Source organism: Chlorocebus sabaeus, chromosome 18 (genome assembly GCF_047675955.1).
Source record: "Chlorocebus sabaeus isolate Y175 chromosome 18, mChlSab1.0.hap1, whole genome shotgun sequence".
Classification (NCBI taxonomy): domain Eukaryota; kingdom Metazoa; phylum Chordata; class Mammalia; order Primates; family Cercopithecidae; genus Chlorocebus; species Chlorocebus sabaeus.
Window position 1 is genome coordinate 55,348,199 of NC_132921.1, and position 144,179 is coordinate 55,492,377.

Below are 144,179 nucleotides of genomic sequence, written 5' to 3' on the forward strand. Positions count from 1 at the left end.
GTGAACAAACAAAACTAGGTGTCTTTCAGAGGATGGACTTGAGTTTGTATTTTCATTTAGTTTTTATACTAGCAAATTGTTTTATAGTGGTTTGTATAATGTCTAACATTTTGGAGTTTGCCAATATACAAACAATCATGTTTAGGTTTTGTTAACAGGTTGTCTGTCAAAATCTGTATGTGAATATGACCATTGAGGCAAGATACTGTTTCTTCTTTCTTTCTCCTTTCTTTTTTAAATACATGCTTTTGTTTTGGAGGGCTAATAAATGTGGATTGCTGTGCATACATCTGCAAGGTACCACCTTTAGCTCTGCAGGCTTTTATCCCAGACATCTGATAATAATTACTGCATAAATAAATTCATAACACAAAGCAGTTAGAAGCAGTCTAATTGCAACAATTAATTTGTAGACTTACCTAATTAAATTTCCCTAGCCAGAATGTGTTGTCTGCATACATCAAAGTTTACAAAAGAGAAGTAACAAAGCAGAATAAAGAATGACACTGTCCCTAATAGAGTCCCTCGAGGAACTTCTAAGGTTAAAATAAAAATCTATCAATGCTGAACAAGAAAATATGCAGTTCAGCTGCAATGATGGATGGTTCTGCTAACCTTCATGCAAAGCAATGCTGACACATATTATTACTGAAACAGAAATGAGCATATCTTTGTCTACCTTATTGCTTTTATAATGTGGCTGAAATGGTCTGGGAGTCTGAAAACTCTTTTTTTATTTCATACTTGGGAACATTAAGATGATCCTGATCTCTTTCTTCCTCTTGAGACTTCTATAGCTACTTGTTTATCTGCTTTCTTGCCTTCATGTAAGAGTTGAGTAATTTCACAAATGCATGCTGAGGATGGAAAACTGCACAGCACGCACCTTTGCTAGCACAAAAGGGCTTGCCCTGCCGCCATGGGACACAGGCGAATTCCAATTTTCCAGCCTTGTATGCGACATATACAAGAACAAATGACAATTACAATGTTATAATATTTTAACAGGGAGGGAAAGAAAAAATTTAAATGATTAAAAGGAAATAGCAGAGGTACGTTAAACTGGGAAATAGCGCTATCAAAAAATTTCAAGAGCGTGTCATTAAGCCTTTAATTTTTCAAAAGCCTTTGTTTTTATCTTTCTTCCTATCCCCACACTGGTAGCTAATTCTTTTAATCTCCTTGGTATTGATTAATAGATAAGGCACTCTCATTTTCAACCTTGCATTACAACTCTCTCCTGGGCACCTCACTGCCATTACTACACTACAAGTGTCTGTCCACCCTGCTTCCTGCCATGGCCTGCCTTCACCTTCCACCACCTCCTCTGCCCACTCCCCATCCATGCCTGGCAATGACTGCTGGCTGCTGTGTAAATGCCCTGCCCTGTTGGAGCTCCTGAGCCATCCTAACAAGACCAGGCTGAGAATTAGGTGTCCTGGTTCTCATCTGTCCCCTGCTAGTGATAACAAGTATGAATTTAGTTAGAAAGTTTGGATGGTGAATTCTTGACTGCTAATGGATGATCCAATCAGCAGATCTTAAGATGACCTTCAGCTTTTTCTTAGCACACAGTTGCTGCCCAGGGGCAACTACCTCTCATTTATGAGAGATAGGGATGAATATTCTTACTAAAATGAAGTATAAATTAACTTATAAGGCCATCCAAACAGGGATGATGTTAATATAAAATTATTAGGAATTTACTACAGGAGATCAAACCTTATTTTTTATTTTATTTATTTATTTATTTTGAGATGGAGTTTCACTGTTGTTGCCCACGCTGGAGTGCAGTGGTGCGATCTTGGCTCACTGGGACCTCCGCCTCCCAGGTTCAAGTGATTCTTCTGCCTCAGTCTCCTGAGCAGCTGGGATTACAAGCATGTACCACCATGCCCGGCGAGTTTTTTATTTTTAGTAGAGACACGGTTTCTCCATGATGGTCAGGCTGGTCTTGAACTCCCGACCTCAGGTGATCCACCCACCTCAGCCTCCCGAAGTGCTGGGATTACAGGCGTGAGCCACCATGCCTGGCTAATGAAGCTTTATTTTTAGGCACTTTACTATGTCTCTTATTCTATCCCAATCTATCTCTGGAAAAGTAGGTAAGAGTAAGAGGCAGACAAGATAGGGGACACATACAAGAATTTCCTCATGTATGTTGCATAGAAACTGTCATTAAAGTTTTAATATCAAATTAAAAAATAACACCCAGAGGATATTTAAAACACACATTAGGGTGCAAAATGTGTGAGGCTTGACTAATTGTGAGGCTTCCTTTACCATTTCATGTAGAAAACATAAATTGTTAACTTCAGTGGGGAGGCATATACAATAAATATGTTGGCTCCCTTCAAGTCTTTTATTGATATCATTATTATCTCTTTATTTTCTCTTGCATATTTTTAAACCGATAGTAGCCCTTTTTATTTTATTTTAATTTATTTATTTTTCTGAGATGTAATCTTGCTCTGTCACCAAGGCTGGAGTGCAATGGCACAATCTCTGCTCACTGCAACCTCTGCTTCCCGGGTTGAAGCAATTCTAGTGCCTCAAACTCCCAAGTAGCTGGGATTACAGGCACCCGCCACCACACCCGACAAATTTTTGTATTTTTAGTAGAGGTGGGGTTTCTCCATGTTGGCCAGATTGGTCTTGCCTGGCCTGACCTCAAGTGATCCACTGACCTCAGCCTCCAAAATGCTGGGATTAGAGGCATGAGACACTACTCCTGTCCAATAGTAGTTTTTCAAATGACAAATGAAACAGTTCCCACTAAATTTTAAGAGTCTTCTTTCTGTTCTATTGGGGAAATATAGTTCCAACAATTGTTTTGCCTAGAAAGATTACCTTTGTTTAGACTGAGTTCTATTTGTGATTCATACCCACGCAGCATGACAATATGATAGATAAAGGTGGGTGGAGAGACAGTAAGAAAATCAGAAAATTCCTTGGTTAATTTCTAATCAGACTATTAGTATGACATCGCTATTCTATTTTATGTGTAGATTCCCAGGGCATTAGTTGTGGTTAAATTCAAATGCAAGTCTAATATCATATCATGTAAAATACAAATGATCTTTGAGCCTATAAAATAATAGACTATTACCACCATTTGTTAAAGTAGAAAATGAGGAGCTTTCAATCCCTGTACCCAGGACACTTTATTGAATTTATATATCTGAGTCAAGTAAATTTGACTTTGAAATATGTCTGCCACAGAAGGGTCTACATATAAAATTCAGGTCAAAATAAAATAAAAGCAAATCCTATCTTCTGATGTGAATTAAATTAGAAACTCTCAGAGCAATAGGATGAAAGAAAGATAATAAAGTTTTGGTAATGGAATTAACCATGAAAGAAACCCTCCCTTTCTGACCTCTTTTGAAACACTGTGTTTTTTTGGGGGGGGGGGGGCTTCTGTGACAACACTCCCTCTTAGATGCGTATTCTCAGTAAACTATACTGGCTCATTCTTTTATTGGAATCTGCTCTAGGCTTTATCTCAGCCCCCTTTTCGTTTGGTTCTATCTCAGTGTCTGTACTAGTGGGATCTCTTAGTCAGTGGCATCAACATGTCTGACACTGTCAAAGATGCACATTTCAGGCCCTACCCCAGAATCTCAAAACTTATTTGCTAGATCAGAAACCCTGGAGAGAAGCTCAGCAAATCCTCTAGATGATTCTGAACGTACATTCAAGTTTGAGAACATTTTCTCTCTCTTCTTATGAGGCTTTCTGATCCTTGACTACTGGCTTCAGGTGCAATGTACATACTGTGGAAGACTGTATTTGCCAAAGATGGTCACATACATATCTACATATCTCCTGTCTCAAAAACCCTTTCAGAACCTTGCTACACCTCCATCAAGAGGTGGAATCGTGGCTGGTCATGGTGGCTCACGCTGTAATCCCAACACTTTGGGAGGATGAAGCAGGTGAATCACCTGAGGTCAGGAGTTCGAGACCAGCCTGGCCAACATGGTGAAACCCCATCTCTGCTAAAAATACAAAAATTAGCCAGGCATGGTGGTGGGCGCCTGTAATCCCAGCTATTTGGGAGGCTGAGGCAGGAGAGTCGCTTGAACCCAGGAAGTGGAGGCTGCAGTGAGCTGAGTCCATGCCATTGCACTCCAGCCTGGGCGACAAGAACAAAACTCCATCTTAAAAAAAATAAATAAAATAGGTGGAATCTCATTATTTTCCTCTTGAATTTGAGCAGATTTGTGACTTGCTCATAATGCACAGTATAATTGAGCATAATGCACAGTATAATTGAGTTCGAGTAATTTCTGAAAATAAGTCATAAATGGAGAGTCTTTTGTTTGGCTTGTTGGAACATCTCGACTTGGGTTCTTGCGCCACCAAGTAAGAAGTCTGACTTCCCTGAGTTTGCCATGCTGTAAGGAAGCCAGCTGCACAGAGACACAACATGAAAGCTCTCTGCTCTAGTCGGCAGCCCTAGACTTTAGGCCCTTTCTGGTTAGGAACCAGACATGTGAGTGCAGGAGCCCTCAGCTGACTCCAGCCCCATTTGTGGAGCTGCTCTCCTGCCTTTGAGTTTTTCCCGCTGTGGCCTGAACATCACAGAACAGAGTCAAGCCATCTTTGCTGTGTTTTTTCTGTGTTCTTGACTCATAGACCCCATGAGCACAATAAAATGATTCTTCCCTTCCCATAAAGTTTGAGGTGGTTTGTTACATATTGATAGTAACAGGAATATGCAGTAATGTCCAAATTTATATCTCTATTTCAAACTTCTATTTAAGGTCCAGAAGTATACATCCAATTGCCTACCTGACAGTTCCACCTGGAAGTTTACAGGCATCATAAACTCAAGAAGCAAATAAGAAAAAAAAAAAAAAGAAGAAGAAGAAGAAGACAAGAATTGATGAGTTAGAAAATCTTAAAACACACGCACACACATGCATTCACACACACACACACAAACCAATATAATTAATTAGTAAATCAAAAGGCTCATCCTTTGGCGGAAAAAAAAAAATCTACAAAATAAATTTCTAGCAAATCAAACTTTCATAAAAGAAGAGAGCAAAAACTCATAAAGTGGAAAAGTTTAAATAACCACCAAAAAGGGGAAGAATTTAAAAGTAAGAGACTTCTTTGTATCACTCTACGTAAATAAATTTGAAAATCTATATAAAATGTTTAACTTTCTGGAAAAATGCAATTAATAAAATTGACTCCAATAGAGACAGAAGTTCTCTTCTGACAAATTTTCGTGTAAGAGTTAAAGAAAGTTGTAAAAGAGCTCTTCCACAAAAAAATACACTTGAAGACCACATGGCTTCTTGCATAATGCTCCCAAACTTCACAAGGTTAGATATTCTCAATCCTATTTCACCATTCCAGACCACTGCAAAAGTAAGAAACCTCCAAATTTGTTTTATGAAATACATTTACATTGATATTAAATCTGACAAAGAATATACCAAATGTACTATAGTGCAATCTCACTTATGAATATCAATACAAAAATGTCAATAAATTAGAAACAGAATCCCACATCCTTATAAAAACAACATATGTCATGACTAAGTGGAGTTCATCATATTAATAACAGAAGAAAAGCAAGCAATTATCTTCATAGAGCATTAAAAAATTGTTCGTTAAAGTTTGGCTGGGCGCTGTGGCTCACGCCTGTAATCCCAGGACTTTGGGAGGCTGAGGTGGGCAGATCACCTGAGGTCAGCAGTTTGAGACCAGGCTTGCCAACATGGTGAAATCCTGTCTCCACTAAAAATACAAAAAGTTAGCCAGGTGTGGTGGCAGGTGCCTGTAATCCCAGCTACTCAGGAGGCTGAGGCATGAGAATTGCTTGAACCTGGGAGACAGAGGCTGCAGTGAGCCAAGCCGAGATCGCACCACTGCACTCCAGCCTGGGGCATAGAGCAAGACTCTGTCTCCATAAAAAATAAAAATAAAAAAATTGTCAAAATTCAACTCTCATTCAGGCTTCAAAAAATACACTTGAAATAGAAATTGGCAGATGTCTCATTCATATTTAGCATATATATGTATTGGTGTCATATAAATCATATCTACCCTGATGAAAACTCTGTGGGGTTTCTCCTTGTTTTCAAATTGAAACCAGTATCTTTCACATGGTATTATGGACTGAATGGTTGTGTCACCCCAAAATTCTGATATTGAAACCCTAACCTCAAGGAGATGGTATAGGAGGCAAGGGCTTTGGGAGATAATTAGATCATGAGGGTGGAGCTCTCATGAATGGAATTAGTGCCCTTACGGGTGAAGACAGGGCAGCCTGCTTCCTCTCTCTGCTATCTGCTATGTAAGGATACAATGAGAAAATGGCCATCTGCAAACCAGGAAGTGAACCTCACCAGAAGCAAATCTGCTGACACCTGGATCTTAGACTTCGTTGCCTCCAGAAATATGAGAAATGGCCTGTGTGTCCGTGAGTCATCTAGTGTTGACCACCTTTTCTAGCTTCATCTCTTATCTTCCTTCTGCTCATTTTCTGAACTCTAGCCACAACAGATGTATTTTTAGTTTCTTGAACCCACCGCATTCTCTCGAGTGTCAAGGCCTTTGCTATTACCTTTCCTTGAATGTTCTCACCTCCATTCTTTTGATTAATTTGTATATGTTCTTCAGATCTTAGAACCAGGAATTTCTCCCCCGACTCTCATGACTGTGTCAGACTCACACTTCCACATTCCCAGTCATTACATGCTCTCCATGAAACACATAATTTCTTTCATAGGAGATTGCATGTGGGTACATAAATTATTTTGTTAGTTGTGTTCCATGACAGCAAGCAGTGTATTTGGTTACTTCTCGCCGTTGTCTCAACAATGGTGCAGTGCCTAACACATAGTAAGGATTCTGGTATATTTGTAGACTGAATGAATTGATAAACTTCTAGGGAAACTAAGACAGTCATGATGTAGTCCAAAGCATACTGGAAATGAAGAAATAACATTTGGGTTCCTTCTCCACTCTATTTTAGCTATGGATCTTAATTCTGATAATTTCATTTTACAGTAGAAGAATAATGTATTAGCAAACATTAGAGCAATATACAAAAGAAATATGCTGTTATCTTTAACAACTTCAAAGTGTTCATGATAGCTTAGCTTTATGGAACCAGGTGAAATGTATAGATATTAATGACATTATGCAACGCAAAAGTTTACAGTATCCAGGCATTCTAGGATGAAGTAGTAAAAACACCATGGGCCCCTTTCTGAACCCAGGCTCTGCTGCTCAGTGACTTTGTGATCTTAGGACTTGAGGTCACACCTCTGAGCTTCGTGTGCTTCATTTAGAAAGATGACAATACTACTCATGGAAAGAGTGGAGGCTCAACAGAGGTAGAAAGCAGTGAAAGTTATTTTCCTCTACACTTTAATACAGTTGTGTGTGTGTGTGTGTGTGTGTGTGTATGTGTGTGATTGTTCAAGCCAGGAATTGTTCATTTTTCTAGGGCCCTAATTACGGATTTTCATTTCAGAGATAGGGTCTTGCTCTGTTGCACAAGCTGGAGTGCAATGGCATAATCATAGCTTCCTGCAGCCTCAAACTCCTGGGCTCAAGCAATCCTCCTGCCTTGGCCTCTCAGGCAGCTGGGACTACAGGCATGAGTCACCATTTGTGGATTTTAAATATGAAGAAAGGAACAAATTGAAGATATAACAGCTGTAGAGACCACTTCCAATGGTGTTTCTACTGTCCCTTTATCCTATTTTCTGCCCCAAACAACAATTAATTACATTGGCTACACTGGCTTTAGCCCTCTGCTTATATAATTCTTCTTTTTTCTTTGTTTTTCTTCTGTTTTGTTTTTCTAACTAAATATCTTGCTAGAACTTACCTTTCTATCACCCCCATATTTTTTTCTCACCACTAGTGTCTGTTTATAATGGGGAAACTGTTTTGGTGCTTTTAAAAAGTCATTTCGGAGCAGAAATGATTGGCAGCATTGACAGTCTATCACAAATCTGCTACCACATTTGAGGTGGCTTTAACTGATGGGTTCTGCCTCTGTTTTTCAATAGCAACATCAGATGGTAGGTCTCTTTAGAGATAATCTCCTCACAGGAGTGTTCCAAACATTGCAGTTTTACTGGCAGCAATTTGTGAATTTATCCTTGGGGAAGAGTATACCCAGATCTCAATGTGACATATCTAACGACAACACATGCTAATTTAATTGTAAGGAGACTGATGGCAGTCTTATCAGATCCATAAGAGTCTTCGAGAACATGAACATAATTCCTTAACATAAACACTTATTGAAATACTCTCAAATTTGCTCACTGGCATAGTCTGAAATTCAGTGATACTCTGAACTATGCTTGACTGATTTTTGGGTCTAGTATATTCTTTTTTTATTTTCTTTTTTATTCTCATTTCACTTTAATGATTATCCAAGACCTCTATAACAATTAACCCAGCAGATTTCATTCACATTAATGACCAGAGTATAACCCTTTAAATCTTTGAGACACATGTTTCAGATTTTAAGTTTTGAAAGGTTTTCTTCTACTTGTTTTATTCTGTCATTGAAGCTTTTGAGTTTACTTTGTATTTCATCTGGTGATTTTTTTCAGTTTCAGAAGTACTGTCAGGTTCCTTTAAAAAATATCATTGCAGTGGGTAAATTGTTTCTGCAGACCCTTGTTTCCATCTTTTCCCTTTGTTCTTTTCCAAATGACTCTTGCACCTTGCCCATCGACTACATAATCAGTATATTCAATTCTCTATCAGTTTCTTTTGGATTGGGATCGGTTGCTGGAGAATTACTGGGTTCCTTTGGATGCGTCACATTTCCTTGCTTTTTCATGTTTCCTGTGTTCTTCCGCTGAGATCTGCACATCCTGTGTTAATCGCTTCTTCCAAGTTTGTGAATTTGCTTTGCAATGGGGGACTTCTTCCCGTTTGCCCCGTACCCGTACTGGGAGCTGCAGGCGGTCCCTGCCCACCCGATTTCTCCGCGCAGGCTGCCTGGCTACCTCTGCTCGGCTCCTCGGGCTCCCCGTGACGTCTCCGCTGAATCCCCGCGTTCTCTGTCCTAAGTGTGAAAAATCTACTGGTTCCTTTGATTCCCGTCCGAGGTCCAAGGAGAGGGGCCTGCCGGGTGTATTTTCCCAGCCACCTTGAGCCTGTGGTTCTAGATGGGAACAGGTCCCACGTGCGCGAGTTACTCAAGGGCATTCCCTGGAGGCTCCTGGTCCTCTTTTTCTAAAAAATCTTAGGAGTATTTCCCTGCACACATCCCCCATCATCACCCCCACTCCCAGCCCCACCCTCTGCAGTGAAGCTGGAACAAATGATTCTTGAGGAGCATTGGGCAATCCCTAAATTCTTGCCATCAACACAGTTGGGGCTGTCCAGACTTAGTGTTCTGGCTACTATTTCCTTGCCCAGAACAAAGAACAGGTCAGTCAGGCCAGGCCTTACAGGTTTATGTCTGTTTCAAATTGGTTAAAAATGACCACTTGGATTTGGCTGGATTGACTTTTTTCTTTGTTTTGCTATTGAATGAGCAAATTCATAGTGCACATAGTGTGTCTGAAGTTATAGATCCAGAGGGACCTGCTTCTCAGGGCCTCACTGGTCTCTCAGGGAGGGATGCTGGTACTTCCATGTTCTCAGGCAGCTGCGTGGAAGGAGGAGTCCACCTCATCCAAAGAGCCCAGACCCATTTAAAACAATTTTACGGTGAAGAAAGAAGTGATTCTCTGCATCTAAATCATGGCACCTCATCTAGACTGAACGCCTGGGTTCCAGATTCGTGATTTCCTGCCTTGCCATCATGAACTTCTGCAATGGATTTTTCTCCGCATCATCTGCCCTATCTGAAGTTTCGGTGCAGCAGGACTGGCCATATCCATAAACCCAGAAAAATAGAATTTTTGAGGAAAATGACTGAGGGAAATGTACAAAGCAGAATAGGTTCCTGGGGTATTAATCTATGATCTATGATAAAAGGACCATTGAGAAAGTCCCTCTTTACCTTTAGGGAGTGATGGAAGTAAATACAATGTAGATGAAAGCATGCAATTTCAGAGTATGTGTACTCCGACTGGAAGAAAGCGAGAAGGTAATGCGGTCAATAGAGAGTCAGCTGCTCTGCCCCTGCGCAGGCCACCTTCAGGAAGGCACCAGCTAATTGTCCCATTTAAATAGCCGCTTGGTTACGACTTCATCCGAATGTTAATGATTTCCTTATTCATAAAGTCTTAGGGGTTCACCAAGCAGTGGCGTCTTGCCTTTCCTTTTCATAAGCTCTCTTTTGACTACAAGTATGCACAACATTTATTAATTCATCTACTCTATTCAGATGCATTTGAAGCCAGGGTCTTCTTTCCGCTTTCCTTTTGAATGAAAAGAAACTAAAATTGAAAAGAAATCTTTCATCTCACCACCTTTCCCTTGAATGTGACAGCTTTTCTGCCACTCATAACCTCTTGTGGAGTTGTTGAGTAGGTTTCCTTACAAAGTAAGGCAGTGTATTTTGCTTTCAGAGAATAAAGAGTGATTTTTTTAAATACCATACATCATCAAGTAGATTTCCATTAGCACTGTGGTCAGTTTTATTAAATGGTATGAATACCTCTATTATGTGCTAGAAGCACTCATTCTCCTTTCAGAAATACATTGAAAATAATTTGATGTCAATTTCCATGGTGATAGAAGAGAAGAACATCACTAAGAACCATAATAAGTACACACACACACACACACACATGAGTTACTATGGAACACTGAGTTGGTCCCTTTGTGTCAAGAGTTCTCTGGTTTTTGTTATTATCATTTCATTACCTGAGAAGAAAAAATGCTTCTTAGAAAAATGTAGGGCTATTATTGAATCGCATCCTTTTTTTTTTAGACAGAGTTTTGTTCTTGTTGCCCAGGCTGAAGTGCAATGGCACAATCTCGGCTCACCACAACCTCCGCCTCCTGGGTTCCAGCAATTCTCCTGCCTCAGCCTCCCGAGTAGCTAGGATTACAGGCATGCATTACCATGCCCGGCTAATTTGCTATTTTTAGCAGAGACGGGATTTCTCCATGTTGGTCAGGCTGGTCTCAAACTCCTGACCTCAGGTGATCAGTCCACCTCAGTCACGCCGTTCTCCTGCCTCAGCCTCCCAAGTAGCTGGGACAACAGGTGCCTGCCACCACGCCCGGCTAATTTTCTGTATTTTTAGTAGAGACAGGGTTTCACCCTGTTAGCCAGGATGCAGGCCAACCAATTTTTTTCATGAAATAATGCTTCAAAAGAAGAAGAAGATTTTCATAATAGAACTCCTTCTGGATGGAAAGGGTTTATATAAGGTGTCAGTTCCTAAGATTCTCTTCACTTTGCCAAATATCACTTAACCATGTTTTTTATTGTTTACAAAGCAGAGAAACTACTGGTTAAATACTATATTGATATACCTTCCTGTCATTCTTTTCTTCCACTGTTTGTGTCTACTTGGCATCACATGTTAAACCTATGTGAAAATGGATATATTCATTATTTTTATTGGTGCAGTAGGTTGCAAGGGATGTAATTAACCTGTTTTGCTCTCTCTGAGTCCAGAATCACACCAAAAATTGTCAGATAGGGACCTCCCAGTCCAGGCAGGATCTATATCATGTTTTAAAGAACTTTACGGAGTCAAGACTTCCAAAAGGAGACATACAATTAGTTGAACATGAATGAGCTCACACTGTTGGTTTACTCTCGATTTTACCTTATTAAATACAATACCTGCTCTGGTCAAGACACTTCTCAGTTATTCCACATAAAGAAATTAATGAAGAACCTGAAGCCTGTAGCCAGATGTATCTAATGTACTTTTCTCCATCCAAGTCCTGCTTGCATTCTCTGCTTTCATTATCCTGTGGCTGTGTCCTTCTTCTTGCCTTCATCCCGTACCAGTCTCTGTTAAAATGGTTTCTTGCTTCTATCATAACTTCTACTGCTTTTTGCAGAAATTCATTAATCTTCCTTCCTGTAGTGATCTCTTATGTGTCTAAGGAAGTTCAGTTTTGCACTCTTCTCTCTCTGAACATTGCTGGACTCAGTTACTGAGAAAGCTCTAGAGATGGCTTTCTCTCTGCTTGCCAGTAACTCTTTTGTACCTTTTCTATAGTTAGCAGAAGGGATTTCCTTGTCTTCAATTTTCTCCAAGTTGGACATGATTCAGAAATGACTGTAAAATCAGAGAGGGATTATGTTCTTATGGCCACCTCTGGCTTTGGGATTTACTTCCACTTAATTAACCCAGGTAATGGATTATTTGACTGTCTTTAGCAGCTGCTCCTCTTCCACATGGTGATATAGGGTGCAGTGACGGAGTTGGACCTTCCCTGATTTACACACACACTGAGACTCACAGAGAGACGAGTACACCTCACTGAAGACTTACAGGAAGTTACATTGTAGAAATTTAAAAACTTGAAATTGTATATTAGATGTCCTTCTTCTGAAAAAGTCTTTTAACTACCTACCACTTGAGATTTTTCCCTAATCTGTCATAATTTATTTTCTATTATTTATCTCTCCTTTTCTCTTACCTCTCTTCCTCAATTTTTCAAGACTTCTCCCTTCCAAATTCTTCTATTTGGCAGAACAATTGGTTTGCTCCTTTGCTTCCACTCTGAGGCTCAGTCTCAAGCTTCCCCAAACCCACCATAGTGCTCAGGTGAACATAAGGACCATCTGCTCCACTAACAGTAACACGGAAGCCAGGCAAAGAACTGGAAATTTCACTTAATAGGAATGTAGCTATGATTTCATATCTATTTTTCTACTATCCTGGTTATAGTTTCATTATAGTTTACATGGATTTGAATAAAATCTGCATCATCATATTCAATTTGTGACATTTCATTTTGAAAAGGATTTGACTAAAGTAGAATTAGAGGAAGAGAAAGTTGAAAAAAATTAACTATAAGCAACTCATGATAATTGAGATACATTAATCTGAAAAAAGACCCACCTGAGCAAATGAGAAAAATTAGCATATTCATCACTTATTAGAAATATTCCTATAGAAAGTACTTAATGTGCTACCCTTTCTTAAAGGGTTAAAAAATATGAACCACATTTATTAACTTCATAGTATATATATGTTTGTTGGCGGTAATTTTGTTGTAATTAAATCAAATAAGGCTTTCATTCTAAAAATGTAACTGCAAATGGAAGTAAAATCTAATTTGAGAGAACAGTTTACCCACTGTCCCTGAAAAGTGACATAAAATTCTTCATAGTATAACACAAACTCTGGTGTGACCTTGGAAAGAGTGGACACAAAATGCTGCCTATACATTTTTGTGTTCAGCTCTTTGAAACAAAGTTTATCCAAAAAGTATGCCATGATGAGTACGTGACTGAGCCTTCCAGAGTGGAGCCAGTTACATAATTTGGATTCCCTTGAGAAGGATATTTGATGAGATGATCATGGGTCCAATTTCCTGATTATCCCAAGAGAAATGCTGGTCAGCATTTAATTTATTTTGGGAAAGGGAGGGTAATCCAGTGTGTGTCTCAGGCACTTGCCAATTCTCCTGTCTGAGGCCAAATTACTTCAGCCAGCTGTCTTGGCCTTCTAAAGCATTTCAAACCCTGCGCTGGCCATACTTCACCACTGGCAGAAACTGCAAAACAGACATGACCTCAGGGCAGGCTTACTCCTAATGACATTGGAGGATGTAGAAGCACAAATCTGCTTTACTCTGGGGTCACTATTAGAACATGCAGAACTCCGTAGTCACTCTGGTTGTAACAACAAATATGGGAGTTCCATTTTATTTACCCATGTTATCGTCTTTTTGTTGGGTAAGATTGTGCCACAACATCAAAAGCAGACTTAGATGGTTTTGTAAAAATTGATTTTTTCGGAATGGTACCTTTTCTCCATTTACTCAAGGCATCTATAACTCAGTAACCACCCAGGCTCATTAGTAAACATAATTTGAATATGGTTGGAGAAATTGAGTGAAGAATTTGATATTTGTTCAAAATAATTTCAAATCTCTCTACATTCAAAGACAATAAGGTTTTGAAATAAGACTAGTTATACTCTTACTATAATTCCTGTCCAAGGCACTTTTTCAAAGTGTCTTGGAAACATTCATTCATTCAAAACATATTCATCGAGTAATCTACCATGTATTAGACAATTTTCTAGATATGAGAAATACGATCACAAATTAAACAGGTGCTAATCTTTACAGAGCTCATTGTTTCTGGGGGAGGTAGCCACAAAACAAGTTAAAAGATAGACAAAAAATGTTCAAGTCTAATAAGTGCCAGGAAGAGAACAAACAAGGAGCTTAGAGGGAGAAGAGCAGAGGCCATTTTAGGGGTATTTCCAAAGAGGCCATGTGGACCCTGAGATCCAAAGGCAGAAGGAGTAAAGGAGGCAAAAGCAATCCATGCGGAGAAAAAGAGTAAGTAAAAGCCTAGAGATGGGATAAACCAAAATGAACAAGAGGGACATTGGAATAAAATGAGGTTGTAGAGAGAGATAGGGTTTGAGGCATGCATGCATGGATTTATAGACCATAGCCAGGTGTTTGGATTATATTCTAAGTAAAATGGACAGTCCAATAAAGAGGGCTTTTATTTTTATAATATGATTCCATTTTTGTTTTAAAAAAGGCTTTTTTTTTTTTTTTTTTTTTTTCCACTTGAGAGTGGAAAAGTTTGGAGTAAATAGAAGGAAACAAGAAAAGAAGTAGAGAAACCAATTAGATGACAGTTGTAGAAATCCAGGAAGGAAGTGACTTAAGATAGTGGCTGTACGAATGGAGAACAACAAAATATTTGAGATACGTTTTGGAGGTTGAATGTTGAGAAATGGTTAATAGATTGGATATGGGTGAAGCAATAAGTATAAAGATGACTGTAGTTTTCTGCTAAAATAATGTGGAAGAAAATGGAAACAAGACAGGAAGACCTGTGTCTTATCTGGGGAATGGCAGTTTTATCCAGAACCAGTCTGTAGGCTACAATCGTACATATTTATTTCACAGACATGTGGGTCTACATAGGAAAAAGAATCTGATGAAGAGTGCCTTTCTTGTGAAGACTGGAAAACAAAGTTCTGGGGACCATTCGTCTTATTTTAGGTGACAACAAAAGCTCTCCTTGACCTAACTCTAGTTGGGTTTCCGTAGGCCCTCAAGGCCCTGACCTTCGGCTCTCTACTTGGCTGGTTTACTCCTGTTTCAGCAAGAGTAGTGCTGAATTCGTTTAGTAAAAATTTCCCATTCTTGATATGTGTTTAAATTCCTCATTCCCTGGCCCCAGTATCTTACTCTCTGGCCTGCCTGCAGCAAGAATCCTAAGTGGTTGGTCTAGCAAGAATTCTCCTAGCCTTGATGTTTCCTCTTAGTAACTTTTTAGCCTCTGATTACTCAATCCTACTCCTTGGCTATAAATCTCCATTTTGCCTTGCTGTTTTCCCAGTTGAGCCCAAGCACTCTCCCTTACCTCAGAACTCCGTGGTAACAGCCCCCTCGCCCCTACCGAACAAAGTCTGCTTTACCCATCTTTAGCAATTGTCATGAATATTTTTTCTTTAAAAGTGGAGAAAAAAAAGAAAGAAAGCAGTCAGGAAAGAATGAGAAAGTACAGCAAGAGGTAAGAGTTTGGAAAAATAGAAGTGAATGGATATTTTTAAATAGTAGGAGGAGAGCCATCAGCAGAGAGAAGTGATGGCTGAGTGCCTTGTAAGTGAGAGTATTGGATGACAGAGATTGGGGAGAAAGATTCTGCATCTCCACCAACACACCCGCCCACTCCTCCTCCTCTTAGAAGAAAAGGCAAAGTCTCCCACACTAGGGGCTTTCCTTCCCCTATCCTCCCAGCCACACAAGTTGTTTTCCTGTTAAAATAACATTTCTCTTTTAAATTCCACAAATCCCCAGCATGACGATTCTGTAGAAAAGGAAATATTGTGGAAACATTTGCTTACCTCAGGAAGCACTGACTTTGTATCATTCAAGACCCTGGAACCGAAGCATGTGTACTTAGGAGGAAATGAGTATAGATATCCCATAGAGCTAGCATGCTGAGATCATTGTCATTCCAATGACACTTGCGTTTCCATTACACTTAAAGCTCTTAATTATTTTGAATGCATCTTTCAGTGACATGTAAAGCTGATCAACCTGAAACTTTTCAAACACACACACACACACACACACACACACACACCCCTACAAAGGGGCACATGTAAGATAAACTCAGACTACTCTGGGTATTGATTGAGTGTGATGTTTTTCATTCTGGATTTAATTCCTCAAGGATTCTAATATAAATCTGAATGCAGATTTGACTCAATTTACAGTGTACCTCTCTAAGAAAATGGTTAAAGCATTGACAACTCAAAATCCATGTAGATCATTTTAACATTACTTACCCCCTGAATTAGATGTTTTTGAGTATACTGGCTAATATCAATTTCTTAAATAGTTGTACTGTACATGCATTTCTTATATTCCTAACAATCCAAAAGACATTCTCTAAAAATGTGGTTCAGAAGTTGCCCCTTCTTTGATGTGTTCTCTTTCTCTTTCTCCAGAATATTGGTGGCAATCTGCCTTTAGCAGTGAAAAGGAGTAGAGTACAGGATATAATTTCAGTATCTTTGGTCTGTAGCTTTAGATTATTCATCCAAAAGTGATAACAAAGGTTAAGAATCTCTCATCGACCAAATGGTCTTTGGTATTGGAATTGCAGGTGTCTCTTTAACAGTTTGATCAAGTCATAGTCATTTCATCAGGCAAACTCCTGATGGGTATGAGGAGTCTCCTTCACATAATGCAGTCCCACAGCTATCAATCAGTTCTCTAGGGTTTTGCCCACTTGAATGGAAATAATACCTAACCGTAGCATTTATCATCAAGTCCAAAGTACTTTTCAAGTGTGAGTATTCTTCTGTCACTGAACCAGGAGAAGCCTGTAAAATAAATTGTTAGGGGAAAAAAAGGATCCTTTGTCCTTTGGGTCTTGAACTAAAAGGAAAAGCTTTCTTGCAATAACCTACAGCCGAATCAGGGCCATCAGGTAAATCAGAAAATAGGACTTTTGCAAAGGCTAGGCAGATGTCTGAAATAAATTTGCAAAAATGCAAGCTTTTCTAGGATTTGTTTTTCGGTTTCAGACTTGAAATTCAGCTAGAGTTTTGAGCAAAGTCCAGAAATGATATTTAGAACTTTTTCAAACTCTGAAACCCTGAGGTCTTCCTATTCTATCCATATTTTTCTTTTAACAGTCAACGGCCCTAAAACATAAAACACAAAACAAAATGTACACACTCTCCAAACAACCAAAAACCTCTCTCACAAGGAATATGAAACAGAAGTTTGTCAGCTATAAACATAATTACAAACAGATGCACATAGAACCTGAGAAAATACAAATATCCTTTTCATCTCTTGATAACAATCACTCTTGTCAGGTATTTCTGGTATCAAATGTTGGTTCTATCTTGCCGAAGTCTTGCTTTCTCTTGCTTCACAATTTTTCTTCTACATTTGATTTCTCCTCTCTATTTGTAACACTTCTATACTTCCAATTTTCTTCTGTATTTGGGCTTGATGGCTTTTAATATCACATTGTCTTATAAACTGAATAGCAGTTTGGGCTTGATGGCTTTTAATGTCATGTCTTCCAATAAACTCAATAGCATTTTGTGCAGGTTTGTGTAGGTTTCACTTACTCACACATTCAGGTGTGTGTGAGTAGGTAAAAGCATCAATCTCTTTTAAGCAGCAATATTAATATGACCACATATTGAAGGAATTTGTTGTTATATGAAATTAAACAGTGGTGGCAATTTCTAGTTCTCACAAAACACCTACATAGGATTTCTTTTCAAATCGTAAAAGCAAACATAGAATAGCATCTTGTGCATGCTGTGTTTGAAAACTCTTCCACACTGGCTGAGTCGCAATTTATTTTTTCTGCAAGCTGAGTTGCCACCACTATTGTATGTGTTGGAGAGACTGCTTGAGCAGAAAGTCTAACATTTTTTCTCATTCTTATTGTTTACTTATAAGGATCTACCAAAGAGAGATGCACTTCGCATTCATGACTGACAAAAAAATTTTAAAAATTAATTAATTTGATGATTGGGGAAATTATTATGTAGATGCACTTCAAGAATTCCATACACGGTCTATAAAATAAGACAAAGTAGCCGCTGCTGGCTTTGGATCTATAAGCTCTACTTAGTCACAAGACTCATTTCTAAGGAAAAATCATAAATAAATAATATTAAATCTGTGACCATCTGACACAGTTATGTGATGTTTGAAAGTGTTTGAAACTACTTACCATAATCAGGGCTTTTCCAACTTTTCTAACTTAGCAGCAGAGAAAAGTAAATATGAACCCTTGGGCAATTCAGGGGATAGTCTGTTGCTCTAAGTATGAAATTTCTTTGAAGTCTCATAAATATTCACGAGTATTTTACATTCTATACATGTAATATACCTGTTTATTTCAATACAAAATTAATATGTCCCCTACCTCCTTGAATAAAAAGATGCTGGAAGAGATAACCAACTTTATTCGGTGACTTCCAGTGGCTGCAATGATTCTGCCAACATTGCCAGGGTGTATCCCTCGCAAAGAGGCTTGCAGTGATTTGTCCATCTTGTCATAACAACCCCTTAGAGTATTCTAAGGAGGTAGCTCTTGTTATCCTTAGTTTACAAAAATAGGAACTGGGGCTTAGAATTTTTAAGTAACTTGATAGAGGTAAGCTGTAGTTTCTCAGTTCCAAGCCCCACTGCTCTTGTCATGGAATTGAGCTGCCTGCATAAATAAATCAACTTGTATCCTCAGCGCTCTCAATGGAGCCAAAAATAAAACCTCTTCTGTCAGCACCTCACTGCTGCTCCCACCCCCTCATCCCAGCCCAAGAATTTTAGAGATGTTACATAAGACTGACATTTTTCAACTGGCCTGTTTTTGCTTCAAATAAGCTCTCAAAAATGTCACCAACATTTGGTAGTTTTCAGAGTGGGGAGCAGGGATAGAAGGAAAAACACGCACACATGGGCCTTTTCTCTTCAAGTTAATTCACTTTATAAATCACTCACTTGCTCACTCACTCTCCATCTCATAGACAAGCATGCAGTCACCAAAATGGTAGGCGCCATGTTCTATGCACTGTGCTATGAGATTTAGTTGCTCTCTGCAGACAAATCACAATGTAATTTTTCTCTCTTCTTGATTCACTCATATCTCTCTCATAGACTAGTGAGTGGAATAGATAGACAACTAAATATAGAAGATGACACAGTGCAAACAGCTCTTTCATAGAGATATGCCCAGGATTTTATGAGAACATGGGAGGTATACCAAAACGAGAATGATCAGTCAGGGCAGCCTTCTGGGAGAGTGGTAGTAAGCTGAAATTTGAGGGGTGAGTAGGAGTTGGCTAGACTAATCAAGGCAGAGAGGAAGGAGACGCGAATGGTTCAGGGAGGTCACACTGATTTCCTCATGTTGCTAGTTCTAATCCCACATGGAATTAACCAGAGAAATATGTTGAGATGGATTTGTAGACCTGCTATAGTCTCTACTGGGAAAAGCTCCCAAATCAAACTGTGATGTGTACCATTGGGGGACTAAGGGGAGTGTCAGGCATTTGCCAGTTCAGTCTTATTCTCAAGGGCTTGTTGGAAGGGAACCAAAATGGAAGATTCAGATTTAATTATTATGACATGGAAAGAAGTTAGAGTGATACAAAGCAACAATGGCAATATATTGCAGAATGAGAGGACATTATATGTTTGTTCTAGTCTTTTGTATATTCTTACATTTTCTTATTTAATGGAAGAAAGATGTTACTGTATTTTTCCTGTGAGATTCTGAAAATGCCATTGTTCTTATTTGCACATTTTTATATCTATTTGCTACCATGGTCACAATATCATCTTTCTTATTTATATGAAGTATTTTGAGAAACCTTTGATATGGGAAGACTATGATCTATTTGTTAATGTATTATACATAAGCATGGTTTGAATCTATTTTATCTAAACCTGTGCTATCTTTTCAACTGCGAGTTTGCATAAAAACGTATTTCTAGTGCCCTTAGAATACATGACATTTTATCAAAAGTGACCTGTGTGCTCCTGTATGTTTCTCCTGCAATGATGCCTCCTGGGTTTCCCGTAACAAAGAATCTGAAGCTTCTGAGAGAAGTTAATGTTCTTTCTTTTGAAGACTGTGAGTTTGTGAGATCACACACTAGGTAACTGAAACCTGAAACATCATAAAGGTATTTTCAAAACTCAGGCATTCTGTGAATGAGACATGAAATGAATTTCATGCGCATCAGTTCCCCGGAGCCTTGTCACAATAGATAAGGCCAAATAGAAGGATACAGCATTACTTCTTGTGGGCTACTGAGCAGCAGAGTTAATAACTGAATCATAATTTCACTCCAGGACATAGAAGCTGCTACATCCTGTCCTCTTTTGATCCCTTTATCCATCATAACAAAAGTAGGAATACTTTTAAATCAGACGAAATGATGAATACATCCATCTGCGCTCTCTTATAATTTGGCTTAAACACTTATTCAAAATCACTTTGTCTGGATGGGCTTCTCAAATTAATCTCACCATCTGATAACTTAAATATTTCATTTATGCAATACATTGATTATATTAATTGTCCCAGTTCTCCATCACCACCACCACCAATCATATTGGCGCCTTCTGCAATGTGACTTAGCAGAGCACAGCATTCAGAAAATATATTTCCCTGATCCTTGATTTAGAGTTCGGCCATGCGACTAAATTTGGCCAGCATATGTTCACAGTTGTGATGCAAGTAGAGGCTTGTTAAAGTACCTGCCATTTCCATCTCTTCTTTTGCTTTGCTCTGACTTTGCCATAAGAACATGTCCAGGCTAGCCTGGTAGAGAATGAAAGACATGTGACCCAGGTGTTCCTAGTGCCCCAAATGATAGCTAGCCAACCACCAGACATCATTACTATGGAAATAATCCACAGATATTTGACTAACCCTGCTGAGCTCAGCCTACATTGGCTGAATCCTACAGGCTCATGAGTTAAATCTGTATGTATTGTCTTATGACATCAAGATTGTTTGCTTGTTACACAGCTGTAGCATAGCTCAGGATAATTTACATTGTTTCTTTATATTTATATTATATTAGAATTTATAGTATAGGTATATATTTATATTACAGTTTTGTCATATGCACTAAACCTATTCCATTATCCTCCTCTGTCCTTATTAGCCTTAAAGAACTTTCTATAGAGGGACTTCAAAAATCTCATGGAACAATAAAATTAAAGGATAAAAATAAAAATATCAAACTTGTTTCACAACATAAACTCTGGCAAGTTAAACACTTTTGTAAGCAATGATACCAGCCATTTAGTTCATCCTAAAGAATTGAGGGTCCTGGGAAATTAACTATGTAAATGCAATATTTTTCAATGATTAACAGAAGAAAAATGGGTGCTCTTTAAAGATTTATTTATTTATTTATTTATTTATTTATTTATTTATTTATTTTGAGACAGAGTCTCTGTCACCCAGGCTGGAGTGCAGTGGCATGATCTCGGCTCACTGCAACCTCCACCTCTGGGGTACAAGCAACTCTCCTGCCTCAGCCTCCTGAGTAGTTGGGGTTACAGGTACCTACTACTATGCCCAGCTAATTTTTGTATTTTTGTTAGAGATGGGGTTTTGTCATGTTGCCCAAGCTGGTCTTAAACTCCTGACTTCAAGTGATCCACCTGCCTTGGCCTTTCAAAGTGTAGGGATGACAGGCGTGAGCCACTATGCCAAGCAAAAGAATTTTTTAAGATTAGGAATCAAAAAAAAGTTAGAGATGTCAAATGAAGACTGTAAGGTGGGTGTCTAATGATTTCCTATTGAAACTCCTGCACAATTATCCTTGTTTGATGAGATAAATAAGCAGGAGCATTGTAGTGGTGGAGAGGGACTCTCTGGTGAAGATTTCCTGGGCGTTTTTCAGCTCAAGCTTTGGCTTTCTCAAAGCACTCTCATAAATAAGCAGATGTTATCATTCTTTGGCCAACCAAAATGTCAACAGCAAGATGCTTCAGCATCCCGAAACACTGCTGCCATGACCTTTGCTCTTGATGTGTCTGCTTTTGTTTTGACTGGGCCACTCCCATCTCTTGGTAGCCATTGCTTAGATTGTGGTTTGTCTTCAGTATTGTACTGGTAAAGTCATGTTTCATCTCCTGTTACAATTCTTTGAAGAAATGTTTCAGGATCTTGATCCCCCTCATGTAAAATGTCCATTGAAAGCTCCACTTTTGTCTACAGCTAATCTAGGCACAACAGTTTTGGCACCCACCAAGTGGAAAGTTCACTCAACTTTAATTTTTCTGTCAGAATTGTGTAAGCTGAGTCAGTTGAGATGTCTATGGTGTTGGTTATTGTTACTGCTATTAATAATTGGTCCTCTTCAATTAAGGCATGAACAAGATTAATTTTTTCCTTGAAAATTGATGTGAATGGCGTGCACTTCAAGCTTCATCTTCAACATTGTCTTGTCCCTTCTTAAAACTAGTTATCATTTGCATAATGCTGATTTCTTTGGGGCACTATCTCCATAAACTTTTGTAAAGCGTCAGTGATTTCACCATCCTTTCACCCAAACTTCACCTTAAATTTGCTATTTGTTCTTGTTTCAGTTTTAGCAAACATCATGTTACTCTGATAGGGGTTCTTTTCAAACTGATATCTTACCCTTCTTAGTGCCTCAAACGAGATTCTGTTCAGATACATTATAACAAGTTAGTACGAGTTTATTCTGGTGCAAAAAAATTTGAGATCCATGCACAATTTTTTCATAATACACATCTTTCATGAACATTTTAAAGACCCTTCATATTTGAGACCCTACAATAGCACATGGTTCTTTGCCTCCTCCTCCCAAAATAATCATGTGGACTAAGGTTGCATATCTGTTCTAAGAACAGACAGGCCATTGCCTGACTGGCAGCTAATCAGATTCCATGTCTATTATGAAGAAAAAAATTGAATTAAGTCAGCTAAAATGCTTGCTGAAGCTAATGCAGTGACTGAGAGATAGAAATGCTAGCCATGGTGAACCATGTGCATGGTTACTTAGTAGATAAAGAAGGTCGTGAAAGAGAAGCTAATATATCAGATAAAGCATAGATGAGAAATCCTGTGGCTACTGAAAAACATCAAGGATAGCTTGTGCCTTAATGCTCTCTAGTCTCCAGGTCTGGCTTTTCATAGGCATGACCATGAGTCCAATCTTTGACTCTAAGATATTCTCTTTCACCTTCAGTAACCAGCCAGATTTCACTTTCTCCACTTTTTAAAAATAAAACTTAAATTTTTAGAACAGTTTTATATTTACAGAAAAAATGCAAAGATAAGACAACAGTTTCCCAGAAATCCACATCTAATTCTCCCTATTATTGCTTTTATTAACATCTTCCATCAACGTGGTACATTTGTTACAACTAATAAGCCAATACTGTTACAGCATTATTAACTGAAGTTCATAATTTATTCAGATTTCCTTAGATTTTATCTAATATCCTTTTTTTCGTTCCAGGATCACATCTAGGACACCACATTACATTTAGTTGTCATGTCTCTTTAGGTTTCTCTTGGCTTTGATAGTTTCTCAGACTGCTTGTTTTAGAGGACCTTGATAATTTTAAGGACTGCTGGTCAGGCGTTTTGTAGAATGTCTCCAAGTGGGATTTGCCTGTTGTTGTTGTTGTTGTTGTTGTTGTGTGTGTGTGTGTGTGTGTGTGTGATTAGACTGGGGTAATGTGTTTTGGAGAGGAAGTTCACAGAGATAAAGTGCCATTCTCATCACATTGCAAGAGTACATCCTATTGACTAGGCATGGCGGCTCACACCTATAATCCCAACATTTTGAGAGGCTGAGGTGGGAGGATTGTTTGAGTGCAAGAAGTCAAGACCAACCTGGACAATACAGCAAGACCCCACCACTATAAAAACTAAAACAATTAGTCAGGCATTTTGGTGCGTGCCTGTAGTCCCAGCTACTCAGGAGGTGGAGGCAAGAGGATCACTTGAGCCCAGGAGTTCTAGGCTGCAGTGAACTATGATTGCATGACTGCTACAGTATGCTATGAGTGCACCACTGCATGTCAGCCTGGGAAACTGAGCAAGACAACACCTTGTTTTGTAAATAAATAAATACAAAATTTTTTAAAAATAAAAAATAAATAAGAGTACCTGTGGCTGGGTGCAGTGGCTCACGCCTGTAACCACAACACTTTGGGAGGCCAAGCCCAGCAGATCTCCTGAGCTCAGGAGTTCAAGATCGGCCTGGGCAAATGAGTGAGACCCCTTGTCTCTACAAAAAATACAAAAATTAGCCAGGCATAGTGGCATGTGCCTGTAGTCCCTGCTACTCAGGAGGCTGAGGTGGGAGAAGGACTTGAGCTTGGGAAGAAGAGGTTGCAGTGAGTCAGGATCATGTCACTGCATTCTAGCCTGGGGAACAGAGCCAGACACTGTCTCAAAAAAAAAAAAAAAAAAAAAAAAAAGAGTACATGCTACTAACATAACTTATTGTTGATGATGTCAACTTGATCACCTGGGGGAGGTAGTGTTTGGTAGGTTCCTCCACTATAAAGTCAGCCTCTCTTCCCTTGCTTTCTATACTGTACTCTTTAGAAGAAAGTCACTATGTGTAACCTACAGCTAAGAAATGGGGAATTATGTTCCCTCTCCTTTAGGTCAGAGTATCTACATAAATTACTTAGAATTCTTCTGCAAGGGACATTTTTAAATTCTCTCCTATGTATTTACTTATTCAATTACTTATTTATATTCATATAATGAATACATACACTGTTATGAATATTTATTTTATACTTGCAATTATAATCCAGTATTATGCTATTTGTTTTATTGTTTAATTTTTTTTTCCTCTTTGCCTACTGGAAACTCTTCAATCGGCTCCTGTGTCCTTTTGGCATTTGTGGGTTTTTTTTTCTCTTTTTTTAGTACTTTCTTACCTTCTGGCACTGTAAGATGTTCCCCCTGCCACTGTTTACTGGAGCTAATTTGAGCAGTTCTCTTGCTTGCAATCACCAAGCTTAACTAGAACATAGATCTCCTTGGATTCTTAGTTGCATGTTCTTACTATTTTATTTTCTTAGCTCTATGTGCTAGTGTGTGCATTTGTTCGTTGTGTGTGTGTTTTCATGTGTTCATTAGGTGGAAAGGCATGCCAGAAAGAGAGACTTATGATGAGATAGAGGACCGAAAAAAAAAAAAAAACAGGTTAGGAAATACTGACTTCTGGAATACCCAAGGGTGAAGTCAGTGAAGAACAAAGCTATTCTTGCTTTGCTCTACTTCCTTGCCAATGAAGAACACAGATACATCTTAGCAGAGATGTTTAAGAACAATTATAACTTACACTAATTATAATGTGGTAACTGCCCATATTTCTGATATTTTAGCTGTGTATTAATAGCATGGACTAATAAAATCATGCCAAAATATGTCAAAATATCAGTAGGATGTTATCTTTTAGAGAGAATGGTGGAGCAGAAGTTATTTCAGAAGGATTTGTTCCACAGTGAGTCCAGAAGGAGAGAATTCACATATCAGATTAATGATGGCTGGGTGCAGTGGTTCATGCTTATAATCCTAGTCCTTTGACCGGCTGAGGTAGGAGGATTACCTGAGCCCAGGAGTTTGAGGCCACATTAGGTAACATAGGGAGACCCCAGTCTTCACAAAAATATAAACAAATAAATAATCCAGTGTGGTGGTGTGTGTCTGTACTCCCAGCTACTAAGGAGGCGGAAGAGAAAGGATCACTTGAGCCCTGGAGTTTGAGGCTGCATTAAGCCACGATCGCACCACTGCAATTCCAGCCTGGGCAACAGAGCTAGACCTTATCTCTAAGAAAACAAACAAACTAAAAAAGAATAATGCCAGCACTTTGGGAGGCCAAGGCGGGCAGGCCATGAGGTCAGGAGTTCGAGATCAGCCTGGCCAACATGGTGAAACCCCACCTCTACTAAAAATACAAAAATTAGCCAGGCATGGTGGCATGCACTTGTAGTCCCAGATACTTGGGAGGCTGAGGCAGGAGAATCGCTTGAACCTGGGAGGTGGTGGGTTTGGTGAGCTGCTATCGCACCACTGCACTCCAGCCTGGGCAACAGAGCCAGACTTTGTCTCAAAAAAAAAAAAAAAGATGATGAAACTCTGTGCTCTGTGCTGGTCACTCTACTAAGTACTTTACTGAAATGTTCATTTTAAGTGCTTTACTGCAATGTGAATTTCTTGGGGAAAAACTCTGCATCTTCAATCACTGCATTCCTTATAAAAAGGACAGGGCTTGACAAAGAGTAAAATATGTGTTGAATGAATGAATTCTCATATCTGACTTTTCTCCCCTCTCTCGTCTTTCAGCAAATTTTGTATTTTATAATACATTTTACTCAGTTCTTCTTTCACTTTCTTCTTTGATGCCAACAAGGCAATAATTACAGGAAGCTGAACTTGAGTCTATATTTATACTTTATCCCATAACAGAAAACACTATTTCAAAGAGTAAATGAGTTTGTGAAATGCTTTTAAGGTAACTATTATAGACACTGCATGGTAACAATCAAAATGGCAGCACTCTCTCTAAACTGTACTGCTTTCCGCCCCTCTCAGAATTTCCAGCTCTTAAAGTTCTCCTCTGGTTTTTCAGAGACCCATTAGTCTCTCACCCAAGGTCTGCCTCCTTGTAAGAATTTTGCCCTTTTTTTGATGATGTGTTCTTTACATGAACACATCAAAACCATCAAATAATGTGGTATCAGAGGTCAACTGCTTCTAAGATTTCAAGTGCTTGACTGTGGCTAAGGGGCAGTAGACATCTGAGAAATCCTCAGCTTGTGATTGTTTATTAGTAACATAAAACACAAGCTCTCAAGAAAATAGAAAAAGTACAAAGATAAAACTTTAATTTGAGCTTCTTTGTATGAGCCTGGGCATAGCCAGGGAAAATAACTGTTACTCAAATTAATCTTGTTTTTCTTTTTCCATTAGACTCTCTGCTCATCTCGTCCAATGATGGCACAATATACAGTAATGAAGGATGCAAACTCTACTCTAGAACCACTCCACCCTTTCTCTCATTGTGTCTCTTCTGTTCTGACTCTGTCCCTCAGAGCCAAAGTTCCATTCTAGAAGGAACTAAACAATAACTGGAATCTCAGAGAACATTAGTACCTCCAGCTTGTTAGCTGATTTAACAGCTAAAGCTATGCAAAAACAACATTTATGTTAATCACATATGGAATCACATTGTCTATTTTAAGTGTAGTATTCTAATTTGTGTTTTGATATTTTTAAATCTTGGAAAAAGTAAACACTAACCACTCCTCAGTCTACTTCGCTTGTTCCTTTTCCTATCCCTCACTCCGAGAGTTGGAGTAGTCCAGAGATCGTCTTGACCCTTTTAAAATTTTCTTATCTCTCTTGTCCCATTTCTTTCAGTCCTGTCCAATGCAATTTTCTATGATGACGAGAATCTCTATCTGTGTTGCCCAATAGGTAGCCATTAGCTATATGTATCTATTGAGCTTGACATGTGACAAGTGTGCCTTGGAAACTGAACATTTAATTTTATTAGCTTTTAATTAATTTTAATGGTAGCTGCACGGAGCTAGTGGCTACCATATTGATGAAAGTGCTGGAGTAGGATGGTCTCATTGAATGCTATGACTTTGAACTACCTTCACGATGTTACATCTAAATTTTATTTCAAGTATTTCCACTTCTTATCATCACTTTGGTTACCCTAGTCCAAGCAATCATAGTTGCTTTCAGCAACTGTGGCATCCTATCTTGTCTTACTGGCACTATCTTGGGTTTCTTGTGTTAAACCACTCGTGTTTTGAGTGATTACTCTGACAGCTATGTGGAGAATATACTTCAGGGTGTTGACAATATATTCTCCACATAGCTGTCAGAGTAATTGCTTAAAACACAGGTTGCACACATTATATCACTCCCCTGCTCAAATCCCTCATATTAGTTTTATTGATGCTATAAAAATTACCACAAACTTAGTAGTTTAAAACAGCACAACTTTACTCTCCTACCTTTATGTAGGTCAGAAATTTGATGCACGTCTTACTGGACTACAATCAAGGTGGCCACGGGGGCTGTGTTTCTCTCTGGAGCCTCTAGAGAAAATCAGTTTCCTTGTCTTTTTCAGCCTCTAGAGGCCACCTGCATTCCTGGGCTTGTGGCCTCTTCCTCCATCTTAAAGCCAGCAAGAGAGCATCATTCTGGGCCAGCTTCTCTCCTCACCACTTTCACTGACCACAGTCAATAAAGGCTCTTTGATTTTAAGGTCTCCTGTGATTAGTATGGGCCCACATAGATAATCCAGGATGATCTCCCTATTTCAAAATTCTTAACTTAATCATAGATACAAAGTCCCTTTTTTTCATGTAAGGTAACATATTCACAGGTGCTGGGGATTAGAGCATGGGCATCTGGGGGCCATTATTCTGATTATGAGAGACTTTGGATCACTTGCTTGATCTGGTCCTATTTTACCTCTTTGAACTCTTTCTGCTACTCTGCTCCATTCTTGTGACTTCACAATAGTCAATATTTTCTTCTCAAACTTTCCATCTAGCTTTAAACTTCTTCAACATCTTCCTTACACTTCCCATTTTTTTTTTTTTTTTTAATCAGGGCTCTATTCAACTCAACTGTCACTTCCTTTGGGATACCTTCTCTAACCATCTTGACTAAAAAACAAAAGACAAAAACCCAACAACAAACACGTCAAAAACAGCCCTCCCTGCCTAGACTAAACTCTACTAAACTTAAGTCTTACTTTTTTAAATTGAACTTATCATTATCTGAAATTATATTAAAATAAGATTTGTGTGTTTGGATCTTAGCTATCCACCAAAGATGCAAGCTGTTGAAAAACAGGAACCTTATCTTCTAGTTCATTGTCAAATCTCTAACACTTAGGAGCATTTGTTGAATGAATGAATAATTGAATAGTGTGATATATAATGTTTTCATAATAATGGAATTTGATTAGGTAATTCTGACCACATTTAATAAATGTTAACAAAGACTTAATGTTATTGAGTAAAAGGACATATTCACTCAGGAATAATCTATATCCATTTTTTCCCATTATCAAACTGAAGTCTCAAGCTAAATTAACTCTATTGATATAATTTAGAGAGAAAATATCATAATCTTATGATTTCCCTTGAAGGCAGAAACTATATTTGCTTACTGTACCATGTAAATGTAGGTGCACAATAAATTACATTTTATGAGAACAAAATAATTCTGATAAAAGCAAATGGGGCAAACACTTGCATGACCGATAAAAACTAAATTTATCGTTATTTTCAAGAATAACTTTTACATCCATTTCACTGATTAAAATTGTATACTCCATAGTGCAGAAGTCCCCAATTTCTCATTAATACCTATACATGGAGTGACACACTAATTGTTACCATGGTAATTTACAAAGCCTGTAATTCTCAGGCAAAGTCTGGCTTCTCTCTATTAAATATTTATAAACAGTAATTAGATGTTTTCATACCTTCACAACTTCATGTGTCTGCCAAATATTTCATATTCTGGATTTCACACTATAAAGTTAAAACAATTAAAACAAATGAAGCACAGAATTGTGATCAGTGCCTGGATATTGAAGCACATGCAAGAGCCTTTAATATATTGTACACCGTACTCTTGAATGGATCTATTTTAACAATTGTCTCCCTTGACCAAGTCAATAACTGCTGGTCAGAGTTGCATGTTTTTTAGGGGTTAGAGAGTTATGGTATCAGGTTCATGCAATTTATTCCATGTCATGGGGTGTGTATGTAAGGAGGGAAAAGCCAGAGGAAACTGGAAGTACAAAATCCTGGTGTTCATTTCTGAAACTGAAATAAGAATAATGATTATTTCATAAAGCCTAAAATGGCAGAAATCAATTAAAAAAAAACATAAGGTATTGCTTCATATTGCCCACTTGTGAGCCTCTCCCTGCTTCCTCGTCATTTTTATATTAAAGTTCATGTTGGTACATGAATTTTCTTACACAGTGATCCCTAGCTTGAGTAGCCACACACAGCGTCCGGTTTGCCTGTGACAGACTGGTTTATGTTGGTTGTCTGAGGGTCATTACTTAATAGCTTTTCCTTTAGCTCTAAAAGGTATCTTGGTTTGGATGATACATTATATTTTTACCCTAACACTCACCCATATGCATTGCAAAAGAATAGCAGCTGGTAAATGTTACAATGCAAAAAGAAAGATTTTTATATAATTGTCGGTGTAAAAATACAATAATACAGTTCATGCTTTTCCATGGAATTATTTCCGTTAATTGGCATGAGATATTGTCTTTTGGAAATATAGCAGCTGAGTTCTGGTTTACTTACTTAGAGAAAATTTGTGGTATATTTCATTGTGCCATATTGGTGTGTGTTGCATACATAAACACACACAAAGGTCACACACTTGTAAATATCATTACAGAAGTAAGACTCAAGTTGTTCGTTTACACTGTAGGCTCAGACATGTTCATGCTTGTCTAGAGAGCTAGTAGGATAAGTCTGCCTCTGCACTGGGACAGGTAGAAGAGTGGGTTCCATTCACATAATGAGCAGAGAAACCTGACAAAAATGTGAAGACTCATAAACTTTGTCAAACCGGAATGGATCCACTCAATGTGATTATGAATTAGTGTGAGTGTGGATGTGTGTCTTCCTACACAATTTGACTAGTGTATTAAGGTAATCAAGTAATGATAATTTAACAAATTCTAAGGGTGATTATACTTAAAATTTCCTATCGTTACACATTTACTCACTCCCATCCCTCATTGCAGTGTCTCCTCCCTCCCTTCCTCTCTCCTTTTCTTCTTACTTCTCTCCCTCTCTTCCTTCTTTACTTTCTTCCTCTCTGTCTATCCATATTAAATCAAGGATAATTATAAATAGTATAAACTTGACAATTGATCCAACTTGCCAGATAGTTCCCACCCAGGAACCACATACTCATCCAAATACACAGATTTTATCACATACACCTAAAACTTATAAATTCATCTGATATCCACTTTTTTTGACTTTTAAAATCTTTCTCTATTAGATCTGTTATTCAGACTATGATGATAGCATTTTGAAATAACAAGGCTCTCTCTCTCTCTTTCTTTTATTCTGTTTCATTTTAGTTTAGTGTGGTAAAAACACAACCTCATGAGATCTACCTTTCTAACAAATTTAAGTGTACAGTACATAATCAACAACCATGGACTATAGGTACAAAATTGTACAGCAGATCTCAACAACTTATTCATGTTAACAGAAGGGATTCCTGTTGATTAGTAACTCCTAATTTCCTCCATCTCCTGGTAACCACCATTCCAACCTTTGATCCCATGAATTTGACTATTTTAAATACTTCATACAAGTAGAATCATGCTGTAGTTTTCTTTTTGTGACTAGTTTATTTCACTTAGCACAATATCCTCAAAGTTCATCCATATTGTTGCATATTACAGACTTTTCTTATTCTTTAAGGCTGAATAGTGTTTTATTGTATGTCCATGCCACATTTTCTTGATTCATTCATCTGTAGATCAACATTTAGGTTGTTTCCACATCTTGGCTATTGTGACTGGTACTGCAGTGAACATAGGAGTGCTATCGTCTTCTCAAGATCCTGCTTCCAATTCTTCTGAACAAATACCCAGAAGTGGGATTGCAGGATCTTTTAATATTTTTATTTTTAATTTTTTGAGTACTTCCATGCAGTGTTTTCCATAGCAGCTGCACTGTTTTGCATTCTCACTGAAAGTGTGCTAGCCATATGAACTTGTGATAACCTTGTATTTTAACCTGTCAATAACTTGTGTGCATGTAAAATTTTCACATATTTATGTCATGTTTCAAAAATAGAGTGTAAGGTCCTTTTGAGCAAGGATCGTGCCTTATATATGCTAGCATAAGAGATGATCAATAAGTATTTGTTATATTTCATTAGCATTGTTATACCACAAAGAACTAGGAATAGATGTTAGAAGATTTGGGCTTAAGTTCCAATTATGCTTCTAACATTTGCATAATCCTGGGCAAATGAATCCTTTTGAGACTACTTCTTTGTTTATATGATTGTGCATAATTTATCAATAAAAAAGCAGGCAGGCAAACTTGGAAAGAAATTTGTAAGATGAATTATAGGCTTTGTTCTCTTTCTACCTTGGGCTTCACCCCTTGAAGGTATGTTGTGCCCTAAAGCAGAACCATGCAGTCCCATTCTGCTTATTGCTAATTTGGCTTCTCTAGATGCTCCAATGTAATAATACAAAGCAATGTGTGAACAAGGGCTGTGGTGCTGTAGCAGCCTTGCTGCGAGAAATAATGGACCTCCTCTTCTTTAATATAGGAAAGAAAGGATTCCATTCATCTTCAAGTTGCCAATACACTGTATTTGTCTGGAAGCTCACGTCTTATAGATTAGAGTCACAGCTTTAAAATACAGTTTGCAAACAAGTAAGGTGTTTAGTAAAAATTCAAAGTAAGGCTGCATAAGGAAGGACACCCTGCCCATGAAAGAGAAACCAGGCAGCTAGCTGGGCTTCAAACATAGAGGTAAAGACACAAAGTCAAAGCATTTTGGATCCATAAATCAATTTATGGATTTGATGCTTCTATTAATGTTGAGACAGCATGACATTATAGTCACATAAAAGGACACAAACCATAAGGTCAAATGCTTCCCTGCTGGCCACACACTGCCTGCCTTTGATTACTATTTCTTGTTTCTGCTTTAATTGGCTATGGGATAATTCTGTCCTATGTGAACCATATATTTGGTATGAATTCTTATGTTTATAAAGATATTATGTATCATAGCTTTTATTATACATATGGATCTTTTACATAGCTTTTAGGAATGTCTATATCATGGAATTGTTGTTTGAGACATTTGGGAAATCCTTTTGTAAAGCAGGTAATAAGCTCAGCATACCTATATCAGCTGTCAAGATAAGGGAGGAATAATAGTTCATTTGATTTTGAGAATGGAGGCTCTTGTTAATATCAATGTGTATTTACCTGCAGGCTACAAATGGAAGAGGGTGACCAGCTTGAAAGTAGCTAGAAAGTCTAATAAAACCATGAATCAGAGCCAGACAGATCATCTAGGATCTGACAAAAGGTGGTTTCAAGGCATCATCAATAACAATAATGTTGGGATCCTATAGAGCTTCTTATAGTTTAATTAGCATAATTAGTATTTTCATACACATTTTCTTGTGTTATCCAGGCACAGTTCTATAAAACATATGTTGTTATCTTTATTTTTCTGAGGAGGAAGCAAGTGTAGAGAGTGTTAATGAGTTAATAATTGTCCTAACTCTACTTCTCACCAGTTTATGCAAGTAACCTAATGTGTCAGTATCTTGGGTTCTTTAAAAGTAAAATGGGGATGATAATACTACTTACCTCATATTGATGTTGTGAGAAAGAAATAAGTTAAAGCATTTGGAAAGCGAAAGATAGAGTCTGACATGCAGTAAGCATCCATAAATATTAGCTGAAGATTGTGCTGATTGTACGAGGAAGGTCTAGGATTTAAATATGGGTCTTCTGATGTTAAGTCCAGTAAGTGACCTATTGTAGCATAGCTGTTCTTTGAGTAGAGGTGTCTGGAACGGAATCAGAGGCCTTAGATTCTGGAAGTGTATGTACTTGCGTGTGTTTGCAGGGAAGGAAAGCAAGCAAGAGAAGCTCAAGCTAAAAATGTGAACAACAAGGAGCAGGTTAATTACTATGAAGCATAAATTGAGAGAGAGGGCCTGATATTAACTCAACTCGCTCTTCTCTGGGAATTGGGGTCTGATGACTTTTAGGGTGGGGACTATTTCCCAGGAACTGCTAGCCCAAGGACTGTGGGCAGAGGTGAGGGGTGGACAACTGGGCTGTCCATGACATCATGACAGCTAATTTACATGTCATATCAACTTAGAGAATGAAAAGTCCAGTGATATTTCTTGATCTTTGATGACAAAGAAGTCATAAAATACTGTTTTTAGATTGCGCCCTGGAATCTTTTGCGGCATACAAAAGAGGAAGGTTAAAAGTCATGAGTCAAGTCCCTCGTGTGATTGAAAGACTTTTGAAAATAAATCTATAAAATCTCCAGTTGTTAATCTTATGAATCCTGGCATGTTTATGCCTCATAGACTACTATATCTAATATGGGGGTTAAATTTGGATAAAAAGAAAGAACTATGTAATAACTGCAAGTTTCTACATTATGTTGTGCAGAAAGTTACTAACAAGTGCCACTTCTGGGATTTTTAGACAGTTTTAAATCTCTGAGTATCAATTCTATCATTGGAAAGGGATTCCTACTTTATGAAATTATAAAAATCAAACGAGAAAATACTTTGAAAACTGTATAATGCATGATTAATAATTACAAATTTAACATAAGCTTGTCCTTCTGTTCAATTGTTGGTTGTCTAATCTCAAACTCTCCAAGGTCACTGGCTGAAGATGATGGTGAACCATGCAATTTGAATTGCCAATCATACCAATGATACCAACAGAGTTGTTGGAAATGCACAAAATTTCCCAGTGATAGATTACACAAACCTGTTAAGATATAGGAAAACTAAAGTCAGAATGACAAAGTAGGAGGCTCTTGTAAAGGGATACTTTAGAGAAAATGGACCTTCTATGATTGAGATGATGAGGGTGTCTCAAGTTAGGAGGAGGAGCTGCATTTGTAAAGAGGTGATGAGTTTAATCCTAGATGTGTTACAACCTTGAAGCAGAACCTCAGAATCATCTTGATTTATTCATCTCTACTGCCATTTCAAGTCATTTACCAATCCCTGAATAGTCCCTCTTCTCGAGACCTGGCAATAATGATCTTTCTTTCATCTCTACTTGCCAAGATCCTCATCATTCTGGGCTGACAACAGCCATAGGCTCCTCAGGGTTGGCCTGCCTTTCACTTCTCTCTTCCGATTTCCTCACTCACCCTATTGGCATCTAAGATGCTAAGTACAAAAAGTGTATATTTTTAATCACTCATTTCCCAAGTAACATACATTTAGGAGCCCGTTGATCTCTTCCTTTGTTTAGCCCTAGTGAGCCAAAAATTTTACTTTAAGAAGGCTGCTATGTGCTGGGCTAACTCATTCTTTCAGTTTAAATTTTATATAAAAACTCTAAGGTTCTTTGTGATTCCTTTCAGAGGACACATTGATAAAGTAAATGGTTATTCTGAAATTGTTGCAAAGCTTCCAGGGAAATGATGTTTGAATACAGTAAAATGCTTAAGCAAGATATACCAAGTGATTAGCTCATGCCTTAAAGTTAACTAAATATTCATAAACAATTTCCATAAACCTCATGTTACAAAGCTTACATTTGGTTGCAGTAGTGTTAAAAGTTTTCCTGAGAAATGAAAAAGTATATGAAACATTCTGGAAAATTTTAGAACAAGAAAAAAGTATTCCCTAATGTCCCAATGATATCTAAATGTGTGTTGTGAATAGTTGCAGAGAGAGGATAGTAATTGCAGTTTGATTATAAAATGAAAATGAAATCAGGTGAAGATTCCTGAATGGATATGACACTTGCAGTCAAGACAATAGTTCAAATTCGACCAGTTGGTAATTTCTTAGAATCCTAGACAGAGACTTAATAGTAGTTGGGCCTAATATATTTGATTTTTTTAATGTATGGGCCTTCATAAACTAAATTATCTTTGTTTCTTCTTATGATTTATGATATCCAGCAGCCTTCAATGGTAAAATTATGAACAAATAAGTCTACTAAAGGTCATTTCAATCACTATCTTGCAGGACATGCTTGTGTGCTCTTGACCTTTGAACATTAAACCAATGGTTTGGTATCACAATATTGAAGGTCATTAACTGTGATGGATCTATGAAATTAAAGAAAGCTAAAAGCTGAGAGTAGCATATATATGAACTATATTATATGTAGTATGTGTGTATGTGTGTGTGTATTGAAAGAGAAAGGAGAAAGAGGGGAGAGGACGAGAGAAGAAAGAGGGAAGAGAAAATCAACTTTATTAGTATATTGAAGGAAGGGAAAAGTCAGAAAATGTATGTGCTTTTTTAGAGGAAATATATGGTATGCTGATAGGAGAGCAGAAGTTCAGGGAAGATTAAGTTGGAATCAGTATAACGGTCACTTTATTACCTCTGAGATTTTTCAGTCTCCCTTCTCAGCTCCTGGATATCATATATTCCGTGTGTGGAAATGCTAACCACAGCTTGGTCCACCAAGAAGTTTTTGGCCTTGGATAAATTACTTCAATTCTGTGTCATTTATTTCATCAAATGTGAAGTTTCATATGATAACACTTTCTTATCAGCAGAGAGGAGCTGTTTCTTTTTCAGACGTGGGGATTTATGATATTCTGTCTATGGAAAATATATTATCCCGATTGCTTACATAGAGCAATTAACACATGGCATTAGTTGTTGTTTCCCTGTATCCCCTAACCACACTGTGAGCTATTTGACAACAAGAACTACCTTATTTACCTTATTTATCTCTATAATTTCAACAGTAGGCCCAGGGCCTAACTCACAGAAAATGCTCATAAGTGATTATTGAATTCAAGGACGTTTCAATTGTATCAAAAGGGCTTATGATAACACATGAGTCTATTTTACTCAACAAATTACTTAGTATAGTAAGTTCAAAGGCAAATTTTTATGCAGAACTGTTAACAAACCAACAGCAAATATTTTTAAAGTAAAATTTTATGGTACAAGATTTCTTCTATAAATAGCTCCATAACAGTTACTCACAAAAGTAACTTAGAGATAAACTATATTGTGGAGAAGTCTTGAAATGACGCTTAAAGTGTGGTTGCTTATTGAAATGGAAAAGTATTGTTCAATCAAGATGATCCTAGAAAATGTTTTAAAAGTCCTGTCACAACAATAAGGAAACTGTCTGAGGCAGCTATATTTGTTTCAGAATCTTTTCTGGAAATTTACAGGACTTTAAGCATGGAAGGGTCAGGGAACTGGGAGATGGAGAAGTAAAAAAAGTGTTGAGAGTTTGATAAGAAAACATTCTTTGGTACTCAAATACCACGACTTCATGTCATTTGAATTCGCAATAGGGTACTCCAATTACCATTTAAGTCATGGGACACATAATATATTGGATTTACCTCTGATTTTTTTCCCCCCCTTTCCTCAAACTTTCTCACTTAGGCACTTACAAGGCCAAGAGAAAAGCCAAAGTGTTAATACACAGAAACAGAAGTGTTTTAAAATACTGCTATGGAACAGCACAGCTTGCCTTCCCGACAACCAGGCAGAAAAGGCTGAACTTTAAGTCAAGCTCAGGGTGGTGGTGCACTGGCTCTCCGTGTGGAATGCCCTACGGGGTGAAAGATCAATTCAGCTTTGCTGAGCCGTGTCAGCAGTGGCTGTCTTTAAGATGCTGACACGGCTCTGGTTGACAGTTTGAAGAAATTTAACTGCTTTGATAAGGTTAAAGGGGGCAACCAACCACGAATAGAAAACAAAACATAAGGCTGCTTAGAAGCTTGATTGCATGGTAGAAACGAGTTGTCAACTGGCAACATTATCAACACCCGTTACCTCCTTTTCATTTAAAAAAATAAAGAAAGAAAAAGACAAAGAAGAATACATAGAAGCAAATAAAAGAAAGAAAGCAAAGTCTCTCACAAAAAAATAGCCCACTGTATTAGACGTTTGTCAGTTACTCTGGATGATACTGTTCAAAAAGTTTGGCCACGGCAAGTTAAGGGCACACAATGTCTATTGTTTTTGCTAACCCCTTTGAGAAGTTTAATGGGAGAAATAAAAAATTTACTTGGGATCATGGAAGGAATTATGACTTTTCTGTATCTATTGGGAAAAATAACAAACTTTGTATTTTGTTCAGAAAATAAATTTAACATAAAGAATTGCTGCTGATGTCCATACAATATAAAAATAAAAATTTTGTGAAATATACCTAAATATGTCTTATAATCTCATTTTTAGAAATCAAGCAATAAGTGGTAGTGTTTATGCCTTGACCATTAATCATGGACACTTAGCTTTAGTTGGAAGCAACTCAATTTAGTAATGTGGCAAAATGTTATCAAAATATTTCCTTGAAATCCACAACAGCTGTTACATGAAATAAAATATCTGGTTGGATATATTTCTTCTTCTTTTTTTTTTTTTTAAAAAAAAGGAAATTGCATTTGTGCGATTCTTAGGATGTAAATACCCATATTGTAAAGATGTTATCTGGTGGAGTTAGTCACAAAGCATAACCCTTCCGATATCTGCTTATACTATTGATGAGAAAACAAATCTTTAATTACTTGAAATTATATAAACAGTGCCATTATTTATCTATTACTGTTCTAGGGATTCATCAGTGAAAAGAGCAAAGGTATCTTCTGTCATAAGGCTTAAATTGAGAGGAAGGGGCCATAGATTGATGAAGAAAGAAAAAAATAAACATGACTATTGAATTGCCTGGCTGGTATGTTAGAACATGATAAAGCCAATAGAAGAAAAGGAAAGGTAGAGCAGGGAGAAGGGTGTGATGCTCATGTTGCACCATCAAGTAGGGTGGCGTTTGTGTGTTTCATGGGAAGGGAGAGATTAGAATTAAAGGAAGAAAAGGAGATACTGTGTGTATGAATACAGGGGGCATGGCAGCAAGTGGAAGAAGAGTTCTAAATAGAGAGAATGACTTGTGAAAGACCCTAAAGCTGGAGTGTGAGCTTGAAGTGTTCAAGGACAACAGGGAGACAGGATAGGATGGAAATGGAGGAAAGTAGAAAATCAGGTTAGAAAGTGAATGTGGGGTGCAGATTATGTATGTGAATTTGGAGGCTTTCGAAAAGACTGATTTTCTCCGATAACAGTAAAGAGTTGTTAGAGAATTCTAAACAGAGAAGTGACATGATCTTACTTATGTTTTCAGAAGATAACTGGGTCAGAGTGGGGAGAGGGAATAGAAGCAGGAAAGGGTATTTCAGAAAGTCAGGGGAGAGGGCTCAGACCAGTGTGATGGAAAGCAAGGTGTTGAGAAGTATTCAGATTCTGAATATATTTTGCCTAGTTTGCTTAACTTTTTGTTTGGAGCTAATTATATAGACTTCTGCTGGTAGGGAGACTGAAGGAAAAAAAAGGAAAAAAGAAAAAAATAATTATATAAGCTTAGGGAAGTTAGCAAAGGTAGATTGAGAATTCCTGTATCCTACTCACCTAGCTTCCCCTGATGGTAAAATTTTACATAACCATAAGTATAAAAATCGAAACCAAGAAACTAGTATCAATATACACTATTAAGTCAACTCCAGACCCTATTCAAATTTTACCAGTTCTTACAATGCCTTTTTTCTGTTCCAAGAGTCCACCTTTGTTGCTTTAACTCCTAAGTCTTCTCCAAACTGTGATAGTCTGTAGTCTCCTTGGTTTTCAAAATCTTGTCTCTTTTGAAGAGTACTCATCAGTTATTTTGATGAATGTCCTTCAATTGCATTTCCATGATTTTTTGTGATTGGAATAAGCTATGCATTTTTGTCGAGAATACCACAGAAATGATTTATACTTCTCAGTGCATCACATCGAAGGTTTCATAATGACTACATGTCTTATTATTGGTGCTGTGTAATCACTTGTTATAATGGTGTATTCCAGATTTCTCTATTTATAACATTAATACTTTGATACTATGCAAATCTGTTTCTCAAAATTCTACCCACTCGTTTTTGTATCCATCAGTAGATCTCGTCTCCAACAATGTTTTACTGTGGTGCTTGTCTAATAGTGATTTTCCATGTCTTTTCTACTTTTATTAATTAGAATTTTATTGTAAGGAGAGTGATGTCTTTTCCCTTAAGTATTTACTGATTCTATTATTCATTTATGGACTCAGGGAAGTATCTCTTATTCTATGGGTTAAAATCCAATACCATCATTATTTATTTTGTGCTCAAAATGTTCAACTTTGACTCTTGGGAGTTTTTTCAGCTTGGCAGCTCTGTTCTTTCTGCAGGCCCCATCTGTTTCGTTTGTTTGTTTGGTCTGTTTTGTTTTTTGGTCACTTCCTGTTTCTGGTACCACAAGATATTGCCAGCTCATCTTAACCCTAGCTCTGGAATCAACCGATCCTCCACTGAGTCCTGGTTCCTTTTATTGGAAAATGGTGTTTAAAAAACCATGATTAAGACACTAAGTAATCTGGTGTGTTCACTGCTGTTGGATTCCATCTTTAGGTCCTCTTAGGGAAGAGAACTAGGAAATTCATGTGTACATTGAACCATGTGGAGCAGGCTCACTGTGCCCTGGTTATCTATCATCTTATCTGAGTTTGGTGAGACGGACACCCACTCACAGCAAGTCACATGAAGCAGGGTTACTACTTACAGATAGGCAGCAAGGGAAAGCCTAGGATTCTTCGCAAGCAGGTAGCACAAGGCTCAGGAAAGCCGGGGTAGCTGGAGTCTTATCTGCACATGCCTTACTTGCAGGGCAGTTGAGGGACCTGGGGAAACAGCCTGCCCGGGGTTTTAGACCACTGAGCCATGTGACTTACCATGCTGAAGACTTGAAGGACATCCTGTTTCTAGGGGGGACTGAAACAAAGCCAGAACTGTTGTTTCAATAATGTTTTAACTTGATGCTTTCTATTCGTATTTGGATATTTTTCATGTTTTGGAGCCTTTTTAATATCTTTTAAAAAATATATGGTGTGTTCTTGATATATTAGGGACATTAACTCTTTATTTGTGATGTAGTTTGCACTATTTTCTTCCAGGTTTTCAGTTGTCTTTTGACTTTGCTTATGATTGTTTTCATGCAAAATGGTTTTTATTTTTATGTAATCACATTTATCAATCTTTTTTTACCTCTGAATTTTGAGTCCTAGTTAGAAAGCCTCTTCTTATATCAAATTTAAAAATGAATTCACGTGTGTTTTCTTCTTATACTTGTTTGGTTTTATTTTTATTTTTAAAATTTATATCCCTAATCTCTTTTGAGTTAATTCTTGTGTATCAGATGAGCAGTAGATCTCATTTATCTTTTTCCAAGTGACTACCCAGTTTACCCAGCACTGGTTATTTAAAAAGTTGATCTTTACTTCAGGGATTTTAGATGCCACTTTTATCATATACTAAGTTTCCATTTTATTAAGGTCTAATTTTGGACTTTTTATTCTGTTCCACTGGTCTATTGTCTGTTTATGTGCCTGTTTTAATCACAGAGGCTTTACTGCAAGCAAATTTTAATATCTGGTAAGGTTAAAAACCGTAGCATTTCTCCTTTTTCATTGTTTTAGTGACTAATCTTCCATATTTGTTTTCCCATATGAGCTTTATTTTTAATTTTTTCTAACTCCATAAAATAGCTTATTCGTATTTGTCTTTGGATTACATTGAATTTATAAGTTAATTTAGGGAAACTGACATTTTTTATAATGTTAAGTTGTCTTATCCGAGAACAGGGGATGACTTTCCATTTGTTCAAGTCTACTTTTGTGTCTTTTGGGAATATTTTAAACTTTTCTCATATTAGTTTCATACATTTCTTGTTAAGTTTATTTAAAAATGCTTATATTCTTTGTTGCTGTTAAAAATGAGGTATTCTCTGCCATTAGAGTCTGTCACTTTATTTTTGTATATATGAAGGCTATTGATTTTTTATTTGTTAATTTTATATTCTGCTGCTCCTTAAATTATTTGATTGAGTTATTATTATCATTGATTCTCAGTGGGTTCTCAGTTTGCTATCATATCAACTAAAAACAGATTGTTTTATTCCTTTTTTGTCATACTTACACTTCTAATTGATTTCATTTGTTAAATTTCTTTGGCTCATAGCTCTATAACAACGTTGAATAGTAGAGAAGATCGTAGCAGCCTTACCTTTTTTCTGATGTTAGTAAAAATGCCCCTTTTTCCCCATTGAATAAGATATGGTACTGACTTTAGGACTAAGATATGTGTGTGTGTTTATGTGTGTGTGTGTCTAATGAATTTTTTTTTTTTTTTTTGAGACGGAGTCTGGCTCTGTCGCCCAGGCTGGAGTGCAGTGGCCGGATCTCAGCTCACTGCAAGCTCCGCCTCCCGGGTTTACGCCATTCTCCTGCCTCAGCCTCCCGAGTAGCTGGGACTACAGGTGCCCGCCACCTCGCCCGGCTAGTTTTTTGTATTTTTTTAGTAGAGACGGGGTTTCACCGTGTTAGCCAGGATGGTATTGATCTCCTGACCTCGTGATCCGCCCGTCTCAGCCTCCCAAAGTGCTGGGATTACAGGCTTGAGCCACCGCGCCCGGCCGAATATTTTGTTTTGTTTTATTTCTTTTTTTAGTACTTTCTCAAAAATATGGGTATTTAGAAAATTTTATATTTTGATCTTTCTTTTCTAGTTATACCTTTGTAATCCCCTTAGTCTCCTATTGTATTTTTACTTTTTACTGTGTTTATCAGTATTTTCTAGTATTTTGAGTGTGTATCTATTGCTTTACAACAATACACTTTTTGTATCTTACTCTTTATTTTCTTATTTTCTTCCATTTTTCAGTAGCATTACTTCTAATTTGTCACAACATATATTAGCCTTTCGCATTGACCTCTATCATCTTAATCTTATTATAAATGTATAAAGTTCTCACAATCAGTAATTTTCCTGAAGTTTTCCCAGTAACCATTGTTTTGATAAAGCTTATCCTCTAATAGAGTCCTCAAGAAGGGCTGATGGATGCAGAATTCCCTAAGATCACTAAGATCTAACATGTGAAATGTGTATTCCTATAGTCTTGATATTTGAATGACAGCCAGACTGGACATACAGTTCTTTTGTATACTTTCATTGAGATGTGTAAAAATTATGCTTCCTATTGCCTTGCTTTGCATATTGATTTTGAAACTTCTCCTGGTAGTCTGATTATTTTGGATTTAATGCCCCTTCTTTAATGCCTTTAAATTTTTTTTTTTATTTGTCTTTCTTTTTCCTTGAGTACCTTCTAATTTATTCTTTATTTGTGTGATAATTTTCTCATTTTCTTCCATTTCTCCCTGAGTTCACTGAAATATTTTGAAACTTCTCTCTGTTTTTAGTCTGTTTGGCCTTTCAGTTTTTTGAATTTCTGATTTAAGGGTAAATCCTCATATCCTTAAGGACTTCTTTGAGTATATTTAATTGAATTTGGAGTGTAAACGTAATCATTTTCTTTGTTGCATGGTTGTTTTTCAAGGGAGTTTTATGTATTTGTGTGAAATTTTATTTTCAGCTTTTGGCTTTTTGGGGGGTTTTGTTTGTTTTGTTTTTGTTTTTTGCAATAGTTCTCTATGACTCTTACTTTCCTTCTGTTCATTTTCATGATATTGGAGTGTTTTACATGATTCTTAGTTTAATGACTTTTCTGGTAGCCTAGCAAAATCTAGGTCTTTGAGGAGGCTTTTGTTGTTCATTTTGGTTTCATTGGTGGGGAAATATGTTGTAAACCATTTTATGGTTCTTTTTGGTCACTCAAGAACCTAAAATCAAAAATTGTCTAATTTCTCCCCGATTTATCACCACATTCCCAAATGGCATGTCCTCTTTTGTCTCCCACTTCTTTTCAGAGCTTTGTTATTGAAAGACTGTCTTCTTAAACTGTGCCTGTGCTTTTAAACTGTATTCAACCCTTAAATCTTTAAATTGCACACATGGACCTTGATGCACCCTCTGTCCTTTAAATCATGCGTATGTTGAGCTTTGCAACCCCTTTCCCATAGAGAGTGCTCTGATCTGCCTGGTTACTTTTTTTCATAATTTCAGATTTTGTTTGGATTTAGTCTTTCTTATGGTCACCCAAACTCTTACACTTTGCTAGAGACTCCTTTTTGGTTTTTGGAAGTTTTTATTGTTTGCTTTTGCTTAAGGTACAGCTTTGTGACAGGGCAAAGGTGGGCAGAAATGTTAAGGGATAAGGGCTGTGGCTCTTGTTACTTTTTCTCTTTTTACCCACAGTTATTTTGAAGTTTCAGTATTCTTCTGTTTTCAAGTCACGTGGAGTGTCTGCTTTTGGGTAGGATTTTTATACTTCTTCTTCTTCTTCTTCTTTTTTTTTCTTGAGACAGAGTCTCGTTCTGTCGCCCAGGCTGGAGTGCAGTGGTGCTATCTCAGCTCACTGCAACCTCCACCTCCCAGGTTCAAGTGATTCTCCTGCCTCAGCCTCCCAAATAGCTTGGATTACAGACACCCACAACCTCACCCAGCTAGTTTTTGTATTTTTAATAGAGATGGGGTTTCACCATGTTAGCCAGGGTGGTCTTGAACTCCTGTCTTCAAGTGATCTACCCACGTCAACCTCCCAAAGTGCTGGGATGACAGGCAGGCATGAGCCACCGTGTCTGGCTTGGATTTTTATACTTGTAAAGCTATTTTGTAATGTTTGGGGAGGAAACTTAGGGAAGTTGATTAATACCTGATCTTTGTCTTCTTTAGATGCCTAGAAGAACTCTGGATATGTTTTTAAGGTATAACTAATGAAATTCCCTAATAGGTTATATGTATGGTGTGAGAAAAGAAGACAGTCAACGATAATTCCAAGATTTTTATTCTAAACAACTGGAAAGATAGTGTTACCATCACATTATGTAGAGAAGACTTCAGGTGGAGAAAGTTTTGGAGGGGAGATCAGTGTCTATATCAGTGTCATTTTAAGCTAGAAAAGCATTTTTTCTCAGAACAGAGGCAAAACCAAGATTTTGTGGTTATTTCTCTCAGCCTTGTGACTTAGTACATAAACTTCATGACCCCTTTTTAAATTTTGTTTTTCTTTTCTCTTTCTACATATCTTGGTGTTTTAGTCCATTTTCATGCTGCTGATAAAGAAATACCTGAGACTGGGCAATTTACAAAAGAAAGAGGTTTAAAGGACTTACAGTTCCACCTGGCTGGGGAGGCCTCACAATCATGGTGGAAGGCAAGGAGGGGCAAGTCATGCCTTACATGGATAGCAGCAGGCAAACAGAGAGAACTTGCGCAGGGAAACTCCTGTTTCTAAAACTGTCATCTCTTATGAGACTTATTCACTATCACGAGAACAGCATGAAAAAGACCCATCCCCGTGATTCATTTATCTCCCACCAGGTCCCTCCCACAACATATGGGAATTATGGGAGGTACAAGATAAGATTGGGTGGGGACACAGAGCTAAATCATATCACTTGGGTTCACTCTAATTTTTATTTTAACTATCATTGGCATTTTAAAATTCAGGTTTATCTCTATCTTTTGTCTTCAAGGTGCCTTGGGTTTTCCAACACTACTTTCACTCCTTTTCAGACAGAACCTATCTCAGACATCTAGAAGGTACTCAAACATATTGGCTTTTCTGTCTATATCTGGCAGCTTACATTAAATATGCTGTGATTATAAGCAACTCTAAAATCTTAGTGGCTCACATCAACAAAACCCATTTCTGACTCAAGTTCCATGTCTGTTTTGGGTTGACTGAGCTTTGTTCCATATAGTCTTTGCTCCAGAATCCCGCCTAGGGGCACAGTCTCTTTCCAGGCCATTGCTGATCTCATGAAGGAAGAAAAACTATGTGATGAGATGTGCTTCTGCTCAGACGTGACACATATAGCTTCTGCTCACAGTGTCTGAAGCAGGGCACATGGATGACACTGACATCAATGAAGAATAGAAGTTTAATTCTCCAGCAAGGAGCATCCTCCAGTGGCATGGGGGTGGTGGGCATAAGATGTAGGCGGGCAGAAATCCAAGTCTAATTCACCACGTTGTTCTCCTTGCCTGTGTCCTGTCTGAAAGAACTCTGCTCCCACATTGCAGGCTTTGCTGGCACTCTTAGTTTTGTCATGGGATGCATTCTAGCTACAACTCCAGGTTCCAGTGTTCCAGCCACATGATGTGACTACATTCTTAAGTTGATTTGCTTCATTCATACCTCTTCAGCTTGAGGTAGAAAGTCATCTATTTTTAATGCCATTTTTTCTAGGCTTTGTTGAATTTGGAAATTTCCTGACTCAATCTTCTTTGACCAGTATCTATGCAATTATTGACATGGCCATCCTTTAGAGCCAAAGATTAGATCAACAAAAGGATATGTTCTTACAACTAGGAATATTTAGCTATAAATATTGAGGCTCCTCTCCAATTTTATTCTTAAATTTGACCTTGTACAACTAATAGGAGAGCAATACCTTGAGCAAGGAAGACTTAAACTCAGACAATACCATTAATGAGTTAAGTTTAATAAAGTCTTATTTATTCCTATGAAATCAAGATGGTTTTGATAACACATCATAGAAAAAAATGTGATATTTCAAAACATGTCACATCTGCCCTCAGAACACATTATAGGCCTTGTATTGGTGACATAGTATAGCTTCCTTGTTATTATCTCTTTTCCCTGATCTTAATATTAACATTAGTCTGTATTCCATTTGTTCATACAAAGATATTTATCAATACCCAATTATGTGCCAACACTCTGTGCTTTGACTAAAGGTATAAAGGAATTTTGTTTTTTTCTGAATGAGCTTGCAGTTGAGTAGGGAGATACAATTAAATATTAAACAAATAACTTCACAAGTAATGAACTACAGTTATGATAAATGTTATTGACAAGATGCTCAGCTCACTCACTGAGTGCATAAGGGAAATCTGATGGTACACAGACTGCTTGTGGGTGGGCATAAACCAGAAGCTTACAAAGGAAAAGGAAAAAGGGAAAAGAGATGAAAAGTTTGCTATGAGAACTTCATGATACATGGAATTTGGAGACAGTTGTTAATTTACATAAACAGATATATCATAAAACTGACACATCACAGGGACTTCTGATGGTGTGTTACGCAAAAGTGGGTAGGTGGGTCCTCAATTAGTACCCAAAGCAAATGCCTATGTTAATACAACATTTAAAGCCAAAAAAAGAAGTTTTTCCAGTGTCTAAGATGTATGAATTACAAATTTGGAGATTTCTTATGAGTTTGCTTTGTCTCAAGGCCTTTTATTCAAGCTATTTAAAAGCCTATAGAGTTAGAAATGTTTTCTCGTGAGCTCAGTATTGGAGAAATCATTTCTATTTCTAGGAGAGTTGTTAATTAGCTCGGTTACCTTAAGCGAATAACAACCTCTCTGGTTGTTAGTTTTCAACTCTAAAACGAAAGATTGAATTGGATGATCTGAGTTTTCTTCTAGCTATGCTTGCTAAATGAGTCAAATGACTGCAGCAGATTGAAAGGCAGTACATAGTATAACACACACATACCCGTAAGACTCTGTCCTTACACAAACCAGGCACCTGTGACATTTAATGACTTTTCCTCTGTTTTTACTCTCACTGTAATTTATCTGATATATTAGACACCTATACAAGGAAAACCATTAACTAAATTATACTGATATTTATGTATAAAGTTTATTTAGAGAAAAAATGTCCAAAGAATCAATATGACACAGAATTTTACTGGCATGTGAATTGTAAGGGCATTAATTTGCACACACAAACACACACGTACACACACATTTTCTACACACAAAGTATCTCTTGTCACCTTACACTTTTCTACTATTAGAGAGTTCTGAGTGTTCCTGTTATTGGTAAAAATGTATGTTTGTTTTTTATCTAAGAATGTCAGGTCGCAACTTTTCCAAAAAAGTCATTTGTTCACACTTTTTAATTTGTGCATGGTCACTTGCACACATTGCTAAGCCCCAGGATGTTTGCATCCATCTGTTCGATGCTTAGTCATTTCTATCAATCACACAGCAGATGCTGTTCAATCAGAATCCTTGGCTTTTTTTCCCTGACTTTTTGGATGGAATGGAGGGGCAGTAAGGGGTTCTGTCCGCAGTTCTTCAATTTCTAGTGGAGTCACTTGGACAGTGATTGTCCTCCCAGGACTGATCAGTACTCATGTAAGGTAATGACTTGTTCTCACAGGTGTCTATTCCATCAGGTTTTCCGCATCACCTAGGTGCGGAATTGCTGTGGCTTGGATAGACCTTCAGAGAGCAATCCCAGACCACCTTTTACTACTTTTGACCCATAGGGATGCTTTATTGTTCCAGGAACTTCCACAACAGTTCTACTCTGACCGATAGCTAAAATGCTAAAATTTGAACTTTGACCTGAGCCCAGAATACTAACGACTCCTCAGGGGAAGCTGAGTTCTTCCACAGGGATTTGAAATAGCTCCTGGGTCTCTCAATTTTGTCAGTAAGCCAGACATATTTTCATAGTTCTGGGCATGTTCAGCTTCTTAAGACAAGTTTTGGCTGATATTTATTACGTAGATATATGTGTCAAGCTTAGAGCTAAGTGTTTCTGTATGTATTTTGAATGTAATCCTCACACAACTGCCTTGAAGAAAGTGAATGCTTCTAGTACGTACATTTTGCAGAAAAACTGAGTTTTAGAGAAGCTAAGTAACTTGTCTAAGCTTGCAAGCACTATAGTCAAGAGCTTAAACCCTGAACTTTCTGATCAACACTCTAATATAAACCCTAAGTTATACTGCACATTTTGGAATTTCAGTTCCTCTCTACCTTTGTTCTCTCAGCAGAGATGAAACCTGGAGGTAACTTTCGGGTTAGAGAAAAAACTTTGGTCTTTTGGACAAACTTTTGATTAAACAAAGTTAGGCAAAGTGCTGGTGCTGTCAATTACTAGATATTCTATACTGTACTTCTCTGAATCTCAATTTCTTTATTTATTAAAAGGAGATGGTAGTACACGTCTTATATGTTTATTAGCAAGATTACATATGTAAGTGTGCGTGAAACTCTTAGTAAATAACTCATCTTGGCATCAAATCTTATCAGTAAATACTCATTTTTTTCATTTTCTTCTCAGATGACTTAAAGCGATCTGAATATTCTTCAGGGTACACTGGAGTCTTATGAGTTCAGGGATCTCTTGAAAGACCAAGAGCTCTCATAGTGGTAAAATCTTTCTCATTACTAAAGATCAAAAATTATTTTCTTGTGAAGTCTTCTCTGATACTGTAACCGAAAACTTGACTTTCTCTCTGTTCCAGGGACTGTGACGGTGATTCTCGCACTAGTCTCTCTCAGCAGACTAGATTGTTTGAGGACGGGATGTTGATTGCGTGCTTTGCTCCCACTAACTAGCATAAATTGTGTGCTACATTGTGCCCAATAAGATTTTTTGCAATAGTTGTGACAATCTATTACTGAACAACACATTTTAGAACTCAAATTTTAGTTGTCTTTAATTCTATGAGCTATAAGAAGGTAAATATAGATGTTTAAATCTCCAATAAAAGATCTAGATGTTTCTGATTGGAAAAGACCCACAAAACGTGTTTTGCTGCGGAATCAACTTCATGTAAATGACAGAAAAGGGAATTTCCCATTGTGCCGCTCCGTAAAGCCTGTGCAAGCAGGATGGCATACCATCTGAAACCGAATTCACCCATTGTTATCTAGTAGGATTCTCTCTGGGGCCCAGGATAAGATAGAAATGGTGGAAATTCTCTTTGACACAAGATATTAGAGGCATCAGAGACTAGTAACCACAAAATGCTTTTTTTGGAGGGACATTGCCCTGGATGTTTTATCTTAAAACCTTATCCCCTCTTGGTATTTATCTTGAGAATGAGTCCAATGTAATATCTACAGCAGGGCCAAAATATGCCATTCAAGCTTGAGGCAAATAAATTACTTGCTACTTCCTTGTCTTATATTAATGTTCTATCTAGAGGCAGAGCATGAGTACTTTGATCCTCTAAGTAATCCATATTATAAAGCTAAAGTAATCAATTAATTTGGTAAAATTGGTACTTCCAACTTTATTAGAAAACAAAATAAAGGCATTTTATGATGACAGATGATTAATATTAAGAAAATGAATGATAGTGTGACTTAATTTTCAATATTTTAAAAATAAGAAGTTTATTAATTATTGTGGCTAAGTGATCAGTGCAAAATGCCAGATAATTTAATTCTGAAAACTCTTTTGGGAAACTGCATTACCTGCTTTAGCTCTCTCCATTGACAGCTAATCTATTTTGTATGCCTTAGCCTTGAAGCAATGATGAAAAATATATTTACTCTTAACACTTTTATTCATATGAAGTATTAGAGGGATTTCAAAGAAGCTGGGTTTCTCCCTGATGATTAAGATTCTGTTATTCTATTTTTTTAATGTTGATGCCAATTAACATATCATTGATAATGACTTAATTAAAAAGATATATTGGTTTCTAGATTAGAATAAATAGACAATGAAGGAGATAGCTTTTCACTCTTGATGTAAAGAAATCGTGCTCATGGACTAGAAGAATTAATATTATTCAAATAACCACACTTCCCAAAGCAATCTATAGGTTAAATACAATTACTATAGAAATGCCAACATCATTTTTCACAGAACTAGAGAAAACAATTCTAAAGTTCATATGGAACAAAAAAGAGCCCAAATTCAAAGCAATCCTAAACAGAAAGAAGAAAAGTGGAGGCATCAGATTGCCTGATTTTGAACAATACTCCAAGTATATAGTATCTAAAACATGATAGTGGCATAAAGAAAAAGGGACACATAGATCAATGGAACAGAATAGAGAACCCAGAAATAAAGCTCAGTTTTACAGCCAACTGATCTTTGAAAAAGTCAACAAGAATACACAGTGAGGAAAGAACATCCTTTTCAATAAATGATGCTAGGAATATTGGATTGCCATATGCAGAAGAATAAAACTAGACCCCTATCTTGATTTGATAATCAAGTTGGATTGAAAATTTGAATGTAAGACCTGAAACTTTAAAAATACTAGAATAAAACCTAGGAAAACTCTTCTAGATATTGGTCTAGGCGAAGAAGTCATGACCAAGACCTTAAAAGCACAGGCAACTAAAACAAAAATAGACAAATGGGACTTAATTAAGCAAAAATGCTTTCACACTGATATGGTCTGGCTGTGTCCCCACCCAAATCTCATCTTGAATTCCCACGTGTTATGGGAGAGACCCAGTGGGAGGTAACTGCATCATGGGGTCAGGTCTTTCCCGTGCTGTTCTTGTGACAGTAAGTCTCACAAGAGTTGATGGTTATTATAAGGGGGAATTTTCCTGCACAAGCTCCTTTAACCTTCTGCCATCCATGTAAGATGTGACTTGTTCCTTGCCTTCTGCCATGATTGTGAGGCTCCCACAGCCATATGGAACTATAAGTCCAATTAAACCTTTCTTTTGTAAATTGCCAGTCTCAGGTATATCTTTATCAGCAGTGTGAAAACAGACGAATACACATACATCAAAAGAAATAATTAACACAGTGAACAGACAACTTGCAGAATGGGAGAAAACATTTGCAAATTATATCATCTGACTGAAGGGTAATATCCAAAATTTACAAGGAACTCAAACAACTCAACGAAAAACCACCAAATAATTACATTAAAAAGTGGGTTGAGGACATGAATAGGCATTTTTCAAAAGACAACAAAGTAATGGCCAACAATTGGCTGGATGCGGTGGCTCACACCTGTAATCCCAGCACTTTGGGAGGCTGGATCACTTGAGGTTGGGAGTTCAAGACCAACCTGGCCAACGTGGAGAAACTCAGTTTCTACTAAAAACACAAAATTAGCCGGGCGTGGTGGTGCACACCTGTAATCCCAGCTACTCGGGAGGCTGAGGCAGAAGAATCACCTGAACCTGGGAGGCAGAGGTTGCAGTGAGCCAAGATCGCACTATTGCACTCCAGTCTGGGCAACAAGAGTGAAACTCCATCTCAAAAAAAAGAGGAAAATCATTCAATATCACTAACCATCAGGGAAATGTAAATAAAAACTACAGTGAGATATCATCTCACACCAGAGTGGCTACTATTAAAAAGAAAAAAATTAACAAGTGTTGGAGAGGATGTGGAGAAAAGGGAACTCTTGTACACTATTAGTGGGAATGTAAATTAGAACAATCTCTATGGAAACAGCCTGGAGATTTCATGAAGAACTAAAAATAGAACTACCATATGATCCAGCATTCCCACTACTGGGTATCTACCCAAAGGAAAAGAAATCATGGTATCAAAAAGACACCTGCACTTGCTATGTTTATTGAAGCACTATTTGCAATAGCAAAAATACAGAATAAACAAAAGTGTCCACCATTGTAGGACTGGATAAAGAAAATGTGGTGTATATACTTAATGGAATACTATTCAGTGATCAAAAGGAATAAAATCATGTCTTTTGCAGCAACATGGATGGAACTAGATGTCATTATCTTAAGCAAAAGAACTCAGACACAGAAAGATAAATATTGTATGTTGTCACTTGCAAGTAGGAGTTAAATAATACGTACACATGGAAGTAGAGTGTGGCGTGATGGACAATGGAGACTTGAAGTTTGTAAAGGGGTAGAAAGAGATGGATGATACGAGGTTGCTTGGTGGGTACAATATGCATTGCTCCAGTGATGGATACACTGAAGGCCCTGACTTCACCACAGTGCAATATTATCAGTGGAGTAAAGTTGCACTTGTACCCCATGAGTATATGCAAAAAAATAAGCTTTAAGCTCAAAACACTTAAACATAAAAATAAGCATTTTATATTGATGTTGGGACTCAACCCTATCATTAAAAATGAGATATTGATGAAAATTCTAGTATAATGTGTTAAAAGTACAAAGGCATATTCTCCCATGTAGAAGTCCAGAGAGAAATGGAAGAGTCCAGGCAGCTCCATTACCATAAGATAGCAAGTTTGTTCCCATTTTGCATCATTATCCAAGCTCTTGACGTGCATCCTCACCCCTTGGTCCAAGAGAGTTGCTGAACATTCAGTCATATATATATTTTTTAATTTTATTCTGAAATAAGGAGGTTAGGTAGAAGGGATAAAATTTGCAATCTTCCTTTCCCATGAGGACTGTTTTTGGACTACTTTTATGCCATTTTCAGAAGATCAAATGGGCCATAAAGCTTTTAGCTGAGCATGTTGCAGAAAGGAAATAGAATTAGGAGTCTTTGTTACAGCTATAATAATTAAAATAGTAAACCTGACATAGTAAATAAATTAGTAAAAACTGCAGGTATTCTAAGAGCTTGTTATGTGCCAGGCATTAATCTAAGTGCTATCTGTACTGTTTCTTTCATTTAATATTTAAAACAATCATATTTAAATTAGGAAAATGAGGCCCAGAGAGTAAGTAATGTGTTCATGGTCATATAACAGTGGCAATACCACGTCTGAACTCAGATTGTTCTACATTGTATTGCTTTTCTAAAGTAATAATAGATCAGCAGAGCAGAATAGAGATTCCATGAATGGGTCTGTGCATACACAATCGTTCAGTATAAGATAAAGCTGTAATATGGCCATTATGGAAGACAGTTTGGAGTTTTGTCAGAAAATTTAAAATAGAACTACCATATGATGCAGCAATACCATTTGTGGATATAAGTCCAATGGAAATAAAATTAGTATTTCTAAGAGATATCTGTACTTCTACATTCATTGCAGCATTATTCACATATGGAATAAGATACGGAATCAACCTAAATGTCCAAATATCCACTGATGTATGAACAGATAAAGAAAATGTAATGTGGGGGGTGTGTGTGTGTCTGTGTGTGTGTGTGTGTGTGTGATAAAATAGTTATTATTCAGTCTTAAAAAAGGAAACTGTCATTTGTGATACCATGAATGAACCTGGAGGACATATCATAAGTAAAATGGATTAGACAGAGAAAAACAAAAACTACAAGATTCCATATATATGTGAAATCTAAAAAAGTTGAATTCATAGAAGCAGAGAGCAGAATGGTGGCTGCTGGGGGCTGAAGTGTGGGGTGGAGGGAAATGGGGAAATTGTTGGTCAAAGGGTCAAAAGTTTCAGTTAGATAGGAGGAATAAGTTCTGGAGATGTATTCTACAGCATGGTACCTGTAGTTAATAATAATGTATTGCATACCTGAAAATTGCTAAGAGAGTAGATTTTAAACATTGTCACTACAAAAAAAGATAAGTATGTGACATGATGGGTATGTTAATTAGCTTGATTGAATCATTGCCCAATGTTCACAGATATCAAAATATCATTTTATATACTATAAATATATACAATTTTCATTTGTCAATTATACCTTAATAAGGCTGGAGAGGAAATAAAATTGTCATAAATTCATTAGAGAAAAAATGATAGAATCATGATACCAGAATATTGATTTGTTATTTAGGAAAAAACCAAATTCATTTCTCAATTCATACAATTAGATAAATTTTACATTAATTTTTTAAAATTATGAAATACTTGAATAAAATATATAGATATATGTGATCTAGTACTGACTCAGCAAAGAACTTCTGATCATCTGTATGAGGAATAAGATGCAAAAGAAAAATTTATTTGACTTTAAAACCATTGTCCAAAAAATAAGAAGAAAACGTAAAGAACAAGCAAAGAAAATGTAAAACCGAATATTGAGAACAAATTTTTAATTTGAGACATAAAATTTTTATTCAAATCTGAACACATTAAATATTGGAAAAAATCACACATAATGGACAGGAAACATAAATGCAAATGAATAACCAACATAAGAAACATTGAATATGAAAAAATATCCTGTTATGTTTCACCTATCAAAAATTAACAAAATAAAAAAGCTGATCTTTGTTAGACAGCAGTATTCCTATGTATTGATAGAACTAATTTCAGAAAAGCAATTAAGCAGCATGCATCAAGTCTCCTTGAAGAATCTATACTTTTTGACCCAAAACCTTGACCTCTTAACCCCAGTTTATGAATCTAAAAATATAGTATATATACTATATATATGAACTATATGAACTATATATATGTTCATATAGAACTATATGAACTATATATATAGTATATATACTATATATAGTATATATCACTATATTTTCATATATATATAAAGAATTATACAGAATTATAAAGAATTAATTTCAATTGTATTTAGCATAGCACTATTTATTAGGCAGTGCTATAGTAAGAATATGTATACTGTATAGTGACAATATAAACAGTAAAATGTAGAAAAGACTGCCGTCTACAGAGCCAGAAGTCAGATTCCACCACTTACTAGCTATGAGACCCCGAGAGAGGTCTCTAACCCCTCTGTTTTTAGCTCTAAAATTAGCATAATCATCATCATAATAATGATCCCTGCCTCACAGACTTATCATTAGGGTAAAATATTGATGTATGCAATGGTACTTAACAGTAATTGGTACAAAAAGTTGTTATTTGAATTATTATAATTATAATTTTTATAATGATTATTATTATGGTAGATACATGGGATGGGCTTTTATTCAGCCATAAGAATTGTGTTCTTAAAGTTCGATAACATGAAGCATCTCAAATAAAATGTTGAGAAAGAAGCATGTAAATACTATTATTACTATATAATACTATTTTTGTATTTTAGTCAATGTTATATTTAGAGATTAAAAATTGGAAGGAAACTTATGAAAACATAGATGGTTTTTATTTCTGGGATTGGTGGAATTATGAGTTATGTAATTCACCATATCAACAGACAGAAGAAGAAAAATGATAGAATCATCTCAGATGAAAAGCATACATTTGGCAAAATTCAACCTTCTTTCATCATACCTCTCAGCAGACGAGGAATAGAAGAGAAATTCTTCAAACTCATATATGGCATTTTTGAAAACCAACAACTAACATCATACTTTAGGAGTGCAAAACTGAAGATTTTACCCCAAAGATTGGAAAAAAGGCAAGAGTATCTGCTTTCACCGCTGCTATTCAACATTATACTGCAAGTCCTAGCCAGAACAGTAACGTGAAAAAGAGAATTTGTAAAAGACACACAGATCGGAAATGTATAAATAAAACTGTCTTGATTTTCAGATAATATGTCTATGTAGAAATTCCAAATAATCTGTATTAAAAACAGTAGATCTACTGAGTTCAGCTAAGTTGTAGGATATAAAGTCAGCAGACACAAGAAATTCTATTCTATTTCTATTGGCTACCTATAAATAATTGCAAACTGCACTTTTATTTAAAAGTAATATTTAAAGTACTATCTTTCAAAAGGAACTACTTAAGGGTAAATCTCATAATGTATGTGGATATTCTGTACGTTAAAAAGTATACAATATAAATAAACATCAAATAAAACTTCAATAAATGGTGAGATATGCCAGACTCATTAATTATAAAACTTAATATTCGGCCAGGTGCGGTGGCTCACACCTGTAATCTCAGCACTTTGGGACGCCGAGGCAGGCAGATCACAAGGTCAAGAGATTGAGACCTTCTTGGCCCACATGGTGAAACCACGTCTCTACTAAAAATACAAAACAGCTGGGTGTGGTGGTGGACACCTGTAGTCCCAGCTACTCAGGAGGCTGAGGTAGGAGAATTGCTTGAACCCAGGAGGCGGAGGTTGCAGTGAGCCAAGATCACGCCACTGCACTCTAACGTGGCAACAGAGCAAAACTCCATCGCAACAGCAAACAAACAAACAAAAAACCTTAATATTCTTAGATATGTCAATTCTATCCCAATGTTATCAACACAATACCAATGAAAATGATAGCAGGATTTTTTTGTAAGTATCAACAAGTGGATTCTAAACTTTATACTGAAAAACAAAAAGGATAGAAGAACCAACTAAAAAACAACCAAATTGGAAAACTAACGTTGCCTAATTTCAATTCTCACTAAAAATCTAGAGTAGTAAAGAAGGCAAGGCATTAGCAAAGGGTAAATAGATGAATGGGAAAAAATAGCCCAGAAATAGACCAATACATATATGATCAACTGATTTTTGACAAATATACCAAGTTACTATCAATGAACCTTTCATAAACTATTCAATGAACTGTTAACCTTAATAATAAGATTCAGAAAATAAAATTAAGTATGGAGTTCATTAAAACTCAAAGCTTGAGGATAGCCATCTGGGAGCATACACTCCAATTGCCCTAAATAATATATAATTAACAGCTGTGGGGTTCTAAGGACAAAGGAAGATGCAGTTATTAAAGTGCTTACAAAGAATTTACATTAAAATAACACAAGTGGCAGGGCATGGTGGCTCATGCCTGTAATCCCAGCACTTTGGGAGGCCAAGGCGGGCAGATCACCTGAGGTTGGAAGTTCGAGACGTGCCTAACCAACATGGAGAAACCCTGTCTTTACTAAAAATACAAATTAGCCAGGTGCTGCATGCCTATAATCCCAGCTACTTGGGAGGCTGAGGCAGGAGAATCACTTGAACCCGGGAGGCGGAGGTTGTGGTGAGCCGAGATGATATCATTGCACTCCAGCCTGGGCAACAAGAGTGAAACTCTGTCTCAATAATAATAATAATAATAATAATAATAATAATAATAATAATAAAAACACAAGTGATTGATGGGTTATACATTGTTCTTTGTATCACAAATTTCATGTACATAAAGATAATGGCTAAGGCAGCCAGTCAGGAACAAAATGCCTTTAAACAATTTTCCCTGGTCAAGGGTTCAGCATGTAAGAGGTTATTGAAGTTCCATACTCCTGTCTCTCTGCGCCTGATAAATACTGCAAACTTCACGTAGCTTAGACTGCTCTGAGCTATTTTTCTTTTCTCAGAACAAATGGTAGTGTTTTCAAAAAATGTTGCTGGAAAAATTGTGCATCCATATTAAAAAAATAGGAATCTCAACCTATACCTCATACCATTTATAAAAATTAACTCAAAGTAGACCCTATATCTAATTGTAAAACCTAAAACTCTAATAAAACTTTTATCAAAAATCCTAGAAGACATTTTTTGATTGTAGGGTAAGCAAAGGTTTTTTAAAGATAGGACACAAAAAGCATAAACTATAAAAGAAAACATAAATAAATTAGACTTTGTTGAAATTAAAATGTTCTACTCTTTTAAAGTCCCTGTTAAGATAAGACAAGTCAATACTTGGAGAAAATATTTGCAAAAAAAAAATCTGATAAAGGACTAATATTCAGAATATATAAACAACTGCCATATTTCAACAATAATGAAACAACCTAAAACAAAATGGGTAATTTGAATGAACTTTTCATTACAAAAGAGGTATGTGTCAAATAAGCACAAGAAAATGTGATTAACATCAACAGACGTTAGACAAATTCTAATGGAAAACAAAGATACCATTACTCACATGTTAGAATGGCTTTTTTGTTTGTTTTTGAAGACAGTGTCTTACTCTGTCACCCAGGCTGGAGTGCAGTGGTGCGATCTCAGCTCACTGCAACCTCTGCCTCCTGGGTTCAAGCAATTCTCCTGCCTCAGCCTCCCGAGTAGCTGGGATTACAGGTGCGCATCACCATGCCTGGCTAATTTTGTATTTTTAGTAGATACGGGTTTCACCGTGTTGGCCAGGCTGGTCTCGAACTCCTGACCTTGTGATCTGCCTGCCTCGGCCTCCCAAAGTGCTGGGATTACAGGTGTGAGCCACGGTGATCAGCCAGAAGGGCTATTTTAAAACAAAATGGCAATATAAAGTGTTGACAAGAATGTAAAGCAACAGAAACTCTCATACATTGCTGGTGGGAATGCAATATGCTGCAGACACTTTGAAAAACTATTTGGAAGTTTCTTCAAATTTTAAACCTATATTTACCTTCTTACCAAATCAAACTGGCCCAGTGCAGTAAGGCCAAACATCTACACTGAGGTTTGCAGTGGGAAAAAAGAGTTTGTTTATTTGTAGGGTGCCAAGAAAGGAAAATAGGGAAGTTCACGCTTAAGACTCAACCTCCCCAATGGCTTGCAGGTCGGATGTTTTAAAGCAGGGATAAATCTCAGGAAAGCAAAAGTTACAGACAAAATTATAAATCAGCACCTCGAGGTTACACATTGGTTTGGCCTAAAAGGGCAGGATATCTTGAAGCAGGGGCTTACAGGTCATAGGTAAATTCAAAAATTTGCTGATTTGAATTCGCTAAGGAAGAGAAGCTTTGTTAAAAAATTTGGGGTCATCATAAAAGACTGTTAGCTTTGGCTCATGGATGTGACTTTTTCCAGTCCCCTCAGAAAGAAATTTACAACAAACAGTGGTCACAGTTCAGTCCTCTGTTCCCTTTTATCTGAGGCCTACATGCCAGTGGATCTGCTTGGAGGGAATCCGAGTTTTTGGGAAACAACTCAGGGGCATTTGTTAAGGTGTTTTCTTTTGTTTTCATAGGGACTAACATTACATGATTCTAACTTCCTTGGCTATTTTAAGCTACAATTACCTTCTTGCTTATCAAGCTGCTCATTTACTTCTTAGAGCTCACTGGGTGCCTGGAATTCCCTTTGGGGGAACTCAAGATTTTCCTTTATTTCCATGTTTAGTGTGGGAGTCCCACAGCCCGCTAGGAGCGTCCCTGCTCCGTCTGAACCTTATAACTCAGCAATGTTCTTCTTAGGTATTTACTCAAGAGAAATGAAAACGCCTATCTCCATAAAGACTGTTAGGCAAACATTTACAGCAGCTACAGTTAAATATCCAAAAATTGAAAACAATTCAAATACCATTACCTGGTGAATGCATACACAAATTGTAGTATACTCAGAACATACAGTATAAAAGCTATAAAAAGAAATGTCCTACCAATATACCTAGCACCATGGACAATCCAAAAGCAAAATGCAAAATGAAAGAAGCCAGACTGAAAAGGTAAAATACTGCATAATTCGACTCTATGTGACTTTCTGTAAAAGGCAAACACTAGGTATAGGACAGACCAGGGGTTGCCAGATGCTGGCAGTGCAGAGAGATGATGAGCTACGAAGGTTCATGAGCAAATTCTTTAAGACGAAAATATTTCATACATTGATTGAGGTGGTGGTTACATGACTCCATACACTATCAAATCTCAAGAACGGTACATCCAGGAGTTATTAATAATTTTACCATTCACTAATTGTACCTCAATAAAACTGACTTAAAAACAACAACAAACAGAATCAATGACTTTAGAAGAATTCAGATTGGCACAGTCTTACAGAACCTCGGTAGCATTTGAATTCCTTGTGGTAATTGCTTCATGCTTTTTCAACACCTCTCACCTCCCTCTGATAAAAGGATTTGGGATAGTGAACTATTACGTAGAAAGAAGTTTATTCAGCTTTAGATGCCTAGCATCTAAAATAGAACTTTCAATCTCCTTCACTATGAGGTCAAGGACATTGAGTCTGGTTTATTTTTATTTAGTGACACAAAATGCTAAGAAAATGTTGCTTAAGTTGAATGAAATCGAGAAAAATCCTGTGGACGGGTAAGTTTTGCACAGCTGTTTATCTTTGTTTACTAAACAATTCTGGATCTGTGTTGCTCTGGAACTCTGCAACTCAAATGAGATGTGGTTTATTTTCAAAAAGCCAATTTTACTATCGATAAGTATACCAAAACATCATGTTGTATACCTTAAACATATACAACAGAATCTATTTTAAAAAATAAAGCCTGGTGATTCTCAACCTTCAGTATCACCATTGATCATCTGAGGTAACTTCTAATATGCTGATGCCTGGGCTCCAGGACCTAAAATTGCCCTGGAAATTTACAGTTTTCCCCAGTTTCCCAGGTAAATCTCATGAAGGATTTCCCAGGTCACACTTGGAGAGAATACAGCCTGAAGCTATCAGTAAAATTCATGAAAGGCAGGAAAAATAAGCCAGTTTACCTTTCTTAAAATATATATCTGGGTTTGGGAAAAAAAATTATTTTAATTTTTGTGGGCACATGGTAGGTGCATATATAAATTGGAGACATGAGATGTTTGGATACAGTATGCAATGCATACGTCACAATCTTGTCATGTAAAATGGGGTATCCATCCCCTCAAGCATTTATCCTTTGTGTTACAAATAATCCGAATATACTGTTTTGGTTATTTTAAAATGTATATTTAAATTTTTACTGACTATAGTCACCCTGTTGTGCTATGAAATACTACGTCTTATTCATTCTTTCTATTTCTTTTTTTTTTTTGGTATGTATTAACCATCCGCACCTCCCCTCCACCCTCCCACTACCATTCTCAACCTCTGGGTAACCACCCTTGTACTCTCTATGTCCATGAGTTCACTTGTTTGAATTTTTAGACACCACAAATAAATGAGAACATGTGATATTAGTCTTTCTGTGCCTGGCTTATTTTACTTAATATAATGACCTCCAGTTCCACCTATGTTGTTGCAAATATCTGGAACTCATACCTTTTTATAGCTGAATAGTACTCCACTGTACCTATGTACAACATTTTGTTTATCCACTCTTCTGTTGATTGATACTTAGTTTTCTTCCAAATTTTGGCTATTGTGAACAGTGCTGCAACAAACATGGATATGCAATTATGTGTTTGATATACTCATTTCCTTTCTTTTCTTTCCTTCCCTTTCTGTTCTCCATAGTGCTTGTACTAATTTACATTCCCACCAACAGCGTATGAGGGTTCCCTTTCCTTCACATCCCTGCCAGCATTTGTTATTGCCTATCTTTTGAATACAAGGCATTTTAACCAGGGTGAGATAATATCTCATTTTAATTTTGATTTGGATGTCTCTGATGATCAATGATGTTGAGCAACTTTTCATATGCCTGTTGGCCATTTGTATGTCTTCTTTTGAGAAATGTGTATTCAAATCTTTTGACCATTTTAAAATCAGATTATTAGACTTTTTCCTGTACAGTTGTTTGAGCTCCTTATATATTCTGGTTATTAATCCCTTGTCACATGAGTACTTTGCAAATATTTGCTTCCATTCTGTGGGCTGTCTTTTCAAATTGTTGATTGTTTCATTTGCTGTAAAGGAGCTTTTTAACTTGATGTGATTCTGTTTGTCCATGTTTGCTTTGGTTGACTGTGCTTGTGGGGTATTACTTAAAACTTTTTTGCCAGACCAGTGTTCTGGAGAGTTTCCTCAATGTTTTATTATAGTAGTTTAATAGTTTGAGGTCTTCGATTTAAGCCTTTAATCCATTTTGATTTGATTTTTCTATATGGCAAGAGATCAGAGTCTAGTTTCATTTGTTTGCATATGGATATACAGTTTTCCCAGCACCGTTTCTTGAAGATACTGTCTTTTCCCCAGTGTATGTTCTTGGTACCTTCGTCAAAAATGAACTTACTGTACGTGTGTAGATTTGTATCTGGGTTTTCTACTCTGTTCCATCGGTCTGTGTCTGTTTTTATGCCAGTACCCTGCTGTTTTGGTTACTACAGTTCTGCAATATAATTAGAAGTCAGGTAACGTTGTTTCTTCAGTTTTGTTCTTTTGCTTAGCATAGCTTTGGCTATTCTGGGTCTTTCCTGGTTCCATGTAAATTGTAGGATTGTCATTTCTATTTCTGGGAAGAATGTCATTGGTATTCTGGGAGGGATTGCATTTAATCTGTAGATTGCTTTGGATAGTATGGACATTTTAACAATATGATTCTTCCAATCCATGAACATAAAATATCTTTCATTTTTTTGGAAATCTTTCATCAGTGTTTCATAGTTTACATTATAGAGGTCTTTTACTTCTTTGTTAAATTCCTAGGTATTTAATTTTATTTGTGGCTCTTGTAAATGGGTTACATTTTGATTTCTTTTTCAGATTGTTCACTGTTGGCATATAGAAATGCTACTGCTTTTTGTGTTTTGATCTTCTGTCTTGCAAATTTACTGAATTTGTTTATCAGCTCTAATAGTTTTGTGGTGGAGTCTTTAGGTTTTTTTTTTCAAATATAAGATTATATCATCTGCAGACATGGATAATTGGACTTCTTTTTCAATTTGGATGACCTTTATTTCTTTCTCATCTGATTGCTCTAGCTTAGACTTCCAATATTATGTTGAATAACAGTGGAAAAACTGGCCATCCTTGTTGTGTTCCAGATCTTAGAGGAAGCGCTTTCAGTTTTTCCTCATTCAGTATGATACTAGCTTGGGTCTGTCATATCTGGGGTTTATTATGTTGAAGTATGTTCCTTCTATACTCATTTTTTGGGGGTTTTTATCACGAAGGATGTTGGATTTTATCAAATACTTTTTCAGAATCGATTGAAATGATCATATGGTTTTTTTCCTTCATTCTTTTGATATGATGTATCACATTGATTGATTTCCATATGTTGAACCATCCTTGCTAACCAGGAATAAGTCCCAGTTGTTTATAATAAATAACCTTTTTAATGCAGAGTTGAATTCTCTTTGCTATTATTCTGTTGAGGATTTTTGCATCAATATTTATCAGAGATATTGGCCTGTAGTTTCCTTTTCTTTTAATGTGTCTTTGGTTTTGGTATCAGGGTAATACTAGCCTCATAGGGTGGGTTTGGAAGTATTCCCTTCTCCTCTATTTTTTGGAAATGTTTGAGTAGGATTGGTATTAGTTCTTTAAATGTTTGGTAGAAGTCGCTAGTGAAGCCATTGGATTCTGGGCTTTTTCTTACTGAGAGACTTTTTATTATGGCTCGATCTTGTTACTTGTTATTGGTCTGTTCAGGTTTGGGACGTCTTCCCGGTTCAGTCTTGCTAGGTTGTATGTGTCTAGGAATTTGTCTGCTTTTTCTATATTTTCCAATTTATTGTCATGTAGTTGCTCCTACTAGCAACTAATAATCCTTTGAATTTTTGCAGTATCAGTTATAATGTCTCTTTTTTCAATCTCTGATTTTATTTGTATCCTCATTTTTTTTTTCTTAGTCTGGCTAAAGATTTGTCAATTTTGTTTAACTTTTCAGAAAACCAAGCTTTTGTTTTCTTGATCTTTTGTATTGTTTTCTTCATTTCAATTTCATCTATTTCTGCTCTGATCTTTATTATTTCTTTTCTTCTATTAATTTTGATTTTAGTATGCTCTTACTTTTCAAATTCTTTTAGACGAATCATTAGTTTTTTTTATTTGAAGCATTTCTTCTGTTTTGATATAAACACATATAGCTATAAACTTCCTTTTTATTACTGCTTTTGCTGTATCCCATAGGTAGTGGTATGTTGTGCTTCCATTATGATTTGTTTCAAAAAACATTTACAATTTCCTTCTTAATTCCTTCATTGGCCCACTGGTCATTTAGAAGTACATTGTTAATTTCCATGTATTTATATGGTTTCAAATATCTCTTGTTATTGATTTCCAGTTTTACTTCATTGTGGGCACAGAAGATGCTTGATATTATTTCAATTTTTTTGAATGTTTTAAGATTTGTTTTGTGACCTAACATATGGTCTATCTTTGAGAATGATTCATATACTGAGGAAAAGAATGTGAATTCTGCAGCTGTTGAATAAAATGTTCTGTAAATATCTATTAGGTCCATTGGTCTATACTACAGATTAAGTGTAGTCTGATGTTTCTTTGTTGATTTTCTGTCTGGAAGATCTGTCCAATGCTGAAAGTGGGGGTGTTGAAGTCTCTCCAGCTATTATTATATTGAGGCCTATGTCTTTCCTTAGCTATAATAATATTTGCTTTATATATCTGGATGCTCCAGTGTTGGGTGCATATATATTTAAAATTATTATATCATTTGCGGAATTAGCCCCTTTATCATTGTATAATGACCTTCTTTGTCTCTTCTTTTGTCTTGAAATCTATTTTTTTTCTGGTGTAAGTATACCTACTCTTGCCCTTTTGTGGTTTCCATTGGTATGCAATATCTTTTTCCATCCATTTATATTCAGTCTATATGTTTCTTTATAGGTGAAGTGTGTTTCTTTCTTATAGATCTTATTGATCTTTTTTTTAAATCAATGAAGACACTCTATGCCTTTTGATTAAAGAGTTTAGTTCATTTACATTCAATGTTACTATTGGTAAGTAAGCACTTAATCCTGCCATTTTGCTATTTGTTTTCTGGTTGTTTTGTTGTCTGTCTTCCTTCCTTCTTTTCTTCCTGTCTTCCTCTTAGTGAAGATGATTTTCTCTGGTGATATGACTTAGTTTCTTGCTTTTGTGTGTGTGTGTGTGTGTGTGTGTGTGTATCCATTGTCTGTTTTTTGGTTTACAGTTACCATGAGGCTTGCTAAAACTATCTTATAACCCATTATTTTAAGCCGATAACAACTTAGCACTGTTTGCATAAACAAACAAGCAAAAAGAAAACTAATACATTAATCTATGCCTTAACTTCATCCCCCCACTTTCTAACTTTTTATTGTTTCTATTTATTTCTTATTGTGCATGTCTTGAAAAGTCATTGTAGTTGTTATTTCTGATCATTTAGTCTTTCTACTTAAGAGTAGTTTACACACCACAGTTACAGTGTTATAATATTCTGCTTTTCTGTGTACTTACTGTTACCAGTGAGTTTCGTACCTTCAGAAGATTTCTTTTTTTTTTCCTAATTGAAGGTATTCCCTTTAATCTTTCTTGTAGGACAGGTCTGGTGTTGATGAAATTCCTCAGCTTTTGTTTGTCTGGGAAAGTATTTATTTCTCCTTCATGTTTGAAGGGTTTTTTCACCAGATACACTATTCCAGGGTACATTTCTTTTCCTTCAGTACCTTAAATGTGTCATGCTGCTCTCTCTTGGCGTATAAAGTTTCCACCGAAAGTCTGTGCCAGACAGGTTGGTGCTCCATTGTATGTTATTTGTTTATTTTCTCTTGCTGCTTTTAAGATTCTTTCTTTATCTTTGACTTTTTGAGTTTGATTTTTAAATTCCCTAAGGTAGTCTTTTTTGGGTTGAATCTGTATGGTGTTCTACAACCTTCCTGTACTTGGATATTGATATTTTTCTCTATGATTTGGGAAGTTCTCTGTTATAAACCCTTTGAGTAAACTTCTTACCCCTATCATTTCTCTACTTCTTTAAGGCCAGTAACCTAGATTTGCCCTTTTGAGGCTATTTTCTAGATCCTGTATGCTTTATTGCTTTTTTATTCTTTTGTCTCCTCTTACCATGTATTTTCAATTAGCCTGTCTTCTAGCTCACTGATTCTTTCTTCTTGATCAATTCTGCTGTTAAAATACTCTGATGCATTCTTCAGTATGCCAAGTGCATTTTTCAACTCCAGAATTTCTGCTTGATTCTTTCTAATTACTTCAATCACTTTGTTAACTTCATGAATTCCTTTTTTTGTTTGTTTGTTTTTTTGAGACGGGGTATCACTCTGTTACCCAGGCTGGAGTGCAGTGGCGTAATCTCGGCTCACTGCAACCTCTGCCTCCTGGGTTCAAGTGATTCTCCTGTCTTAGCCTCCCAAGTAGCCGTGATTACAGGCACTCACCACCATGCCTGGCTATTTTTGTGTGTGTGTGTTTTTAGTAGAGATGTGGTTTTGCCATGTCAGTCAGTCTGGTCTTGAACACCTGACCTCAAGTGATCCACTCACCTCAGCCTCCCAAAGTCCTGAGACTACAGGTGTAAGTCACCATAATTCCTTCTCTGTGTTCTCTTAAATTTCTTTGAGTTTCCTCAACACAGCTATTTTGAATTCTCTTTCAGAAAAGTCACATATCTCTGTTTCTCTAGCACTGGTCCCTGGTGGCTTATCTAGTTCATTTGGTTAGGTCATGTTTCCTGGATGTTGTTAATGCTTGTAGATATTCTTCAGTGTCTGGACATTGAAGAGTTAGGTATTTATTGTAGTCTTCTCAGCCTTGGCTTATCTGTGCCCATCCTTCTTGGGAAGGCTTTCCAGATATTCAAAAAGACTTGAATGTTGTGCCCCCTTTACGGGACACCCTAAGCCCAGTAACTCTGTGGTTCTTGCAGACTCATAAATGTACTGCCTTGATGGTCTTGGACGAGATCCAGAAGAGTCTCTGAATTATCAGAGACTTGTTCTCTTCACATATTTTTCTCAAATGAATGAAGTCTCTATGTCTGTTCTGAGCCACCTGGAGCTGGGGGTGGTGTGACACAAGCACCCCTGTGGCCACCACCACTAGGATTGTGATGGGTCAGACCTAAAGCCAGAACAGCACTGGGTCTTTCCCAAGGCCTGCTGTATACACTCCCTGGCTATGACCTATGTTTGTTCAAGGCCCTGAGGATCTATAGTCAGCAGGTAGCAAGGCCAGCCAGGCTTGTGTTCTTCACTTGTGTTCTTCCCTTCAGGGTGGCAAGTTCCTCCAGACTTCAGATGTGTCCAGATGTGCCATCTGGGAGCCACGGACTAGGATCAAAAACCTTACAAGTCTACTTGGTGTTCCATTATACTGCTACTGAGCTGGCTCCCAAACCACAAGATGCAGCTCTTCCCACTCTTCCCTCTCCTTTCCAAAGGCAGAGGAGCCTCATCCCATGGCCACTACCACCATAGACCCAAGGGGAGGAGTCAGACTGCCCCCAATGTTTCCATAAGGCCCAAGGTCTCTTCAGGCAGGAATGCTGCCTGGCCTGGGACTCACCCTTCAGGACAGCGGGATCCTCCCTGGCCCAGAGCAGGTCCAGAAATGCTGTCCAAGTGCCAGCTCGTGGCATTGGAGACCCCCAAGAGCTCACTTGGTGCATTACCCCCTGTGGCCAAGCTGGTGCCTAAGGTGCAAGACAATTTCCCCTTTACTTTTCCTTTTACTTTTCTTAAGTGGAAGGAGTCTTGCCCCTTAGTCACCACAGCTGGGAATGTGCTGCATCTCACCTGAAACTAACAAGTCTCAGAGTCTCGCCCAAGGTCCATGGCATGGTAACTGGGTATCACTGCTGATTATTCAGGATCCAAAGGCTCTTCAGTTAGCAGGTGATGAATCTTGCCAGGACCGGGTTCTTTTCTTCAAGGCAGCAGGTTCCCTTCTGGCCCAGTGTGTATCTAAAAATGTCATCTGGGAGCTAGGGACTAGAACGGGGGCCTCATGGCTCTGATCGGTGTCCTGTCCTGCTGGGGCTGAGCTGGTATCCAAGATGCAAGACAAAGTCCTCCCCACTCTTTCCTCTTCTCTCCTTTCTTCAAGCAGAGGGAAGTGGCCTGTTTTGAAGCCACGAGCTATTCAGCCTGGGGTTGGGGAGAGGTGAAGCCAGCATCCCTTTAGCTGCCCCAGTTGGTGTCTCAATAGGTCACACGCCCTTTTAGTCTACTGGCCCTGGGCCCAGTTCAGCACTAAGACTCTCCTAAAAGTTGTAGTCCTTATGGCTTAGACAGACTTTCAAGTATATTTGGAGCCCCAGAGCACTTTAGCCTGCAGTGGCAAGGTTTGCAGGAACTCAAGTTCCCACAGCTGGAGTCAGTGATTCCCCTCGGGCTAGCGCTGGTTTAAATGCTCCCTCTGTGAATGGGAATCAGCTGAGTTTGGCCCAGTTTTCCTTTCTACTATTACAGGACAAAACTGAGTTCAATGCTTCACAGTTGCTGTGCTCTTCTTCTCCCCAGTGGAAACAAAATGCTCTCTGCACCACATGGCCGCTGGTCGCTGCCGGAGGATGGAGGAGGGGGTGATGTTGGTCATTCAAGACTGTTTTCCTACCTCTTCAGTGCCTCTTTCAACTGTACGAAGTTACAACCAGGTACTGTGAATCTCACCTGATTTTTCTTCTTCTAAAGGAGGTGGTTTTTTCATTTGTTTATGTTGTTGTCGTTTTTTCTTTTCTTTTTTTTTTTTAGATAGTTGTTAAATTGATATTCTTGTGGAGAGGGAGACAATTGAGGGAAACTTTTATTCAACCATCTTGTTTTCCATTTTGCCTTTTGAAAGGTAAAGTAATGGCATTAAAGTTGTTTAAAGAAGATAAAAAGATGAAAGGAGTTGAAAAATTTTTAACACGGCCTACTTTTCAAATCTTGTATTTTGCAAATGCTAATTATTTATTTTATTCTTTTTCTCATTTTAGTTCATCTTTCAGTGGCAACATGACTAAGTTAAAAATATGGCTTAAGAATTATTTATCAAGATGTGAAAACCAGTAACAGTAATCATTTTTAATAACATGATCAATGGCCTTACTTTCTAACATAATTTTATTAAGATGTTAAGTTATAAGTAGGAATTAGGTGGGCAATTAGTTCATGAATGACTCTCCAAATTTACTTCCTAGAATTCTGTATTTCAAAATTTCATGCAGGTAGTAATATATATAAAAACCCAACTGAAATAGAGAATAATGATCCTTTTAAAAATATATCCTTTTTATCTATCTTTATATTAATTACGCAATAAAAAGCTTCCTCATTTCGTTATTTGGCATAATTTTAAATATCTAGTCAACCTATTAGAAATGTCAGAAACATTTCTATTCTGATCCCATAGTAGTTTGTGAGTTCCTCATTACCTTGAAAATTTTGATCTTAGCAAAGCAAAAACTTCAAGAATTAGGCCAAACAAGTGCGAAACTGAATACTGGCTATCCCCTAACAGCCTTTCAAAAATGGCCTGTCTTCCATGGTCTGTGAGGGTCCAGACAACAGCAGCTCCATCGAGAGACTTCAGAGCTGAAACATTGAATGAAAGCCTCTGTGTGGTGGAGAGCTGCGGCACTGATTAGAACAGTGGCATGTCAGTTTCTCGGGCTTTAGATGTTGTAATTATTAGAGATAATTGGGCACATGTAAATGTTGCAGCTATTTAAGCCTTCCCATTTCCCAGTCTTAGCATCTTTTATTCTTAGGGAAGATTTACCTCACACATTCTTTCTAGAGGCATCTTCCATACTTGTACTGAAACAAAGCCTCTGGGGTTGTGAACAACATTTGGAGGAGTCCATCATTTGTCTCCAGAGAAGGCCAAAGTGTTCCATCTCAATTGTATAATGTCCTAGAGGTACCCTAGACAGCAGCGTCTCTGCCTAAAGTTTCTGTATTTGTAAATTAAAAAATAAGAGTGTGCAGAGGGTCATTATTCTTCTCTGTACCTGTTTCTCCCAGTTACAATAATTTTCATTGTCTAGCAGAGCAGGAAAATAATATATACAGTGCGCTTTGGTAACATACTGAGCTGTCAGCATTTGGAGTGTTTGCTAGACAATGGTATCTTGCTGCTGTTGCATATTCAGTAAGAATGGAAGAGAGAGCATCTTTATGTGTAATACCACTGTCTTCCCTGTTATAAATGCTTCACAGAGATGTGCACCCTCCTAGGTGGGCTGGGTGACATATTCTAGGTTGTATCCAGTCCCTGACTTCAAAGTCCAGTGACATAGTGACTGCTTTCACACTATTTTATTTGAAGCCACTTGCCATGCTGGCTAGAGGTGGTAAAGCAGCTACCATTACCATTAATGGCAACCCATTGGAATTCATTTTTATCTTTCTAATCCTGTTACATGACTGGGGTGGTCCACAGATGGCACAGTTGCAGAATCTTGAGCATGACCTAGTGTGCTCGCACTTGGTTGTTTCAAGAGCTTGTACAAGATAGGAATTCCCTGAGATTCCTATTTATACATCTCTATATATCAAATGCATAGATAGACCTACTGATTAAGAATCTCCAGAGCATGATTCCAGTGTGTAGACAGGTTTTGGAATCACCTCACCAAGATAGGATAGGTTAGTGTGGTTGCCTATTACTTGTACTCCATTTTCACATATTGACCTTGTCAATCTGTTACTCACATTATTACCATGAAAAATGTCTTGACATTTTTTCCTTCAAAAAAATTTTAAAAAACTATGTGTACCCCTTTATGTTACTTTTACCACCATAGTTATGGGTCTGGATTATTGTATCAGCTACCTGCTTATCTCGTTGTAATTTTCATCTTTTACATTGCATATCATCTTTCTTACACATTTATCATAAAGCTCGTTTGATTGATGGCATAACATTACACTGTTTATATTGCTGCCATAGTAGGTGTATCCACCTAGGAAGAACAAATAAAGGGTGTAAACATTCATTCTGCTTCCCATTCCAGGGCATCCATATGCCACTATCAGTTAGGATTTAGTTTCTGGGCTTAAAAGCAGAAAATGTGGGTAAAACTCTTGGTTCTGTTGCTTATCAGCTTTATGATCTTTGTCTTCCATTTTCTCATCTGTAAAATAAAGATGCCGAGCAGTGGTTCCCAAACTTGGCTGTGAATCAAAATCTGTTAGGGAGCTTATTAAAAATATAAGTTTCCAAGTCCCACTGCAGGCATAAAGATTAGAATTATCACATGTGGAGACCTGGAATTTATATATTTAATGGGCTTCGCAGGTAATTGTATGCATTTAACTAACCTTTGACTCTTGTTTGGGGACCTTTGGATGAGACAACTTTCGACATCCTGTCTAGATTTAATAATCTATGATTCTAGGTCAAAGAAATAAACAAAGGATATATTAAAATGAATAGCTTCTATTTCCATGATTGTCATATATTAGACATTTCGTTCATGCAAGTTCATTCATTAATATGACTATAACAACAGCAACACACATTAAATGTGCCAGACCTTTTTTCAGGCATTTTAAATTGCACATGATCTCACATAATTCTAATAGCCATTCTTCCAGGTAGCTGCTAAATAGTGTTCTTTCTGAGATTGCATAGCAGTTTGGAAGAAGAAGGAGCAAACCCATTTAATACCCTGCCTGGCTACCATCAACTGACCCTGATTAATCCTGCCCCCTTCACGGATGATTTCACACCTAGACCACTTTATTCCTTCTACTGCTACTCTTGTCACCATTCCTGGCAATTTCAACATCCAAATGAATAATCTAACCAACATTGTTACCTTTCAGTTCCTGAATTCCTCACTTTGGTAAATGTTTTCTCTGCTCTATTTGAGTTACCTGCTTCCATAGTCAAACTCTTGACCTTGTCATCACAGGTAACTTCTCTAATTCTTAAGCCTCAACTTCAACCACTACTTCCTCTAACCATTCTCCTACTTAATTATATCCAAGCAGTCTTCAACTTTATCAATGCATCATTAAGCGAACCCACAACTCTCTCACCCTCAGTGGCTCCTCTCATTTCCTCTTGTCACTTTGTATCAAACTTAGATTTGATGTCCCATAATTACAATTAGTTCCTTGTAACCCTTCTCTATGTACTGTATTAACTTATTAGGCTTGAATGTTGGTTAAATGCAACTCTCAAGCTTAGTCTGTGCCTGTACTCAAAATACCCATTGCTTGGGGAAAAGTCACAAAACCATACAGACCAACATCAATGTAAATGTATGACTTAAGATTTATTTAGATGCATTATGTGTAGTTCTTCTTTTACTTGTTACTGTCCCTGCTTAGCAAAACCACCATTGCATACCTTCTCTCTCTCAAAACGTTTACACCTCACAACCCCAACTTGTTTTCAGCTGATGTCTTTACCTTGCAGTTCCATGAGAGGACAGAAGTTTCCAGAGTAATGAAAGTATTTATACTCTTAAATACCTTGTAGCTTCCACTCTCTCCTCTGTTTCACATCATCCATCTTCTCCTCTTTTCTGGAGAGTAGCTTACAATTCGCCTATCGGTGTGCAATAGTAGTTCCTATCTTTACAACGAACATACACACAAACAAATATCACACAAGCCCTGTTCTGCTCATTACCTTCCCATTTTAACATTCTTTAAAATATCTTGAAAAGTTGCCTGTGATTGCTGAATTCATTTCCTTAGCTCATGTTCCCTTTCATGCCACTCCCAGTGGTCTTTGCTTTTACTACTTTATAGAGACTGTTCTTTGCAAGCTCACAAAGGATCTTCTTGCCGTCTTTCTTACTTGACCATGCAATTCTCGACCGACCACTCAGCACCAAACGATATTCTGGGGAAAACATATTCTTCCCTGGTTTCCATGGCATCAGACTGTTGGTTTCCTTTCACCTCATTGGCTGTTCCTTCTCCATCTCTCTAGTCTTCTGCTTTGCTAGTTGAAGAAGCTTTTGATGCTATGATATGACACGGAGTCAAGGCACCGTGTTGCTCAGAACGTAATGTACTCTTGCTGGTTTAAGCAGGAAGGGATGCCTTATTTTAGGCAGAGAATTAAATATTTTAAACATTTAAAATAATAAACTAAAAAAGAAACTTTTATCTGAGCTTCCACAAATGAGTCTCACTGAAGAAGGGATCTTCCAAGATTCTGCTATGCCTGCCAAAAATTAGGAAGCTGTAGAATTTGGAGCTACTTTCAGAGTTGAGAAGCCAGCACTTACAGTGGCTGAATCTAGAACCACAGCAAGATCAGTTCTCAAAATGATGCCCATACCCTACCTTACTCCCCAGGTCTGGGTTCTGACCTACACCCTTGCACAAATGCAGGTGATAGATGGAATCTAAATCCTAGCTATAACCCAACTGAAGGGAGCTTGGGAAACATAGTTACTAGTTTTTAAGATTCTGCAGTACAGAAAGACACACTAGGAGGTTGGAATGGATATTGTGAATCAATCCACTGTATTTTCTACAACCCCATTTACCTCTCTGTGCATGACTACAGGCTTCAGCCAATCCCATGGATTTAAAATCACCTGTGTTCTGATGACTGCTAAACATTATCCCCAGAGTGAGCTTCAGGCACATATCACTTAGCATCTCCACTTGGATGCCTAGCATACATTTTCAACTAAAATCACAAACGCAGTCTTGATTTGCCAATCTGCTTCTCCCCATAAAACTTTCCTTACAAAAAGCATAACCTTATAGCCAATTGCTCCAGCCAGAAATATAGGGATTATCTTTGATTCCTTGCCTTCTATTACTCCCCGAATTCAGTTTATCAGCAAGTCATGCTGATTCTACCTCTTAAGCATGTCCCAAATCTGTGCTTTTCCCTCTCTTCTTCATCATCAATCCTATTTCAAGCCACCATTATCTCTTTCCCAGACTTCTGCAACAGCTTTTTAACTGGTCTCCCAGCTCCAATCTATGTCCCACAGCAATCCATTTTCTATTCAGCAATAATGATCTACAGAAATACGCTCTATATGTTTCCCATTGCATTTAAAATACATCTGGTCTTCTTAGCCTGACTTATGAAGCTCTCCATGACTTGGCCCTTGCCCAGCTCTCTGTCCTCAGCTCAATCACTCTTCCTTTTACCCACAAGTCCATACTGACCTCTCAGTTCCCTCAGTGTGCCTCTCATTCTTGCCTCAAAGCATTTATACCAATGATACCCTTTTCATGAAATGTTTATCTCTTGCTATGCATACACCTTCAATGCCCCCCCCTTTATTTTTGGTTCTTGATATAAATGTCACCTCTTCAAAGTGTTTCAAGAAAGGCTTTCTATTGTATATCTGTTCATTCAGCTCCTAGAACAGACGCTCAAAAATATTGAATGAATAAATAAATTATGTCTATGCAGATGAGAACAGTGATGCTTGAAGAAATAAGTTACTCAGAATTTCACTAGTGAATTGCACATCTGGATTACAATTCCAGGTCTCTCTGGCTTGGAGACATCTGCTCCTAACCACTACATCCTCCTGCTGGGACGAGATTCCTGACTTATTCCTACTCCTATGTTTTCCTCCCTTTAAAACCATTCTGCTGATAAGCTTTAAAAAAAAACTATTTTGATACCTCTATTTTGAAACCTTTCCTAGTTCTCTATTGCCTACAGATTAAAGTGACAGCTAATCTTTCTAGCATTTAAGGCTTACCTCACACCAACTTCAGCCCATCTATGAAATATTTTTTTTCTGCTACTGTAAAAATCCAAGTCTCATGGTGTCCACAGTCTCCTGCTTGCTATGGTTAACCCTATGATTTCTTGCTTTTAACTCCCATCTTTGAAACTCTGGTTCTGTTTTCTGAATTCTGGGTTTTGGCTTCCACCAGTGGGACACTCATTCATTAAGTAGATATTCTTTGAGGGTCAACTCTGTGCCGGACATTGCTACGATTCAGGGCCCAATCCCTGAGCACAGCATTAGTAAAGGCTGTCTTCTAGAACATCTCTGAATGCACATCTCTTTGGGTGCAATGCTTCTGAGTGCAATCCCTGCTAAGCCCACTCTTCCGATGTCCCAACTTCTCATTTCATAAATTAAGGCTCCCCCTTGGCCTTGATTCTGTAGTTTTCAGAAAATCAATGGCAGATGGTGCAAATCCTGCTACAAAGTTACTATGAACCCACAGTTATTCTTTTCTTTATCAGTGCTTGTAGGGAGTGAGTTAAAAAGAAGAGAAGTAAAAGAAAACTTCTAAGTGCTCCCAAACTTCCTCCATAGAAACCCACTGCCACATGCTGAGGCAAACTTTAAGAAGTTTATAAGTTTAATGAAGTCCCATTAAAAACATATAGCCTGTGCTGGGTAGCTTTTATGTATTTCTTTTCACATCATTGCTGATTTCCCACGGTACTTGTGTTCACAGAAGCTCTCCCTTTTCCTATCATCCTGCTCCTCCTGCCAAATGCATTCATTGAGGCCACAAGGCAAAGAGTTAGACAAATTGCTAGCATGGAAGCAAAATGATGCCTCCAAAACAGCACTGTAATTTTGAATCCTAGGAGGGGAACACATTGACTGAAAAAGAGAGAGAGAGTTCATTTGTGTTATGCTTGAGGAAATTACGTTCAGTAATACAGAACAAAAAAGAAGAAATGAAATAATAATGCATATATTCGTTTATTATTTTTCTTTTGAATACCGTTGGTCAGAATTTGGCCATCTTGTAACTCTGTTGGGATGTTTCTTCCATTGTTTTCAAAGAAACTCTAAGATGTTGCATTCTAAAACAGTTATGGTGGCTCCCAAATTCTTATGCCTGTGCTCTAGGCATATCTTGAGATACAGGAAGGTACCCTAGAGATTGACTCCTCAGAAACAGGAATCCTTTTGAGTCCTTCTAGGAGTTTTCACTTCTAGTAATTACAGCTAAAACACCAGGGAACCTGTGTCTTAGTTCTTCAATCACTACTTACAACATAAACTGGGTCATTTTCCTTTACCTTTCTAGGGTGTATTTTTTCTATTCATTAAACAAAGCACATAACATCTGTATTTTAGGACCATTATAAGGATTAAATTAATACTGACAGGTTTCATCCTCTCCTTCTCCCTCTGAAGTTATGTATTTTCTTATGAACTGCAATCTTCTTTGGAGACAGGACCTTGTTCCTAACATCTAATCTCTGCCTCTTTTTGCTATTTTGTTTTGGTTGATGTAATTACCTGCTTCCTGAGGTTTGTGTATATTTTTTGCTTCCTGATGCTCTACTCCTACATAAACACCTTCTGGTTGCTTATTGCTAGATTCTAGATAGTCTGCTTGCCTACTGGAACTTCATTCATTCATTCTACAATTATTTAATGTCCAGATGTTCTATGCTGGGGAACAGGTCAGGCACTATGGATACCAAGATGAAAAATGCACCTCCTGCACTGAAAAAGGAATTCTATTAATCACTACAAGTCAGTACCAGATATTGGGAAGTTTCCAGTAGAGCCTTGAAACAGAAGGTAAAACAATTTGGGGATAATTTATTACAAGAAAGTTTTTGCTAGTTATCATTTTGATTCCTCACAAAGCAGACAGAGACAAGGACTTGGTTACAGGAAATATATTTAAGGGTTGTTCCAGGAAGGACAAGTGAGAAGTGAGGCAAGTGTGGTTTGGAAGGGGGAAAGCCAACCGTGAGTGTGTAGATGGGTGGACTGTGGGTGACTGGGGCTCAATTCTTCTGGGGATACTCCAAGGAACCTTGCAGAAAGCAGCTCTGAATTTCCCCACTAAGGTATGGAAAAACTTGGGTACTTATCCCTTGATTGCTGTCCTTCTTTGCTTAAGGAATGTCCTCAAGGCGTTGAATCCTGGTAGTTCCAGGTTGCCCCGGACTTGAGTTTAGGAAACTCCCCTGGGGCCAAAGAGAGCTTTCAGCCAGAGAAGAACCTGTAGGGGACACTGTCAGAGTACCTGCAAACTCTTCCTCAAGGTCTGCAAGTATGTCTAGAAATGAGCTGAGGGGACGTGGGACAAAGCAGCTAGGGTCTCCTGAATACTTCTTAGTTTTCAAAGTTCAGTAACTTGCCTGATATTCCTAGTTTATATTCTTGCTCATCTAATCACTACTTCATCATTACTTGAATTGCTGCGCCTACAGAAACAGCTAATTCATCCTAAACAAGCAAACATTTTCAAGTTTATTTTATCTTAGATTTCTAACCTATAATTAATCTTAGTGGTAGGTCTGAGTGATTTCTGGCAGAGCTGAGATTTACATGCTGGCCTGGAAGGCAGCTTCCCATTGGATCCTGTGTTCCAACAGGCAGGAACTAGGGGGTTTTTCTGCTCAGGAGTAGATAGTATTAGGGTGATTTTCTATAACCATTGATTATGATAGTCCTTCCCTCTGACCTAAAGTTCTTTTATGATTTGTGCCACTTTTCCTAATGTGAAAATTATGTTTAGATATGCTAGCAACTGTTTCACTTGTATCAAATTATTCTTTCTCTCTCTTGACTTCAGGAGCCCAAAATATAGTGAATTGTATCATGTCAGTGGCCTTAGCTCCCACATTGTCTCTTTACTCTAACCTTCACACTGTTACCAAAATCATTCTGTTAAAACATAAGTTCAAAAGTAGCCTCATTCCCTTCCTGAAAATTTTCTCGTGGCAAGTTAAGACTGGCATAATACTCAAATTCTTAAGGGTCTGGCTTCATTTTACATTTCCTTCCAATGCAACTCAATCTATATTCTCTAATACCTCTTTTCTTCAGTTGATGTTGTTCTCATTGTTTGAAATCCATACTTTCCTTATGGTCACTTATTGAAATCCCACTCATTATAAAAGACATGAAATAGTCATGACTTTCCCACTTGACTGCTACAGCCTTTGCCATTACACACAATATTATAATGTCCACCAACACGTGATGACAGTGCAGAAGAAAAATAGAACAAAATGAGGCAGCATGGAATCCAATTCTCTGTACTTCTACAATTCCAAATCACTGGGTAATCTCATGGCAAAATGAATGCAACCCAAAATCTGGGTTGTTTGAAAATGTATTTTCTGAAACAACATATGGTCAAAGATGAGGAATCAAAAGAGGTGGCAGTTATAGCAACATAACTGCTCTGAATCCTGCACAAAAACAGACAGAAAAGTAGGATAGGTAAACAAAAGTCCCACAGCAAATATGTATAACAAAACCGGGTGACAGGAAATTCCCATGAATTCCAAAAGACAAGCAAGTAGAAAATAGTTAAAAACAGCAGCAAGATCCATATGGCATCAGGCATGCAGGAGGAAGAATGCTTTTATCGCATCTCAACAAAGCTCAGATGCAAATCTGAGGTCAGGAGCTGAGTCAGGGAGGGGGTCCTGGCAGTCCCCACTGCAGGGGTGAATGCAGGGGGAACCATGGTTTGTTGATCAGGGCTAGAGTGACTTAAGCCCCAAGCACTTCTGCAAGTAAGTGAAGGACAAAGTCTCCTATTGAGGAGAAACCTCTGAGAATGGAGTAAAATCTGATCAGGACTGGGACCATATGGCAAAGAAAAGGGATGATCTAGAGAGAAATGGTAAAGGAGAATGGAGCTAGAAGATCTAGCATGTACCAAAGTATACATTTGAATACTTCATAAACAGAGTAGAAGAGGGAGTCCAGAGTGATTGAACTAGGAAACCCTTTCTGGCCCAGCCTCATCTCCTAAGAGAAAAAGAAAATTCATCTGTCTTCACATAAGAACAGAAAAGGACCATAGAACAGTCATACAATGTTAATATAAATGATAGAACAGCAAGATACAGCTACAGAGCAGTTGAAGTTCTGAGCCTAATATTTGAATATCCTATAAAACTTAAGAAAATGATAGATATAAAAGCTTTGGATAAACAGAATTAATGACAATTAGAAAAACTCAGAAATAAAATAATTTGGGAAAGAAAAATTTAAATAGAGATCTGTCAAAGCTCAAGAAGGATTTAGAAATAAAAGAAAAAAGTCACATCAAAAATGAACAACAAAGTATAAAGGAAGTCAGAAGTGAAAAAACTCCATAGATAATGCCTTAAGAAAGACCAATGATTGACAGAAAAAAATTAAAGCATAAAAAATAAAGAGAAATAGAATGCAAGAGAAAGTGAAAAACATAAAACACAAGGAACTCCTATGCATAAAATAGAAATTGCCAAAGAATTATTAAAGTGAAGGAATATGAAAACCACTAGAAATCAATAAATATTCCTTCAGATAAAAAGACCAGAAGCCAGAAACTGAAAGGGGTTAGTGAATATCCAGGAAAATTAACCCAGAATGGTCAACATTGATTCATATTCTAGTAAAACTATTAGACTTTAAAGAAAAAGAATATAGAGTCTCCTTTGAGCATACAGTCAAAAGGACCAAGTAACTTACAAGGGAAGGAATATCAGAGTTTTTGACTTTTATGCCAGAAAGCAAATTGAGTAATATATTTAAGATACTTAGGAAAAAAAAAGACATGACTCAAAATGATCTTTATGTTTTAAAAGCTAACATCAAATGATTCTGAGCTTCTGAAAATTCAAGAAATACTGTTCCTGTGAGCACTCTCCAAAAAGTCTATTAGAAAAGAAACTTCAAACAACCAAAATTGTTGGAGTGACACCTGCCTAAGGAGCGGTGGTGAGCATTAAAACTATGTTTTATTGCAGAACTCGGACTAAATAAGGCTTGTAAAGAAAACCATGTAGCATGCAGGGATTGTATTTTCTGACAATCAATAAAATATGGAACAAGTTTGGAGAGATTTTATGAAAAAATAGAGTAGGCTCAATAATAGTCTTACAGGTATTAATAGGGAATAAAAGAATATGACATGAAAATAGATGCTGCAAAAAGAATAGCATCTTTTCCCAGTGGGGAGGGGAGAAGGGAGTTACTGGATCATTTCACTATTATTCATAATAGGGAACCAACAAAGAGAACCCTTGGGTTCACCCAAAAAGATGGAACTAAGGATATTTCACAGTATAATGTAAATCTTCAGAGCAAAAACACAGTACTCTTTAAATACTTTCAGGTATACAATGCCAGTTTTAAGACTCCATTCCAAAGATACACTGCTAGTATTGTAAACAAATAAAAATCTGCCCAAGGCCACTTAGCATAGCAAGATTTGTGAGGGCAAAGACTGTAAACAATGTAAATGATCATCAATAGGGAACTAGTTGAATAACAGTGGTACATTTACACAATCAAATACTAAGCAGCTTTAAAAGGGAATATACATTAGTTTTTATACTTCTATGGGATAATCACAGAACATATTCCAAATAGTGAGTTTATATATTCAAATTTTAACATTTCCACGAGTTTGTACTTGTTTGGTCACAAAATTAAATCCTTGATATCAGGCTTGTACTGGTTTTCTTAGACAAGACCCATTTTTCCAACTAACATATTATGGTAGGTAATAGTAATACTTGATTCCAGTATCTGAGCCTACTGATTGGCAAGTTAGATGTCTAGAAAGATATCTGAACATTTCTAGACCATTAAGTCACCAGGTTGGTTTTTGGGAAAAGGATTGCTATAAAGTAAGTATATTTTGTCTCTGGTATTCTAGTTTCCTCTTTCTTAGTACTGTTTTTACCTGCCATACAATCTAGTCAGACTCAGCACCCTAAGGCCCCCAGTTAGTATACTGGCTCATCAGCACTCTGATCATGCATTGCATCTGTCTACTTGATCTTACTAGTGTCAGGTGTGGAAGAGGCAGCTAGATGTCTTCCAATATCCATTCTTCACTTCTTACATAGTAATAGAAGTTATATCTAGTATACGATAGCCTAGCTAAAGATTATGTTTTTTTATCCTCATTTGAAGCTACATGTGGTCATGTGACTAAGTTCTGCCAATTGGAATGCGAATTAATTGGATAGGTGTTATTTCTGGGTCATGAACTTCAAGGAAAGAACCCTGAATAAGCCCTACAAAGACCCTTTCCCATGGGGCAGAATGTGGGCATGTTTGCTGTGTGCTTGCATCCCTCCTGAATAGTGAAAAGCAAACTCTGTGTTAAGGATGACACAATAACAAGATGGAAGGAGTGTAGGCCTCTGTTAAGTGTGGTACCTCCTTCCAGCCCTAGTCAACCAACCCAGACTTTCACAAGAAGGGAAGGAAGTTCATCTTTTTTAAACCACCATTATTCTGAATTCTCTTTTATGGCATTCAAACATATACCCTAATTAATTCATCAGGAAATGATTTAGATTCTGAGAAGAATGAAGTCAGTTTCTTCGTCCAATTTAGAATTCCACAATGGCTTAGATTTTTCAAAGACTAAACGTTTAAATATTTTTAAAAGTTATGATATAGTTTGGATTTGTGTCCCTGCCCCAATCTCACATCAAATTAGAAGAAGGGCCTGGTTGGGAGATGACTGGCTCATGGCAGTGAATTTCGTTCTTGCTGTTCTTATGACAGTGAGTGAGTTCTCACGAAATCTGATAGTTTAAAAGTGTGTGGGTCTCCTCCCTTCACTCTCTTTCTCTCCTGCTCCACCATGGTAAGACGGACTTGCTTCCCCTTTGCTTTCTGCCATGATTGTAAGTTTCCTGAGGCCTCCCAGCCATGTTTCCTCTACAGCCTGTGTAACTGTGAGTCAATTAAACCTCTTTTCTTTATAAATTACCCAGTCTCGGGTAGTTCTTTACAGCAGTGTGAGAACAGACTAATACAAGTTTAAAGACTTAAATGTAAAATAATTTTGTAGTTTAAAAATCTATGCTAATAGAGGCTGCTTATATCTATAATCCTGAAGGTTTTTGCCCTGGTGCCCTTAATCTTCTAGGGTTTTCTCTCTGAATTCTAAAGTGTGTGAAAATTGAGCTAAGGACCAATATATAAAAAAAGTATTGGCTGAAGCAATTTACTGACACCAGTTTTAATCGCAATTATAATAGTGATATTGCCGATTGGAAGAACAACGAAATGAAATCCAAGTAAACCTTTTCTTAAAAATAATTGTCTAAGATGTTGAAGTTCAAAAAAACTGTGGATAACCTGAGGCCTTAGCCATACTTGGAAATTGAAAATGGCAGTTGTACTATGAGGGGAAAACACGTTTGTGTAATTTTCAGGCGGTGAGAAAGCAATTATTTTCTTTGGTCAGAAAGATTACACTTGGTAGTTTTTCATTCCTATTTTTCAAGCTAATAGCTTCCAGGTTGTTTCACCAAGCCACCTAACTTTCAAGACAGCAGGCCTTAAAATACCATAATATTGTAATACTTAGTAGAGAGTGAAATGCTTGAAACTCTGGAACTCTCAGGAATATCCACTGGAAATATTTTAAGAATAAGGTTGAGTTATGAACAATTTGACTCTGCGACAGTGTTTCTCAAAGCAAGTTTTGAGAATCACCAAAGTCAGACTCTTTCGGGCTGGGTCCTAAGAGGGTAAATATTTAAGGAGATGCTGCTGCACACAGAAGTCAAAGTCTACTGATCAGTTGTGTAAACATACAAAAGCAAGTGAATAGTATCATACCAGCTCTCATAAGAATGATACTGATAGTTAGCATTTATAAAATATCTTTTATCTACCAACTTTGCCCACATTATTTTATTGAATACTCGTAATAGCTCTAAAAGGCAGGTGGCAATTCATTATTTTACAAATTTGGAAACTGAGAGGTAGAGACCCTGGGTAAATGGCAGAGTCAGGCTTTCTACTCATGTTGGTTCTCGTTGTAATATATTGATGGTCATTTAAAGTGGTTCATGTTTAATTTTAACGGTAATGCAGCTCTTGCAGTGATCAGATATTTATAAAAGCTACTTAAGTATTGAGTGCTCAAGGCCTCTAATGCCTAGATATGTTGGCCCGTTGAAGGTAAATAGAAGTATAAAACATAATGCCTTTCTTCAATGAGCTTACAATTTAGAGGGAGAATGAAAATGTGTGGGGGCATAAATGTAAAACAACAATGTAGGATAGCTCGGAGGAGGGATCCCTCATGGTGCTGGACTTGAAAAGGTGGCCAGGAGACATCTACGTGAAGAGGAAGGAGGAGGACATTCCAGACACTTAATATTTAAGACAGTTAAATTTTGCAATCCTGCTCTAAGTCACTTATATTTAAATCATGAACCCATTTGTCATCCTAATCTTTAAGAGGTCTCCAATTAGAATTCCAATGTCATATACAATGGTGTATATAAATCTGTCCATAAGAAATTACCCAGCTCTATTTGCTTGACATTTTGCTGGATCTTGAAGGTGGGTGAGAGATTACCTGTTCTGACTCCCTTTTTCGTAGATGAAGAAACTCAAGGTTAAAAGGTAAAAGGATTGTCCAAGGTCATTCAATTTGCCTATCACAGTTCAGTGAAACAATGTTAGTTACTGTCAGCACTGGAATTGGTTTTCAACTTCTGCTCATTGCTCTTTAACAAGAAAAACCATAAGAGATCTATGCTTTAAAAGAAAACACATTCCTAAAGTCTTCTAGGAACACTCAGCTGAAATGTGTTATATTTTTCTATCACTTCAGATTATAGATTGCTTTGTTGCTTCCAGTTCACAGTAGCGTGGGATTTATAGTCATGATGGAGGAGAGAGCAGAGATGTCACATTACTGTCCACATAACACAATTCCATAGCATCTTTATTTTGAAGAATTCAATAAGCTTTGCAAATATGGTTTAACTAAGCTTCATTGCAAGGCAATCTAAGGTAGAGGAAGGCAAGAAGGATTGTAAAAAAGAAGCATGTGGAGTTTGGAAAAGGAAATAGTTGTGAGGATCTCCTGGATTTCATTGTCATTTAGCGATCTCAAAGATGGGTTAGTGTCCTTTTAGAAGTGGTACATAGCACACACACAAAAATGACCTTTTTCTCATTAATGCCATAATATTTTTAAGTCAAAGATATGTCTTGTCTTTAAATAACTATTTCATTCTGTCAATTCAGAAAACATCTACTAAGTGCATATATAAAGCACTCTGGTACATATTGTGGACTAAATGAGTAAAATAAAAATGAATGTCATAGTTCCTGATAACGAGGAACATACAGTCTAATAGGGGAATAAGAAAATGTATAATAATCACTGTTATTCAAAGTATGACATGAGAAGTGTTATATTGACTCTACGAAAGAATAGTTAAAAACTCTATAATAGGTGTAACAACTTGACCAAAGAGCACTCATTCTTGGCCTGATGTCAATTAAATTCATAAGGTTGAAGCTTAGGAGTATGAATATTATCCTCTTTTTATTTTGCTGTTTTTACAAGTAAGTTTGATAAAGATTTAGAATACACGACAATCAGAATTGTGAATAGTAGGAGGCTTGGAGGGATAGAAGAGAAATTGGATGATAAATTTGGGATCTAACGTGATATTAATAATGTGGAAAGATTAGCCACATTTAACAATAAGATATGTAATGAAATAAACGTAAAGTTCTGTATTTGAATGCAAAAAAAAAATCAACACTATGAGTTTGCAAAGCTATAGCTTCATTTGGTAAAGAAAACTGTAGTAATAATAATAATAACTTGCATTTATTGAATTTAAAATATGTGCCAGACACTCTACTATATGCTTTATATATCATTTCACTTAATCTTCACAATAATCCTATGCAGTGGGCACTGTTATTATCCTTGTTTCATAGATGAAGATACTAAGCTTTGGATAAGTTAAATAATTGGCCCTAGGTCAACTTAGTCACTGTGTCTGTATTTGAAGCATGGTCTAATTTATAGTAGAGTAAGAACTTTCCTTAATTTCTCAGTTATGGTAAGTATTCTCTTGCCACTCAATTACAAAATGATAATAATAGTATGTCAATTCTGAGCTCCTTCTCCGAACGTTTTAGTGTAAAATGCTAGTTAATAACCTATATATAAATAACTTTATGTGGTTATTTTTTAAAATTAAAAAATAACAAAGAAATGATTTACAAAGAAATCATTTATTTAATATGTTTAATGAGTTATGTTTTTCTAGATGTGTTTGAGGGACAGAAAATTTTATGTCATTAACATTTTTAATGAAAATAATCCTTGATAAACTGTTATAATTTTTAAGTAACCACTATTATTATTTTTAGTAAGTGACACCAACATCTTCATTAGCTTGCATTGCATTTCTAGGACTTTTACCTTCTCATCCATTTGTTCTTCTATCCATGGGAGAATAAACCTCACTTAGGTTGCATAACATCAAAATATGTTTTTATAAATCTCACTAATGAATAGGATCTCTGCATGGCACTGTGATCATACAGTCAAATATATTTTAAAGTAGGATTTAAAACCATCTTCCTGTGTTAGAAAAATAGTATTTAAAGTATCTTTCTAAGGACCAAGCATTTAAAATATTGCAATCTATTAATAACTTTCTTGTGGTTATCTGTCTCTCCATAGTAAGTCTTACATTGCCTTTCTACTAATGAAAACATTTATACTTCGTTTGTATAAACAAATACTTGTTTAAACATGACCTTGGAAAACAAGTTCAGGAAAATTGGTACATTTTATGTGACAGCATAACATAGACTTAAAGAAAATCTTTAGTAGAGTAAAACACAATCTACTAACTTTCAATGCCCAATTGAAATAAAGACTAACTCTTGGACATAAAAGTGACACTAAATGTCCCCATTATAAAGCCACAGAAAACTAAGTTAGTATCAATAGGCCTAAAGCAAAGACCACTAAACTTTGCTCTCAGTAATGATAGCCCTGGAGCTCTCCATAATCCACTCTCTTAGGAAAGAAAGAGATGTTTATGGGTGACAGTCTAAAACACCATTTGCCCTTCCTTTTTCATCCCCCATTCCAAGCATAGAAGATTTGGGCCAAAGCTGAATGCTTAAGCTATTTAAAAAGAATTCCCTACCCGGATTTGGTTCTCTAAAAGTAGCACAGTCCTGAGAGAAAGAAAATATGAAACTCTATCTTGGATGGAACGTTTTTAAAATTTGATCATAAAATTTTCTGTCCATCAGACACATCTAGAAAAACGTAACTCATGAAACACATTAAATAAATGATTTCTTTGTAAAGTATTTATAACTTTTTTAATTTAAAAAGATAACCACATAGTTATTCATGTGTAGGTTATTAGCTAGCATTTTACACTAAAAAGGTCTAATAAGGAACTCAAGAGATCATGAAGCCCTTGAGTTGTGTTGATCCGTTTCTACACAAATCCACAGGAATGTGGCAACGTTCAGAGATGCCAGAAGAATGGTGTCTCTGTGAGGCAGGACCACATGCATCATTCATCCAACATTCACTGAAACTTTCTATGTGCCAAGCAGTGATATAGACACTCGGAATACATCACTATACAAATAAAATATCACTGTCTGTCAAGAATATATATGCTAGTTAGAAAAGATAGTTAATAAACAATGATAGTCATAAATACAAATAGAGCATGTTCAAATACCATAATTGCAATAACAAAAGCAAGGTGATAGGGACTGACAGGGACAGCTGACAATTTCAAATAGAACCAATTTCAAACAGGCCTCACTGAGCCTTCATCTCTTTGAAAAGGTGAAACCTTAGTAAAGACATTTAGGAAGCAAGTTGCTTAGCTATGGAGATTATCTGGAGAAAGAGTGATTTAGGCAGAGGAAACAGCTAGCAAAAGGCCCAAAGAAAGGCATGTTTTTGAAGTTTGTGAGGATGAAAAGGAGGCCTGAGTAGCGAAGGGGAGTGTGTGTTTGTAGGAGAGAATGGTGAGATAATGCTGGTCTTGCTGCCATTGTAAAAGTTTGTTTTTATTGAATGAAAGACTTGAAGAGGGTTTTGACCTGAGGAGTGGTGACATCATCTTTGTTTTCCATGCATCCTGGTGGTTGCTGTTCTGAGAACAGACACTGGGAGCACAGGCAGACAAGGATAGAAGCCCCAGGGGACTAGTTAAGAGACTAAACCAGGAAATATATCATTGCAGCTTGAATCATGTCCGTAGCAGTGAAGGTAGAGAAAAATGGTTAAATTGTGGATCTAGATGAAGGTAGAACTATTGAAGGATTGCCTTGGGTATGAGATGGAAGAGAAAGCCCACAACCGATAATAAAGAATCAAATACCTCGGCTATAGGGCCCTTAGTGTTGTAGAAAAGTCATACCAGCTTCATGAGCAAGTAGCAGTGCCTGAAAGGAATACACTAATTTGGAAAATGAGGACGTCACTGGTAATGACCCAAAGATGAAAAGCCTCTTCTTGATTTTTTTGGGTACCATAGAAACCCCTCAAATTTTTACATGACCCAAGTGTGGGGGAGGGGGGAAACTTTATTGATTTCAATTACCTTTCCCTATAAAATGTCAAATGGAGGTAGTCCAAGTACTACATGCTTACATGTGTCATAAAGGCACAGTTTGTGAAAACATTCACAGACGGAGCACACCTGTGAAACATAAACAGCTCTTTGAAAGCATTGCTTCATCCTCTCTTCCACTTACCACCGTGGTCGAGTGTAACCACCAAACTGACTTCTAAGACCATAGTTGAATTTTGTCTGTTTTTATATAGCAGGTATGTTTTGGGGTATAACTTCTTTCACCCAACATGTTGTTTGGGAATCTATCCATATTGTTGCTTGTAGTTATTGTTTATTCATTCTCTTTGCTGTACTGAGGGAGAGCAAACTTTTTCTATAAAAAGTCAGACAGTAAATATTTTAGAGTTTGCAGGCTGCCTATAGTCCCCAGTTGCTGTTATTCTTGTTTGTTGGTTGATTTTTGTTGTTATTTTTCAAACCCTTTAAAAATGTAAAATTCATTCTTAGCTCAAATGCCAGGAATACAACAGGCCGTGAGCTGTATTTGACCAGGAGGCCGTAGTTTGTCAACCCTGCTCCATAGCAGTGTGATGTGGCTGCACTGCTGTGTACTTATCCACTCAACTGTTGAAGGGCATTGGGAAAACTTCTAGTTTGGGGCTTGGGAACATTGTAGTATATGTCTTTTGGTGCAAATATATACACAATCTTAATAAATATATACCTAGAAATAGAATTGCTAGGTATACAGTGGGATTTCATTGTGCATCTTCTTAGTAATTAATGAAGTTAGGCACCTTCTCATACCATTTTCTTGGCTATTTTCATAAAAAAGTAAATAAAAAATATGAAAATTATGAAACACAATTTTTAATGTTGGGGGGGCTAAGATTATTTAATGTCATTCCAGTGGCTTCCATTTCGCTTAGAATAAAATCCAAGCATCTTATTTTGGATTGCAAGCCTTGATAGGATCTGGTCCCAGTCCCTGCTGACCTCACTGACCTAATTTCATGTCAGTCTCCTTCTGGATCACAATCTTCAGCTATTATAACCTTTAAAAAATTCTTAAACATGTCAGGTTCCTTCTTGTTTCAGAGCCTGTGCACTAGCTATGTCCTCTGCCTGGAATAATCTTACCTTGATCTTCCTATGATTAGCTCCTTCTTTTCATTCAGGTGTCTGTTTAAATGTCACTTGCTCCGCGAATCCTTCTCTGCTCACCCCATCTAGCCAACCTGCCAGTCACTCTCCTTCGTATCCATCTGCTGTAATTCTCTGCCTGTCACTCATTATTACTGAAAAGTTTAGGAATCATATTTATCTTATTCACTAGAATCGTTCCTACACAGAGGATGCTCTCAATAAATGAGTATGCATATGAGATAGGTCAGTTATGAGGTTGAGCCCTACTCCACCATTTATTAGAAAAACATCTCTACCAATGGTCCCAGTGCATAGTCATCGGGTCTGAGATGTGACTTGTTACCAAGGTGAACTGACTTGACAAGATGATTTTGGCTAATCGGGTTTCCTCTAGGAATCTGAGTTGGGAAATAAAGAAAGAATTGCCAAAAAGCAATGAAGTCTGCCTCTGAAAGATCATGAAGCAGGACTGTGACTGGAGGATGCTGTGACAAGGAGTAGGGAGGGAAGGAACTAGAAGTCATCAGAGGAAGGCAACTGTGAGTGAAAGAGCAAAAAGCATTCCCACTTGGAGCAGATGGAAAGCAACTGCAGGTCACCAGAACGAAGATCTCTCACAGCCTAGTTCTCTAGAGTCATTTTGGATCTAGAGCGAATCCCCAGATCCCTAAGACCCACACTTCTGTGGCTTCACCATTAGAGTCCCATGGGATTTTGCTTGGATTTAATACAAATCGTCCTTTGTTGGTAGTAGCTTAAACAAATCCTCATTCCTCCAATGCAAAAAGTCTGACTATAATATTACAGTGGCCTAAGGGTGAATACTTAATTATCAGTTGATTAATATTTATCGAGCATGAGATCAGTTCACCAATAAGCAGGAATTGAACAACGCCAAGTTCAAGCTATTGGGTATAGGAAACTGGGACATGACTTTACAACAAAATAATAGAGTACAGCTGCAATATTTTGTTTGCTGCAAATTCTTCCCCTCTTGGCTGTCAGTGGGCACCTTGTATTTCAGTGATAATCTACAGCCCCCTGCAGCGGGCACAGCATCCTACACCTACCTAATCAGGGGCAATCATAAGTAAGCTTATTTTGCACCATTTGGCTATAATTAGACCAACTTTCTTTTTAGTGATTCATTATTATGATACTTTGCTTTCAGAACTAACAAACTCAATATAAATTCCTCTGTAAGTAGTGGCAGAGTTGTGGACCAAAATGAGAACTACTGATAACAATAAGAACAACCAAAAACAGAAAGGGATATTGCCCAGTTTTCCCCCATTCCCAAATTGCAAATTGCAAAACGACAAAAGCAGCAACCTGTCTGCTGGTGCTGTTTAACAATAACCTTTGTATACTCGGCTCCCAAAGAGAGCTGGCTGGCAATTAGAACCTCACTGCACTGTTAGACTTGCTCATTTTCCTTTCTATTTCAAGAAGGGAAATATAATAATGTGAAATCCACATATCTTTCACTTGACCATCATCTCCTGTTATTTTTAGTGTATGAATCATATAAATTTATTAGCTCTTAATGGAACCAACTTTCACACAGAGAGCATTTGCAGCCATTGCCATTTCAATATGGATAAAACAGTCACAGTAATAAGAAAAGGAGTATCTGTTTATTTAGTGAAATAAAGATTAAATATTGAATAAGCCCTCAAATGAAGGAATATTGTAGGTGCTAAGGAATGATGATTGCAAAGATATGGAGAGAAAAGAGAGCAGTGTCTGCATTGAAACTCTCCTAAAGTCAACAAAGATCTTCTTCAGCTGTCATATGAATACAAATAGCTTGGGCATCTTATTATCTGATTCAGTAGTTCTTGAGTGAGGCCCAAGATTCTGTGTTTCTCACAAACCCCTACTGATGCAATGCTGCTTATCAGAGGAACATGCCCTGAATTGCAAGGGTCCAGGGATGTGCTCTTCAATGGAAATATAATGTGAGTCACATGTGCCATTTTAAATTTTCTAGCTGGCACATTTGAAAAGTAAAAAAAAAAAAAAAAAAAAAAAAAAATGAGGTTAGTTTTAATAATATATTTCAGCTGGGCGCAGTGGCTCATGCGTGTAATCCCAGCACTTTGGGAGGCAGAGGCAGGTGGATCACGAGGTCAGGCATTTGAGACCAGCCTGGCCAACATAGTGAAACCCTGTCTCTACTAAAAATACAAAAAATTAGCCGGCCATGGTGGCGGGTGCCTGTAATCCCAGCTACTCCGGAGGCTGAATCGCTTGAACCTGGGAGGCAGAGGTTGCAGTGAGCTGAGATCGTACCAGCCCGGGAAACAGTGTAAGACTCCATCTCAAAAAAAAAAAAAAAAAAATATATATATATATATAGAGAGAGAGAGAGAGAGAGAGATGTATATTTTATGTAACATCAGGTATCTAAAACATTATTTTAATATGCAAACAACATATGATATATGAATGAGAAATTTTGCTTTTTAAAATACTACACCTTCAATATCTGTTGTGTAGGTTATACTTGCAGCTCATCTCAATTTGGATGACCCATGTTTCAGGTGCGCAATAGCTTCCTGTGTCTGGTGGCTTCCACATTGGTGGTGTGAGTCTAAATAATTCTTACTTTGAACTCCCAGGAATATGCATGAACCTATAAATCATTGGTCAGTAGCTCCCTATCCCACTGAGTCCCATAAACTATCACAGCATGCATTTGGCTCATTGACTTTTATGTGAAGTTGAATATTCAAATTTCACCATGAAAAGTTATTTAGTGGGTATGTAAGGTCAGTATATTGAATCATTAGTACTCGGTGACACCCTATAATTGGGGGAATTAACTTTTTTCAGATTGCTAAATCTTGAAGAGCAAAGGGAAGGACCAGACTAGGTATGTTTTCACAGGGAATAATAGAAATATGGAGGAAATGAGAAATGATATAAAAAGTAGGCCAACTGAGAAAAGTAAAATGACATGAGATTCCACAGCAGGGCTCTTTGGACATTGTACTGACCAGAAAGGGCTGAGGATGTTTTCCAGAGTGGTGAAAGGCAAATAGGCATAGTGAGCTACATGGAATACTTAGAATTAAATTAAGGTGCCATGTGACTTAATTCTGAAATCAAAGAAACAATATGCTATAGCATATCATCATTGTTTAAATTTAAAGTAGTGCATCTAAATCCAAAGTGGGGAGTGACTACTATCTAAGAATCATCAGGGAGAACTTCTTCAAATGACATGCAAGTCTACAGAGATGCTAATTACTCCCTTCTCCCAACCGAACCAGATTACAGAATGCAGTAATGACTCACTCTTTGTAATTGTTACATAATGTATCTCTTAGAGTCAAAAGCCATATATTTTAATGTATTCTTGATTAGATTTTATTTATTATAACCAATAGTTTATTTAGTCTTTGGGGGTAGAATATATACCAATACTAAATTGTATTTCTCTTTTCCACTTATTCATTGATTCATTCATTCCTTTTTTAAATTTTTATTTATTTATTTATTTATTTATTTTGAGACAGAATCTTGCTCTGTCTCCCAGGCTGAAGTGCAGTGGCATGATCTTGGCTCACCACAACCTCTGCCTTCAGGGTTCAAACAATTCTCCTGCCTCAGCCTCCAGAGTAGCTGGAATCACAGGCATGTGCCACCACGCCCAGCTAATTTTTGTATTTTTTTTTAGTAGAAATGGGGTTTCACCATGTTGGCCAGGCTGGTCTTGAACTCCTGACCTCAGGTTATCTGCCCACCTCGGCCTCCCAAAGTGCTGGAATTACAGGCATGAGCCACCATGCCTGGCCTCATTCCTTTTTTTTTTTTTTTTTTTTTTAACATTTGGATGGATGGATACTACATATAGAGTATATCAGTCAGTTTTCACCATTTCAAGAAATTTTTTTTCCAAACTTTTGAATTTAGGTATCATTTAAAGATCTTATTCTGTTAAGTTTCCCCTGCCTTCCATCCTCGAGAATTTTTACAGTACATAATTTCATGTTGTAGCTAGATACCTCCTTGCAGCAATTAGAAGGCACAAATACCCATGCTCAGTATAATAAGACCTCATGACTCCCAACCACGCAAATTTAGAATGTGTATGAATTCAGACTTAGTTAGAACTACCATTTATTCTTGTGGCACCATGCATTCTTATTGAGTGCACGCAAATTTAATGTGCAGGTTTAATCACACAATTTAAATCCATTTCAGCATCTTGATCATACCAAATTTTATATAAAGTACTTGTTCATAAATAATCATCTTCCTTATATTAAGGCCAGTGTGGAAGGACCTCTATTTTTCAGCATTCATTAGCCATTAATTGTATGCATATATAACTCTGGGTCAGGAAATGAAATTTAATTTAAGACCTTCTCTAAAAGTGATATTCTATTAATTTAGTCTGGTCTCCTTTCCAATTGTGTTATTAGAAAAGTTTTATCTTTTCTGTAATTTATTGTTCCATGCAACATGGATTGGAAAGAAATCCTCTAAACGTTCTTAAAAGTGTGTGGTACGTTGACCACCAAAACCCACACACAAGGGTATAGGGCTTTTTGATGCGTTAAATGCTATGAGGCTGGAGTTAAGGGTCTTATGTCTTGTGCCTAAGGTCTCTTGGCTTTCTCTTTTTATTCAGCTGAAATGTGGTATAGAAAACAAACAATAGGAAAGCAAGAAACTAAATAAACTGTATTATCTAGAGTGTTAGTGTCTGTGCTAGCCACGACATTGTCCTAAATTGAAATCTCATTCCTTAAAGAGTAGGCCTTTTCAGTAGACTCTGGTCAGTAATTAGCGTACCCATCTTCATGCTTTTGCTCACAGGCAATCTAGAGTCTTCACTTCCAATTTCTTTTGCTTGATGGAAAATACCCAAGTAGTCATTTTCACATGTTCTTTTATTGGTATCATCCATTTTTGATTATGAATATTTTCATCTAGTATGATGGGTCAATATATAATTTCTTTTCTGCTTATGTGTCCCGTTCCTGAGGTTTATAAAAATCACTTTTAATCAAGGGGTCTGTTGCTTGGCCACACTAGGAGAGCTCCAGGGTTACAGAGCATTTGCAGAATTTGGTTGCTTTCTTCACTTCTTCTGTGGCTTAATGGGTTATGTTTTAGAAGTTCATTCTCCTCTCACCTAAGTTATACACCATTAAATGATTTTATTTTAATTACCTATTCCCATTTTTATCACATTGCCATAATTTCTCTTCATGCTTAATTTGTTAGCTACTTTAATGGGGGAAAAAAGGAACTCCCTGGTCTTTCAGGGAATGAGAATTAGATGGGTCATGGTAAAGTTGCTAATGAAGACCAGCTGATGGCGAGTTGTTGATTGTGAATTTGTGAGCCTGCCAAAAGAAGGCAGAAAAAAAATCCATAGCTTCAACATTTTAAATAGATCAAATAGTTGAATCATAAATTGAGGCAGTTTTCAACATAAGCAGAGATGTTGACAACCAGAATGACTTCAAATGGCTTATTTTATTTTTCTGATTGATATTGTCAGAAAACCATATCACTATGCTCTTAGTATATCACTATGCTCATAGTATTTTTGATATAGTTATTTTTGACAAATGGACAAAAAGATAAGTTGAGCTATTTTAATAAAACTTGCATCATTTCTCTCATACACACATAAATATTTTGTTTATTGTACTTTCCTTGTATTTTGTCATTTGGTTTTTATTTCATTATATCATCTTGATTATGAGGAATTTTTTTTCTTCTAAACAAAAAGAGATAAAATCAAAATTAGCACACATTTTTCCTATGTTATAATGTAACCATTATAGATATGTATGTGCAAAAAGTATGTCTGAAAAATGTAAGCAGCAGAGGTTGTGACTCTGACAGATGTGGTTGGAATTTTGTTCCTGCTGCTTTGATCTGTGTGGCAATGCATACTTTTCCTTACTTCGGTGAGCCTCACATTTCTTATCTATGAAGTGGACATAAACCCTGTCTGACACAACTTTCCTCTCTGCTTGAAAATCTATGTGCCAGAAACATTTAGTTGCTTCATGTTGTTTTTTTTAATTTTAATTTTTAGTTCTGGGGTACATGTGTAGGACGTGCAGGTTTGTTACATTGATAAGCGTGTGCCACGGTGATTTGCTGCACCTATCAACCCATCACCTAGGTACTAACTCCAGCATGCATTAGCTATTTTTCCTAATGCTCTCCCTCCCCCTCCTCACCCCCTAAGAGGCCCCAGTGTGTGTTGTCCCCACCCCATGTATCCATATATTCTTATTGTTCAGCTCCCACTTATAAGTGAGAATACACGGTATTTGGTTTTCTGTTCCTGTGTTAGTTTGCTGAGGATAATGGCCTCCAACTTCATCCATGTCCCTGCAAATGACATGATCTCATTCCTTTTTACGGATGAATGGTATTCCATGGAGTATATGTACCACATTTTTTTTTATCCAGTCTATCGTTGATGGGCATTTGGGTTGATTCCATGTCTTTGCTATTGTGAATAGTGCTGCAGTGAACATATGTGTGCATGTATCTTTATAATAGAATGATGTATATCATGTTCTTTTTCACTTCTCTTCCTTTAAGCTGTGTTCTGCCTGAAAGATTCTCCTCCACTCTTCCACCAATTCCATGCCTGGCTCAGTCCTGAATCTTTTAGAGCTCGGCTGTTTGTTTCTGCAAAAAAGCTTTACCGTGTGCCAGTGATCCTCTTCCTCTTCTGCTTAGGTCTCCATGTTGCAAGTGACTTTGCTGTCTTCCCACACCTCCAGCACCATTATTAGACCAAACAGAGTGTACTGCAAATGTGTTTATGTGTCTGTGCTGCTCAACAGCCTGAGACCACCTGTGCCTTATTCATCACGTTCTCCTTTTGGTTTAGCCCAGTGCCTGATGCATGGGCTGATGCTTGTTAGAAACCATCATCTCCCTGTTAGAGCTCCCAAGTCTCTCTAGATTCATGCAATCATGTTGTGTTCCATGGTTTCTAGGGCACATTAATCATAGTGCCCACACATTTTATGTCTTTCCAACTTGGCTCCTCATCTACATTGTGAGATCTTTGAAGTTCTAATAATTCCAATTCTAACTGAGCAATTCCAACTCACTCATCCTGCTATCTTCAGAGCCTTATGTAAGACCTGGCACAGAGTGGTCTTATATAAGACCTGGCAATTAGAAATGCAAATTGAGCCAGGCGCGATGGCTCACACTTGTAATCCTAGTGCTTTGAGAGGCCGAGGCAGGTGGATAGCTTGAACCTGGGCAGTTCGATACCAGCCTAAGCAACATGGCAAAGCCCTGTCTCTACAAAAAATACAAAAATTAGTCAGGCATGGTGGAGCATGCTTGTAGTCCCAGCTACTCAGGAGTCTGAGGTGAGAGGATTGCTTGAACCCAGTAGGCGGAGATTGCAATGACCTGAGATAGTGCCACTGCACTCCATACTGGGTAACAGGAAGAGAGCCTGGAAAAAAAAAAAAAAAGAGGAAAGAAAGAAAGAAATAAAGAAGGAAGGAAGGAGAGAGAGAAATGAAGAAATGAAGAGAGAAAGGAAGAAAGAGAAAGAAACAAAAGAAGAGAGAAAGAGAGAAAGAAAGAAAGGAAAGAAGGAAAGGAGGAAGAAAGAGAAGAAAGAAAGAAAATGCAAATTGAAATGAATAAATTATTTTGAAAGCTTTTTCCTTAAAGATCAGGCCTTTTAAGGCCTTATTTTGGTAATAATCTTACCAGTTCTCTAGTTTAGGGAAGTTAAACCACATTCTTGTTTATACAAATCCGGCAATAGTTAATTGATAAAGATACTATAATATCTTTATATACACTATATGTGGACATCTCTATGTACATTAGAAGTTCATTGAAATAAAAAAACATATTATTTTTTCTGTGAAAACAAAGTATAGCTTTTAGATTGAATGTTAAAATTATGTTCATCGGTCTGTAAACGATCCCTATTTAAATGCTGTCTGGAGGCAGCACTTAACGTTATGAAAGGAACTTCAGATATGCTTTCAAAGATTAACTTCCAACTCAATGATCCATTGTGAGGTCTTATTGCTCCACATAATAATAGACTCTACCTTATTGGGTCATTTGTTGAAATCACACCACTTAATTTGGTACAATGCCACTTGTAGTTATTACTCAACCTCAGCCAGGCCTTCCATGAGTTCATCATTCCTCTCATTCACTCCGACTTAACTCCCTAGCTTATTCTTTACAACAGATAATCCGAACATTTTACACTCATTGCAAATTCATAACTGCAGTTCGGTGCTTGCATGCTCAGCTGACTTTGCCTCCTACTTCAGTGATACAATCAATGGCAACTAATGTGGATTTCTGCCCTTTGTAAACCTCTCTGACTTCACAGATTATTCCTGCTCACCCTCTCTTCTATCTCTCTTCTTCTCTTTCTTCCCCCACCATGCTACCATTCTATCTTCTTTCCAGACTACTTTCTAGCAAACACTGTATTTTAACACCATATATAATTCCCAAACTCCCCTATCATTGGAAAGGTCACTTATGACCATTTTGTTAAAATCAGTTGTGGTCCTTTCTTATTTTCATACAACCCAGCTTGCCATTGAATAGCTTTGGCATCAAATATGGCTTGGAGGCTTTTAGTCTCTATCACCATGATTTCTGCTACCACTCCCCACCCGGCTCAAGTTATCCTCAACACAATGCAATCTAGATAAAAATGGTATTCTTCCTCTAAAAATACAGTGAAAAGGCTAATCTGTCAATTAGCTTCCCTTCTTATTGCTAAGCACCTGGTACATGAAATTCTGTAAGCATTAGAACTGCAGTATTTGATATTGAAGGAGATCTACTTCTGGAAAATCTTTCTTGCCCCCAAGATGAAGCTCTCTTCTATTTCTCTTCATGAGTGCTCACCTTATATGACTCTTTTGTCTCTGCTGGTCCCCATATTTAGCCTTTCTCTTAGGATCTAGCCAGGGCTCTTTGCTCTCCTGGGGTAATTTCATTCATTCCTTTGGCTCCAGTGATCACTTTTCTCCTAATCACTCTTACATTGTCGGCTCAAAGTTTAAACTCACTTTCTTTTAAATTAACCCCTAAATTCACACAGGAGATTATGTAACTATAGGTGTTCTTTAAAAACACACATGACTTATGTGAGTATCTATAAAAGAAAATAAAATACATTTTATGTAGCCATGCTCTCCATGAATTTAATCTGGTTCTTGTTTTTATTCAAGAGCTATTGAGTTTGTGTGCAAGTATTCTCAAAATCTTCTGCAAACATCTGGATTTTTTTTCTTCAGGAATCCCTAACACAAAGTAAAGAAATACACTTAAAGTGTGTGGGCTAGGTATCCAACGGACGTCCTATTTAATCCAGAACACGGTAAATGTTGTGTATCTTGCACCACGGCTCGCATGAATTAGAACTGAAGAGAGTGGAACTTCTGATAGCTTAAAGAAAGAAACCAGTATTTTGACAAGGATCAAAGAACTTTCCTTAATCTCTAAACAGGGAGCAAATTTCACTGTGATAATCTTGTTTTGAGATTGCTGATTATCTGATTTGTGGGAAATTAATCAGCTTATTTTATCTTCTATACAGAGAAGCAAGCGTTTTGCTCATGTCTGGGTGAAGATAGTACCTAACAATAGTAACATCAGTGACTACTACTATGATGATTTTTAGGTGATAATGATGGCACTATACTGGGATCTTGAAATTTTCTAATTTAATCCTCACACTGATCCAAAGAAGACTATTATTATCCCTAATTCATAAATAAGAAAGCTGAGATTAGAAGATCACTTGCTAAAAGTTACCCACCTAGTAAGTGGCAAAGCCAGAATTTGAATTCAAATCTGACTAATTTCAAAACCTGATGTTCTTATCTAGTTATGGGATAAAGAACATAGAATTATGTATCTAAGAAGACTCTCATTTCAGCTCTGCCATTATTTACTGTGTTACTCTGAGCAAATTACATAAACTCAATAGGCCTTAATGTGTGTACACACATAGACTGAACTAAGGCTCCTTAATGTTCTAAGTGTTTTCAACTTCTTATTTGTCTCAATTTTTATTCTTCAGATCTGTAAAAATAAAGAAGAACTTCAGGCTAGTGTCAATTCATGGGTGATTTACAAAGAAAAGCTGATTCTATACCTTGTACATACAATGCAATAAGGCTCAGATATACAATGGTGAGCAAAATAGGTGTACACACACACACACACACCTGCCATCTCTATGTTAAAAAGTCAGATCATGGGCTGGGACTAGTTGGTCTAGTAATAGCCTGTAGTAATAGCCTAACCATTAACTGCAACCACCTTCCTAGATTATGTGTTTAGGAGTTTCCTTACATTTCAGCATTAGATTTCTGAACATATCTTCAAAATAAGCAAGTAAAACTAAGTCTGTGGTACTAGAATCTTGTCTGGGTCATGCCCTCTTGAAAGTTATGCTGACAAAATTCTTTCTCATTTAATGAGAAGAATAATTTTCTTCCTCCCTGCCTCACCATCTTCATTTAAATGATAATTCCTTGGGCAGCTTTGTAATGATGTATTACCTATTCAAATGATTAAAAATTATTAAAGTCTTGAAAATATGACACATGATAAGTTCATTCCTACCAAATATATTTAAGCATTTTGAAGAAAAGTAGTTCTATTAATTCGATTTTCATTTATCTTTCCTCCAAAAAATGCTTCTATTAAAAATTATTTACAATGTATAAGAAAATCATCTAAGTTTTCTAGATACAATTTCTATACTCTTTAATTTTAGTACCTATAGAGGAAAGAAGCATGAAATATTCCTTTTTAAGGAAATAATATAAACTTTAAAATTGTTATTATTTTAGAAAATATAAAATTATGAAACTGATCACACTCCAACTAAGATTGAAAGCAACGCAGAGTAGCTTTTGTAACATTTTTTAAACCCATTAGAAAGATAAACAATAAGAAAGCTAAATGGTGGGATGAATAATTACAAGAAGAGCAATCCCATGGCTGCCTTTATTCCCTGGGGATAATGGTAATAAGGAAAAGGAGAAATTGTACCAAATTTACAAACTTAATTACTAACAGTGTACGGGCTTGGCATGAGAGAGAATATTGGAGAGATCCAGCCACAGAGATTGTCAGCACCCAATGAGCCACTATTTGTCATGGAACTGCACTGAGCCCTCTGAAGTATGTGAAACCGCCCACTGAGTGCAAGGCAACAGCCCACTGAAGACTAAGGGCAGAGCAGGAGAGCAGAGAGAGCTTCCTACCCTCAGGAGTCTTAGGAGGTCTGCATCTCTCCAGGGCCAAGGCCTGCTGCAGGCTGTGATGGGACAGCCAATTTCCGCCTCCCTGCTGTCTTTGCCAATTATGTTGCAGAAGCCTGCTGACGGATGGGCAGGGCCACAGGGGGAAGGAACATTTCAAAGTCGGAAAGCTCTTCTTTGGTGGGTGGCAACTTCATCCCAGGTCTGATTTTTCAACTAAACACTGCTTTGAACCACATATACACATGTGATTTATTGAACTTTGAGGGTTAGGGCTTCAACATTCAAAATGGGGGTTGGGGAAGACACAATTCAGTCCATAAGGTGGGGTTGCCATCCTCAGTTTCTCTCCTTCCCGGGACTCCCCCTTTACTTTTGCAATGGCCGTGAGTGCCCTTAGTCCATCCTCTGGTAACCTAGACAGTAAAATGCTGAGTTTTGCACAGGGATTTCCACTTCCTCGAGTCATGCTTCAACTGCAGTCCGCACTTCAGCAAAAACAGCAAAAGCAGGAAAATGACACGGCAACAAATGTTTACTCTCTCTAAAATCTTTCTGATCTTTTTTTTTTTTTGAACTTTCCAGAGCCTTTAGAAGGTTGTTTTAGTTATTGTTCTTGTTTTGTTTGCTATTGCATCCAGAGTTGATCATTTTCATTGCCACTGATTAATATGGCCATCGTTTTGTTAATACCACACTTAATTTTGCTGCACAGAAGACATTTTGTAATGCCTGGAGTCACTTTGATTGTGGCAACTTGGTGGGGAGGTGCTACGGGCATCTAGTGGTCAAATGTGCTGCTAACATTCTACATAGCACAGAACAGCATCTCACCCTCACTCATGACAAATACTGCTTAAAGTATTTAAAGAGGATCAGAATGAATGAAGCTATGTACTATGTTCTTTGGAAGATACAACATTGTTAAGTTCTCTGCTCTCCTCAAATTGATGTGTAGATTCCAAAGAATTCAAAGTCACAGCAATCTCTCTTAAAAAAAAAAAAAAAAAAAAAAAGATAAGCTGAATTAAAAATGTACATGAAAATGAAAGGATCAAGAAGAATCAGACAACTTATATGATATGAACAAAGTTGGAGGGTTCATATTACCTAATTTCAAGATGTACTATAAGGCTGTGGTGTGGTATTATCATAAATGTAGGCAAATCCATCAGTGGAAGTGAATAGGGAGTTCAGAAATAAACCCAGCTATGCAGAGTCAGTTAATTTTGAAAGTAGAGATAAAAATTCAGTAGGGAAAGTAAGGTATTCAAGCATATCCTATTGGGACAACTGCATATGGAAAAAATAAACAGTGTCCCCTATCTCATTCCCATACATACAAATACTTCTTGGTTGAATCACAAAGTTCTTAAAAGAAATATAGTTTAACTAAACCTTGCCAAACTGCTGAACAAGGTAATTTTACTAATTTACACACTCACCGGAAGGTATCCAATTCTGTTTCCCCACATCCTCGAGAATACGTTGTTATTGTCAGGTTTTAGATGCTTGTCAATTCTTTCATTTTCTGAGAATAAAATCTTCAGGGACCCCAATACTCAGATCTACATTGACTTTCTCAGGTGTCTGTACCCTGAGAAAAGGGGATTATCCAAGCATTTCAAAGATTGATGGACACAAGGTCTCAGCTGGTATTAATATCCGGAGACCTAAAGCATCATCGTGTCTCTCTTGTTAAGAGCAGGACTTAACAAGGACTGGCTAATTCATGGCAGGTGTAAATCTTCATGATCTTGAACTTGGCAGTGGATTCTTAGGTATTATGCAAAAATCCCAAACACAAACAACAACAAAAGTAGGTCATTTGGACTTCATCAAAATTAAAACGTTTTATTCTTCAAAGGACATCATCAAGAAAGGGGAAAGATAAGCTATAGAAATGGAGAAAAACATTTGCAAATTATGTATCTGATAAGGATCTACTATCCAGAAGATAAAAGGACTCTTACAGCTCAACAACAAAAATCACAAACAGTCCAGTTTAAACAATGGGCAAGGGCTTGAATAGACATTTCTCCAGTAAAGACATACAAACAGCCAAGAAGCACAGGAAAAGATACTCAGCATCATCAGTCATCAGGAAAATGTGAATCAAAACCACAGTGAAATAATACTTCATGCCCACTAGAATGGCTAGAATCAAAAAATTGGAAAATAAGTGTTGGCAATGATGTGCAGGATTGGAACGATCGTATATTTTTGTTAGGAATGTAAAATGGCCCAGCTTCTGTCGAACAGAGTTTGGCAATTCAAAGAAAGGTTAAACAAAGAAATACCACATGACCCAGTAATTCCACCCATAGGTATATACAAATAATTCAAATCAAATATTTAAACAAATACCTGCTTAAATACACACACATGTTCATAGCAGCACTATTTGCGATAGCCAAAAGGTTAAACAGCCCAAATGTCTATCAATAGATTAAATGATAAACAAATTGTAGCATATACACACAGTGAAATAGTCTTCAGAAGTAATGAAATGATGATCCATGCTGCAATGTGGATGAACCTTGACACTCTGGGAGGTCAAAGTGGAAGGATGGCTTGAGACCAGGAGTTCTAGGCTAGCCTGGGCAACATAGCAAGACCTTTTCTTCTACAAAAATAAACATTATAAAAAAAATTAGTGCACCTGTACTCCTTGCTACTCAGGAGGCTGAAGCAGGAGGATCATGTGAGCCCAGGAGTTATAGGTTACAGTAAGCTACAATCATGCCACTGTACTCTAGCCTGGGTGACAGAGCAAGAAGATGTCTCAAAAAAAAAAAATTGCTAAATCTGTTTTGTGAATTTTTTTAATGAAATAAAATGGAGAAAAAAAATCTCTACTTAATAGGTCGCTGAATGTGGCTCTCCAGAGTTGTAAGGTGGCTTTCTGCAACTGAAGCAGTATCTGGAGTGACTAAGAGCTGATGGGTACTCATTCATTGCACACTCAGCAGATGAGACAAGCCCTTCCTTGAAATAGAATCTGAACAGCACATCTCTGTGTCCACCACACATAAGATTACTCATATTTTTCTGTCTTCTTATGTTCCTTTTTTCCTTAGATTTTTTCCCCTTTGCCTAAATTCTCAAATTATTAATATAAAATCGTTCATAATATTATCTTTTTATTTTCTGAAAAATATGTAGAGTTCTGTCATACCTTCCTAATATTGTTTGTGTATGGTGGGGGAGAGGGGGCAGGAGGTGAGTGTGTGACCTTTCTTTTATTTTCTAGAATTTCATCACAATAAGTTTACCAACTTTATTTTTCAAAGGACCCACGGTTGGCTTTGTGGAGCCCATCATATTTTTTCCACTAATTCTATTCTTAAAGTTATTACATTCTTTCTTCTAATTTCTCTGCTTTTAATTGACTTGTTCTTCTAAATTCTTGAAATGCATACTTACTATTGACCATTGAGCTGTTTGTTTATTTACTGATTTTGTCTAATCTATGTATTTAGGTCTATACGTTTTTTCTCTCAGCAAAGTTTTAGGTTTATCCAACAAATGTTGCCATATTGTATCTTCGTTATAATTAAATTAAAATAGTTTCTAACTTCTACTATGATTTCTTCTCTGCTCCATGGGTTATTTAGAAATTTCTAAATATGATTTCTAAGCCTGTAGGTTTTTTAACTTACCTTTTTGATATTGATTTCTAGCTTAATTGCAATATGATTGACACATACTCTGATTTAAATATTTTGAAATTGAGACTTACTTTATATCTCAGCAGATGTTCAATTTTTATGAATGTTTCATGAGTACTTGAATAAAATATATGCTCTAGTATTTGGTTGTAGTGATCTGCATATGTCAGGTAGATCAAGATTATTAATTATATGCTTCAAAATTTTTTTGAAATTTTAGTTTTTGTCTGCTTCTTTTTATCACTTTCTGAGAGTGGTATGTAAAACTCTATCAGGAGTCAATATTTATCTATTTCTCCTTGTGGCATTGTCATATTTGTTTCACACATTTTGAGGTCGTATTACTAGACAAAATCAAATTTAGAATTTCTGTATGTGATAGATGAATTAAACTAGTCACTGTAAAGGATATTTTGTATTTATAGTTTTGTTCTGTGCTTTGTACCATATTAACACAGATACATCAGATGTCTTGTGACAAATAATTGCATGGTAATTTCTCCATCATTTTACTTTCCACCTGCCAGTATTTTTATAGTTTAGCTGTGTCATTTGTAAGCATCATACTGTGGGACTTTTCAGTATGATAATCTGTCTTATAATTAGAGAATTTAGTTCACTTACATTAATGTAATTGCAGATTTATTTGCTTATATATGTACTTTATTCTTTGCTTACCATCAGTCTTATGTTTTTTTAAAAAAAGATTTCTGTCTTATTGTTATTTAATTATTTTAATTATTTCATTTTCCCTGTACATTAACCTAGAAATTTTATACTATTTTCCTTTCAATGGTTACATTTAAGATTCAAACATGCATCCTTGAATTATCGAAATCTAATTTAATTGGTATTTGTATCTTCATTTGATCATTTCATCTAACTTTATATACTTCCTGATTTAGTATATTTTAAAATGTAATTTAATATTCTATCTCACTCCCTCTTGTTTTCCTTCTTTCTCTATATATGTATGTATATATGTATATATTGTATTTATATGTGTGTACATTTATATAACAGCTATATTGAGATAAAATTCACATACCACAAAAATCACCCATTTAAGGTATATAATTCAATAATTTTTAGTATATTAACAGTTATGCAACCAACACTGTAATTAATTTTAGAACATTTATCACTCCAAAAAGGAAACCCTATAGCCATTAGTAGTCACTCTTCATTTTTCCCCAAACCTTTCACCCTAGAAAACCATTAATCTACTTTGAGCTTATGTAGCTTTACCTATTCTGGATACTACACATAAAAGGGTACACAATATGTGGTCTTTTGTGACAGATTTCTTTCACTTAGCGTAGTTTTCAAGGTTCTTTCAATCTATATTATGCATTAGGATTTAATTCATTCTTTATGAATGAATAATACCATAGTATGTATTTATTACATTTTGTTTATCTGATCATTCATTGATGAGTCACGAATGACCATCAGTTTGTTTCCACACTTTCAGCTATTATGAATACACTGCTGTGAACATTTGTGTATCAGTTTTTGTATGCACACATATATGTAATTCTCTTAAGCACATGCCTAGGAGTAGAATTGCTAGGATATATGGTAATTCCATGTTTAAGACCTACCTAACTACTTTCCACAGAAGTCATTTTACATTCCCATAAGAATATACAAGGGTTCCAGTTTCTGAATGTTCTTGACAACCCTTGTATTCTGTTTGTTTGTTTTAATTCTAGAATTAAAAAATTCTAGACACCTTAGAGGATATGAAGTGATCTTTTTGTGTGTGGTTTCAATTTGCATTTCTTCAATGACTAATTATGTTGAACATCTTTTTCATGTGCTTTTTAGCCATTTATATATATTCATTGGGGAAATATCTACATAGGTTCTTTTCCCATTTTTCAGTTGGGCTATTTATCTTTTTGTTGTTGAGTTATAAAAATTCTTATATATTTTGGATACTAGATTATTTTCAGATATAATTTGCAAATATTTTCACCATTCTGTGGGTGTTCTTTATTCTTTCTTGATGATATCCTTTGAAGGTTTTAATTTTTTATTAAACCCAATTTACTTACATTTTCTTTTGTCGCTTATGATTTTACTGTTATAGCTAAGAAGGTTTGCTTTGCAAAAGGTCAGGAAGATTTATTTTAAGAGTTTTCTTCTAAGAGTTTAATAGTTTCGGCTGTTACATTTAGGTCTATGATCAATTTTGAGTTGATTTTTATACATGACGTAAAGAGGGGTTTTGACTTCATTTTGTTGTCGTTCTGCATAATCACTTGTCCCAGCACCATTTGTTGCAAAGACCATTCTTTTCCCATGTAAATTTTTGGCAGGCTTGTTAAAAATCAATTTAATGTAAATGTGAGAGATTATTCCTAAACTCTTGATTCTATGTCAATGATCTATATGTCTGTACTTATACTAGCACCACGTAGTCTTGATTACTGTAACTTTGCTATAAGTTTTGTGAATGGGAAGTGTGAGTCCTCCAACTTTGTTCATGTTTTTCAAGATTGTTTTAACTATTGTGGGTCTTTTAAATTTCCGTATGAATTTCAGAATTAGCTTGCTAATTTCTGCAAAGAAGCCAGCTCTGATTTTGATAAGGATTGCATTGAATCTGCAGATCAGTTTGAAGAGTATTGCTATTTTAAAACAGTATTATAACAATGTCAGAACAATAAGTCTTCTCATCCATTAACAAGAGAAATCTTTTATTTATTTAGATCTACTTTTTCTCAACAATGCTTTGTACTTTTTTAGAGTCTAACTTTTGCATTGCCTTAAATAATTTTATTTCTAGGTATTTTATTCTTTGGGATAGCATTGAAAATAAAATTTTGTTCTTAATGTAATTTTCAGATTTTTCATTGATTGTGTATAAAACTTCAATGGATATTTGTATATCATCCTGTGTCTTATAACTCTGATGGACTTAGTTATTAGTGATCAGCTTTTTTAGTGAATTCCTTGGAATTTTCTATATACGAGATCATATCATCTGTAAATATAGTTTTACTTCTTTCCAATTTGGGTTCCTTTTTGTTCCTTTTTTTTTGACTATTGCCCTGGCTAGAGTCTTTAGTGCACTGTAAAACAGAAGTGTTGAGAGGAGACATCCTTACCTTGTTTCTGGTCTTAGAAAACAAAGGTCACTTTGACTATTGTTATTATATGTTTGCTAGTAATTTGTTGAGGATTTTGCATCTATGTGATATTGGTCTATAGTTTTATTTTTTGTGTGTAATATCGTTATCTGGTTTTGGTATCAGGATAATACTGGCCTCGTAGTATAAGTTTTAAAGTGTTCTTCCTTTTCTATTGTTTTGGAAGAGTTTGTGGAAACTTGATATCGGTTTCGTTTTGTTTTGTTAATTTGGTAGAATTCAGATTCACCAGTGTAATCATCTTGTTTTGGTCTTTGTAGTTTTTAAATTCCTAACTCAATTTCTATACTTGCTATAGGTCTATTCAGATTTTCTGCTTCTTTTTAAGTCAGTTTTGTACCTTGTGTCTTTCCAGGAATTTATCTATTTTATCTAAGTTATCTAATTCATTGGCATACAGATTTTAATTTTATTCCTTATAATGTATTTATTTGTATTAATTTGGTTGTAATGTCCCATTTTTCACTTTTGATTTTATTAGAATATTCTTTCTTTTTTTCTTGCTCATAATCACCTAATAGTGTGACAATTCAGTTGACTTCTCAAAGAATCAACTTTTAGTTTCATTGATTTTTCTCTATTGTTTTTCGATTTTATATTTTTATCAACTTGTACTCTAATCTTTATTATTTCCTTCCTTCCGCTTGCTTTTATTGCAGTGTTTTATGGTTGAAAACCAGACTATTGACTTAACACTTTCTTCTTGAATATTGACATTCACAGACACGTTCTCCTCTGAGCACGGCTTTAGCTGCACCCCGGAATTACTGGTACAGTGTGTCTCCATTTTCACTTCTCAAGTATTTTCTATTTTCCTTTTCATTTCTTTGACTTATTGGTTATTTATAAGTACACTGTTTAATTTCTTCATATTTTTGAATTTCTGAAATTTCTGTTATTCATTTGTAATTTTATTCCATTGAGGGCAATCTTTGTTTGATTTCAGTCATTTTACATTTATTGGGGTTTAATGGCTTATCATCCAAATTCCATTGTAATTTAGAGCTCCCTCTGCCTTGAATATCTTGACATTCTATTTTTTTTTAAAGACAGTTACTTTGGTGAGGGCTTAGGAGCTCTCTGTTCTTATGCTCTTGCTTCACCTGGGTAAAATGTCTGAGCTCTGCTCTGGAGCTGGAGGCAGGGGCAATGACCCACTTCTCTTGCAGTGGCACTTCTGCTTTATAATCAGGACACTTTGTGGGGGAGGTAGCCTCTGGTGTCTTACATTAACTCTCCAGATGTGGACCTCTGACCTATGAGCAAGTTGGGGAGGGAGCATGGATGAGGACAAGGTAACTGGGGCCATAACATTCTTGGCCTGAGTGAGGTTCTTGGGGTAGAGCCACCATTCTATGAGTTGGAACTGGATAGAGAAAGCAAATCTGCAACTGGAACTAAGGCAGATGAGAAATGCTTGCAGACTGCCTCTGCCCAAAAGATACCATAGCTTGGGACTGAGAGACATGGAAACTCTGTTTTCTTGGTCACACCCATCCAGAGTGGACCTTCTGTCACACTGAGATGTCAGAGGATAGAGAGAGGTATAGGCTGTGACTCAGGAACCATAGACTCCTACTGTTCTTACCAAGATTTAATAGAAAATTGCTCTATGTTTTGGGAAGAAATTTCAGAGGCTTTTATGAATGCAGTTTTTAAAATATTATTTTAACCAATTACGATTGTTTCCCTGGAAAGCAAGTCTATGGAGTTTCTCATGCCACTATTCTGGAAGTGGATCTCTCACTGTACATTGAAACACAGTGTCATTGTTACTACTTTTTAACACTACCAGTATTCATTTGGATATACCATTTTCCTTCCCAGCTTCTATCAAGTATCAGTTTATTTCTCCAAACACTCTTTTAATTTACTTTAGTGCAAGTCTTCTGATGACAGATATTCTGTTTTTTCTTTGTCTTAAATGATTTTATGTCATTGTTTTTGGTAGGATATTTTAAAACTAGATAGCAAAACATTGTTAGCATCATTGTTTTCAACATTTTGACAGTATCTTCATTGTCCTCTGGATTTCACAGTTTTTGTTGAGATACCAGCTGTCAGTCCAATCTTATTTTTTTCTTGCAAGTTAATGCTACATTTGGCCTTAACCATGAGCATCCAAATTTTATTAGTATTTTCTGCCTTTCTCATTTATGATTTATCTCCATGAGTTTACAATTCAAAAAAATTACATGATTCAGTAGCAATATCTTTAAATGTAAAAGCAACAGCAATATTTGTAAAAGATACAAGGAACTATAAGCTCTGGAAGGAAGGAGAATGTCCTCATAACATTCTCAAATTAGGATAAATCGAAAGAGTTTAATAAAATGAAAATGTATTGGTAGGGTGTAAGGACACCATGAGAGATATAGTTGCAGTACCACCAGGGATGGTAATTGCAGAGTTGTTACTACCCTAGAAAGGAAGTGGTTATAGGAACCTTCGAGGATTGAGTTCTAGCTACCTTGAGAAGGACACAGCTTTCCCTGTAGAAGGATGCAGCTAGCTTGAAGGCATCCCACAGGGAGCAAGACCAAGAATATATAAAATCTAATCTTACAACTTTGAAGATCATTTTTCATTCTCTCTAGTTTCCTTTAGGTAATTTTGTTTGTTTTGTGTTTATGTTTTTGAGTGTTCTCATAAGTGTGATTTTCTTTGTTTTGATGCTGCTTGGAGTTTACAGGGTTTTGTGAATCTTTAACTTGATGTCATCAGTTTTAGAAAATTATTTGTTCATATATTCCTTATGTCTCCTCTATTACTTTTTCTTCTGGAATTCAAATTCTATTTTATACCCTAACTATTAATATATCCCCTATACTCCTTACTTTGTTTTGTATATTTTCCATTCTTTTGTTTCTCCCCCATTCTAGATATTTTATTTTAACCAACTTTCTCTTTACTTATTCTGTTTATCTGTGTGTAAACTGTTGTTAAACCTGCTATCTCCTTAACCTATTGAGATCTAAGTTATTGTACCTTTTAGTTCAGAATTTTCTTTAGTTTCTTTATGATTTTCAGTTCTTTGCCAAGTTCTCAAATAGCCTGTGTCTTTTAAAGTATGTGCTTGGCTGGACGCAGTGGCTCACACCTGTAATGCTAGCACTTTGGGAGGCTGAGGCAGGCAGATCACCTTAGGTCAGGAGTTTGAGACTAGCCTGGCCAACATGGTGAAACCACGTCTCTACTAAAAATATGAAACTTAGCTGGGCATGGTGGCGGATGCCTGTAATCCCAACTTTGGGAGGTTGAGGGAGGAGAATTGCTTGAACCCAGGAGGCAGAGGTCACAGTGAGCCGAGGTCACGCCACTGCACTCAGCCTGGGCAATAGAGTAAGGCTCTGTCTCAAAAATAAATACATAAATAAATAAATAATAAAGTATGTGTTTGATAACTCCATATTTTGGATCTTCTGTATCTTTAATTCTGTTATCTTCCATTATCTATTATTTCTCATATTTTTACCACACTGTCTTGTCTCCTTTTTTTCTGGTATGGGACTGTATATGAAGAGTTGTAAAAAAAAATTGAAGCCTAGGATAATGTCATCTTAATCTAGAGAAGGTTTACCTTTGCTTCTGGTAGACAATCTGAGCCACTAGCAGCCACAGATCATTTTGATCAAATTTTAGGAATTGAGACTTTTTGAAGCTGGGCTTTAGTAGGTTTCACAGCTGATTTCTTTCTGATTCACATTTACAAATAAGACAGAGTCCATCAGAATCTCCAGCTAAAGTTGCACTTTTTATTAGAGCTCCTCATCTTTGGCAGATGCTGAAGAGCAATCTTTGTTCTCTTCGCTCAGAAAGCTTTAAAATGTCTACTCAATGTCTCACTCTCTCAAATGCTTCTTCTGGTTTAGCAGATGCTTCTTGCAGAAAAGCTATCCCTAGATGTCTGGCTCATTTACCTGGATTTTCTTCCTCCAAAGGGCTTAAGACCTGTAATTTCTCATGCTTCGCTAGCTCTGTTAGGTATTCAAGCAGATGATTTTTATATTTTGTCCCTCTTTTTTTCCTTTATGATTTTATTATTATTTTTTAAATTTCCAACATTTATCTTAAGTTCAGTGAAGAGGGAAAGGATCAGGAAGAATAACTAGTTGTCTTTCTTTTCTTATGTGCTCAGCAAGGGGGTTATTCTACAACACATTGTCAGCCATTCCTCAAAACAGAGACTCTGCAATCTGACTTCCAAACTCAACATAAGCAATATCTTTAAAAACCTAAAAATAAACTAACAAAAAAAATCAGTGGCTTCATGATACATTTAAAATAAAATCCAACTGCCTAATTATTAGTGTTTCTACAAGGTCCCACAAAAGCTGGACACAGCTTGTTTATTCAAACTTAACTAATATCCCCTGAACTCACTGACTCCTACAAGATCAGCCTTTCTGTTTCTCATACACACCAAAGAACCTCCTGTCACTCAGTCTTTGCATTTATTGTTCATCTTGGAACACTACTACCAGAGCTTTCCAGATGATTTATTCCTACACATCCTTATCTTTGCTCAAATATTTCCTCCTCAAAACATCCTAGCCTGCCCACCCAACTTAAGAGACTTCCCCACTCCCTCCTCTCTGTTATGAACAACACCATCTTTACTTGTTATACTGCATTTACTACAATCTGTAATTATCTTTACTTTTATTAGATTTTTATTTTAACATAGACAGAACTTTGTGAATCACTTTTGTGTCTTTAACACTAAGAATAATGCCTGGTACAGAGTAACTACTCATTAACTATTTATTTAAATAAATGAATTATGGCCCATGACTATAAGCAAATTCATTATCTTCTTTGACCCTCTTTTCACCTTTTGTTTTAAGTGGTGGTGATCATCACCCTAATACCTGCCATAACTGGTTGATAAAATATTAGACATGAAAATATCTGATGCCTACAAGATATTCAATAAAATTTTTTTTTGCCTCCCTTTGTTTTTACTCTTTCCTTTTTCCAGGTAGTTACTGAATGATAAAATAAACACCATTTTATTTTTTGGCATAATCTAGTAAGGGTTCACTACTAATGCAACACATTTATAGAATGGGGCTGGGAGCTTTCAAATTTCCCTGGAAAAATATGGGATTTTTTTCTTTTTGGTGATTTCTGCTTGGTCTTGATAAAAACCTCCTTGCTCCTTGAAAATAAATGTTTGCATAAGTGAAAAAAAAGAAATAAAATAAATGTTTATCTGATTTGAGTTTGGCATTAATTTGTGTATAGCAACTGTATTGGAAATCTAGCAAAATGCTTGCCTTTGCTGTGAATCCATTACTGTCACCTCCTGTTCCCTAGTCACTATCTCATTAAGGCATTGCCCGGATTTTATGTCCTAGAAGTGAGGTGGACAGAATGTATTTACTGCAGGACCCCTGGCTACACGATGGTTAAATGATCTGAATACATGTGGCTACTTATTAAATATGATTTGACTATTATTTATTAGTGTTGAGACATTTTGGAACTTCAATTCCCATGTATCCCATTATTTCTGTTCTTAGATTTTTAATGAACAAGCACTTCACCAAGTAGATCTCATTAGCACAGACATATCAGGATCGGTAGATTTGTTCTATACTTCATTCCATGGGGGAGCAGTACGACCGCATTCTGCAGAGGTTGGCAGGGCTCTGGTCTGCTGCCATTGAGTTATAGAATATAAGATAATGCATGCATAATAGATTAGCAATTTGAAACAGTTCCTTCTTGATTTTATAGCTCCATAATACGTTAAACCTTGTTCCAGGAGAAGTCTTTCTATTAAGGAGGACCCAATTTATTCCATCAAATTGTCTTCACTACCTGTATCTGGCATTAGGAACAAGAAATTCTTACTTATTAGGATCTCACACTAAAATTCTGTGCATTCTGTTCCGCTTGTAGATAGCAGAGTGACTACAAATTTCTTGTGTTTAAATACTTTGTGACCCCATTAGAGAGAGAGCACAGAACAAAAATATTCTGTGTGTCATAAACATAGTCATTATTTCTAGCACATACTGAAAATTACCAGTATCAACAAGGATATGAAAACCTTCAAATTAAAGTCACAAGCTAAAACACAGTAAATAACCACTCTTTTTACAACAAATGTGAGGCTATGAGTCTATCGAATGTGAAACTCTAAGAACTGCATACACTATGAAGTTTAATATGTCTTGAGAATTTTCTTTTAGGTAGGCACATGGCTTATAACGTGTTCACTAGAACCACATTATAATTAGAAATATTTGAAAACTCCAGCTCTTGATGGAGGATATATCTAATAGTATTGATTGATTTTGACATTATTAATGAATTTATTCTGCTAAAGCAAATGCTGCTTTTTGAGATGAAAGACATGGTTTTAAAATTTCAATGGTTATCTTAGAGACACACAAATTTGGCAAATCCAGATGCCTTTGAAAGTTCATAATCACATAGCCTGAGTTATTAATTAGGTCTTCTTTTATGAACAACTTTAGTTATTGTTTTATAGACTACATTTCATTTTTTCAGCTGCTGTATTGGTTTGTATTTTCATCACAATTGAACAAATACTTATTTTTGAATCCTCTCGCTAGCAATGTATTTCACAAAAATTCTCTTGTGCATTTAAAATGTTTGATGTAGTTTCCAGTAAACCATAGTTATTAAATCCAAAATAGTGGATGAATTGCTTATATTCATCCCTTTAGCAGTCCTTCATTTGTTCTTTAGTCACTAATTCATTTATAATAACATTCTCTACCTCTTGAGGCTTTTATTTTTTATTAATTAATTAATTTATTTATTTATTTATTTTGACACAGGGTCTCACTCTGTTGCCCAGGCTGGCGTGCAGTGATGCCATCTTGGCTCACTGCACCCTCTGCCTCCCAGGTTTAAGTGATTTTCCTGCCTTAGCCTCCTGAAGAGCTGGGACTACAGGCATGTGCCACCACGCCCAGCTAAATTTTGTATTTTTAGTAGAGACAGGGTTTCACCACATTGGTCAGGCTGGTCTTGAGCTTCTGACCTTGTGATCAGCCCACCTTGGCCTCCCAAAGTGATGGGATTACAGGCATGAGCTACCGCGCCCGGCCACCTCTGAGGTTTTTAATCCCATAAAACATGTATATGGGTTTAGAATAGTACCAACATGTAATCAAAGCTCAGTAAACATTAGTTGTTGTTATTATTATTATTCATTTAATTATTCAAATAATTGTTAGAATCCATTATGGACAGGTAGATGCTATGTAAAAATGATCAGTAAGACACATAAGTATTCACACCTATGAAACATATTCCATGGATAACCAACTGTACAAACATAAGTGTATGCTTGGTAAGATGGTTTCCTATTAACCATGCCAGCAAAACACATAAACATAAAATGTCAAGCCCTTTTCAAAAATATCTCGTTAGTAACATGTCTCCTTTTCTTAAAAACTAAGAATTCAGGGATTTAACAAAAGTTTTAGAGCTGCTTTCAATCATTGTAGTCTCTACAATAGAAAGAACCCTACAGTAAGAGCTAGGAAAGTTGGTTCTAGCTGATAGCAAGTTGTCTGTATGACCTTGGGTAGGTCATTGAAACTTAGTGGGTCATGATATCTTCACTTGTAAAATGAAAAGCAAATATCCCGAAGATAAGGCCCAGGAATTTGCAGTTTAAGAAAGCTCCTTAGGTGCTTTTGTTACTAAGACCTAACCAGCCAGTGTTACAAGGACTGCTAGCAATTCTCCTAAATCTTTTACACTGACAAGAACTTGAAAAACCAGTGAATGAGTGGATGATATGGTTCTGCTATTTTGTGCAGTATATAAATGTTACATCTAGAAAGTCCCTAGTCTTAAGATGAGTGTTATTAATGCATTTTGTCAATTAGGTATTACTTTGGATTCAAAAAGACATCAATTAAAACGACATCCATTTTGTGGCAATTAGACATGTCAGTTCTGCAGCTTAGTATGAATGACTTTACAATCTCATAATTTTAATATCAATCTCAAAACAGAGGAAGCTTTGGCCATGAGAGGAGGAAATACAATTTTGAACTGCACAGTACAGATGAGATTTTCAGGGGCATTGTGACAGCCAAGGGGTAGAGTCAGTTATCCAGGTACTTGGCAGACAAAGAGGAAATTTTTGAAATTGAGACTTGATGTCAGAAAGAAGATGGGAATGCAGAATCTGTTCATCTGCTCATTTATTCCACAAATAGTTACTGAATTCTGGCATCATGCTAGCCACAAGTTTGCAGCACATGCAATTATAATATAGTCCTTAGTCTTAAAGTGATTAGAGCTTACTGACCAGCAATTCCCACTTTAAAAATTTGGCCTAGATCATGGTTAAACTGCTAAGCACCTTTAAAAATTATCTTACCAGGCCAGGCGCAGTGGCTCACACCTGTAATCCCACCACATTGGGAGGTCGAGGAGGGTGGATCATGAGGTCAGGAGATCGAGACCATCCTGGCCAACATGGTGAAACCCCGTCTCTACTAAAAAAAAAAAATACAAATAATTAGCCGGGCGTGGTGGCGGGCACCTGTAGTCCCAGCTACTCGGGAGGCTGAGGCAGGAGAATGGCGTGAACACAGGAGGTGGAGTTTGCAGTGAGCTGAGATCGCGCCACTGCACTCCAGCCTGGGCGACAGAGTGAGACTTGGTCTCAAAAAAAAAAAAAAGAAAAGAAAAAATTATCTTTCCTTTGTAATTTGATAAGACTAATTTATTCCAAAGTTTAGTTTCAGTGATAGTATCCTTCATGACCTTTGCCAAATCACATATAATCTCCATGATGATTTACTTTATATATTTTTCTTTGTATCAACTTGCTATTTATACCTAAAAACAATTGAGACAGCCAGGTGGGAGGCAGTCTCTGGAGAAACTCCAGCCAGCCTCCCCACTGAGGTGGCGCCTTGGAAAGTTCATGCCCTTTGCAGTGGGTGGAGCTTGGCCCCTCCTCTTCCTGTGTGAAACCTAGGATTCCAACCCTCTGGCAGGAAGCACTGTAGTGGAGGGTTTCTCCCTTGTTTTTTTCCCCTTTTCACCCCATAAAAGCCTGCTTTTCTCACCCTTTAAACCATCTGCGAACCTAAATTTTCATGGCCATGGGCCAAACAAGAATCTCATCTTTAGCTGAAGTAAGGAAAAGTCCTGCAACACAATTATTTAAAATATAAAGTTTAAATGAGTACCATAAGTAAGAAATTAATAATGTTTGCCATAAATGTATGGTAACCATAAAAATAAATACAATGAAAACCAAATAATACCGTTGAGTCATACTTAGATGCAATTTCCTGATCAGTGGTCAATAATGGCTTTCATGTTTTTAAGAATGGGTACTAGCAATCATTAGAAAGGTATTAAAGATATATTTTCAACAAATTGTTGCTTTCTTCTTAACCCAAAGTACCCAAAAACAACAACAACAAAAAATCAAGTTACTAATGCTGATTCAATTATACATTATACATAATAGGGAGAACACTAGGTTTAACAAATACAAAAATTTCCTAACGGACTCTAAAAAATAAACATTGACGTTAAAATATATCCCCATACATAGGAACCCCCAAAATCTCCCTCTCGCCTGCCTGCTCTCTTGCTTACTTGCTCTTTCGCTTGTCCCATCCCCGAAGATCCAAGGTGCTCTGACCACAGCCTGCAGCTGGGATGGGAGACAGAGGAGGTGGCTCAGGGAAAATGAGACTGCAGTGCTGGTGGTAGGAAGATGTTGGGCAGGGACAAGCAGCAGGAGCAAACTATCGCTGAGGACCTGGTCATGACCAAGTATCAGATGGGTGGGTGACATCGCCAACTGGGTACTTTGGTCCTTGGTGGAAGCATCCAGCTCAGGTGTGTGGTTACTGAGCCTGTGTGAGGAAGGTGATGCCATGATTATGGCAGAAACAGGGAAAATCTTCAAGAAAGAAAAGGAAATGAGGAAAGGTATAGCTTTTCCCACGAGCATTTTGGTAAATAACTGTGTGTGTCACTTCTCTCCTTTGCGGAGTGACAAAGACTGTATTCTTAAAGAAGATGACCTGGTAAAAATCGACCTTGGTGTCCATGTGGATGCCTTCATCGCTAGTGTAGCTCATACTTTTGTGGTGGATGTAGCTCAGGGGATCCAAGTAACAGGGCAGAAAGCAGATGTTATTAAGGCAGCTCACCTTTGTGTTGAAGCTGCCCTATGTCTGGTCAAACCTGGAAACCATAACAAACAAGTGACAGAAGCCTGGAACAAAGTTGCGCCTTCATTTAACTGCATGCCAGTAGAAGGTATGCTGTCACACCAACTGAAGCAGCATGTCATTGATTGTGAGAAAACCGTTATCCGGAACCCTGCAGAACAGCAGAAGAAGGACCATGAAAAAGCTGAATTTGGTGTTTTCATCAGCATAGGAGAGGGCAAGGCCAAGGATGCAGGGCTACTATTTACAGAGGAGACCCCTTTAAATAATACAGAGACCCCTTTAAATAATAATAAGACAAATGCAAACTTCACACGCCTTCTTCAGCGAGGTGGAAAGGTGTTTTGATGCTGTGTCATTTACTTTAAGAGCATTTGAAGATGAGAAGTAGGCTTGGATAGGCGTGGTAGAGTGTACCAAGCATGGACTGCTGCAACCATTTAATGTTCTGTATCAGAAAAAGGGTGAATTTGTTGACCAGTTTAAATTTGCAGTTCTGCTCATGCCCAATGGCTCCATGCTGATGAGCAGTGGTCCCTTTGAGCCTGACCTCTACAAGTCTGAGATAGAGGTCCAGGATCCAGAGCTAAAGACCCTCCTACAGAGTTCTTCAAGCTGAAAAACCCAGAAAAAGAAAAAAAGAAGGCCTCCAAGGCTGCAGAGAATGCCACCAGTGAGGAAACATTAGAAGAAAAGGAAGCTGGCAACTGGGGTGGGGCCTTCTCCCCAGACTGCTGCTCCTGCCTCATCCCCTTCCCACTGTATCCCAGGCTCTGTGAAGTGCAGTTCTTCTTCTCCACCTGGGACCACCCGCAAAGCGGGGGTCTCCTTGCCCCCATCCCAGTTCCCCAACCCACCCCCTTCCAGCAATAACCAACTCCAACTGACTCTGGTCTTGGGAGGTGAGGCTTTCCAACTGCAAAAGACTACTTTAAATGAGAAAAAGAAATTGAATAATAAAAGCAGGAATCAAAAACCAAAAAAGAAAGAAAGAAACTCCCACAGATTCAACAACAAAAAAATGTCTTAGAACAACAGAAAGACTTCTTGGAACTATGAAGTGATTATAGCAAGGTTGCAGAATACAGGTAAATATGCAAACATCAACCACTTTCCTATATATGAACAAGGAACAAGTGGAATTTCAAATTAAAATACATCATCTACATTAACAACAATGCCATGAAACACTTAAGTATAAATCTAACAAAATATGTTCGAGATCTATGTGAAGAAAATGACAAAACTCTGATGAAAGAAATTAAAGAACTAAGTGGAGGGATATTCCATGTTTATTCCTAGAAAGACTCAATATGATTTTTCCAAACTTGGTCTATAGATTTAACATAATCCCAATCAAAATCTCAGTAAGTTATTTTGTGGTTATCAAAAAACTAATTATAAATTTTATATGAAGAAGTAAAAGACCCAGAATAGCCAAAACAATATTGAAGGAGAATAAAAAGATACTCTGTCTCTAAATATTAGAAATTTTAAAAAGACAAATAGTTTAATGGAACATAACAGAGACCAGTTAGAGACAAGGAATAAGCTCACACAAATGTCAACTGATCTTTGGCAAGGAAACAAAGACAATATGATGGAGAAAAGATAGTCTTTCAACAAATAGTGCTGGAGAAATAGGACATCTACATGCAAAAAAAAATTTTTTTTAAAGGAATCTAGGCACAGACTTTACATGCTCCACAAAAATTATTTCAAAATGAATCATAGATGTAAATGTAAAATACAAAACTATAGAACTACAAAAAGATAACATAGGAGAAAATTTAAATGACCTTTGACTTGGTAATGACTTTTTATATGTAATACCAGAGGCATGATCATTAAAGAAATAATTGATAAGATGAACTTCATTAAAACTGAAAATTTCTGCTCTGCAAAATGTGCAATTAAAAGAATTAGAAGACAATCCACAGACAAGAAGAAAGCATTTGCAAAAGTCACAACTTACAAAGGACTAGTATCCAAAATAGACAAAGAACTCTTAAAATTCAACAATAAGAAAATGAACCACTCAGTTGAAAATGGGCAAAAAGCCTGAACAGACACCTCATGAAAAAGATACAGAAGACAAGTATGCATATGAAAAAGTACTCATCATCACATGTCATTAGAAAATTACACATTAAAACAACAAGGACATACCACTACTCACCTATTAGAATGGCCAAAATACAAAACACTGACAAGAGCAAATGCTGAGAAGGATATGGGGCAACAGGACCTCCCATTCATTGCAATGGGAATGCAACATGGCACAGCCAAAACAGTTTGACATTTTCTTACCGTACAATTTAGCAATTCTGCTCCTTTGTGTTTATCCAAATAAACTGTAAACTTATGCCCACACAAAAACCAATTCACGGATATTTATAGTAGCTTTAATTTCCACAAACTCTTGATTTATTTAAATATAAATTTCTGTAAATTTCAGTTTAATTTTTATAAACTGAGAGCAACCCTGATGTCCTTTATTAGGTGAATGGAGAGATAAACTGATAATCTAATTTAACAGTGGAATATTATTCAACACTTAGAAGAAATGAGCTATCGAGCCATGAAAAGACATGGAGGAACTTTAGAAGCATTCAGATTGGTGAAAGACGCCAATCTAAACAGGTTACATGCAGTATTATTCCAACTACATGACATTCTAGAAAATGCAAAGCTATGGAGACAGTAAAAAAAATCAGTGATTGCCAGGGATTAGTAGGAAAGGAGGGTAAATACATGGAGTACAGAGGATTTTTAAGGCAATAGGGTTATCCTGTATGATACTGTAATAGTGATCATGTCACACATTTGTTGAAACCCATAACAATGTACCACTACTATTTATCCATAGAATTTTAAGAATCCATAGAATGTAGCACACCAGTAGTAAACCCTGCTATAAACTATGGACTTTTGAATAATAGTGATGCATTAATACAGATTCATTGATTGTAACTAATACATCACTCTGGTGTCAGATGTTGATTACAGAGGAGGCTGTGCAAGTGTAAGGACAGCCAGTGTATGGGAACACTGTACTTTCTGCTCAATTTAGCTGTGAAACTAAAACTGCTCTAAGAAAATAAAGTCTGCTTAAAAAAAAAAAGATACAGGAAAAAAGATGCATCCCCATTACATTCCTCTGTTTTTTTTTTTTTTTAAATGTATATGAACTCATCTTATTTTGTAGAGTTTCAGTAATTGATCAGTTCATGGAGAGGTTGTGTTCCCAGGTCAACTTGTATGTCAATTGTTGGAACTCATAACAAACTTTTCCAAAGAGACAACTGTTAAATTGAACTAAATATGGCCTGAGAAGGACTCCATACTTCTATTTTTGAGTCTTTGTGGAGGAACGGCAACCTAACTTAATAAAATAGGTAGACAAAATTGAGAATCTACCTTGGGGGTGTGCACCTGTAGCAGTGGCTGAGTCTTGGCCAATCCCAGCAGCCATACTTCAATCATTCATATACTGTCGAGTGTTTAAACTGTGTTCACATAAGGCAAACGCTGAGCTGTAACCAATCCAGTTGTTTCTGTACCTCACTTCTGATTTCTGTAGGTCACTTCCCTTTTTTTGTCTATAAATCTCCCACCACATGGCTGTGCTGGAGTCTGTCTGAATCTGCTGTGATTCTGGGGGCTGCTCGATTCGTGAATTGTTCATTGCTCAATTAAACTCCTTTACATTTAATTCGACTGAACTTTTTCTCTTAAGACAGCGTTCTCAGAGTGTTTAAATTTCTGTTTTCATCTACAAAAGCTTTTTCAGCTCAGTCCATAACTAGGCATCTGGACTTAATATTTAAAAAACCCAATATGTTAGGTATACCAGTTAGAGCTTTCTACCCATTCTCATAAAAGAAGAACTGTATGAGTTCTGAATTGCTTTCATTTGAATCTCTGCCCCAGCATTTTTGAATTAAAAAAATAGGGTAAGAATTCTAGATTTATGGAGGGGGGAGGTTCCTGGATAATATACCATACTTGGATACACAGCGGAGACTACAGCTGGGTGTAAATCTTTGGAGGTTACAGGTTTGGAAGTTGGAGAAGGCATTTATGTATGGATCACTATTAAGTGTTTTTTTTTTCTTTAGCTAAGAGTTTCTAACTTACGCCAGTATTCTTCCAAATATGAGAATCATAATCATGACTCATATTTAGTGGGTGGTTTTATGTGCATGAAATTAAACTAAAGACTTGGTATGGATTATCCAGTTAATCCGCAAAACAACCCTAAGAGATAAGTAGTTATTATCCCCATTTTACAAAAAGGAATTTTAAGCTTGGATAGTTTCAATAACTTGCCCAAAATCTCAGATTTAATAAGTGGCTATGTCTGGATTTAAATTGACTTAGTCTGCTAGTAGAGCTCAAACGTCTAACTCTGCTTAAGGAAGTAGCTCAAATAAGAAAAAAAGAAAGAAAACGCCTGTTTAAAAATCAGCCTTGCTATTGGACTTGTGTCCATAAACACATAACATGACCAGAAAAATATACTAAAATAATTTGGGGCTCTGAATAATTCAGGTCCTGAAATACTATGCTAACCCAAAGAATCCAGGTAAGTCTCCAAAGCTCAACACGAGTTTATTTACCTGAAAAATTGTGCCTAGTCACCTCCGTTTTAATTTGAAGAACTGAAAGAGAAAGCAAAAATGTATTGCCTTCAAACTGACATGTGCATAATAATTTCTTATGTCACATCCACGGTGCTTTTGCTTTTACTAAGTGAACCTTGGCTGAAACAATACTTTGTTTCCTGTTTGATTATTTTGTAAAAAGCCTGGGCTAAATACTGGAAAGAATACTGTGAAGAGAACAGAGCAATAAGCAGAGAACAGACTAAATGACCTATCTGAGCAGTAGCATCTTCGATTCTTTGATCTGGGGAACCCTCTGATCAATGCAGCATGCAGAGGCACGGGTCAGGGGGTCCCTCTGCATCCAGTGGTGAAAGAGATGCTTTGCCTAACTGCCACTCAGGGGAAACAATCGGACTGAAGCTGGAGGAGCAGAAGAGAGAGGGAGTGAGAGACCCAGTAGGGAGCCTGCACAGAAGCATTCACACCATGGGCTATTACGGCATGACCCGGAAGGCAGTGATGTGAAGTGCATCACAAAAGTGGGACTAGCCTTGTAAGCTTGTAAAACTGAGTTTTAAGCATCTGTGATCTGCCTCCTGAACATTTGTATCTCTCCGTAGGAAGGAGGATGAAACAGCTGCACATGTTTTCTCCAGTGCTATAGACCTGTCATCAGCACTGCATTGTTTACATGTGGCTATAAGGTCTTTAAGCCCAGGATCCCTTAGCTATACAGCAGGGACAGATATTTACATGACAGCTGTGTCAATTGGAAGCAGCCTTGTGAGCTTGTTTGTTTCACTGAAGCTCCAGTCACCACCACCTGCCCCCTCCCCCACTGCCCCAAAGACACAAATCTAATTCTTCCCTCTTTTTAAAATGAACTCCATGTTAATAATAGAACTGCAGTGCAGATGCTCAAAATGGAAATAGCTGGCATTTCCTTAACAAGACTCATAATTCTGCTAGAAATAATGGATTTCAAGTGAAATAGCTCGAGTCCAAGAAGAGTGGTTGTAATTCATGACCAGACGCCCAAATGAAATCAAAATCTGGGAAACATGCAAAGTGCTAATTTTCTACATCAGTGGAATTTATCAAGTTCCTACTGATTAATTTGAACAGTGGTTTGGTTGTTCAATTGATAGAGCTTTGTTTGCCTTGCAAAGACATCTGAATGACATTGATTTAAATATTATTGCAACTTCCTGGTTTTGTGAAAAGCTTTTAACACTGTGAAAACCCTCTGAATCACAAGTGGCTAACATTAAGTGTTTTTATTTTTATGTTTATTATTCTTTACTATTTGAGGCAAGATTCCTATTTACTTCACCAATGAGGTGAAGAGCACTGTATCTTTGAAGAACAATTACCATGTGTATTTCAAGAAGTGGTTTTTAATTCATTAGTGTTGCTTTAGTTTATGATTAGTTTTTCCAAATAAAGTACTTATTCTATAATAATGACTATTTACAATTAGCTTAGCTGAAAAAAAACCACTCCTAAAGTGCTTACCAATAGCTCAATATTGATAATATACCCTGATGTGGTTTGAATGTGTCTCCCAAACTTCCTGTGATGAAAATGAAGCCAAGTACAGTGGCTCATGCCTGTAATCCCAGAACTTTGGAAGGCCAAGGCAGGAGGATCACTAGATCCTAAGAGTTCAAGACTAGCTTGGCAGCATAGTAAGACCCTCATTTCTACCAAAAAAATGAAAATTAGCTGGGCATGGTGGATGCGGTGGCATATACCTGTAGTCCCAGTTATTCAGGAGGCTTTGTTGGAGGATCACTTGAGCCTAGGAAGTGGGAAGTGGGGCCTAATTGGGTGCTGTTTGGGTCATGAGGACACTGCTCTCATGAATGGATTAATGCTGTCATTGTGGGAATCAATTCATTATTGTGGGAATGAGTTCTTTTTAGGTCAAGTCTGGCTCCCATCTTGCTCTCTCTTACTCACTGTTGCTCTTCTACTTCCACCATGGGATGAGACAGCAAGAAGGTCCTCACCAGATGCTGGTACCTTGATCTTAGATTTCCCAGACACTAGCACTGTTAGAAAATAAACTTCTATCCTTTATAAATTATTCAGTCTATGGTTGTTTGTTACAACAACACAAACTAAGACATGACCTAAAACCTCTTTTCCACTATCTTACAATGTAAAATAGAAAAATGTTGTCTGACTTGGTATGTAAATAATGCCCTCTTCTCCCACACTAAGATATCTATGTCCTAACCCCAGAATCTATGAATGTTACTTTATCTGGCAAAATAGACAATGCAGATGTAATTAAGTTAAGGACTTTCTAATAGGGAAGTTATTCTGGGTTATCTGGGTGGGCCTGATACAATCACAGGTGTCTTTATAATGGGGAGGCTGGAAATTAGGGTGACTGAAGGCTACAGAATAGTGGAAGCAAAGAGAGACTTGAAGGTGCTCCACTGCTAACTGAAAATGGAGAAAGGGCCACGAACTGAAGAATGTAGCTCTAGGAACTGACAAAGGCGAAGAAATAAATTTTCCCCTAGAGCTCCTGAGAGAGCCCAGTCTTGTCAACACCTTGATTTCAACCCTTGTTGGTTTCAGAGCTGTAAGATAATAAATTTGTATTACTTTAAGCAACTAAGTTTGTGGTAGTTAGTTACAGCAACAATAGGAAACTAATAAACTAATATACTGACTAACCCCAGGACTTAGAGCAATTAATGCCCTTAGATTGGTGGAAGGAGTGACTATTTCATTAGAACTAGACAACATAGGCTAAAATTTAGTATATTCATTTAGCTTAAGGTACAAAATTTCTAGTCATTTTAAAGTGAAACACAATCATCCTACTCTGAGGCCATGTTAGGTGATTTAGGATTCTGTTCAGCTGAACATGGCTGGTCCCAAAAGCAGCATGCCTTTGGAATACCCAAAGGGTTCTGAAAGGACTAAGATAATAAATGAGCTGTCCAATTATTCAGGAAATTATTAACAGGTGCTGTACAATTCATGTTCTGTCATTATACATCATTCATCAAGTTAACAGCTTCAAATTGTTAATTGAGGGTCATATTTCTCTAAGTCTTTTTTTTTCAGTTCCAGTATATCAATGCACAAAATCCCCATTTGTTACCTTATTAAAGTGGCGAAGAAATTTTCCAGAAGGGCAGTAGTGTAGAACTTGGGTTTTGAAGTCAGAGAGAATGCAGGTTCAAATCCCAGCCCTACCATTTGTTGACTTTGTGACCTTGAGGCAGCAGCCCAATCTCCCCGAGCCTTTGTAAATGGGGAAAGAATCCTTTCTGTAGGCTTGTTGTAAAGATGTAATGAGATGAAGATGATCACTGATTATCTGACAATATCATCAAGGTGGCATCATCTTCATCATTGAAAACCTCATCCCAGAGAGTCTTGTCAGTCCTGAAGATCTAGGGTTTAACTTGAGGTCCAAAACCTACATTAAAGTTTCTAAAGAAAGAAGACTGATCTGGCTGGAAAAATATATCTCACCTGCCACTGAGTTGTGAAAAATGTGAAGTCCAGAAGTGGACAAAATCAAGGCCATAGAAGCTGTATTGTTCTCCTGATAGGATCTTTTCACATGCCACCACCCCTTATTTCTTACTTCTTAATAACAGAAGGTAGATATCGCTATGGAAAAATCTCATTCTTCTCTGGAAATACATGGTTTAAAATGAAAATAGCTTTGGAAAACTCATAGAAAATTAGGATCTTGGGTGAAAAAAATCTCTAGGTTTTCACCATTCTACCTGGAAGGTGGGTTAGAAACCACAATAATTGCTGGGCATGCTGGCACACACCTGTCATCCCAGCTACTCAGGAGACTGAGACTGGAGGATCCTTGAGCCCAAGAGATCAAGGCTGCAGTGAGCCATATTCATTCCACTGCACTCCAGCCTAGGCGACAGAGCTAGAACCTGCCAAAAAAAAAAAAAAAAAAAAAAAAGAAAGAAAGAAAAAAAGAAAATGCAATAAATCATATCTAATTACTTTTCCTTGGCTAAGTCACATAATCTAAATTAGAAAACAATTAGTTGATTATTTACTGATGTTTTTCTTCCTAACCACCTGTAACTAGAAGTCAAATGAGATTTGAACATAAAATGTTTCTTATCTATTAATTAATGATGCTTAGTTTTTGTTAAACTAGTTTTCAGAATAGTTTGAGAATGGCCATTATGGAAAGAATAATAAACTAGACATGAAGATTCCTGAAATTTAATTTTAATTCTTCCACTTTATATATATAGAAACTCTATGTATATAAATCTATGAATTTCTAGTTTCTTCATTCAAAAATTAGAACAAAAATTTCTCCTTTTCAAGATTACATAGGTAAAAATGTCTGGCATGTAGTATGCCTACTTTTCAGGGCATATTCTCTACTTTTGCTTATAAAGCAAATGCAGACTTTAGTCCACAAACACAAACATGTAAGAAATATAATGTGGATTTATTAGTTTGTCCAATACTCAATGCTGAACTCAAGGGTACTGAGTTCCTGTGGGATAAAAACTACAATCTGAGTTCATCCTCAAGTCTTACTTCTCAAACAATGAAAATGTTTTCTTGTGGGAACAAAATTGCCTGAGTTTCAATCCTGGCTCCATCAGTCATTATTTCTACGATCTTGTCCAAGGTATTTTACCTTTTCTGCTTTATTGTACTCACCTGTAAAGTGGGTATAATAGCAATAGTTTCATCATAGAATTGTGTGACGATCAAATGAGTTAACATACGAAAAACACTTACAATGGAACTAACACATAGTGAACCCCTTAATAAATTCTAGCTATTGTTTTTGTATTATTATGTGACGCTACCAAGTTAATAGTTGGTAACTGAAAGTTGATGGAGTTAGGACAGGGAAGACATGTGCAGCTCTGCATCTTAGATGTTGAAGATGTTAATTCTCTATATGGTTCTGAATTCGGCTCCTGAACTTCATGGTGAATTCCATCACCTCTCATATTACTGGGCCCAGCTTATACCTGGAATCTAAGTGTTTGCCCTGCCTCTCAGATACGCCCACACTTAGTCTAGAGATACTCACTGAGATTGCCTGAGACCACACGTGCCTGGAGAAGCCATATAATGAGTTCTTTTCCAGGGACTCTCTATACTTCATAAAGCTCCACCCAGAGTCTGTTCCTCATCCTTCGTAGGGACATCAGCTGAGATGGAAAAGCAAAGCAAGTGGCTGGGTTCAGAGTGCTTGGCCTTTAGGGATTCATCATTTTCTAAATTTTTATTGCTTCTCCTTCACTTATCCTCCTTTTCCCACAAGGATGTCAAAGCTCTTTGGGATGATGGTCATGTTTCCAAATATACTGTTAGAGATATCTGTTCTTTTCAGATCATCTCAAACCTAAAGGTTATGAAGGTATTTTTCTGCTATTGTTAAGAATCCTTATTTTACTTTTTGCATTTACACCTGAATCCATCTGAAATTGAATTTTTAGTGTGCTGTGAGGTAGGGTGTCCAGATTAATTTTAAAAAATATGTCCATCCAATTGACCCAGCATCATTTAATGAAAAAAGATCATCTTGCCCCTACTGTAGTGCAACATAACCATTGCAATTTTGCTCTATTTCTACTGTAGTGATCTATTTGTCTATGCTTGCACAAATACTACACCATTTTGGTAGCTAGAGTTGTAAAGAAAATATTGATATTTGATAGTGTAAATCTTCTAGTTTTGTTCTTCTTCAGTATTACTCAGACCACTCTTAGGTCTTTGTATTTCCATATACCTTTTAGAATCAGCTTGTCATTTTACACACACACACACACACATATACACACAAACACAGACACACACAATACTGATAGGAGTTTGATTAGACTTCACTGCATCTGTAAATCAATCTGGAAACCATCTATAACTTTATAATAATGAATGTAATCCATGAACATGACACAACCCTCCATTTACTCAGGCCTTTAAAATCTCACTAAATTTTGTTACAGAGGTTTTCATACTATTGATTCCTAAATATATGATGTCTTTGATGCAGTGTAAAATTGTTACAATTTTATTTTCTATTAGCTTGTTGCTTGTATATAGAAATACAATCGAATGTCATATAATGTCTTGCATCTAGTGGCCTTGATAATTTCACTTACTGGTTCCAATAATTGTCTGTAAAATCTTTTTGCATTTTTGATGCATACTGTATACTAGCATGCCATTTGTAATTAATAAGCATTATTTGTTCTCCTTTTCACTTTTTATGTACTTAATTTCTATTTCTTGCTTTATTGCACTGATTAGAATTTCTAGTATAATGTTACATAGAAGATCTGATTTGACATCCTCTTCCAGTTCACTAATCTTATCTTTTATTGTGTTGGTTGCTATTAACCCCTTTAAATAATTTGGGCTAGTGTTCTGTTCAGGCCTATAATTTCCAACTGATAATTTTTAAGGTTCCAACTTTTTGATAAAATTATCTTTTCATCTGTGTGTCTTTGTGTCTATTTTCTTGCACATATGTATTATAATCATTACAAATCCTGCCTATAAAGTTTTGTTCATTTATTTGTATACTAGGACAGAATGTCTACTTACTTTAATATCTGGATAGTCACAAGTCTCTTTTCATTCTCTTGGTTAAATGGTCTCCTCCCTTGGCATTTCTAGTAATGTTTTTAAATATGGAATTGTAGACATTGGGTCTAAAAAAACTACAGAGATTACAAATAATACTACCATTTTCCAAAGCAAAATAACATTTTCTCCTGCTCAGCAAGTGGGGTTAGAGAGCTAATCACCTTAGTCTAATCAGGCATGATGGTAGTGATGATTTGGTAGTGATGTCTCAGTCTCTTGTCCACCCCGATTCCTAGGCCATAGCCCACCAGGTTTTTCCAATAAGACTTTGGGGTGTTTATTGAGGTCCTTACCCCTGACAGATTCTGAACTCTAATCTTTGTCTTCTCCATATTACAAGATTAAGAAAATTCGACTCTGCTTCTCAGAGGTCTGTGACTCAGCTATTTATTTTCCCACTTTGTGTACCTTCAAAATTCAGCAAATAACTTGAGGGGCAGTTTTGCCCCTCTCAAGTTAGAGGTTAGAGGTCAATCAACTATCCAGTTTGATCACTCCACCTCCATAAACTCTTTGGGAGCCTTCATGGTTTCTCTCTCCCCTGCATTGACTCTCTACCCAGATAAATCTTAGATGCACAGCCTGTATCCCATACTCAAAATGGGCAAGTGCCTCCAGGGGAAAACTGCTGACTACAATTCTCTTCTGTTCTTCTTCAGTATTATTCAGACCACTCTTAGGTCTTTGTATTTCCATATACCTTTTAGAATCAGCTAAATCAACTCCTTGCTTTAAAATCCTTTAAAATCAACTTCTTGCTTAGGGAACTCTCTGGTACCCTTTAGAAGATAACTTTGGGGCTGAGCATGGTAGCTCATGCCTGTAATCTCAACACTTTAGGAGGCCAAGGCAGGCAGATCACTTGAGCCCGGGAGTTCAAGACTAGCCTGAGCAACATGGCGAAACCCCATCTCTACAAAAAATACAAAGTTTGGCCAGGTATGGTGGTACACACAGGTGGTCCCAGTTACTCTGGGGGCTGAGATGGGAGAATCATTTGAGCCCAGGAAGTTAAGGCTGCAGTGAGCCATGATCGCACCACTGCACTCCAGAATGGGTGACAGTGCAAGACCTTGTCTCCAAAAAAAAAATGACTTTTGTATTTTGTATTTACGTATAGTTGTTCATAGTGTGTGCATTGATCTGCCACAAAGGAATCCTCCTAATCAGGAAATACACACTTCTGTGGATTTTGAGAGCTACTCTTTAGACCTATTTTAGAGAACAGTTCTTTTAAAAAGTAGATTGAGGTGGGGGGTTGGGCAGGGCACTCAGGCATGATCCATCCTATGGAAGAGTAACAAAAGTCAAATAACTCCAAACTCTAAGGATAAACAAGACTAATCTGGAGGATAGCCACTGTACATGATTACTCTAGACCTATATCCAGCTGAGTTTTATGTGAAGCTTCATTTTTAATGATATTATTTCAATGCCTATGTAAAAAGTTTCTGTGGGGTTTAGGCCCAAAATTGCCCTATTCTCTCCCTTCTCTACTTGTCTCTTAAGAAAGCATTGTCCCGAACATGTATGCTATTGCCACTGAAAATGGCTAATTAATATAGTACGCAACCATTTTATCTGGGGCACAATCTTCAAATTTATAGAGTTAATTATAAATTATCTAATGCTTTTGATTACACAGTTTTCTTTCCTAGGAGTCATTCGTTATTACACATTTTACCCCATTTTTTATCCCCTCAAAAATTCTCTCCTGCCTGGATTTTGAAGTTCTCAGACAATGTAAAAACATAGTTTGCCGCCTTTACCAGTCAGTCAGCTGAGATGGTCTGGTTTTAATTTTCAGGCACCAGTCTTTCCTTTACTTGTGCAAATAAATTATTATTTTTTGTATGTTCTATGTCCTGTCTTTAAGCTATCAAATCCTGACTGTCAGGGACACTGAATGATGCTGACCGTGTACATAGAGTAGCTGTCCAAAGCAATTCCTGTATAATTCTTTCCCATTGCATTATATCTTGGCACAGTGATAGCACGTAAGAAGTAGATTTACAATGACTATTAATGTCATGTGAGGAGCAAAGTCAGTGTCCATGCAAATGAAGGATTAATGCTGATCCCTAAATGAAGCGTTGGCGCAGCCAAATGCTGTGACAGCGTTGCCTTGCAACCTGTTTAAGAGGCATTTCAATCATGATATGATAAATTTCCTCACATTGGTCTGTGTAAACTCAGAAAAGCAGGAAAGGCCATTCATCCAAAACATAAGCCATTTGGGAACCTGAAAACATTTTGTTTAGCTTCTAGGAGAAAAGCCTACACTATTTTACTTAGATCTTAAAAGAAGAGGTTTGGTCCCTATCACTAGCAATAAGAAGTAGTGCTTAGCTTTCATGTTTAAGTAATTTTAACAATGACCATAGTCACCGTTAATCATATATTTTTCATATTCCAGGTTGGGCTGTAAAGACTTTGGCAGCAGAATAGCCCCCTAGATATTTATGAAATAGTACTGTGTACCACATAGGAAATTTGTACTTGGAAAAAGTAGGAGTAAGTCTGTCTGGCTAGTACATTGTTTAGGGAGTATTGAATTTATGTAAACAAATAGGTCAATATGATTGGCCCCATCAAAGTAGCAAGTCTTATTTATAATTCATTTTTGTGATAGATTGCAGTAACTTGGAAGCAAAAAAAAAAATAGACTACTTACTTGAAAGTGTCAAATGCAATTATCACTTAGTGATTTTTCACTTTTAAGGGTCACAGGGAATACCTAGGACCTGGAATATTTTGTTCTCGTCACTGTTACCGTTTTGCTTTGAGACTCTGCTGTGCTTTTATGACCAAATAAAATGTAACAAATCTCTCTCTTCTTCCCCACCTCCCACCTTCTGCCTCCTCCATCCTCACCAAAGATACCCTTCAGTCTTTTCAGGCAATCCAAAGCAAACAGAGATCTGAGACACTGCCTTACTTGAGCCTCTAATTACAATGATGTTTGGTAGATCATAAGCTGTCTTTACTACGCTAATCATAAACAGAAAGAGTTTTATAAATGACCTATGTTTAATCTGCATCTTTGAGTTCGTGTATTTTTCTTCCAATCTGTGAAACAATTATCTGCTATTATAATTTAAATGTGAATTAATTCAACCAGAGACCCAGTCTGTCTCTTGGAAGGCATTGTAGATTAATGAGTAAATCTGTATTAGCATGTCTTCAAACTGTACATTATTGACCTGAGAGACAACAGGGAACTATAATGACTGATTATGTAAATCCTCAATTGCAAATTGCTGCTAAACTTCATAATGTCATTAATTTACATTAATGTCAGTATTTCTTTACCAGACACGTATTAATTAGCTGTTGCTTGACACAAACTTTGATGTAGACTTTTTGTGAGTCATTAAAGCCCTTTGTGTAGAGACCTTCTTGAAGACCTTTTAGTTTGTATATAATTGACAAACCAGATGACAGCTTTTACTGTTGATCATAAAACTGCAGCCAATTCACTCAGACATTGAATTTATGTTTTGAAACCTTTCTTTTTAATGTTTTTATAGAGAAAAAGTTTAAATGCAGGTACATTTTATTTATTAGATGTTCTAAAATATGCCCTTTGTTGCAAGGTCAAATTTACAGGCGTTTTCTAACCAAATGCACAACTGCTTTTAGAGATTTTTGTAATAGGAAATTCTTCTCAGAGTCACCCATTATGTATGAATTCCCTACAAGAAGTCTCATGTTTTAAATTAGTTTTTTAAACTAGTACAGATTTTCACACATTCAATCTGCCATCTAACTGAATTCAGCCCCCTGAACACCCAATGACTGACAGCATCTACCTCCTGGAAAAGTCCAATATCATTTATATTCAAAGCAGTGCTTACCAAGGGTACTCCAGGTCACAGATTGTTTCCGTTTTGGTTTGTTTCATTTGAACTAATTATACTGTTATTCACTGTAATTAATTCATTTCTTTATGCATTCCAAAATACGTATTAAGCACTAATAATTCTACACCCATAACTATCTAGACAGCAGTGAATGAAAGAGACAAAATTTTGCCTTCATTCAGCTTACTTTCTAAGGTGCGGAGGAGCTAGACAATACACAAGAAAACCACATAGAAATTTAGAAGAAAATAAAGTAGAGAGAGGTGCAAAGGTGGAGTATAGGAAGTGCAATAAAACCAAGGATCACTATGGGGAGAGGAGATTGCTGTGGGGAGAGAAGAGGAGTAATTTTAAGTCAGATGATCAGGGAAAAGGTATTGGACAATGGTTTGAATGAGAAGAAGGAAGGAACTCTTGCAGACATCTCAGGGAAAGGGGTTCTAGGAGAGGAAACTGCCTGGAACTTCAAGAAGGCTAGTGTGGTGGAGCAGAGTCAGTGAGGACATGAGGAGGAGATAGGTTCGGAGAGGAGGTAGGAGAGATATAGGCAGAGCAGGAGGGCCTGGGGCCACTGAAAAGATTCTAGCTTTGGAGGGCCTTGGGGGCATTGAAGATTCCAGCTTTTAATCAATGATGAGGAGCTCTGGAGGGATTGGAGCAGAGCAGTGACAGGGTCTGAATATATTAACAGAATCTTTCTCCTTTATATAATAAAATAAACTATTTGGGATAGATGAGTAGGCAAGGGCAAAAGCAGGGAGAACTCTTAAGAAGTTATTGCAATAACTGAGGCTAGGGATCAGGGGGTAGCCTCAGGGGGTGCTATGTTGAGAAGATGACAGATCCTAAATACAAGTGGAGTATGTAATACAATATGTATAATATAATATATAATCAAGATTTGCTTATTGATTCAGTGCTACATACAAGAGAAAGTCAAGGATGACCCAAACTTTTTAGCCCGAGCAGCTGGGCTATAAAATTGCCATTAACTGGCCAGTCACAGTGACTCACACCTGTAATTCCAGAACTCTGGGAGGCCAACGTGGGTGGATCACCTGAGGTCAGGAGTTCGAGACCAGCCTGGCCAACATGGTGAAACCCTGTCTCTACTAAAAATAATTAGCTGGGTGTGGTGGTGGGTACCTGTGATCCCAGCCACTGGGGAGGCTGAGGAAGGAGGATCGCTTGAACCCAGGAGGCAGAGATTGCAGTGATCCACAATGGGAAGAAGCATAGGAGAAGCAAGTTGAATGGGACAGAATTGAACAAGAATTTGTTCTTTAAAACATGAATTATATGATTTCTATTAGATATCTATTGGAGATAGCCAGTGGCAATTGAATATTCAAAACAAGAGTTTAGGGGAAAGTTCTATGCTAGAAATGTTCACTCAGGAATCACGAGAATGAAGACGGTGTTTAAAGTCATAAAACTGAGAAAGATCACCAAGATACAGAGGACAGAGTAGAGAAGACCCAAGAACGATCACTAGAGAATTCCAGTGGTAAAAGGTTAACGCAAATATTAAAGAACTAGCAAAGGAGACTAAGAAGGATTGATTGTAAAGTAAGACAAAAACCAGGATTGTAAAGTAGGACAAAAAATCAGTTGTGGAATGTGGTGGAAAAAGTGTTTTAGGTATGGAATGTTCAACTATTCCAAACTGCTGATGGTAAGTCAAGTAGGAAGATTAAAGGTTAGTCATTGGATTATGTGCCATGGAGGTCATTGGTGACTATGGTAAGAAAGCTGTAATGTAATGGGAGTAAAAGTCTGATTGCAGTCAGTTTAAAGAGGATGGAGGAAGACGAGTTGGAATCCATGATTATAAGAAACTATTCTGAGAAATTCTCTTGTAAAGGGAAGCATACTGAAATCCAGGATAAGATTTAGCTGATTACAAGAAATGATAGGGCTCTTGAACATGGATGTTTGTATAACATTTTTCTTGAACATGGGTGTTGATGAAATATTTTCTTGGTATTAGAGAGAGCTCTATCACAGATATTTCTCACTCTGTGTTCCTCCCATGCCCAGAAGTACACCTTCTGGAGCTTTTAGAAACAGCAGAAGCATTCATATAAGAAGAGATTTAGAAAATTACTTGAAGTATTAGAGTCATGGACTTCCTAAATAACCACCCTTACCTCTAGCAGCCAGAGATCACCACCATCCTGGTTGTTGCTATCAATGAACAGTGCTTGAAAACTCCAGGTCCTTCATCTCTGGTTTTGTTTTTGACTCTCAGAATAACCTTAGGTACCCTTTCAAGTTTCAGTTAGTTCAAATTGAAATGAAGAGGCCAAACTAGATTGTCTCTGTGGTTCCTGTGGGGCTGAAATTCATGATGTTGGATGTTAATAGCACTGTAGATTCCTAAATAGTGTGAACAAACTGCATTTTAGAGAGGCTAATGTTGTTTTCCTATTGTAGTTGGAGCCTGGATCTTAAAATTGTGTCATCTGGAAAGTGATATTTGAAAGGGTTTAGGCCCTCACTTTATTCTAGGAGCAAGCCTTTTAGTCATATTCATAAATTTTCTAGGTAAAAAATATTCATTTGCTTTATTCTCAAATAACTCCTGGGAAAGCCCCAAGTGAGGAAAATGATCCAAATGCAGATGCTTAAGATGAAAGTTCGAAGTACCAACTTTAAATCATTCTCCATAGATTTAATTGTATCAGGGCATCCCTGCATGAATTTTTATAATGGTAACTGTTTTGGTCTTCTTTGCAGTCAGTTTAAAGAGGCTAGTGTAGAAAAGGAAAAATGGGGTTTTCTAGGCTTAATGAAGAAAGATCATGGGAAAGGGGCTTCCCCTATGCAAAATGATCTGATCTCTGCAATGTGGTATCAGGCAGGAAATTAGCAGAGAGTTACGCAAGGAATGAGCACTTACAGGAACATGGCAATTAGACTCTAGGAACAATGATGTCTGATATCTCACATAAGGTCTTCACTTCTGAGCTGTAAGATTCTTATGTTAAGTCAGGCCTCAGTTAAACCAAACAAACTATCAAAGATTTAAACTATAGACGTGTGTTGACTGTGCTTTGGGGGAAATCAACGGAGAGAAACTGTGCATGTCTGAAAAAGCAGCTGTGAACTAGCTAGAAGTGATGAGAAGAGAATCTCCGGACAAGGCCCATGGTAAAAGACAACCAAAATAAATCTGTGAAAAACATCAGTGGTCTTGTGGGATTCTCAGAAATGATAATAGAAAACAAATTCCCCATAGAGAATGTAGAGTCTGTGAAGTCATTTCCGATGAGATTTAGATTGTTTAGTTAGACATTAAATAGACAGGTAACCCCTGGGGGCTGGAAAACTCAGGGGCATTGGAATTTACTCCCATTTGGATCTCTGAGCCTGTTACTCACAAGAGAATATAGATTGTAAAATAATTGAAACACATTATTCATTGAAGGAAAAATGTTGACAAGCTAGGATTTTTTGATAGACACTGTTAATTGTCTATCCCAGATCCTTTCTCTTCATCATCTTTCCTAACTGACCCTAAATATTTTCTTGGGCAGCATTATGCCCAGCAGAAAAACCAAGTTTCCCAAGCTCTCAAGGAAGCCATGTGACATGTAAGTTAAAGATACGAGATGGCACTTGTGGGAAACTCCTTAAATGAGGGACACTCACGGCATGCACCATTTTGCATTTTCCCCTTTGCCTTTGCTCTTCCACTTTTAAAATATCTACAGGGACAGATACCTGGGGATATAGCAGACACCTTGCAATCATGAAGATGGCATCTGCTCATTAAGCGTGGGGAAACAGAAGAAGAACAGGAGTCTTGTTCCTTATAGTGTTATGGAGCCGCCAGGCAAACTTTGGACTTCCAACTTCTGGCCATCTCATTGTGTAAGAAAAATAAACTTGTGCTGGGTGCAGTGGCTCACACCTGTAATCCCAGCACTTTGGGAGGCTGAGGCAGGTGGATCACTTAAGGTCAGGAGTTCGAGACCAGCCTGACCAACATGGTGAAACCCATCTCTACTAAAAATACAAAATTAGCCAGGCGTGGTGGCTGGTACCTGTAACCTCAGCTACTTGGGAGGCTGAGGCAGGAGAATCACTTGAACCTGGGAAGTGGAGGTTGCAATGAGCTAAGATCATGCCACTGCACTCCAGTCTGGGTAACAAGAGCAAGACTCTATCTCAAAAAACAAAAAGAAAAAAGAAAGAGAAATAAGACATTATTTGTGTTTCTGTTATATGAAACTAAACAGAATCCTAATGTTATAATTTTTACTTCAGTGATTTTTTTTTTTTAATCCTCAAGCTTCTACTTATTGTTTCCTTTTCTTTCATTTCCAAAGGGAGTGATCCTGGTCTGGCATTTCTGATGTCTGCATTTAAAGTTACCATCTAAGTCATGAATCTGTTTTCTGCTACTATCACAGAATACCACAAACTGGGTAACTTAAAAACAGTAAAAGTTTATTTGGCTCATGGTTCTGTAGGCTGGGAAGCATGGCACTGGCATCTGGTGAGGACCTCATCCCATGGTGGAAGGCAAAGGACAAGCAATCATGAGAAACAGAGAGAAAAAGTAGGCAGACCTCTGCTATAATTAACCCACTCCTGAAATGAGAGCATTGGCCATCTCATGAGAGCTCTACCTCTTAAATGTCCCATCTCTCAACACCATCACAGTGGCAGTTAATTTCAACAAGTGTTATTAAAGGGGGATGTTTAAACCATAGTAATCATGAAAGAAGAATTTTTTGTCTGTCTTTATTATACATATGCAGCCCCCTTGTTAGTAACAGTAAGATGGCCCCCTGAGTTTTAGCAGGGCCATGGGGATAAAACCAAGGAGACTTGCCTATCTGAGAACTGTGTCCTACAGGCTAATTTCATTAGCCTTGTTGCTTGACTTTACGAAATGACTGGTCCAAGATGAAATTCTACTAGTTTTTCTTCCTAATTATGTTTATGTATTAGCTGTTTTACCACCCTTTCAAAGTCATAAGTTTCTGACTCTGTAATCTGATTTCAAAGTCCTGAATTCAGTTACCTCCAAGTAGTTGTACTTACAATATCAAAAATTTGTTATTTTCTAAGTAGATGCTATGAAACCTTTGAATTCATTTTTTCGCTCTTACTGTCTTTATGTTGATGGAGTGTGTTAATGAGCAGAAATGGAGGTGAAATAAGATTAAACCCATGATAACCTGAACTAAGCCCACCTTTAAATTTTCAAATGTGGGGAACAACTGGATTGTCCAACAGGCTCATCAATCCAGTTTTGTTCTATGTCACCACAAGAGATTCTTGAGGAAACTGGGTGAGCGTTGATTATTGTTTGAGAATTTGGTCTCTCCAGGACATAACCTTTTTAAGAACACCATCCTTCAGCACCATTTTTTTATTTTAGTATGTTATCACTGAAGCACTTGTCACTTACCTGAGTTGGGTATTAGTCTCTTTGATGGGTTGTTATCTAAATTATGTATTAGATTATGTTCCAGATTATTTTGTAATAAATTTCATTGTGTAAATTTAAGTTATACAGCATAATATTATGGGACATTCAGATAGTTAAAAGGTTACTATAGTGAAGCAAATGAACATATTCATCAAAATTATTTTTCTAATAAATTTCAGTATATACATTTAAGTTATACAACATATTATGGGATATATAGACATAGATAGTAAAATGTTTACTGTGCTTAAGCAAATTAACATTCATCATCTCACATAGTTACCTAGTTATTTTTGTTTTTGTTTTAAGAGCAGCTAAAATCTACCCATTTTGCATAAATCCAATATATAGTAAACTTTTATTACCTATATTTCTCATGTTGTACATTAGTTCTCTAGACTTATTCATCCTATATATCTGCTACTTTCTATCCTCTGACCCATGTTTGCACTTCCCCTCTCCACCTCTGATAACCACTATTTTGTTGTCTCTGTAACTTGCAATTTTCTTAAGATTTCACATATAATAGAGATCATGCAATATCTCTAGCCACTCATGAAACTGAACTGGAATAATTGGGTAAATAATTATCTTAGTTTTTAATTAATCTTTCTTAAACTTGTGTTTAACTCACATTTATTTCAATGTTTAACATTAGAAGTATTTGGGGTCTTTATTTAGAAGTTTGGTGATGCTTTTGTGACCAGAAATATGCCATGGGAATTTAACTCTTGTTTATATCAATTAGACTATGATAAAATTGGTTTTTTAATATATCATTTCTTTTAAAGTCAGTTTCTAAGAACTTGTCGATAACATTAAGTGAGGACTTACTGTATTTTAAGCTAATAACAAATTAACTTATATCACATACAAAAACCTTAGACCTTTATCCCTCATGCACACAATTTACATTTTGTATGTCACAATTTACCTCATCATATAATACTTCACAACTTATTGTTGTTTTTGACCATTTTTCTTTTTAGCTTTTGTACTTGAGGTATGTATTATTAATATACCACCATTACAGTACAGGAGTATTCTGGATCTGACTGTATATTCACTTCTTCTAGTGAGTTTTATACTGTCACATGTGTTTATGCAAGTAATTGTCACCTTTTTATTTCCCTTGAAGAACTCCCTTAAGCACTCTTGTAAGGCAGGCCTAATGGTAATGAATTCCCTCAATTTTTGCTTGTCAATGACTTATTTTTCCTTCATTTCTGAAGAACAGATTTGCTGGGTATAGTATTCTTAGCAGACAGTAGTTTTTTTTTTTTTCTTTCATCACTTTGATACCATAATCCCCTTCTCCCCTGGCCTGCAAGATTTCTGCAAAGAAATTCACTGACAGTCTAGTGGGAACCGACTTGTATGTGACTTGATGCTTTTCTCTTGCTGCTTTTAAAATTCTCTTTGTCTTTGACTTTTACCAGTTTTATTATAATGTGCCTTGAAGAGGACCTATTTCGAATAAATCTATTTGGGAGGCTTAAAGCTTCATGGATTTGGGTGTCTATATCTTTCCCAAGACTTGAGACATTCACAGCAATTATTTCATTTAATAAGCTTGTGTCTCTTTCTCTGTCTCTTCTCCTTCTAGAAATACCATAGTACAAATACTTGTTCACTTAATGTCCCATAGACTCTCTTCACTCTTTTTTATTCTTTTTCTTCCCTCTTACTGGATAATTTCAAAATACCTATATTAAAGTTCACAGATTCTTTTTCCTGCTTTATCTAGTCTGTTGTTGAAGCCCTCAATTTAATTTTTATTTTATTGATTGAAGTTTTAGGCTCTAAGATTTCTGTCTGGTTCATTTTGGTGATATCTGTCTCAGTTGAATTTATCATTTAGACAATGAATTGCTTTCTTGATTTGATTGAATTGTCTGTTTGTATTCTCTTATATCCAAGTTTCCTTATGATTATCATTTTGAATTTATTTTCAGGCAATTTTTAAGTTTTTATTTCTTTGGGATCAGTTGTTGGAGAATTACTGCATTTCTTTTGTAGCATTATGTTCTTTTGCTTTTTCATGTTTCTTGTGTTTGTGCCTCGATGTCTGTGCATCTGTTGGTGCAGTCTTCCAAATGTTACAAAGTGGTTTTCATAGAGAAAGACTTTCACCTGTAGATGAACCTGAGTGTGCATATTGGGCAGAGTGCAGTGATTTTGGTTCCATGTGGGTGCAGTGATGGAGTCTCTATGCAGCTTCTTCAGTTGTGATCAGTGCTAGCAATGATGGGAGGTTCCTCTGTGATCTAGTTTGCAGGAGTTTGTGGCAATTATGGTGGCCACCTAGGTTATTAGGGCAAGGCTTTAGGGATTATCCTGTTCTTGTCTTTCTCATAGTGGTGAATCAGCTGAAAGAACCTCCTTGGTTCTGGGTCGCATGGCTCACAGGCAGCCACAGCAGCACTGGGATCCAGGGCACAGGGGCTCAGAGCAGCTGTGAGTCTCAGTTCCTGTGGGTGGGGTCTTGTAAAACTGCTATAGCACTAAGGACTTGAGGCACAGCCATTAGTGGATGCAATTCTACTAACGTAGCTTAGACCTAGTGGGGTGGGATATAGCTGTAGTGCTGACCTGTAGAGGGCAGGGCATGGCACTGGTATGGCTCCAGGGAAGAAGTTCTCTGGAAGCTTCAGCCCTAGGGACAGCTGTAATTCATGATTCAGAAACAGCAGGGCACATTAGCAGCTCAGGCTCCAAGGAATGAGGTACCATCCAGGGATGAATCTGGGCCTGGGATAGTGGGATATGGCAGCATGTTAGGCTCCGTGAGGCCAGCTGCAGCAGGAACAAAGACCCAAGAGTGACAAGATGCCACTGTGGCTTGGACCCTAGTGGTTGGAGAGCAACAAAGTGATGACTCCACTCTCAGGAGAAGTGGGGTGCCTCAGTACCTTGTACTAGGGGAGCTAGTCCAGTTCTAGGAGGCAGTGTGCTGCAGTTGTTTGTTCTGGAGGGTGAGTGGCACAGTTCAGCCAAGATTCTAATTCCCTGGGATGCAAGGCACTACATGTAGTTGGATCCAGAAAGTAGTGCTACATGGACCAGTGGAGCTTCTGGATTCTTATGGTTTGAAGATGGTGACTGTCTGGTGTGTAGGAGGCATGAGGTCCCTGGGAATTGGGGTGCTGCCTCAGCTATGACACTGGAGGCATGACTGCTCTGGTAGTTTGAGGCTCTGTGTCCTTGGGGGTAGGGCACATAAAGGGAGGGTCCACCAGTGACTGGGATGGTGGGGAGGGACTGGCTCTGTGGCAGTTTAACCTTAGGGAGTTGGCAATAACTTGGTCTTGGGATGATGCACTATCAGTGAGCATAATGCAATGGAAGCTGAGCCTCAGGGATGGAGGGATGCAAGGGCTACTTGTCCCTGAAACAGGATGCACTCTAGCAGAGGTTCCAGTTCCAAAATGGCACAGAGCAGTAGCAGCACTGACTACACAAGGGGAGACACAGCATCACTGGCTCCTTCTCAGAGGGTAGCTTGGCATGTAGACTCTGGGGAACTCCCTCAGCTGGGCTCCAACCTGTGAGAACTGCAGGTGTCTGCAGCAGTGGTAGGGGCTTCTGGGGTCCTCTTGCTTACCTTTTCTCCACAGACAGAAGTCCCTCCTGGTGCTGAGCTGATCTCAACCAGAGCAGTGCGTGGCGAAAGCAAGTTGTTTCCTGCCCTTCTCTATGCAGCATTCTAGATTTCTTGTTCTACAGGATTTCTGCTGCAGCTTTGCTATTATTTTGTACTCCTTTAGTTATGTTGGGCAAAATGTAGTTGTTTATTCACTGTTCTGGGTTATTTCATGTGGGAGAAGAGTACTAGAAGCTTCTAGTCAGTCCTCGTGCAGACATCACTGTCAATTCCGAATCTTTTGTGTAAGTATTTGATGACTGAATGCAATGAGATCATGTATTATTAAATATAAATTTGTGAAAGTGAGCTCTATGATTTTTGTTTATCACTCAATTGTTCTTTTTATCTTCTATGGATAATCAAGACTGGCTGAGAGACAGGTTCATCTCTTCTCTTATTTCCCTAAACTGTCCCCCCTCTTATTAACTCAATAATCCTTACATCTCCCTATAATAACCTACCATCTGCTTTTAGTTTTGGCCTCTTTCTAAAAGTGAGTTGAAAATGATATCTGATTTCTCACGCTTCTATTGTTGATAATAGATGAGTATGCCACCTTTTTTGTGAGAATAAGATATTTTGCTGAGAGCATGGTTTGTAAAAAGGTATGATGAAGTCTCTCTATGTAAGTGATTTGCTGTTTAATTAAAGAGAAGGGATGACTATAACAGTGGAACAGAATAAGTGACAAGTTGTATGTAGCCTTCTTCCCAACATGACATTCTCCATGTGGAGTCTGAGGGTTCAGATAAGGTAAGACTTAGATATGCTTTGCAGGAAGGATATAAGTACACCACTAATAGGTGTGATGGTACTTTAATAGTAATAACAATAATGATAGCTAGCATTGATTATTTTCTATGTGCAAGGCATTATATTAAGCATTCCATGACAATTATCCTATTAAATCTTCATCACATCTCTATGGTTTAAAATGAACTTTTATTATTACCCCCATTTTAGAGAGGAAAATATTGAGAGTTAGAGATGTATATAAGCTTCCCATGATTACTTAGCTAATAAGTGGTGAAGATGAAATGGATATAAGCCCAAGATAATATGACCCCTAGACCTGTCTTAGTTGTAGGCAGGAGGACCTGCAAAGATAAATATGTCTTATTTGGATCCACTTACCATAATTTGGAATTGTTAGCTTTTAAATTATGCTCAATTAGTGAGCCAATTTCCCTGGATTTCAGTATGATGGCTTTAAAATCAAGGAACTCTATATCTGGGTTTACTTAATGGGCTGATAAACTGCCAGGATTGTGAATTCATTGTTAAACATTAGCCTGGAAGTGAAAGATAAGACTGCATATGCTTTGTCTACAGATGGAGCAAGTTGTCATTCAAAGCTGCAAAATATAGCTAAGGAGTTTAAGAACTGAGGGGAACATAAGTTCAAGACCCAAGAGGAGAACATGAGACCAGACAATATGCCAATTAATGGAATTAAACTGAAAAGATTTAAAATGAGGTCCCCTCAGGAGACAATGTAAAAGAAAAGGCAGTTAATTCAATAAGGACAAAAGGATAAGCGAGCTAACTGTGAGAGGATCAGAATATTTAAAGTTGATAGCGTCTTAAGAATTAAAGAACATTGGCTTGTGACTGCTGTGAATTTATTATGCCCCAGTAGTTCGGTCTAATTTGGTCCCCTTCATCCTCTGAACAAATATGCTCATCCTGAGATTCCAGGACAAAAGAAATAATCCTTTTCGTTGCAGTCAAGCTATAAAAGTGATTATGATCAGCAGCCATTCACAGAGGAATAAATAAAGGCACCATCCATCATGCTAGTAAAGTTTTCTGTCCATCTGCCATGTTGCATTTCAAAGACTGTTTCACCACATTTTGGTTGTTTTGAAAGATATACTTTTAAAAAAATAAATTTTATATATCGAAACTCCCCAGGATAGTGAGAGTTTAAGTGTACAAATGTAATTTATCTTGTGCTAAGCAGGTTTTAAAGTGCCGAAGGCATGGTAGGGGGTAGATAATAGGGTGCAATAAAGTGGATCTGTATGTCTCTGTAGCAAATAACTGAAAATATGAATTTAAGAAATTCTGTTATGGGATATATTCTCTAGAAAGGCAGTTGTGCAGGGCCATTATTCAACCATGTATCAACAAATGTGCCTCTAAAGACCAACATCTAAAGACCACAGCAGGGAGTAGGTTTAAAGTGTTACACCGAGGCATCCAATCCTTTTAACCCAACTTTGGCAAATGCAAATGGGGAGCGACAGCATTACCAAAGACATGCAATCAGTAGCAGCAAATAGTATCTGAGGACAGAGGTATATAAATTTGAGGAACCATTTATGGGCTAGAATGGTTTTTGTCAATGGGTGTCAATGAGGCCGAAACAAGCACCATCATATTATGGAGCTTTCTCATGTGATATTTATACCTGGAGACTATCACAGTTTATCTTTGTTCTGTAGCTAATAAGTCACATTGTTTTATCTTTTGTGAAACCCTGGTTTATTTTATCATCTGAAAAATTCAGTATAAAACCATTACAACTTAGAGTATTTGGGGTAGATATTTTCTGGGGGGAGCTGTGAATGACCTAGATTATTTAGCAAATCAATTCTACATTTAAAATATTTGGGCGGGGTGGGGGTTCTCCTTCATTAAGCCTTTGTATATGTACTATATAACTAAAATGAGTTTCTTAAAGGTAGCAACAAAAAATGCTGTTAGTTCATAATGAAGTATAGTAGTGTTTTACACTCTGTAGTAATTCTCTGTTGTAAAGCATTTCTTAACATATTTGGTTCAAAGTAGGGTTGGAGGATGGAGATTCTGCTCTATTAAACATGCATTCCTGCATCCCATTTTTTGCTAGCTGTAGTTTAGGAAACTCAACATTCAGCTTACTGGTGCAAATATGTCATGACAGAATTTCTGCCACCCATCCATGCTAATGAATTGTAGCACTTAACTAAGAAAAAAAAGGATACTAGTGGGGCTCCTGGAATTCCTAAGAGTTTCTTAAAGAGGCCTGTCTCAGGACACAGTAAGTCTGACATTGTTATAGATTTGCTATCCTAGAACTTTTAATATACTTTTAATAAAAGCTTATAAATATACACACAAAAGGCCAAAGGTAAGAAGCTATGGGTAAACTTCAATAAACTATACCTGAAAATTGAATACACATTTGAAACACATTTATGTTTGACATACAGCTCACTACTTTATGGCACAATCCATAGGTGAATGTCACTTTTCATATTACTTAATATTTGTTCCATTTCATGGATGGCACCAGATTAAGAATAGGATCTTTTATAATATTGATCTATGGCAACATTTAGTCCAACACTTCTCTGCAGTTCAGTGTCATGGCAGAAATGGATAATTAAAATAATCT

The 144,179-nt window shown here is 37.0% G+C and overlaps 1 pseudogene; it reads left to right on the top strand.

Moving 5' to 3' along the window:
• The first annotated feature begins 116,142 nt into the window (after positions 1-116,142).
• LOC103222598 (proliferation-associated protein 2G4 pseudogene) lies at positions 116,143-117,478 on the top strand (annotated as a pseudogene).
• The last annotated feature ends 26,701 nt before the right edge of the window (positions 117,479-144,179 follow it).